A 111,280-nucleotide genomic window follows, 5' to 3' on the forward strand; every position below is an offset into this window, starting at 1 on the left:
CCATTCTATCACCGTTTTGACCTTGGCTGGGTCCATAGATATGCCTTCTGAGGAGATGACATAGCCGAGAAATTCCACTTGGTTGCACCCGAAACTACATTTCTCTAACTTTGCATACAGACCATGTTCTCGAAGTCGTTTTAGTACTAATAGTACATGAGAATCATGTTCTTCTTGGGTCTTTGAATAAACCAGTAGATCATCCAAATAGATGATCAAAAAATCATCCAAGAGATCTCGAAATATATCATTCGCCATGTGCTGGAAGACTGCCGGCGCATTAGTGAGTCCGAACGGCATGACCGTATACTCGAAGTGCCCATATCTGGTGCGAAACGCGGTCTTCCATTCATCTCCTGGTCGGATCCGTACGAGGTTATAGGCTCCTCGTAAGTCGATCTTCGTGAAGAACCTGGCACCGTTGATCCGTTCTAAAAGACTTGAGATAAGGGGAAGAGCATACCTATTTCTTACTGTGACCTTATTCAAGCCACGGTAATCTACAACGAGTCGAAGCGAGCCATCTTTTTTCTTGACGAAGAAAATGGGTGCGCCGGTTGGAGATTTCGAATGCCGAATGAAACCGTTCTCCAAATTCTCCTCTATATAGGCTCGAAGGACTTCTAGCTCGGTTGGTGACAAATTGTAGATCGGCCCCCATGGCGGCTCTTTTCCCGGTTGTAAGTCGATGGCGCAATCGTACGGCCGATGATGAGGAAGTGTGTTGGCTTGTACTTTATCGAACACATCAGCATACTGACGATACTTCTCGGGAAGTTGAACGGTGGACTCCTCTTTGGTGGTGCTGGAGGGTTGTACTGATATTGCGAAGAGAAACATTTCCTCCTTGCGCCCTTCCTCACGCAACTGACGTAGCGAAATGGTTGCAACCTTCTGGGTAGATCCTTGGGTTTGTCGCAACCGGATTTCCCTTGTCCTCCAATCTATGTCTGGGTTATGTAACTCGAACCATGGTAATCCTAAAACTATGGGATGTTCTGGAATACTAATAATATTAAATGATACTACACATGTTAAGTTATCTAGGACAATATTAACGGGTTCCGACTCTTCTATGATATTACCAGAAGCAATGGGACGACCATCAATGACTACTACTGAGGCTGGACATGGGAGCTTTCTGAGAGATATCTGATGAGCTCGGGCAAAATTCCTATCCATGAAGCAAGAATTAGCTCCGGAATCTAGAAGGGCTAAGGTATGTACTGGAGGGGTACTTTTAGTACTAACTGCTACTTGGGCTACGAACACATCACTAACTTGCTTAGAGGGAATGGAACCACTAATGGGCTGCACAGATCTAGGGCTGTCCAACCAAACGGCTCCTATTTTGGCTGGACTTAGTCGTTTAACTCTTCTTCTAATTGGCTAAGGACATCAAATTTGTTTGCGAGATTCGGACTATTAGTACTATTAGGACTATTATGACTATGAGGACTATCAGAGATTCCTACTGAAATAGACTCGGGTTTAGTATAGTCAGAACTAACAACGACTTGGTTTACCTGCCTTCTTGGTCTATGGGGACAGTTTATCGCGATATGCCCTGGTCCACCGCAATAAAGGCATAATCGGTTTGTTCGGCGTCGTTGCTTTTCCTCCTCCGATAGCGGCCCACGACGACGTGTAGTGTCAATTTCCATTGGAGTTGGAGTACTTACTGGAGGCGCATTATGTGACTCCCTTTGAAAAGGTTTTGCTACCACTGAGGCATAGGTAGGCTCGGATCTTGCCCTCGGCATCTGAAATTGTCGTTCCGAACGTCGCTCGAAGAGGCGGTTGTCACATCTGACCGCTCGACTGATTGCTTCTGTTAATGATTTTGGCTCTTCAGGGAAAGTCAAGAGTAAATCCTTGACATCGTTGCGTAGACCATAGCGGAACTGCTCCATCAATGCTTGATCATCCTAGGGGATATCGGCGGCGAGTAGGCGGAAATCTGCAGCATATGCGGAGGCTGGACGGTCACCTTGGCGTAATCGCCGGATTTTGTTGATTGCAGTCCTTATGCTGTCAGTATCTCCAAACAATGCTTTAAACTCACTTATGAATTCTTCAAAATTATTTAGTACTGGAGATTCCTTTTCTAGTAGCGGAGCGAACCATGCTAATGCTGAGCCATTTAACAACGTGCCTACTAAACCCACTCGTGATGCATCGGTGGGATATCGGGACGGATGCATTTGAATAACTAACCGTACCTGGTTAAGAAACCCTCTAAACTGCGATCGCGTTCCATCGAACTTCGTGGGAAGGCCAATCTTGGGTTCTTTATGAATCCCTTGTGCTCCGTGCCCTTGTTGTTGCATTGCTACGATGGTTGCTTCGAGTTGTTGCACGCGTAACGCAAGTTCCCCATGCTGTTGTTGCGTTTGCTGCTTTTCTAAGGAAATTTGCTGAAGATCCCCCAACAAGCGTTGATTTTCTTGTTCCAAAGCATGAAACTTCTCTTTCAAGCATTGAAATTCCGAGAAAACGGATTGATACTCTTCAGCGCTAACGGTGGCCATGGGATGAAGGAAAAGGGAAATAAGAGACTAGTAGGAAAGGAGGGAGAGAAAAGACCAGACATGCACCCAGAAATCGGTTCAAACTGTCAGGAACTCTATTAAGGCAGAGAAGGAATTAGTACTAAAAGAAGGATTAGTACTATTGTTGGGGAATAGTACTAAGACAGAGAAGGATTAGTACTATGAGAGGTGTCGAACTTTGAGAGAAGGAATGAGTGAGTGAGAGAGAGAGAGAGAGAGAGAGAGAATGATGATGCGAAAGATATATGTATTATATGAAGGAAGATATACAACAGTAGTTAGAAGGCTTAAGACTGGCGTTGAACCGATTTGGTTCGAACTAATGCCTTGCGCCTCCTTTTATAGTGTCTTCAGGAATACTCCTGAAGTTTCTAGAATGTTCCAGAGAAATCTGGAATATACATCAATTTCCCAATAAAACCTAAATGAAAATAATATCCTTCAAATTACAATTCATAACCTAATGGTAAAGTCTCGACCCGTGTAACAAAAGGTTATGGGTTCGAGTCTAGTTATGACAGCATTGGATCATGCTTTGACTAGTTTCATGTCATCGGTTACTCTAAAGGAGCAAGTGCATCCATACCATTGTTGATTGAATGAAAGTGGTAACATGGAATGTGAGAGGAGAGTGAGAGGAGAATGTTCTCCTCATAAGAAGTATATATTATGGGAAACTTTGTTAAGTAAAGAATGGGATGTATTATGTGCAGTTGAGCATAAGTGTCATGAGCTAGTAGTATCCACAGTTCATTTATGTGGATATTCATCATTCTACGCATGACATTTTAATAATGATTATTCAGGTGTGGTATTAATCATGCGGGATAAATATTATCCTCAAGTAGTGCATAATGATCCTTATGGTCGGTTTTTTGTTCTAGAAATCACTTTTTTTTTGCGAGGTTGTGTGGGTGGGTGGGATTTATGCTCCTAACCAAGCCACTCAACGAATTGCATTATGCGGCTCACTCCGTCAAACCCTATCTGTGGGTCATCCAGGCTTACTTATGGGTGATTTTAACATGTGTGTTGATGCATCTCAATCTACGTCTGAACATTCAATCATGATGATCCTGAGCAACTTGCTTGGGATTCATTGGCTATGGAGGCTCTGATGTTAGATGTTTGGACATGGTTGCATGGGAATGATCCAGGTTTTACTTTCCAATACGCTCAACATAGACAAACATGGAGTCGGTTAGATAGAATGTATGTGATGCACAATGATCTTTTTTACTGACATCACTTCCGAATCGTATGAAAGTTCTACAAGATGTAGGAACTTCAGATCACTTTCCTATTTGTTTGGAGGTTTATAATCATGCAACTGACGTATATAAATCCTTACTTGGAAAGCCTCCATTACGCTTGAACTCTTCTCTTTTTCTTCAACCTCACTTTGATTCTCTCATGGAGCAAATTTTGGTAATTTTTTCAAAGCATGAGATATCATGTTCAATAGATTACAAAATTATTTGCCAAAGTTGATACATCTCGCCGAATATGGTTTTATTGCAAGTAGGAATATATTGCATAATGTGTTGAATGTTCAAACGACCATGGATTATGCTCGAAATACTCATCAAGAATTGACTATGGTCCAATTAGATTTGGAGAAAGCTTATGATCATGTTAATTGGTCCTTTGTTTCTGGGTTAACACATACAATGGGCTTTGGACCTCGTATGTCTCGCCTCATATTTTTATTAGGACAAGATGTGGCGTCTCGAGTAATGCTTAATGGGGGAGTTACATCAAATATTGCTCTCACAAGATCCATTCGTCAAGGATGCCCTCTTAGCCCACTGTTGTTTGCTATTGTTACTCATCCCTTGTTAGTAATGTTATCAAGGCTTGCAACAAATGGTGACATTGTGGGTCTACACCTTCCGTCTGGAGGGCAACTAGTAGCACAAGCTTTGGATAATGATTCTTTCATGTTTCTACAAGCCTCACGAGAGAATCTTGAGAAGGGGATGCTTATATGGAACCAATTTGCATTGGCTTCCAGATTACATATTAATTGGAGGAAGTCTAGTCTCATATCATGTACTGAAAGGGATTTGGAATGTTTAGGATGACAAGGATCCGTGGTGAAGAAAAACTGTATTTTTCGACACTTGGGCTATCCATTAGGAATGAATGTTACAAATGGTCAATTGATTGATGAATGTCTGGTAAGTGGAGGGATAAGTTCATGTATTGGAAGTCACAATGTTGGCCATTTCATGTAGCTTGAAGGTTGTACAATGTATTATGGAACCCCTGATATTATATTACTTGCCATTGTTGCCATGGACAAAGAAGACTTTGCATTCTATTTTGCAACCTCTTCGATATTTGTTGTGGAAGAAGAGGGATAAGATGGGAATCACTTGGGTTGTGTGGAATCATCTAGCAACCCCTAAGCGCTTGGGGGGGACTGGAATATTGAACTTATCTAAGCATATGATGACTCATAGATTTTCATTATTACAAGACATGTGTTCAAACTCACAACCATGGATATCTATTGTTCAATATTTCATTGAGAACAAGGTTTTAACACATGGGAGGACAACGATTAAGGCTTTATGGTGGCAATTACTGAATTAATGTATTTCACTTAGGGTTTCGAGCTCTACATGTGTTCAACACATCTTATGGCAAGAAGCACTGTTGTTATGTGTATGGAGCATTGTAATTCTTTGCAAAAAGAGTTGCTTGTGTCTTCTCGATTATTATGTTGGCCAGGAAAGGAGAGATTGCGATCTCAATTTAATCGTTTACAGTTTTGTTTGGGGGTCAAAGAGGTGGGAGATATAGTTCAGGCTCCATCTCAAAGAATTTTGGAGTTTGTTGAAGCACAACAATTATTGCGCATTCCGTCTAATTATGGGTTTATTTGGCAACAACTACAAAATATTCCATTGATGCAAGGTCCCTTACCTCTACAAACAAGAGAACAACCGTGGATTGATTGGTGTTTAGAGGGACAAATGTCATTGTTACAAGTGACTACTAATCTTTTGTATCATTGCTCTTTTGAGTCTCTTGGATGGTTATCATCTAAGACTGAAGAAGAATGGAGAATACACAAATCCGATCATGGGTGGTGGTAGATCTTACAACATAGTTAACATTCTAAAATGCCACTTGTAGTAAAGGTCTTCATTTGGAGAGTTTTGATTGGAGGATTTCCTTTGGGATTAGCTCTAAAGCGTCGTGGACTAGCAACAGGTAATTGCGTTTTTTGCACTGTCTGAAGATCCGTCACTATGTGCGGATCGCGAGGCGGAACCGCCGGGGTTCTGGACCGGAAGGACTCGAAGTATGCACTAACTTTAGCGAGAAAGGAATTTAAGATAGTTTGAGAGAGTTTGAGATTAATAGGAGATTTAAACGCTTGACTTTAGGTTGACAAAGATTGATATGGTGAGAGAGAGATAGAGAGTGAGAGAGCTGAGATCGAACTTTTAACTTTAGGTTTAAGAGACAAGATACATCAACAATAGGGTTACAAGTTTCTTATTTGATCATCCAAAAAATTTGCATTAGTCCTTTCATCTTTCTCCCCCCTCTTTTATAAATGCCCTCATGCATGTGAGGGTACAAGACATGCATAAAATGCATGTTTGCCATTTGGCGCTCATGTATTACATGTGGTGCATGATAACCATGTCACTCATTTTAGCTCTCATGTATGAGAATTTACATGTAAAGTTACAATGATAAAATTACAATTATAAGAAAATGGGTTGGCTTAGTGGTAAGCCTATTGACTCTCAACTTGGAGGTGCAAGGTTCAAATCCTTACTTTCCCTCCTTTTGCATATGTATATATATTTGTTTATTTATTTATCCATCTAGCCGTCGGTCGCCGTTTACCGTTCAGTCGCCATCGGCTCTGTCACTGGTCCGGTTTTGGTTGCAAGTAGCCAAGCACCCATTCATCCAATAACTTAGTTCAAGTCACCTTGATCTCTCTATGATCCACACATAGACACAAACATAATAGCTTTTGCTCTACCTTATATATAGTGAGATCTTTATTTATCCTGTCTATATGGGATATCTCACAATTTTATTTTTCTCTTTGTCTTTGCAAACTTCCTACCCACATAAGTTGACACTTAGATGTTTGTTTCTTATGTAGTAAAGTGCATCCGAAAGCTTTTCAAGACCTCCATCTTTTTGTAGTTTTATGTGATTTTGACACCATTGTTGAAAATCTTCACGACAACACTGTTCAAATGGAAGATAATACTCATCGATTTATACAATGTCCAATTGCTTGTCAGATTTGGAGTTACATTTCTCAAATTTGGCAAGTCTTATCACGGTGTTATTTGACACCTAGACAGTGGGTGTTTGCACAATTTACACAGGTTGACCCAAAATCAAAGATGGAGATCGTTTTTCTATTTTTGAGATATTGGGGATTGCGTCATAATTGGAATATGCACAACTCTTTTGTATTCAATGGTAGACATGGAGTGAAAGCATATCTACGAAAGTTGAAAGGAGTACTAATGTGGCAATTTTCTTTATTGGAGCAAGTAGAAATTCTTTCCTCGATGGAGTGTTTGTCTTGCCTATTGACAATTCAACATGTTCCACTACCCATGTAGTGTAGTTAGTGAGTGACCATATTCCATTGTCACACCCATTGTAAGTAGTGTTTTTACACACATTTATTAATATAATTGTGTGTTTTCACCAGAGAGAGAGAGAGAGAGAGAGAGATTGTAAAAGAGCAACATGTTATTGTCAAAGGGAGCATTTAGACATCTGGCTCAAGCTTCATAGAGTAATGCATAATGCACTCCTGAAAGGATCATATGCTCATGCAATAAAATTGTGAATAGAAGACAAGCCCACTTAGGTGTACATACATTGGACAAGCACAAGCTTAATCAAGGGGGAAACAAGCACAAGTATACAAAGAAGCGCGCAACTAGAAAACTTTAATAACCCATGCACCATGCTAAAAATTAGCTCTTGCTTTGAGGAATGGCCATGTTATGATTAGAAGAAGTTTGTGTTCAAGTATGAATTCACACATTAGAGAAGACCACACCCTCATGACAAGAAGCCCAAAGCTCTAACAAAGAGCATGTAATAACTCCAACACAAACCTTTAAGGAGATGGTAATTTCTTCATACGACAAGCACAATCAAAAGTAACAAAATGCTAACACATTCTTAAATAGAAACAAACATGCATGATAAGTGAACAATGTGTAATCCAACAAAGAGCATATATCACATTTACCCACTTAGGCAATTTGAATGCCATTAGAATATAAAGTAATTGTAGCACAATTGTATGACCAAGATAAATGCCAATTCAAAATGGAATATGGAATATGGTTTCTCGAAGTACTTCTTGAGGAACATGGGGTTTGACCAAGGATATCCACTATATCTGAAACTCTTTGGTCTATGGATTGATAAACAAGAAGAAATAGTAAATGATGTTGCAAAAGAAGAAGGTTTAGATGGCCCAAAACTCATGCAGGAGCTGAATATTATACTCATATTTTTTATGATGTTGTGCTATTCTCATATACCACATATGCTATGCAACAATTTCTTGGTGTATTGGAAAACATTATTTCAAATCATTTGTTGGATAATTGACATTGGTCAATATATACAAAACAAAATTGTGGCAATAAATACAATACAACCAAGAAACTACCCCACTCCTACATACGAGGGAGAACCAACTGAAGTGGTGCAAAGCTTCAAATATCTTGGTACTAATGTCCAATCGATAAATAGCTCAGATCTATGCTACAAGTCTAGGCTTTAATAAGGTTGGAGTAGTTACTATATGTTTGAGACCATTTAATAAGTGTTGCTTTATGGAATGGAAGTGTGGGATTGCTCTATCTCACTTAATGCATTGATTGAAATAGACAAATTTCAAAAATTGTTCTTACTAAGCAATTGAGAGTTGTTAAATCTTCAACATCCTATCGTGTCATGCCATTAGAAACAAGTGGTCAGCCTAGAGAGTGTTAGCCATGCAAAGAGTACACAAAAAATGTCATAAAAATAAAAAATATGGCCATGGTCGATCATAATTGCCGAAACATGCTTGGATCATAAGAAGCAAGGTACAAATAACCAATAAGAACAAAATTCCCTCATATAGTTAGGTGCTTCACATTATAAAATGGTTTAAAAGATTCGGAATAGAAGATTCATTGGAGCTCTCATATCATGTTATTAAGTATCTGATCATTGAGTATAGATTACTAGATGCATTGATGATGAAGTGGCAAGATGCCAAATTGTCAAAATTGGAATAATACATTGCAAATTTTAAGCCTTAATGTTGACTTCAACACAATATAACAATGCATCCAACTACATCTCATTACACATCTTCACACTTGGCTCTCGATGAGCCCTAGCACATCTTCACACTTGCCCACACAATTCATGAGTTGAGGCAATGTGGCCTCACCACCCAAGTATGAAGGTATGCAAAGGTATGTGATGAAAGCCTAGTAGAGGATGAATATCACTTCTAACATGTTCAACATATAATTTATTTTGTGAGAAGTATAATGATTTGTTAGATGGGCATGAGTCATGACCATTTAAGTGTCATACTCATATCTCCACTAAGAAAAGTGAGCATGTAGGTGTCTAATATATGGGTAAAAGGATCAGGTAACTAATGTGCAAACAATGAAAATTATAAGCCAACAAGCTTTTAGATAGCATGACACCTTAAAACCCCAAAAATGACGTAGTTGTTGCCCTAAAAAAGGACCAAGAGAATTGATGATGCAAATTGAAAGAAATAGGAAAAACACATAGTTCAGTGGCTATTAGAAGTTGCATATTATTACATGTTCATTTCATGATCTATTTGGAGAACATGAAGATGTTGATGATGACGATACAAGAATACCAAAATTCTTAGAATACAAGGTACCAACCAATTGATATCCTCTATTGGAATACAACATTCACCTGCGCCCTTTACTATTACAAGGATTATCAGTAATTACTTTGGAGGCAGAGTGAAACACAATATGTTGTCAAGAGCTCTCACTGTCGGGTGCTTTCATTGAAAGCCCATATACACATGAACCTCTAGTACGTGTGAAATTGGTGACAACCATACACGAAACCTTTACAAAATGATGTGGGGTAGTTTCCTTCTTTATCTAAAAAGTGGTATACACACGAATAAGGTTAGATCCACTTGGGTCAACCATTAAGTGCCGAACCAATCGATAACGCAACTCATTTGGAGCAATAATGAAAGTGATTACGGCAAACCAGATAAGCTCTAGTGATGAGAGATTGGCCCCAAGAAAACCTTTCCACAACCTGATTCATCAAAAATAAACTCGACTTTCAGATTCTACATTACCTTGGGGGAAAAAGGTGTGAATACAAATTTAAGGATTTGTGTCCATTCACTAACCAATCAGGTAGGTCAAGGAAAGTATTGAAGAACATCCTTGTGCCAGCTACATCTAGCTGCAAAATCAACTCCAAACCAAACATGAAAAATGCTCGCTGCCGCTTTCTTTCTGTTGGCCATAGAGCATCCCATGCTGTATTGCATTCATTATAGAAAAAAAGGTTTCATTCGCATGCTATAGAAAGCAGTTCACATTGGTTTTTTTGAAGGCATCAAATTTTATATACAGTAGAAAGGATAGAAGACCTTGCAATGCTGCAGCTTTTGCAGATATTTGTGGTACTCTGCTTGGATTGTTGCTGTTGGATCCTGATCTCAATGCTGAAGCTATTGCAGCAGCATATGCTGGTGCTTCCGATAATGAGCGAACAACTGAATAGCCTGCAAGGTGACAACTAGGATCTTGATGAATGCGGAGATAGATAGCCCCTGACTGTTAGAGGCTCTCTCTTCTTTCTACCATTTATCTTTACCTGTGGCAGGATGTACCATACTTGCAGCTGCACCAAAACCTAAATGTTGTTGTGTAGTGTCTGGTATTGAAACACCAACTGGAATATAGGACCATTCCTGTCATTGAACTCCAAAAATGAAGAATATATGGATTCCATACTGAATATCAATATAATGATTTCACCCACATGATATCAATTTGTTGAGAGTTACCTCTTCCAAAACTTCTGTAATTTTGACATTCATTTTTTTCAGCCGCTTATAAAGTCTGTCCTTCAATTTTCCAAAGGGCAGTAAGGGCCTTGCTGCCAAACATGTCTCCTGTGTGAAGAAAAAACATGCTAAGGGTAGCGCAAATAAAGCTAAATGTTCTCTTTAAAGTTTACCAGAAAAGCATTCATAGAAAGCTCACCTCAAAAAACACCTGAGTGGATGACATTGGCATTACATACAAAAATGATGGGGGTCCCTCTTCAGGGTTGTCATCATAATCTCTATAATCCATAAAAACCATTGATCTGGGATCATATGGGCAGCACTCAACCTGAAACAGACGAGATGCAAGTTTGGGCCACCAAAAAAGGAAACATACTTTTTGTCTGTGCATCACACATGATCATATACACCTTTCTTTCATCATAGAGAAGAACAAAAGCTCACATTGACTTCTATGCCATATGCAGTCTGTACACATATCTCAGGCCCTCCTCCCTCATAATTGAGGAATCTCCCAGATGCTGCACCTGAGGCAGCAGTGACAAGTCTAGAGGAAATACAGATTCATATGAGTGGCAACTTCTAAAACATAAACAAACAAATAGGAAAATAGATAGAAAACCAGGCATACCGACAAGACAGAAGCATTCCATTCTCACATAAGACAACACTCCCTCTTTCATTTTCCTCCACTATTTTTTCCACCTTGGATTCAAGGTATTTTACACCTGCGTCTGCACACCTAGATGGGCAAATAAACAGGATTCATTTAGATAATAATCCAACCATATATTTAAAATAATACTCTTGTCAGAATATATTACTCTCCACCTTCTCAACAACTCTTCACGTAATCTTTGCCGGCTAACTCGGCCATATGATCTCCGCATGTTTATAGGACTACTTGAGTCCAAGTATACAACAGTATCTTTCCAGGCATGTTCAATGCAATTTTCAAGCCCCAGAGCTGTAGAAACAGACAGTCAATAGTTGGATTAGATTCTTTCTTCTATTTATTAGTTGACAGCAATAACAGGAAATATACGCGTACCTGTGAATTCTTCTTCCCACACACCATAATTGTTTGTAAAAGGCAAATCAGGACCTATGATTCCCACAGTTAGACCTTGTTTAGCTGCCTCAGCTGCCAATGATAATCCTGCTGGCCCACAACCGATCACTATCAGATCCAAAATAGATTCATTCTCCTGGATAAGCTCCAACTGCAATTATGCACGAACAAATAAAACAATTAGCATTTAAAGGATGTCATAACATAAAACTCAACATGGCACTTCATCAATGTCAATGCACTGGGCCATGCACCTATTGCCAAATAGTGAATTCTGATTTCCCAAAAGTTCATGTGTGTGAGGAATTAAAATGCTGCCTTTTACTGTCACATCTCTATTGAGCTCGCCAACTGATTTAATATCCTAGAAATTATAAATAGACCTTTTTTCATGAAAAAAATGAGCTAGATTGATCAAATATAGTAAAAGCTTAGGCTTAGTGCATAAAATTTAAAGAATTAAGTTCAGAGTCTTGATCAACCATATGAATGATGCACTCAAGTTGGACTTCTCATACTGGAAAGTTACAAACAAATCTTATTGACCTCATAAATTCTTAGCTTGATCTGTGGGAATTCACAGTTTCAACTAGAAATGAGATGGCAGTTTCTAAGTAATTGCACATCAAAATCACATAGGCATAGGTTATTGCCAGAAAATGTTTGGAAATGTGTGGCCTGAATTTGGATTACTAACGATTGAAGATTCATCAATATAGTTTCATGGACGGACAAATCTGGTCATTTCCCACTGTCATGTTAAGATCCTCTGATGCCTACATATTCCAAGACCGATTCTTTCAAAAACTGCTCAGCTGGCTTGACAATAGAAGTGAGATGAAATGTCTCCTTCTGTTTTCTCTATGTACAGTTTTCAAGTAATATACTAAGGTGCATCTTTCTTTGAAAAAAAAAACAAGCTATGCAGTGATACTTTGGTTGTAGAGCACTTCTAACTCAAGAAAGTGGCCATGTCCCTTGTTATGATACTATCAGGGAACTCTTTGATCTGAACCATTTACAACTACTCTTCCAACATTTGAGTTAATTCCTTCCACAAAGAAGAACCTTTTAACAGGCAGTCTTGTCACTTGTGCCCATTGGTGTTTTCAGCCCTTTAGGTGGGGGTCAGAATTTCAGGTCTTCTTTCTGCACTTATAGCACATCCCAAACATTTTTCGCCTCTCTTCATTTTCAAATTCACAAATTTTATTCCACCATTTGACTTAGTTCCTGCTGCAAAGAAGAACCTTTTAACAGGTAGTCTTGTGCTTTGTGCCCATCAGCATTTCCAGCCCTTTTGGTGAGAAACAGAATTTCTGGCCTAGTTTCCACACTTATGGCACATCCCAAGTACTTTGAAAGACGGAATCAAAGGTCAATAGAGCAACAAGCAAGGCCAAAGACTGAGTGGTTAGTAACCTTCCTTAATTGAAGTGGAGACCCAATAAAAGAAAATGTCTAAAGATAACTAGTAGGTGATCAACCATACTATCATCGAATGAGGACAATCATCCAGTGTTGCAGGATTAGGGAGTTATGACAGAATATGAACAAAAACAATTCTCCATTGGAAAGCAGTTTGTAGGTAGAAGTTATCAGGCTAAAGTTGCTCGACTTAGAATCATGTCAGCTTTGATAGGACAAATATGAGATCAGAGAATAGAATCAAAGAAGGATCCATAATGGTGCTTGTTCAGACTTAAACATAATATAGCCAATTTGGCATTGCATAGCATTGGAAACCTATAAAACATTCCACAAACTTTCGTCGTGTTTTAATAACAGTTACTATTATGATGATTACAGAAGAACCACGACAACATAAAGCACATTCCTGGGACACACATTAGATGCTCCTTGCTTGAGGAGTATTAGCATAGGAACAAGCTCCATCCCAACAGACACAGTTGTGCCACTGTAACAGAATTGTACACCTACCATTCTTGTATCTTGTTTCTCTCCTCCGTAATGAAATACTACATTTTGTTTGATACCATTGTTATGCCATTTGTTTCCTTGCTAGGTGAAGATAGGTCCTTATATAAAGTTTTCATCCTTGATGATTTCCAGTGTATCCGGTATAACCATGAAAAACCATTACAACTCTGATTTCCAGACAGGGGTGCATGACAAGAACATAATTTGTACAAGCATATGCATAGCTATGCATCAGCAACAGGGGTCAGTTTAAGGATAGGTTTAGAGCCTAATAGAATGCAGTCTGGATGTTTAGGGAAGAATCCAATATAAACCAGATGCATAAGAAACAGGGAGACCCAGTGTTGATTTCTCATGGTAAATTTTTATTAAGCTGATCCCATATCGTGTGCATTGCTCGTGCATTTTAAATAGGGAGGGTGCATCTGTCTCATCATTATAAGACTTGGGGAGGGAGTAATGAAACATTACGTTCGCCAGCATTCAGAATGAACCAGTATTCACAAATGAAATTAGGTGGCATCATCACCATTCGTGTGGGTTTCGTAAATGACCTTCTCTCACCTTATCCACAATGTGAGGTTGTCGCAAGTCCTTTACTGCTTGCATCTGCACAAATTCGATCTCACTTCCTCCTCCTTTCATGAAATCCACCTCATCTTTGAAAGCTGTTCCTGGCACATCTGCTATATCGATTGCAGAGCATTTAGGGAACAAACGACGTACACTCCTCCGCACCTGAAAATGGCTCTTCACAGGAGAGCGGCGATGGGGCCATCTCTTGACGGTCACACGAGACGCTGATTCTGCTGCTCGCTGTGGGTTGACATTCTTAGTTTGGCGAGCAATGGGGATACGCCTCAGGAGATGAGCCACCTCTAGCTCCATAGCTAGCTCGGGGAAATTAGGGTTTTAGGGGTTCCGATAACAGAACCCTAGACAGAGGGAAAGAGACAGAGAGAGACAGGGAGGAAGGAGAGAGAGGTTCTCTCCTCAATGTTGAATTGTGGCATCTACGTGTCATCTCCTTATTGGGCAATCGTTCCTGGATAAGCCTCTCATTCTCGCAGTCATTCCATTGGAATAATTCTATATCTTTCTTTCTTTCTTTCTTTCTTTCTTTCTTGTATGTATGTATGTGCATGTGCATGTGTGTATGTGTATGTGTATGTGTATGTGTATGTGTATGTGTATGTGTATGTGTATGTGTGTATAGAGAGAGACAGCCTAGCAATAAATGTTGGTCTCCTCCCTTAACCTCCTCGAGCTCCCCTCTATGGCATCCCCAATTCTAGCGACAAATTAGCGTTAAATGTATAGGTAGAATAGATGCACATGTACATCCCCTCCTTAGTGTTCCTATTTTATCTATCACGTCGAGTGTGGGATTCTCAAAAAACAATCGTGCAAGGAAAACCCCCTACTTTTGATGGAATGGACATAATTGTCTCTAAATGACTTCTTTTTTTTAACATTGTTATTGTGCCCCACGTACATTAGTCTCCAAGACGTGAACTATTGAGACTCCCTGACCTTTTAAGATGCTTTTAATATTACGAGGTTGACATTTGAAGGGATAGAAATTCCTAGTGAGCGAGTTCATGATGAATTTCTCCATGGCACCCAGTATTCATGAATAGGTACAAATTTTCTATAAGCGAAACATCTTGTTAGTATTCATATAAAAGAGTTGGTGCATTGTTTCTTGGAAAAAGAGAAAAGAATGAGTTTTTTTTACCAAAAAAACACTACTTCAGGATAGATGTTGAGTATAGTTATAGTATATGCGGAACCAAAGGCAAACTTGAAGTTTTAGATTACCAGCTAGGGTGGACAGCCAGGTGAAGAGCTTTAGTATATGCGGAACCACATTCAGCTAATTTTGTTTGCAACATGAAGTTTTTAAGAGACTCTAACAATGGACAATTGAAGATGTGTTTCAGACACTCCAAACTACAGATGTGGTCTCATGGAATGCAATGGTGATAGAGCTTATAGAACATGGATATTTCAATGTATCATTAACTATTTTCACATGTTGGAGATTGATACTATGGTCCCCGATGCTATCCCCTTTTTGTGTGGTATACTAGCTTATCGTATAAAAGGTGTTATTGGAAAAGACTGAGAGTTGTTTTCATGGATTATAATTAGCCTTATCTTGCCAAATGACATCGCTTATATTTGGTCCTTTCTTTGATTATATAGACTTGTGGAGAGGGAAAATATTATGTACTATTTGTATACTGCGTTTGACATTTTTAATTTGAATACCAATGGAGCATATTTTTTATGGAAAAGAAAAACACTATTTCACATTAGTCAGCAAACAAAATACAACAAAGTTCAACCCGAATCTAGAGTGGTATCAATATATACAACACAGAGGAACAACTCCAAAGCCAACAAAACTCGCGCAGCCATAAAACCTTCATTGTGATATTGATAGCATATTTGTGAGAAAGTCCTTTGAATAACATTTCACTATCAACCAAGATTTTTAAGAATATAAGATGGGTCAATCAAGGCATGGAACAAGTTATTAAAACATGTCAATGGCTTGAAGAAAGGACACGTCAAGGTACAATCATGGATGTATGTGGTTACAACGCGCTAAGAGAATATTATTGAAGTTGAAAACTATATGGAGATAGTTGAGAAGGGAAATGTTAAAAAATAGACACCCTTAAACTTCTACCATCATTATAAAGTTGATCATGAGTCCAATGGGAATATGCTATGTCATTTTGTTGAGAAATCGGCTTTTTGCGGTTTTGACGGTTGATGTTAAAATGAATTGATGGAAAGGCTCAATCAAGATTAGAGCCTAACGCATAATTTGATTCAACATGAGGAAGCTTTGCTATGTCATTTTGTTGAGAAATCAACTTTTTGGGGTTTTGAAGGTTGACGTTAAAATGAATTGATGGAAAGGCTCAATCAAGATTAGAGCCTAACGCATAATTTGATTCAACATGAGGAAGCTTACCAAGTAACATGACACTAAAAGTGTAGCTTGATTAAATGCATTCTTGCAAGAAAGTTGCTTGAAGAATATTTCACTATCAACCAAGATTATAATTTGTAGTTGCAACTTGATTAGGTTCATAAAAAGTTGTCTATGTTTATTATTGTTGCTTTTTTTGAAGGCATGAACATTTGATCCATGTTTGTCCCTCTATTAGATGTAAAATGTGGCAAATGTGTAGTCATTGTTGAGAACTAAAATGTGTTGTTCAGATTGCTCTCCTCGCTTAGGCGCCCCCTGGCCGAAGGATGTAAATTGGATATTTAGGGAAACTTTCCGAGTACCTTCAGCCAATAGATGGGAAGATAAATTTATTAGGACATTATTTTCAACATGGAAACATGTATTACCTGATTTGCTTCCTAATAAACCTGATCCCAAACATTATGTTGACTATCTCAGACAAAAGATAGTTTGGAACTCGTTGTTTACAACATCAGATGGTTCAGTATTGGGTTCTAGACAATGGCTAGCGTGGGGGAAAATGACAGAAGGTCCAGCGAAAACAGTTCAGACTTGGAAAGAGTTTTTATCACATTCATTGAAAGAGCAAAAAGAAATCCTCCATAGTATGCACGACGGCCAAATAATGTTTCAACAAATTCAGGAAGCAATGAGTAGAATTCCCATACCACGCAATAATGTTAATCATAGATGGGTTGGGGTTTTTTCAAGATTGGAAGTACTCTTGGCTGTGAAGGGATATTCAAATGATAACACATACCGGTTTTTTGAGGTGGATGAAACAAACCAATTATCTCAGTCCCCGAAAATGTTGATAGATTACCCCTACGCTATTGAGCACAAGATAAGGGTCATTGGATATGCTGACCGTGAATGGTATATTGATCCGATGATAGAGGAAATAAGGCCACATTGGAAGTTGTGGGTGTTAGCTAAAAAACCGATATTCATATTAGACTGGAACCCAATTGATTATCAGTGGACAAATCCTTACACAAGTAACAAGTTCAATTTCTTCCAATATTCTATACAATTGGGAAGGCATGTACTTTTAGATACACGTGATGTGCTGCCAACTGCATCTCAATATTGGAATCAACAAGGTATTACTCCCTAGTTCCTTGCAAAATTCAGGGTTATTTTATGGGCAAGAAAACAACCACAAAAAATATTGCATGTACAATGGTTAGTTGTACATCAGGCCTTGCCGGTAGGCACATGGTTGCATAGAATGGGAGTATCTTCTGATTGTATTCGATGTCAATTTCAAATGGAAACTCAAAAACATTGTTTATGGGAATGTATTGAGTCTCAACAGATATGGCAACAACTGCTTAGAATTTTTGGTAATTATTTTCCCCCATTGGTTTTCACTTGGGGCATGGTGGTTTGGACATCACTTGTCCCGTGATGTGTTCCATTATGACAATGAATCTATGGAGCATGGTTTTTTCACTAAATATGGAAGTGTTCATACATTACTGCAACTATCATTACAATTTTCAAGAGTAAGGAAGGAAGTCCAACCAGTATGGGAGATACTGAGTAGTACTGTAGTATATCACATTTGGAAGGCAAGGTGTTCTCTCGTTTTCCAGCAAATTAAAACACCACCAGTTGAAGTGGTTTCAAGCATTTGGTTAGACATAGTTCATACTTTGAAAGGTCAATGGATGGTATAGTCGGAGATTCTGATGCTAAAATTGCTCAACGGAGTCAGTTTCTTAGTATTTTGACAGCTACTCCATTCTTGACATCGAATTACCGCACTCCTTATTGGCATTTTCAGCCACCGAAATGGTTGTTTCCCCCGCCAATCACATAGAGGTTCAAAATATTGTAAATTGGTTATACTAATGATAGGATATCTTTACTTAAAATAAATTTTAGAAAAAAACTTACATGTAAGCACAAAACATACATCACCTCTCGGTAACTCACCATGCAACCTCTTCCACTAGGATTCGTTTCCATTTAATTAACTTGGGCATGCCGATTGTTCAAATTGATGTAACCAAACTTTAGTGTCGTGGATTCACATTTGACAATTTGGACATCTTCACTTAGTCAGTGTAAAATCTATTGGAAAACAACATAGAATCCTACATAACAATGCGTGGGTATACCGTTGTGGATGGAATGCTTGGTTGAGTGGCGAACATAACAACGTTAATGTGAAACAAGGTTATCTACTCTCTTTGAGCACTACCATGATGAGATAATCAAGTTTATCATTGATAGACATGGAACAAACACGCAGATAACGATCAAGAATTCCATAGTTTTATTGATGCTTGACCCAAACTTTTACGAAACCACATGTATGCATCGAATGATTAGACTATATGATAGGGTGTCATTGTGGCCCTCGAGGGGGAATAACTATGCTAAAGAGGCAAAGGGGACCAAAGTAAGGTCGATGCAAAGGAGTGAGACATTAGTGGCAATGTATGCTAGATGGGTGAGTATATGCACACAAGCTTTGATGGAGCGAAGTGGAAAGAGCCCCATGTCAATGTGAAGGGGTGGTGGTCAGGACAGAGACACACTAGAACTCTTTGTTAAGTTGTAGTGACCATATATAGGTAGTGGAGTGGGCAGACATGGGGGAGCCTTTAGTGTCATGCCATGTGTGTCTCTCTTTCTATCTCAAATATGTACATACACATACATATGTATATACATATTTCTTTGTTTTCTTTCTCATAATGGAGGAGGACACATGTGATGTTATATGATATGTGTAATAGTATGTATGTTTGAGCACCAACAAAAAGAAGAGAGGGGAAGAAGAAGAAGAAGAAGAAGAAGAGTCCTTTCCTTCCTTCCTTCAAGTTTTTAGAAAGTCTGCGACAGGCCCTGCCCCTGCTTCCACACAGTCAATCTCCCTCGTATTGTCCGAGATAGACCTTGGCTCTGTTGGGTTCTCAAATTCCAGCCATGGCTCAGCCTCTCATCTCCAAAGTCGCTATCGTTGCAGAGTGGGTGGCGTTGCCTGCAGCCATCGTCGTGGCCTTCTTCGCAACACCCAAACCTCCTGCTCCTCAGACCCAGACCCAGATTGAGCAGAAATGAACAAGGTAAACGTTTCTTCTCGTGTGTAGCTTTCTTCGCCACTTTCAAGATATTATTCTGAGATTGAGAGAGATAGACAGATAGATAGAGACTAATATTCAATGCACAACAATGATGTTAAGAACTCAAATCTGACGAAGATCCTCCGCAAGTGGGAAATTTCAGTGCTGGATTATAACAGGACGTCCGATGTCTGTTTACTCTCCTCTAAATTGTTTACGGTATTTTAAATCTTACTATAGTAGATTGATGATGGTTTATGGTGGATCTAAGCAATGTGAATGTTTGCAAGAGTGGTAGCAAAGCGATGAAACAGTAGATTTCTTGTGACATCAGAGATCCATGACCAAGTTCTACAAGTGATACACAATGATTAGAGTAACCCATAAGAATGATGTCAAGATATATTACAAACATTGTAGCAGCACCCATAACCTTTGACAAGGCTTTCCATATGTAGCCAACAACAGTTTGCTAAAATGATTACTGTAAAATAAATTGGAATTGGAAAACAAAAACGAGTCTTTCCACATTATGCTGTTAACTGAATTTGTGGCTTTTTGCAAGGTAGTGCATATACTTTTAATTGGAATGGCATATGCAAAACATTGGGTGGAATAAATGAACACCAGACAAACCATCTCACTGACCCAGGACCTTGGTAACAATTAAGTATATGAAGAAATGCTAATGTTGGACACTCTTATGATATGGTATGTGCAATTATCTTGTGGGAATCATCTTCCATGAGGTGTTAACATGTCCCAAAACTGTCAACAATATCTAAAGGCTCCTGATTGTGGACTTGATACTTTTTTTATCATTCAGAAGAGTATCTTTGATATGCAATCACTAGTTGTTGGGTTTAAGAAAAATACAAACACAAGTTGCAACCACCTGAAAAATAGGAAGGGTGTAAGGAACAATTATTGTCCCAGTTAATTTAGCCAGCTAATCTATCAGGTAACCATGTTGCAATAAAATGTTACATAATTCATACCCTCAATTCTGCATACTTCTGGATCATAGAATGTCTACAACTCTTTTATATTGCACTGGTTCCAGCTGATAAAAATCTTTATGCCTTTGGTCCATCGACAAACAGCCAAAAGATTGGTGTGATGATGGATTTCCTCAATAGACACATAGGATGGGACGATCCTCCAATTAGTTGTGAAAACTGTTGGTAGAAATGAGATTGCGGTATAGTGGTGATTGCCAAGATCCTATGAGAATCATTTACCTGCTGGCTCTTTCTGTTGCAATGACTTCTAATACGCACCATTGGTGCAATCAGCAAATGGGCCTCTATCCTTGAACTCTGTTAAGATAACAAGGAGAGAAACTATGATGTGAAAATGAGATAACATAGTAGTGTGATAACAAGAAACTCTGAATACAAATTGTTTTAGGTGAAATGGATCTGAAACATCAAACAGCTTCACAGCCAAAATGTTTGTGAGTTTTGATGTGTTTTGACTGGATTCTCTGTTTTTAAAGCCTCTTTCCTTTGAAATATATGAGAATAACAGTGTATTTTATGACTCTTAATTTCTTGGAGTAAAAAACTTAAAATTATTTGTTAGCTCTCCACTTCTACATCCTTACACATCTGCAATCTTAATATGAGTATGAAAGTTCCTAAAATATATGCACGATTCTGTTGTGTTTTGCATCCATATTTGTTATGCTATGTGTAAAAAAGCATTGCTAAGCTCCAGATGGTTTGTTTTGCTACCATACTTCAGTGGAGGAATGATATGAATGTATTTTCTGGTATTTGTGAAAGAGCATCATAACATCCATGCATTTTGTAAGTTTGTTTTATTTTTTTGTAGGTATTCCAGGCCAATAATGCGGAACTACACATTTTGATAAGATTGTTACTCGATTGTTGGTCACTGAATAGTTTGGCAGGAACATTTGTATTTCATGTTTATGAGAATATGATGGGAAGAATAAGTTATTGCCTTTGTTTCCTCATTATAGTAGTTGCATATTTAGTACAATAATTGCAGTGTTTCAATATTCAACTACTTTATCGCATTAGCAGTATAAGATATATATACAATATATTTTATGTGACTGTCCATAAGAAATATAAAATATATGTATAAATGAACTCTCTTGAGGTTGTGAGGCAAATGGTTTCTCAACAAAGTTCTTATGTTAAAGGTATAGTGTAAATAAGTTTTCATTTGAAGACATTGCTCATCCTTCACCAGTCCTAGGTGGTTTACATCGTGACTATACAATTGAGTGTGTAGTTTAATCAAGTGTATTTTTATATTATGAATTAGTTTTCAGGTGAAGACACTGTTGATTCTCACACAAGTCTTTGGACATCGTGACTTTACTACGATGGATTATTGGGTTTTAGCATGTGTATTTCTACTAGAACATCTCATATGCTCTTGGTTTAGGTCAATTGTTTGTATGTTTTTAATTCATTGTATGGATAGCAAATGATCATAGTTCCAATTTTGCTCCAAAATTTGGTGTTTTTTTTTTTTCCAAAAAACAAAATTTGGTGTTTCAGCCACTAGCACAAGGACATGTATAAATTATTTTATATCTATACCAGATTATTCCATTGTGAAGCTTCTAATCAAGGAGTTTGTACTTATAATGTGTAAATGAGTATATATTCTCCCTTACTTTGAAGTATGTCCCATCTGAAGTCTTTGAAAGTATGTCTTGCTCCATGATGCAAGCATTACATTTCTCATATGAAATAGAACGACATAACAACCCCCCCTCAAATTGTCCTTCACAAATTCTCTCTCTCTATCTATTTGTATACGCATATATGTGTCCTCTCTTTATAGTAACTGTAAAATGGTTAGCCAAGGAACTCACACTTGATGAATTGTAAAGGCAACAAATTTGAGAAAATGGATTGACCATGTAAAGTAGCCATGCTTGAAGTTTTTCTCAAAGGATGGACAAGCATCTAACAGTTTTGACCCTTCAAAGTATCCATACCCCCTAAAACCTCATCATTGTGATTTTTGTTTGTTGAACCACAACAAGGTAGGTGGCAAAAGTAGGTGAGGCAAAGCAAATGGTGGCTTAATGTAAGTGGTGAGGGGATGAGGTGAGTCATCGTAGTTAGGATAGAGTGAAGCAACTTTGCGGTAATGAACAATAGTGATTGAGCAATGCTGTCAATGACGTTTTCTATGGTGATGAGTTGCAATGCCATTGTTTATGGTGGTGGTAGTAGTGATGGGCCATGTGTGTGTGAGAGAGAGAGATTGGAGGGGAGTGGGTGAAATTGTGGTGGCCACCATCATCTTCATCATTGGGGCATACACCAATGTTCTTATTACGTGTGTGCATCATTGTTGTGGTTGTGCAACAAGTTTATGGTAAAGCTGGAGTTGTTCAACAAGCTCCAAGTGTCTAACCAAGATATAGCTCTGGATTATTCTTGCGATGGGTGCTAGCTATGTAAGCTAAGGTGGTTGTTGGGTGCATTGCGGCCATTAGCTAATATCAGGACTCACGGGGGTGCATGTGTCTTCGTTTCAACGTCTTTCCGCTTCGGCAACTCTTTGTTAAAAAGATCTTCAGGAGAGGGGCCAATTATAACATTGAACGAGTCGTATCCAAGTACATAGTGTCAAAACCTAGCAAAGCTACTACTGAATCCAAGTACATTTGGTCTGAACATAGCAAAGCTATCACTGAATTATTGTTATTGTTATTGTATTTATTGTCATTATATGCTGCTTCTTCTGAATCCTGATAACATTTGTGTAACGTGGATAAGGAAGCAAGGAAATCAAATGAAATAAACTAACGCAAAAGAAGCTCAGGTTCAGTTTCTGCTGCCAGCTATGGCGGGCCTGAAGCTTTCTTCTCCTCCACTCTTCCAATCCACCCCCAACCTCTCCTCTTCCTCCCCTTCTCTCTTCTGCTCTCCCCCGAACCGAACTCTCCCCTCCCGTCGCCCCGCTCCAACGCAGTCGCAACTCGATTCTGCATCAGCTGCTGCTGCTGCTTCCTCTTCCGCCAGGGAGGGCTCACAAGTAGGTCCTTCCCACAAAGATGAGGATGCAGAAGGAAGAAACGATGTACAGGACGAAATGAGCAAGATTGCCTCCGAAGACAACCTTGAAGGAGTCTTATCCAAGTACATCTGGTCTGAACCTAGCAAAACTTCTGTTTCTGCTCCGATCTCGAGGCTGGACAGAGACAAGATCGTGGAATCAATTATCACAACGAAAAGTAGCATCCTTGACACCCTTGATCAGTAAGTACCTTTCTTCCATTGTCGTTGTCTTCTGGTGGTGTCATAAAATGCAAAATGAATCAGGGGGTACGTAAATTCTATTTCAGAAGGCTAACTTCGTTGGGAAGAGATGCCTCATATACCAGAAGGCTGATTGAATGCTTGGAATTCCAAGTGTTGATTGAGGAATCAAAGCCAACGAAAATGCTCGAAGTTTATCAGAAAATTTTACTATTTTATAATAATATTCCAAAATCTAGAGTGAAAAATGAAAGAAAAAGAAAAAAAGAAAGAAAAAGAAAAAAAGAGAGATCTACATCTCTAAAATAATAGCATATGCTACCCAGCAAAGATGACAACAGCTCACGTTAACTCATCAATGAGGTAAACAAAAATATAAATCTATGCAAGCTTCCTAAAACGAGATGGCTTGGAAGTGTAATCATGAATTTTGAATAACCAGCTATCAAGTTGGTGCCTGGTCATCAGAATACAATAGCTCAGAATTCTCCTTCCAAGGTCTAACAGTAGAGTGTGTGCTCTTTAATTACAAGTAATACGGCTGGCAATGTTTGATTGAGTTCTAGGTACAGGAGGTTGTGGAATCTAGGTCATACACCTTCTAGGAGTTATTGACACAGCATGATAGAACTGGAGCACGAGAGTATGAGAGCAGTGTGTTGCATGGGGAATTGAGGTACTGGACGTCCAGTAATTTATCAGTCATATGTGAACAACTTGATAGATGAGGTAATTTTGGGTCACTTTACATCTACACTCTATATATGCAAAGATGAATTGTTGAAAGTAATGACCTTTTGGAGTGTTAGAGCTATCTTTAACCTATGGTTCAATGTAGGGTATATAGATTCAAGGAGATGACTAGTTTGTGAAATTGGACCATAGCCAATGGGCCTTGATTACGCCATCCTAGTGATTTTGCGTATGAGACTGATAGCCTGCTTCAAACCTTGAGGTTGAACTATTAACATCTGCCACACCCATTGTCCTCTTTGTTTTGTGGTGTCCATAAGTTCCAAAACGAAGATTCTTTTGACCAATCTCATGTGTTTGCTGGTTAAGGTAGACAAAAAGAAACGTTCTGGATTTTTGCTTCTTCTGGATCACCCTTTCCATCACAAGTGCACATTTTATGTTGATGAGCATTAAAGGGAGAATAGTTTGATCTGTGTTTTGAGATATATTATGAGAGCGATGAGAAGCCTGTCATCACATTATGTGTTTTGTACTTATTCATTGGATTCCATTAGTTTGAAATCTTGTTATGTCATACATTTTCTCTTGCATCTTGATGGAATCTAGCTATTTGCCTTTGTGTCTATATAATTGTGGCCAATTTCTCTTCTAAAAGTGGCTTTGCTTTTATCTTTTCATCGCTATTATCTAGACCCGAACTGTTTCAATTGAAACGATTGTCTTTTAAAGTTAATGATGTATAGCTTTCCAAGCAGAGTTTGATCTGAAACACGCTATTGATCTCTGAAGGTAACTCATCATTGACCATGTCTGCAGACTTCGTTACAAGTTGTCTCCTTCAGATTTTACTAGCATCCTGAAACGGTTTATACAGCGAAAACAATGGGACCAAGTAGGCCTGGTAAGAATCTGAATCCTTACATTCATTCAACTACGTCCAGACACTGTTTGATTAATTTGAACATAATTGGTGTTTACAATTATATACATTTTACATTATGTGTAGAAGCAATGGTATGATTTATATTACACATGTTGCACCAAACTACCCATGCACATGTTAGCAGAAGAATTGGAAAATTGCATTCACTAATACTTGGTAGAGTCCATTCCTATGTTTGCCATCAACCACCATTGCATCCATATGATGTAGTTGACACTCTCTTCGATGCAAGATTGTGCATTGGAAATAATCAAGGAGAGTTATCAACTATGCATATTTTTCTCTGAACAAGTTAGTGAGTCCGAGTATCACACTTGATACAATGCTCCACCCATGACCACAATCGAGTTTGCGGTCCACACATTGTCAATTTGGTCCAATCATTGCACACATTTCGATTGATGAGAGTATGTGTGTGAGTCAAGAGAGAATCTTTGTGTGAGAGAGAGTTGAAATACAAGGTTTTTGATTGGACAAGCCAATAAGGATGTGCTATATGTGTGTGAATAGAGAGTTTTTGAGTGTGTCAGAGAGAGTTGAAATGCAGGTTTTCGATTGGATGAAAGCCAATAAGAAATTAAAACCTCAAAGTGTGTCCCTATACATCGTATTGATGGCAAAAGCAGGGCAACATAACCGAGTCTTACAGTCTTACAGAGATATTACAGATCCGGACATAAAACTTAATAAGTTTGTCTGCAACACACTTCTTAAAGTTCTTATTGGCGCAGCACATGTTGAGAAAGCTTTCAAGGTGTTTGAGGATATGAAGGCTGATGGATTTCTTCCTGATGTGTACAGTTATAGTATTGTAAGAACGTTTTGCTGATTTCTTGTTGTAATTGTAAAGCTTTATTTTTTCAATTCTGTAGCTGAGGATGGGGTGTTTGGTTAAAAAGATTATTACAGGATGTGCAAAGCGTAAAGGTGCATACATGAAGGCCAAAAAGTACATGTCAGAAATGCTGTCAAAAGGTTTAAAGGCTGATTCATTTGTGTATGCATCTGTTCTTCATGTCTATGCAAGTTCTGGAATGGAGGAGGAGGCAAGGACTTTGTTTGAAGAAATGCAAGCAGATGGTATCAAACCAATAAAATTTCACTATGCTTCATTGTTCAACATGTATGCTGAAAAGCTGAAAGCAGAGGAAGCAGAAGCATTACTTCAACATTATAAGAAGTCTGGCTTGCCTTTGGATGAGGTACACTTATGGTGAGATTCCATTTATTAAGGTATTGAAGTAGTTACTACCTTGCTCAAAGAGTGACGTTACTTTCATGCCAGGTTATATTAAATTGTCTAATAAAGGTGTATGCAAACTCTGGGAACCTGGAGAAAGCACGGCTTATTTTTACAGAGATGCCATCTCTTGATTGTCCTCCGGGGGAGGTGAGCTAGAATGTACAAAAGAAAAGTACAAAGCAAAGTAACATCAATTTGTTACATATATATGGTGCTAACAGATTTGACAATCATGCAAAGATACATGAGATTGTTCCTTGCATCTTTTGTTGTCGAGGTTCTTTAATTTGTATACACTAATATCATGGGTAAGCATAGGATGTTACGAAATAATAGCTGCCGCAGATTTTCTGAGATTAGAGTTTGGTGCACATATTCTTGTCAGAAAGGGGAGTTAGGATTGATGTTTTCATGTCTTACGCTAGCGCAAACTTCATGAAAAAAGTCCTGAAGCTGTCTAAAACAAAAGTATATCAGCTGCAAGTAATAAAAAAGCCTTTAAATATGTTCCTAGCTATGAAAGATAATTATCTAAACGATATCACAAGCAATTAAACATCCAAAGAAGCATGAGACACATTGGAAGAGCCATTGAATGCAAAAATAGTTTTTTAACACATTTGAAAGTTTGCTGCTGCATCCAACTGCACCTCTTAGTGCCTGCCCTAGGCAATACTACCTGGAAAAGAAGGTTCTAAGACTCGAATGAAGAAGCTTTTATGGAAATATCTCGAATAAGTTTATGTTAAATTATTCACCCCTCTCAATGATATTCCCAACTTAATTTGAAGGTGGGAGGTCTTCATTAATTAGGACTACATAATAAGACTTTCAAGCCAGAGCCTTTACATAATTTTCAAACGGTGTGGAAGAATTGGATATATGATTTCTCTGATGGTGCTTAGAAAAGAAAATACATTTGATGTCTATGAAATTGGGACAAGATTCATAGTGATGCAAAGCTTATATGGGAATATCTCAAATACATTTATGTTCAACTAGTCACTTTTCTCACAAATATACTCAAATTAATTTGAAGGTGGCAGGCATTTATTAAGCGGGCATATATAAGACTTTTAAGCCAGAACCTTTACATAATTTGCAAACTCTGTGGAAGATTTGGATATGAAAACATTGCAGGTACAAAGTAACTTGTCATGAGAACTCCACCATGATTGTTTTCAGTATATTGGAGTCATTCATTGAGAGTGATCAGAAAATGCAGAATAATTTCTGAAAGTGCTCAGAAAATGTAAAACATTCGGTGTCTATAAAATCATAATGATGTAAAGCTTGTATAGAAATATCTTAAATAAGTTTATGTTCAACTATTCGCTTCTCTATATTTCTGATTCCAATTTTATAGACACCGAATGTTTTACATTTTCTGAGCATTCCAATGTAGTTATCTTCTACGCCCCACTATGTGTACTTTTGAATTAATATGTTTATCATTCTATCTTTCTTTAGGAATTTTAGATAATGTTCAATTTGTGCGAATTGATATGAAGTGAATGAAAGACTTAATATTAAATGAGTTTCTTTCTAATAAACTTTTCTTTCAGTTTTTGTGACTGTCCTGCTTCTCTGTCTATCCGAGGAATAGACGAAGAAGCCAGTCACGAGATCATTTCTTGCTTGGAAGGATCTAACTGAGTTTTTTCCTTTTGTGAAGTGCGTTTATGACTTACCTGGAATAAAGGGATTCTTAATGCTAGGAAATAGTGCCTGTCATTGGGAAATTATCTTGTAATTGATTTTCTGAAAATTCCACTTGAGTAATCCAGGATTGGGGTTGCAGGTGACATATTCTGTCATGATCGATTCATTCTGCAAAACTGGTCAGTTGGAAGATGCAAGGTTGCTACTTGATGAAATGAAAACAAAGGGCATTAATCCAGGTATACTGATTTTCATTCTCTCATTTGTTTTTAGCAACATATGCTATTTTCATATCCGTCAATTAATTTGTTTGATGAAAATGGACAGGGAATCATGCATATTCTATGCTGATTTCAGCTTATTCAAAGTTGGGTAAAGCAGAGACAGTAGAAACATTAAGCAATGAAGCAATTACACAAATGAGAGGATCATTAGATTCAGGCTTATTCAACTCAATCTTGAAGTCATATTGTACACTTGGCATGAGGGATGCTATTATGGATACATTGAAAAGGATGAGCCAAGAATCTGTATCTCCAGATCGTGCCACATTTAATATACTAATATTCTACTTTTGCCAAGAAAGAATGTTTGACATTGCTTTACAGACATTCTCTGATTTAAAGTTCCGGAAGTTTCGCCCAAATTTTGTAGGTATCACAATATGTACTTTTGTTTACTGAGAAGGTACACCCTGATTTGAAGAGAGATTAATAGAGTCAATCATTAACTTGTGCAGAACAGCTATGTACCATTGATTGTCGGCCTTGCAGAGGCTGGGAGGATTAACGAGGCAGTAAAGCTTTACACTCAAATGAAAAAGGCTGCTATACCACCATCTGAACAAATTTTTACCGCTGTAATTGATGCTCTTTGCAAAGAGAGAAGAGCAGATGAAGCTTTTAAATTCCTCAAAGAAATGATGGTAGGTTGTTCAAATTTAAAAAGTTCCCTGATTAATTAAGTACTGCTGATTTTCAATGTCCAGACCTTTGTGGAGGTAAGTATTTCATTTCTTAATTGCATGAACTTAAGGGGTAACTATAATGGTGGACGTAAGCAAATTCTTGAGGATGGATAATGACTAGGAATTGTAACTATATAAAATATAACAATTATATTGCTGTTACATTAAATGTTTTGTGTGGATGCATTCATTATGTATGAGACATGGTATGATGTTTGAGACATTAATTTAATGCTCATCTACATATGAATCTGAAGAAATGTTTTCTGACATGGCAAAAGCCTGTCTACTGCAGCCACACCATAGAATATCTATGTCAATTTGTATGTTGTAATGACTATTTCAATGTAGTCAATATTCCATGCCAACCTAGGAGGGCAAGGAAGAATAACCACGTCTGTCAAAGACCACAATGGCCTGCTTGAGCGTGTAAGATATTGCTTATGCTTTTTGCATGGAGGGCTGCCAATAAATAAACACGTGTGTATACATTAGGATGAACAATTTCTTTTCCCATTTCTCTGAAGCTGTATGAAACCAAAACTTGATAGTTAGTACCTCGTTTATATGTATTGAGTTTTGTGAAGTAATGATAGTTGTACTCTGCAGTATTTCAATCAGCGGCCCTCAGCAAGCTCATTAGAATCAATCCTCCTACTGTGTGGCTCCCACACTAAAATCTTGGATCAGATTCTTGATGGTACAGTGATTAGGCAGAGATCCATGCTTGATCAGGTAAATTTTAAACTTCCGAACATAGATAATTAAGTTTCATAGATTTTTTATGTAATATACCTGACCTGTTGAGATTACTCTATTCTAAGCTGCAGGTGAATTGGACCACTCTTCTATCTGCATACCAGAAAGAGGGTTTACATGATGCAACGCTGAAGCTTGTCGATTTTATAAAATCCAAAGGGATTATTATTGGGAGTAAGCATAATGTGAATGAGCTGGCAGAGAAATTAAAAGAGGTGGGGCAAACCAAGATTCTTGGAGAGTTATCAGAAATTCAATTGACTACAGAATCTATACCTTCGTAAGTGGTTGTACGTGGTTGGTATCAAGCTTCAAGTATTGACCTCACAGATATTCGTGTCATAAACAATTGCTACCAGAGAACCATAATTAGATAAAAGCACATGTTACTGGGGCTACACGATGAAGGCGGCATGGCATGTTTGTTTGTCTTGCAAGAATCTGTGATATAGCAAATGCCATTTACCTTTATTCCAGTGTTATTACCAAGATAGCTGACATGGAGCAGACATCTGGTCCCCAAAAACTGTACATCAGCTGGTGTATAATATCCATCATTGAACATCTCCTCCATTGAAATGCTTGCAAAGGCTACAAGTTAATTATAGAGTTATTAATTCTCTCTCAAATTCTAGAGAAATTGTGCACGTCATTCCTTTTCCTTAACGCAAAAAACCAGCCAGAAATCTTTATTTAAAGTTTTTCTTTTTCTTTTTCGAAAAAGTTATTTAAAGATTTGTCGTGGTTAACCCTTTGAATGATCTAATAAATATTGAAAAATAAAAGATCGTATGTTGTTTTATAAAGTTGCTTATTACTTTACATTCTTGAATAATGGATGTTCATTTGTAATGGCCTTATTACTTTACATTGTAGATTGATATTTTGCAGATAAGTTATGATAAATTTCGGTTGTGCACATTAAGGGGAAGTGAATCGAAACACTAGAATACAATCCTCTCTCTCTCTAGTAACAGAACACAATTATATTTCTTGTATGTAAAATCCACTTGTTACAAACACTTCTTAGAGTCCTCTACCTACTTATCCTATGTAGGGAGAGGGGCGTCCTTTAACACCCCACTAGAAAAATAGAATATGCACTTGAAGAAATGGTCCCCACATGCTCTAACATCTAGAAATTCTACATAAGAATGCCTTTCAACTTTTTCATATAGGCTTTCACCCCATGGCTAGTATCAAACATGAAAGCATTACACATTCCAATTGTGTTGCAATCCCCAATATTGTAAAAATCGAAACAATATCTCCAACTCGTCATATGGACCATTTTGAACATAATAAGAAAAAACCCATTGTTGATGCCTCAAATAACAACGAGTTTAAACCTTGCCAAATGTCCGATAAGTACTTCTAAAATGATACATGCCATAGGACATTTAATGGACCTATATGCATTGTCCTCCAACAGAATGGTGCAAAAATAAAAAAACTATATGTATTGTCCTCAATCTTCATGTTCTTTTTTGTTGTAATTACTTGCCATAACACTTCGTCTTGGGTTCAAAACCCAAATTTCTCACTTCTCTATTACATACTTCATAGTACAAACATATCTCTTAATTCACTAGATGCCATTGTGGAATGTAGGGGTTGATCCTAGTCTCTATTACATACTTCGTACATGTCTCTTAATTCAGTAAATGTTGATCCTAGTCTCTCTCTCTCTCTCTCTCTCTCTCACACACACACACACACAAAATAAAGCTGTGTTTCGCGTCAACTTTTATTTGGCGTCCATAGAATGAGAATTTGTAAAACTCGGTATGTGTGTAACTAACTAACGATGGAAGGAGAGGAGAGTCTTCTAAAATGAGGTAAGGATTGGAGGGATACATAACACCCTCGTTTGTTTTCCTTTTTGTGTGGGATGTTAGGGCGTGGAAGGATACATGCCATGCCATGCATTACATAAGCAACCACCGTATCTACGTATATACATACATATACAGGTATGTACGTACGTATGTATGAACGCATGCATATGTAGACGCACAGAGCGACACACACACAAGACAAGACAGAGAGAGAGAGAGAGAGAGAGAGAGAGAGAGATACAGAAGAAGATGAAGGAGGAGGAGGTTGGAGAGGGAGGGGTGGATCGTCGTCGTTGTCGTCGTCCTGCTCATGATCATGCTACACGGGGGGTGGGAGGGTGGGGGACATCGTCCAGAGAGAAGGAAGCGCCCACCCCCACCACCACTTCCGACGAGAAACGCCATTTCCATAACTCTGACTATGTATGTAATCCATTCTATATACTCTCTCTCTCTCTCTCTCTCTCTGTGTCTGTGTCTGTGTGTCTGTGTCTTTGTCTCTGTTTGGGTTGGTTTCTGTGACTCTCCACGCCCCCGGATTAAAAACCATCACTACTTTTTTTTAAAAGCTTTGTAAAACAAAAAACATCATCTGGCCCCATTGTCATCAACCTTTGTAAAGCTGCCCTCCCCAAGACATTGGTATTATCAACCCATCCATGACTATTTTAAAGCTTTATGTATATACTTCACAATGCCACCTACTTTCAGTGTAATCACCCAAGGTTGCATAATTGTAATTGTGGAAGGGTGCTTGCTTGCTTGCGGCGCACGCCCGCCCGCCCGCCCGCACGCCACGTAGATCAGTTGCCTACCTACACTTGTATGTGGAATGCTTTGATCTGGAAGCCTCTTAAAATGCTTTTATTAAACACGTTTGTGCTTACGTAAACGTGATCTTACCAAAGTAAATCTAAAAATTATAAGGTTATAAGTCATTCAAAGATGAGTGCACGTAGTGGTGGAACAAGGCCAAAATCTTACATGATCATCATAATACTCTTAATAATAATCATCATCATCATCTTATAACTAGGATGCTTTAGAGAAAGAAAGGCTTGCAGCAAGAAAGTTCGGTCATGTTAGACATGATGTGTACAAGAATGTCATTCAGCCATATGACCCGACATCGTTAAGCTATGTACCTGAACATGAAAGGCTTCGAAAGGATGTCGATGTGTTTACCAAGCAAGACCATACAAATACACAATCAAAGAAAAAGGTAAGATTATTTGACCAACTCTAAGTGCTTGAACATATTTTAATATCCTATTGAAATAACCAATATTTCTATAACAACAATCATCCTAGTTAATATTATTAGATATCATAGCTTGGATTTATTGTGATATACAAACATACTCAACCTTTGCACGGTAGATAATACGTTGAACACACCACAATTGGCATTATTTGTGAATTTTAATAATAGTATCATCAAATCCAAATAACTCGTATATATACACAATGTAAATTGAAGGTTATTTTGGAATCGCACATTGCACAAAGAACTCAAAGAGAAAAGAAATCAATGGTAGAACGCGATGTGGAATGGGTAAAATCTCAACAACATGACGCTTGGATTCGAAATGAACATCCACATGCACGGGTGGTAGCCAACCGTACGAGTGTACCATACAATCCCATTACGCTTCAATACCATGATGGTTACGAAGGTGAAAGGGCTAAATTTAACGATGCGTCTAGTAGGTAAGTTTGTGATTCCATATATGCTCTCTAACTTGAATGCCTTTTGTAAGTAACATCACAATCATATAAATTCACTACCTAAATCACTCAATGAAATTACAATGAACCGTTGATCTATCCATTAATCAATGGCTTTTAAATCATCTTCATTAATCATACTTAATCATCTAATGAAATAACCTTGCACATTCTAATTAGAACCATGTTTAGTGTATGTGACTAATTTACTCTATACATGCCACTCGATGAGCTTCGTAAGGGTTTTTAATATAAGAATATTGTTTTCTCATTTACTAAGAAAGGCATTTTTGTTGAGAAACTTCTTGGTTTTTGTTTTAGATCATGTCACAAGTTTCATTACTACACAACGTTAAATCACACAATCTAATAACCTTTTAGAATCCTTTCACTCTAATGGGCCATTTGATAGAGTTTTACTAACGTCTCCCTAAACTTTTGATTCCCCCAATTTAGGTGTCGTGACCATTCATAAAATATGCCCAAATTGAGCTCAATCGTTGTGTGCTTGAATTGGTTTATCTTTGAATATGTTTATCTTGTGATTGTGAACAAATTGATTGGCAATTATGATGGAGAGATCTTAAAATTATGAGGTACTCTCGAGTCTAGGTGACCTTTAGACAATTCTTTAAGTAGATATATGCAAAATGTTATTGTTATTTTGATATTATTTCCTTTCATGTCACCTCCACTAACATCCTTTGGGAATTTGATGAGCTTTACTCTTGTTCTATGACACTTCATGTTCTTGTTTCTCTATGACCCTAAGAAACTTCATGTCACTTCATCATCACAAACTATGGTTTGTATAGTCAAAGGGTTGCTTTTATCCAAGGTTGGAGATGGTTCATGATATCTCTATATATCAAATAGTGTGAATATACGTTCCACCTACAAAATGATGTTATGGCACCCAATTGATCTTTTTATATAGGTGGCGAGCAGCAATGAGAGCAATAAGGATACGTAAGAAGATGAATGGGGATAAAAACTATGATGTAATCAGTTGGGAAAAGACCCCCACAGTGAACTATCCGGAGAAGCCTATTCCTCCGTGTATTTCTAAAGAGGCTCCTCCAATAAACTTACTAACTACGCAAATGTAAGAGTACAATCATGCTTTGCATTATAATTCGTGGACTTTCTGCTTACTAAGTCACATATGTAAAACTACAATAATGATTATTTTCCTTGATTTGTACTGTATTTGAGTTTCTCCCAAAAGTGTACTTTATAAAACTATTTAAAATGTTGGAAGTTGCAAACCACATGCCTATCTATGTGCACAAAACAGAGGTGTTTTTGTTTTAAGCAAACAATTTGAGGAATATATTAATATGATGGAACCAAACTACATGCCTATTTATGAGCACAATACAATGGTATGTTTGTTTTCATGGAACAATGTCAACAATATATTTGGGGGGGGGGGGGGGGGGGGCATCTAATTTCCTTGTGTTGTTGGGGGACAAACCCAAAGTTTTTTCTTATCATGGATTATAGGTTTTCCTAAAATGGTGTGTTTTATCCCATCATGTATATTATGTGTCTACATGATCATGTTTTTTGCCAAGGGCGTTGGCTCATTAGTTCTAACTTAAACACATTACGTAAATAGGAAGGAGCACTAGGATCCTAAAACATGTGAACTCTATAATCACAAAACATTATTAGCTAGAAACATTGTTGTGATGTGGCGTGGCCAAAGGTAGAAAAAAGGGGAAAAGGGAAAAAGGTAGAATTGTCTGAAAGATTAGTAACAAACCCCTTCCACTGTGAATAAGGGCTATATCCATTCAGGTAGCATTTGTTGAACGAGCATTGTTCTAGGATTCCATTAATACTTTTGTATTTGAAAATTTCCTTGATTTTTGTTTACTCTCAAGCCTCCTCAGAATCTGAATATTAATGCAAATCGTTTCACTATCCTTGTCGTTTAGCATTTCGTCTTCCCAATCTGAATTCCCAGATTTCTATAACAAACGTCACTTTCCATCCCGAGAAGGTCATACTTACTTTCGAATATTGCTTTAGTATAATGAAGCAACACTCTTTCTAGATCCTCGATCTTGTGGATGGAACTACATACATATATACATATATATATGGGTAAAGAATAATAAATAAAAGTGAATAGCAAAGTGGTTAGAGCTATTCACTTTGCTAAAAAGGGTGTAGAACTTAAATCTTAGATAGCGTGGCATGGATCAAGGATTAATTTTTCTTGTCGAAATAAGCTCATTCAATGTCGAAATTAGGCACCTCTTTTTTACTACAAAAAGAGAAAAGGGTTTATTTCGGGTGGCTCATTTTGTGTTTCGAGAGTGCACCATTAGGGTTTCTTCTTCTTCATCGAACTTTAGGATTTTGCTTTCTTCTTTTTCTTCTTTCCTCAACACACTTTGAGATTTTAGAGTTTCCTTCTTCGCGAGTACTTAGGGTTCTTCTTTTCGATGGTCTTCTTGTTCTCAAGCATACATTAAGACCGACTCTCTGGCGAGCATTGTTACAAATTCGTATATTCAAAGACGGGGCTAGGCAAACTCGCATGTCGGTTGTTGAAGGGGAGGATAAAGTCGAGAACACTACTCCAATTCGAGGCATCATAGCTATTGGAGGTATTCACAGTCTCAATGGCCCACTTGAACCGGAAACTTTGACTTACTCCCCAACTCTCGTCTCCATTTAAACTTAATGGGTTTCTATTAACAGTTCATCATATCGTTTTCGCTACCGCCAGTGTATCTAATCACCGCATACATTTGTAAGCTATTTTATAAAGGGATTTTTCTTTGTATTGTAGCATTCTTTGGCCTTCAAAGTGACCATTTCGTCTTAATATTGTGCAAAATGCCTCATAACCTCAAGTCTCTTTATACTCTTACTGATTATGTATTATAACCTTGCCCTCAAGTGTTAATCATCATTCAGGTAATTGCACCCTTTGCGTTTGCATAACTTTTGAGTCAGAAAAGAGCTTTTAAAGTCTGGGCTCCCTTCGCGTCTAGGGGTGTTTCGACTCTGAGCCCCCTTTGACTCTAGACTCCCCTTGACTCTAAGCTCCCTTATAGTCTAGGCTCCCTTCAATTCTGGGGACCTTTCAACTCTAGGCTTCCATCAAGTTGTGGCTCCATTCGACTCTAGGCTCCGTTTGAGTTTGAGGATGCTTCGAGTCTAGGACCTATCATTCACGCCTTCTCATCCCTTGTGACCTCCCAAGTCCAAGACCCCCGTAGTCCCGCTTGAGTAGCACACACACACACATTTTCACAACAATGTGAACAACACAGAACAATAACATCAGGCTTTTCCCTCCTAAGTGAACCCACCAACAATCAAGATGAATTCAAGCTAGGAATTTGTGTTAACAATTCACGTGAAATGTAAATGTTTATACTCATGAAACATAAACTTACCACTAGAGATTATACTTCATACGTAACTTGTTGATTCCGTGATCAACCTATTCTTTAGTTTGAGGTCATGTTCCTCGTCACGTGATGTGGTACCAATCACTTGACCACTCTTCCACCCAAACCTCAAACTATTTAAACAACCCGCATGAAATTTCCATATCTATGATGCAATGTCCAATGGGGCTTCACAAGCTAGAAGGTTATGAAGCAAAAGCTTTACAACTAGACCATATCATGTGATAGGACTTAGTGGCATGAGGGCAAAACAACCTCCATGTTGGCAACTTCTACTTGTGCCAGAAATTTAAAATAATTTTCTTATCCTATTTATTGCTAAAGAACCATAAAAGCAATGGTCTATGTTGTGGGTGGGTGGGAAGTACTATCAAATAAATGTAGAATGAAACATTCATGTCTTAGGTTCATGTCATCAGTAAGTCTAAGAGATGTGTTTTGCAATCTAATACTCTGCTAAGCTTGAGATATGTCTATGCTTTGAAGGCAGCATAACTTCTTAGCTCAAAAAATGCTTGCATGTCATTTTAAGTTTGTTAGTCATGGGAATAAAGACATTCAATTGTTAGTACAACATATGTAACAATCATTTGAAGGTCTCTGATTTCTTGTGCCATAATCAATTCATGAAAACATTTTCATTCACAATCTTTAGAGTTGCAAGTAATCCAACGTTAATCATATCCGCATTGAATTATGCAATGTTTTAAAATGATTTTTAGCTGCCAATAATATCCAGCTGACAAACATGTACAAACACTCATATTGTCTCAAAGATGGTATAGATGTGATGTACATGTCTATAGGCAATGTTTTAAAATGATTTTTGGTCGCTGATAATATCGACCTCACAAACATGTACAAACACTCATGTTGTCTCAAAGATGGTTATGGATGGATTCAATGTCTATAGGCGAGTGTTTATTTTGTGCAATAATATGCAGAGCATTGTTGATCTAACAAGTATTTAGTACCAATCGTGTATCAAAAACCACAAAACATGGGAATCAAATCCAACATTATATAAACATGTAGAGTAATGTCGATACATCATTTTGTTGTATGGTCATGCTGCCATAACTACTCAGAATCAACCCTACATTCTTGCAATGAAAATAGGCGTAGCTTATATTTAAAGTCATGTCCACAAAGTACAAGTATTGTACTATAATTTTACATACATGTACAACTAAAAAATTGTTCGAATGACAATCCATAGACATATTACAGTACTGATATTTACACGAAATGGACAAATACTAATACGAGACTTTATAATTTTATCATTACAATGTGAGGAGACCCACTCCCTTGCTCCACAAAGTTCTTCCTTGCATCTGAACGAAAAATCTAAACTTTGTTAATGTTTTATTTGTAAATATACTTTTTTGGGAAGAATATCCTACTCTATGGACTGGTATTTGTATGAGAAATGATGCCGATTGTACTAGATTGACAAAGTTGAAGGTCCACTAGATTCCTCTCTTTTTCAGTTATGGGTAATCCAAAGCATATCACCAAAAACATGATCCTGAGTTTTAGGTAATCATATTTTTCAAAAATGCGACCAAAATTTTTTGTGATTCCTGATGATTTCTTCATTGAAATCCTAGATCAGTGTGTTTACCTCCATGCACGTTGCCATCAATGAGCATCTTCACATTTACTTTGACTTATGTTCCACAAACATCTATAAAGGTGTAATTCTTGATAAGCACCCATTCAGATTTCCCACCCTGTTCTTTGAATTCAAGAAATGACATTAACTCTAATGTTAGGACCATTAAATCATGAAGTAAGCTGAGGAAAGCTTGGAGCATCCATCACGTCCACGAAAGCTTCTAAATCATGCACTAACTAATTTTACATGCTCTATCATTTGAAATCTTCCCTGGCACCTGTGATCGAGCAAATATTGAGGCAATGCTGAGGAAGTCCATGAATAAGCTCTTTGACAAATCTTGAGAGTTTGTTAGGTTCAGACTGTTGCCATGGTGCAGGCTCACAGCTATAGAGTAAGAATCTAACCAAACAAAAAATCCAAAATTCCAGAAATATGTTAAAACAACACATCTAACAAAATCTTACAGGTCACTAAATTACATCGGGGTTTTTCATTACTTCCACAATACCCTTAAGTTTCTGTTTTTCCCCAGATGCCCCTGGTCAACCCCTGAAAAAGAAACTAGGAAAGAATTAACAATGTAACTGCTGAAATAACACATAATTGCTCTTGAGGGGGTTGACCACAGCTATTTGGGAAAATAATAAAAACGTGAGGGCATATTGGGTAACAAAGAGAACCTCAAGTATTTTTAGGAATTTTTTTAAAGATTAGGACGTATTGGTTGTTTTCAGAGAACATGCTATTTGAGATATCTAATTTAGAGAAATACAACAATATGATCAAAACGTCTCTATGCCATCTGGTTTACAATGACTTACCACAATGGCATTCTAGTGGCAATTATTTTAGGCCCTATGGCAATTCTATGAGGTAGGGTGACATCCCAGGAATTACGTTAAACTAGTGGGGCATTTTCAGAACTTGCCCTAAAAATCATATCTTACTATATATTTAATAAATATATACACTCTTAAATGAAGAATAGAAGTCGACGGTCTTAAATGGTCATTTAATAGCTGCATCCAGGGCAGCGGCTTGTTAGCGTTCACATTTTTCAATTCACACAAGGGAACACTCTAACTTCAAGACTCACAGCTGTTTTCGAGCACGTGTTACTCCAACATAGAAAAGTCGACGCTCTTCATCTGGATCACATTCTTCCAGAGGTAGCACCCTGTCACTTACTCCGACCACAAACACACAATCAAACTCCAAACCTTTCGAAGAATGCAGTGTTGACAGCGTCACTTTGCTCTGCTGAAAACATGTAACACTATGTTACTCTTAATCATCGCATCCTATAGTGAATGTTTTTGCCACTGTTTTATTCTATTCTGATAATCCCAAACGAACCTGGCCGCCTGTAGGATCCGCGTCTCGATTTTCTTCTTCTTGATTTGTCAGCAAGGCTATGTCTTCAAGAAAAGATAACAATGCCTGGTAACCTACTCCATACCGGCTTTCAGATATCTCTGCAGCAGACTATATTTGTTCATATAACACCATAAGCTTCAAAATAAATTGTACAACTTCTGATGTTCTTCAACTATAAGGAAACATTACCAGAAATTGCTGAATCCGTTCAATTCGCTGCCTAGCCTCTGCATCATCCTTGGAAAGAGCCTCAATGTAGGACTGGAATGATAAACTGAATTAACAAGTAAGAAAATATATTAAGATCAAATACAGCTTTCCATTTAACCCATCTTCCTGAAATAAGTAATAGGCTTCTATCTCTGCCCTATCCAGACATTATCAGAAGCCTACAACAATCATATGTGAAACTGGAAGATCATCAGCACAGAACCTCTTCATCATTATTCATGTAAGTTATTTATATTTTATGCTTGATGATCCACCATCGTATTCGAATTATTATGTAAAGGAACATCCACATATCACAGTCACGTGGAAATTGAAATTAGTATTCCCGTTGTCAGTCTCATACAAGGTTTGAAGGTTGCAGGAGACTGCTCAATGTCTCATAAGATAGTTCAATTTATTGTCTTGGCATAATCACGGTTGGGTTGTGGAGTTGGAGATGGTTTTCAATTTATTGTCTTGCATTAATGACGGTTAGGTTGTGGAATTGTAGGGATCAGAGGAGGTTAACAACCTACAAGAGGCACTCAAGTACCGTGGCCCCATAGGACCAGAGGTACCCTGAAGAAGATGCAGCATCGCCGTCTTGTATTTTGGGGTTGGGATGGCAAGAGGCTAGGAAACGTAGTACTTTACAGTAACAAAGGTGTTAAAGCCTACAAGATCTGTAAAGGTTCTACGCTCAGATTGATATTCGAAGGCCTTAACCTCCATAAAGAGATAGTCATACAAAGATAAATAACCACATGGAAACTTAATTTTGTAAGTCCTCTGGTGTATGAATACTTACTTCTGAATAACCACAGTTAAAAGCTGCAAAACAGACACCTTGCAACATACTTCACGAAGGTGATGGATCATTTCAATAAAACTGAAAATGCTATTCCTGTAAAATACTAGCATTTATAAATCAATTCAGAAAGAAAAGGGATTTATATCCGATTTAGATAAATATTTAGCACAAATAGCTTGCCTTGCTTTTGCCTGAATTCCTAAGTCCTTATGCGTCAGAGATTCAGTATAAATTTTCTGCAATAACTCACCAAACCTTTCAGAATAGCAAGTTGATCAGATTGCAAAATATGCCCACCCTACATGATTCTGTGCATAACTGTGATAGGCTGCACATCAGCTTTACCTCCAATGCAATGGGAAATGACAGGTTCTTATCACTGGCCCAATTTTTTAAGATTTTCATGCTTTTTTCTCCAATTCCTGTGCATTGAGACCGAGATTACAGGTTTCAACAACGTCGAGTTTATAAAACAGACCAAAATCTAAAGCATTTTAATCATAAGAAAAAATTTGCAAAACTGAAACTTTTAAAGGATGTTGCTCAACTGTAAATATTCCACTAGAAAATAGCCCAATAAGCTTCTAAATTAAGTGAGCATATTAATACTGATAGATTTCATGTGCATAGAGTATGCAACTAGACATTATTCTTTTAGCTTCTGCTGAAACTACATCCACTCAGTCTCCTTTTCCATCAACTCTAGCAGTCTCGTGGAGTTACGATTTCTGATGTTCAATCAGTTTTGAGATGAATTTCAAATAAACCCAACCTATGTTATCAAGCTACATGTGTTATGGGGAATCAGGAGGTGAGGCAGAATTATTGGTTTGCACAAGCATCAATGAACTCTTGATTGTGACCAACACCATGGGTGATTGACAACTAAATGCATTACGTGAATATAGCCGTTATGGTTGGGAGTAAGTTAAAATGTAGGCTCAGTTGAGAGAGCTAAGGTTGTTGACCAATTTAAACATAGTTAAGCAAACAAAGGTTGTTCAGGTAGTTTAAGTCACTCTTGTATATGTATCTGCCTATTTGGACCACATGATATTATATCTCCATTGTATCTTCCATCTACCGTAATTGCTACCATAATTGCACTTAGGCACTCAATAATATATTCTACAGTGGGTTCCATTTGCGTCTCTATGGCGTTCAGTCTGATTTGTGAGGATCCTAGCAGCTCACAGTGTAACAAGAATAACATTACACACGATGAACTATTCCCTATACTCACAACTGCTCCCGAACCATCTCCCTCCCCCAGCACTGGCCTCCTCTTTTTTATTTCAACATCTGTGATGAATGACCATGATTAAAAACTATTAATCCAGTCTTGAGCCTGATATCCTACCACGAGGAGGCACATTGATGCAGTAATCAAGAGCAACTTCATTCCCAAAATTTGCTATCAATTGCAAGTAGGAGATCAGTATTTTTATCTCCTGCGCTGAAAACATAGTAGTCAGAACATGTCTGGTAAACATAATTTTAATTCAACAAAACTTCAATCTTTAGACCCACCTTGTGAGAATAAAATGGTGCAGCCCCATAAACCTTGAAAGGAATCCAAGCCTTCACAAGTGCACGCTCTAGCTCAAAAGCCTGTAGCAAAGAGTTTTCAGTGATGATTAAAAGCTTGTAAGTATGTGAAACATCGTACCACAATACCTGTGCTCGTGTACGATATAACAGTGCAAAGCTTCCCCACGAAGCTGCTCCTTGCCCCACAAGCTTCTCCATCTCTAGCACAACAAAGCTTGCTTCTAGCCTTGGATTTTCAAATTCTCCTATACTAATAGGTACTGCTTTGTATTTCTGATCCACATAAAACAATTATAACAGACAATTTTGTTAATGATCATATCGTAAAATATCATTACTCATAATGATATGGAATATCTCGCTTCATGTTGGTTGAAAAACCACCTTCACTGGAATAAGACTTAAGGCGTGCAGTGATCCAATATTCCGGTTGTAATGGCTGTGCTTAAGGATTACTGAAGCAGCTTTCACAATTGATGATGATGATCTGTAGTTTTCCCTTAGCTGGGACAAGCAAGCAGCAACACATTCCCTTCAGCTTTGGTTTGATTAAAGAAGCTCAAGTAGGCATGTGTAACAATTTAGTAATGAACCTGAAAAGTAGCTATAGATGGAAAATCCTTTTCCAACGCCCACTGCATGTGGCTTAGGTCTGCACCTCTCCAACCAAAAATTGCCTTTATCACAACCATATAAAAAAATGAGCTCATTGCAAATTAATCTGCACATTGCATAGCATTATCAATCACATATACAGCTCTGAAATGAGGTTGACAAGAAGCCATCAAAGAAACCTAACATATTATTAAGTGTTAGGATGACGCCTACAAGATGGATCTAAATGAAAGTTGATAGTTTTATCATGGGTTTACATCTATAGAATTGGGCATATTCTACATTCATAGAGAGGATGGTTGCATTCAATTATTTTATTTTCAAGATGGATTGTGTTGTGTAACGATTTATCTCGGTTTCTTAAGACTATCATAGGCCATCTTTAAGAAACACAGTACAAAATATCCGTTAGAATTGCTGTCCTGACTTATTCTGTGGACAGTAGAAACAATATAAATATAGCCGCACCAATTAAAGTCATTAATTTAGAATGGTAAGAGAAACCATGCATAAGAAACAACTACGGGAAGAGAATTTCCATGTTATGTTATCATGAGAGAACTTAAAGAAGAGGCAAGGGGGTGCCCAAGCTGTGAGGAAAGCCTAGCTTCTTTCCTTTCTGATCATGTAAGAGCTCAAAGAACCATTCCACTGACTATCCAGAATATGAATCAACACATGTCACACAACGACCAATACCTTCAACATGGGCTGTCACTCATCACTGGGGTGTGAAAATATTTGCTCTAACATACACAGAAAGATAATGCTGGACAATGGAAACTGCAAAAAAGACAATATCTATGCTACTCCTCACCATCATCACAAGGCAGCATGTCTAATCTGCCTTTGAAATATCCTGAAACTTAAGAATAAAGACAAGTTCTGACAAAACCCTTTAAAAGAAAAGTGAATATCCAGACTGTTTTGTAGCCAAAGTACTTGCAACCCCACAAGTAAAACAATGGGTCCAAGTAATCCTAGTGGCATGAATTACTTGTCATAAAAATACATACATCATCAAACAAAGCTACTATGCTTATCCATTGAAAACTCATTAACACATTATTTGGATGAGAAGAAGACCTGATCAATGTCTCCAACAACAAAAAGCTTCTGATTCTTCAAGGCAAGAAGGCGAACTAACTCATATTGGAGCTGCAGAGGCCAACAGATATTAGCTTCTATACATTAAGGAAATATTTCAAACATAACCAAATCCCATAAAAAAAACATTTTGTACCAAATCTGTATCTTGGAATTCATCTACAAGTACATATTTCCACCGCTCTTCGCATACCTGAGTCCTTAATATGAACAAATATCAAATTAGTGGCGTTTAATAGATCTCAATTGAGTTTTGTACACACTTAGAATGCTTGAAAATAGAACTTGGTCACATAATCAAGTAGTTTCTTCACTCCCAATGAGATTAATCACAGGAACTTAGTGTACCACTGCGCTTTGATTGCATGGAGTAGTAGAACTTTGAAATTTCTCTTGATCTACAATTCTGTCTACTAAAGCTTCAGCCAGAGTAAAGCATACACTTGTTAACACACTAACAATTCAAACTTGCTCGCATATCAAAGGCTTGACATTCGTATAACATAGAGATATATATGCTCTATGGAGCTTAACATCAATTATACAACGTAACCAACAGAACAACCGAATGGCTCAATTTGACCAGTGTCCAGTCAACACTGTGGGGGAGTGTACCGCCAAGCAATGTCTCCAAGAGACTAATCTAAAAACATAAGCAAAGATGCTCCAAGCATAAAGTTTATCTTCTTTCTATTGCTGCCCTTGATGAGTCAGTAAAAGCATCCCACTGACTCATCATATTATGAAAGAGCTTACCCCATATTGGACTACAGTCACTAACATTGAGTAAGTCTCACTGCCTAGAATATAAGCTGAAAGGAAGGAAGAGAGATTATCTTTACATCTCTAAAGAGATCAAAATGGAAGATGAGACCCACATGGTAATGTACCAAGTGGCCAATCACAAACCTTACAATGTCTCATAGAAGATACAAATCCCCACAACAAATCCTCACAGACCACTAAGTTAAATAACTTCTCCTAGAAGCTACAAATCCCCACAACATATCCTCACAGACCACTAAGTTCAGCATCTTCTCCAAGCGTCTGCTTCATGCTTTCCCCCTGCTTTTTCCTTTCTCAATGATGGCTCAAAATGAAAATCCAAGTTAGAGAGAAACTACTTTAGAAACCAGCCTAGCCTCAAGCTCTAACCCTATGTAACTCATTATCCGGTTTGCTTATCTGGTTTTACCCTGTCAATCTCGTCCATGATAGGCACGACCATCGAGAAACTACAATGCTCAATGAACCTATCTACCTGCTACAAGTTATGCCTTAAATAGAAGATTGAACAGTTTCACAGATTTGTCAATCACTACAAAAGGATCCACACTATGAAAAACAAAAAAACATAGGTGGACTTTTTCAAATTACCTCTCGCAACTTATGATCAGAATGCAACATTCGCACCACAAGATGAATCAGATCATCAAAATCAACTGCATTATTTCTTCTCAAAGTTTTCTGCACAAACAAAACAAAAACAGCTTTATCATAGGGACAGAAAAATGAGTAGCAATGTAGAAATTTATGTATTAACTAGAATGGTTTCAATAAGGCTTCCAAAATGGTGCAATTGGCTCTTGTTGTTGGTCAAAGACAAATGGCCTCTCCTCCATGTCTTAGCTCAACAAAAAGAACACTATTTCTCACAAATTGGTTGGGTTTGTGATATATTTTGGTTCACTGAAGTTCAGTTTGAGGTGTACAGCTGCAACTTTCAATACTGAGATTTGTGAGAGGTGTCAAGAGTTTCATTCTGTGTGATCAGTATTAGACACAAACACACCGGTGCATTCATTTAATATCAATAATGATTATTCTAACATCCTCAGCAACTTACCCAAGTAATTCTACATTTTTATACAGTTTTTCTGGTAGGCGTAGCCAATGAAAGCTTTGTGCCTAGCCCCTGAGCTCCCCCATACCTCTCTTTGTTCACACATTTTGACTATCAATGTTCCATGACCCCTTGGTCCATACCACTAGCCCTATTATCCTGGCCCTTGGCCCCAGTATTCATTATAAAACCACACACTGTAGGATCATTTTGGATATAACCATAGTTTTGAGTAATAGCACACCTCATAGAGTAAAGCCATAGTAAGATCTGCCTCACACAAATGTCCAGGAAGCTTTGGAGGAGCTATTTGTCTTTTGCTATTTAAAAAACATTTGATCATGTGCAACCTAGCAGACCGTAAAGACTTATGTACAGCTGCTAGAGTGGAAGCTGGTACTGAAAGTGTCTTCTGTTCATTCTTGTGGATTCCTTTCTTTGATAGAAAAAAACTGTCTTCCAAAGTTCCTTCATAGATGTTATTGTCTTGAATTGCTGATATTTTTGACGCTTGCTTGTCCTTTCTAACCATGGTTTTTGGAATCTGCAGGAAATGTTAACAAACATCGCAATGTATCTTAGTGACCATAATCCTTTCCGATATCTTTTCTATGAGATAAGGTCCCAAAGTAATGTAGACCTTACTGCTCCTAGAATTTGTTTGACGACCCTTTCAGAATCTTTTTCGTCATAAATCACAAAGTTCTTGTCTATACCAGAGCATGGATACCACCTGAGTATTTTTGAGCATATGCTATGAAATGTGCCGACCTTGCCAATAAAAAAAGTAAATAGAGTTTGTCAGTAAAACATTTCAAGAACCATTATCTTAATAAATTATGACAAAGGCAGATTAAAACATCAAGAATATTTGCAACGTATACTATGAGAATTGAGCATGAAAGTTTTTCATACTGTCAACTGTTTGGCTATTTCGGACCCAAAAAGTTGCTCTAATCTTTCACGGAGTTCTTGGGCTGCTTTATTGGTAAACGTGACAAACTGCAAATAAAGCAAGACGTAAACAACACATTCAGCAAGTGTCACTTCATGACCATGGAAATACAATGTCTTTTATTGTAAGGATTTTCATTTTGTTATTATGTTTTGGAATCATTGCAGTCAGAGGTTCAGCAATTTTTGCAGTTAGCTTTAGTTTCAACACTTTCAAGATCGGTATTGTGTTTCACCAAATCCATGACATAGAAGCCATGGAACTGACAATACTTTCCTAACTTGCTTACTCAGGCCTTTGTTGGGCCCTTTGTCTTATGCAAACACTAACTATCAACGAGACAGTTTCACCAAAGGGTACAAGAACAATATTACATCTTTTTCTTCTCATTCACACCAAGCCACAAAACGAAATCTGTTGCTTTGTCAGGATATCCCAAGGTTGTGTCTAAACCCAAAATAATTGGCTTCCTTAAAGCCCCCAAACAAAAGCCAATACCCATACAAGACTTCAAGCCTGACAAGCCAAATAAACAATGCGCAAGAAGCGGAACACGACTCTCAGGTACCAGAATACCATGGAAGAACAAAGGAATGTTGACGAACTTCCTACTCATATTCTACAAGACTAACACGAAAACTACATCCCCCTTGATATTTAAAATAGCATTAAACTAGCACCCAAAACAAAATTTTTAAAAATGCATTTTGAAGCAAAAAAACTCTGTATGCTAGTGCTCGAGACAGAAATAGTATTGCCATATGAAGTAGGCTTTTAAAAGTGTGTTGGAGAAGAGAGGATTATTTAGCTTACCAGGATGTTCTGAGGCGAAACCCCGCAGCGAGAGATGAGGTGGATGACACGGTGAGTCAAGACACGGGTCTTACCAGAGCCAGGCCCCGCAACCACACGAATGCACGTCTCGCTCGACTCCACAGCACGAACCTGCTCTTGGCTCAGACCAGCATAACGATGAAGAGGATGAAGAGAAATAGGAATGCGGGAATCATCATCATCATCATCATCATCCCCGATGGCAGAACCAACAACAGAGAGAATAGGATGAGGCCATGAAGAAGCATGGGAGGCGAGCATGCGGAGCGCTTGAAGGCGCGATAGGAACCGGGAAGAGGCGAAAGGAACAGTACAGGGGCGAGTCCATGAGAAAGGTGAAGAAAGAAGGTTCAGGCGCGTACAGCAATGGTATAGAGCCTGTCGGTGAGGCGTGAGCATCGCCATAGCCCAACAGAAAACAAACCACACACAGAACAGAGAGCCTCCCTCCCTATACATATAATAAGGATTATGGCCATATGTACATACATATCTCTCTCTCTTTCTCTCTGAGTGTGTGTGTGTGTGTGTGTGTCATTCCCACAGGTGCCGTACAAGGAAGGCCATGGATAAGGCTTGGATTCCCGGCCGGATCTTGGCCGGGCCCGGGCTTGGCCCGCCCGCCCGCCCAGTTGTAGCACCTTCACTGGTTACCAATCACGTCTACGGAAAAAAAGGCGCCCAAAGAATATGCCACTAAAAAGAACCAATAATGTAAATAAATAAATAAAACAATATTATGTACTTCAGAGCAAAGAAAATTAAACTCTGAACGTCTCCAATGAATTAGGTTTTAGGGCCTAATCTTCGTGATTGCCCCCCTCCCCCCCGGGCTTTTTTTGTTAACTCCTCTAGATTTGTGACTCGAGATTTGTGTTGTGCTTTGTTCTTCGTTTTCCAATTGTGAGATCTCTAGGGGGTTTGGGTCATATCTTCCGTTGACTAGATGACGACGAAACTATGTTTGAATGGCTTTTTTGGGTTATGGTCTCTTGTATGTGGAATGTACACACTACTTGCAGCAACAAAGCAATATCTTCTTTTTATAGTGACATATCGACGTTTTGTAGAATCGTGCCTATGTGATGGAAGATATAACATTTATGGGTTTTGAATATAGCATATGTTTTCAAACACAAGCCATCTTGAGGGATTTACGTCATTTTTAAGGAATCATTAAAATGCAGTCCACAATATTACATGTTCATAAAACAATTGACTTTCACTAAGAACAACACCATCAACCTCAAGATGCATCAAATTGTTCAAAAGACTTCAATCCTATTATCCAAAAGAAAACTTTGCGTGGTTTCACTTTGTGTTAAAAAACAAATCTAGAATAACATAAAATCAAATCGTAAAGTTGTTAAGTCCTACTAGGCAACTTGCATACCTCATATATTGTAGTCTATTATGTATGAAATTGGGGTTTCCCACCCAATTGAACTTAGGTAAAACAACGCCAAATTGAATGTGGTCATGGTCTTGCTCTCTTGCTTATTGCTTATGCTTAAATCAATTGTTTCCCATGGTTTTTGTCTTCACTATTTGTCTCGAGTCTCAGGTCAACTCTCATCCCTTGAATCTCGACCCTAGTCTCGAGTCTCTCTAATTCGTCGTTTGTCTCTTGACACCCTTCATTTATCATTTTTGGTTCTTCTCTCATTGCTCGTCTACACGCCTTTGGGCCCTTGGGTTGTGCCTAGGTCCCGCTTTGTTTACAATGTACATCCCGCACTTTATTCAAATACACTTCTCGTCCTTACCTTACATGTATATACACACGTCAAATTATCTTATCATTTAGTCTCCTTTTCATCTACTCACCCCACCTTCCACAGAAATGTTATGTTCATCCCTCACACATACGCCAGTCCAATATCTTGCACAATTGCTCATGGCCATTCTCGATCCGCGTGCTTGCAACCCCTATTCGATGTTTACACAGAAACTAGGCGAGGTTTAATGCCATTGGTGGAACTGTGCCACATATAAGCTCTACACCAAGGTTACATGTTGATGGCAAGCCAAAAAACATGGCATACCCTTTCTCTCACCAATTTGAAATAAATAAAATACCATGTGACCCATAAGTGGGTCCTTACATAGGATTGTATTTGAGTATTGTCCTCTTATTTTTTTTGAAAAAAACGATACTACATCAGTATTAGAGTACTGTCCAGAAATCTTTGAGGTTCATATATCGTCCTCTTATTTATAGGCGTATCCTTATTGTTGGATTTACATGCCTCTCACCGAACAACCAACAATATCTTATGTTGTTGCTTTTATTAGCTACGATTATATCATATGCTCACCCACATCAAACATTGACACTCAATTCACAACATGCAATTGTGATGAAATTCAGTAAAAATTTCCCATAATCTTGCCCGAGGCAAACTTTGTCACTCACTTCACAACATGCAATTGTGATGAAATTTAGTAAAAAATTCCCATAATCTTGCCCAAGGCAAACTTTGTCACTAACTTCACAATATACAACCACAATGAAATTCGATGACTATGGTACATCTTCAACATTTCTTCCTCCACTTCCTTTGATTTCTCGTTGTTGTAAACCAACAACATATAAAGGCATAAATCTTTGAAGTATCACACAACAATAACGTGATAACCCTCTCCTCTCAAATAAGTTGTTATGCCAAGATAAAAACATTGTCTAGTAAAGCAAGTTAGAAATATAAATTTCTAAATTAATCAACTAATTCAATGTTGCACAAAATTCACGCCAAGTTGTTTAAATTTCATGTTCCATATACATAGTTGTAAATGCGTTCATTCCAATGTGCCAATAACTTGTCCACAAGTTCAGTTGTTATCATCATTACAATTTACAAACATGATTTAACATCCTTTGCACTTTTTTATGGATTCATAATTAGAGGGAAATATTGTTCCGGGATCCACCAATGATTTCAACAACAAAATTGAAATGCCAACTTATCAAATATTGATATAATGGTAGGATATACATACTTCAACTATTCAATTTTATTTCTTCTTTTCGACTCAAGTATGTTGTGGATTTATTTGGTGGTGCTGAAATAACTACCAATTGTTTATTGTAACGAGTTTTGAGTTTTTGCAACTTGGGCCCCATTGACTTGATTATTCTTCCAAGTTTAGAAGTCTTGCAACAAAGTGACAAAATGGAATTTGTTATAGGTTTGTGAGAATGTTCATTTATTGCATATGAAATCCCCCCCTCCCCCACCCACCAAACTGCATGTGAAAATTTCACCAATGACTTTCGAGACATGCAACTATTTGAAACATCAAGCGGTAACTCTAAACGAGCAATCAATGAATCCAACTCATGTATTCTTCCGTTTTCCAATGCAATATTTATATTTCTAAATCATATTTCCACCATCATTTGCCTTGTTGGCTCTTTTTTATCATAGAGAAATATTTGTAAACTTCACAAAATTGTTGAGTTCCATCGCCAATGCCATAGTAGAGTTAGAACCATGACGAAAACTATCATGCTACAATGCTAGGGACATAAATAATGCATTCCAACTTTCCATTTTCTAATACAATGATTTTAACACTTTCTTTCCAAAATGAAAGTGCGCACGAGTAGAGAAAAAGTGAAAGCATGTAGATTTTTTTCATTCATTTCTCATACTTTTACATAGTTGGGCTCATTCCCAAAGAAGAATGACATATATGTATATTAATCTCACAAGCATTGGTAGCCTTTAACAACGGTAAGGTATGACTCTATGAGTTACACATTGTGCATTAACCCTATGTGTGATTTTGACCTTGATGGTGAGCGCTATTTTTAATGCTGTCATAATCAAAGTCACCTTTTTTTAAGAGAGATGCTATGATCATTTTTGTATAACATCTTTATTCCATCAATGAATTCAAAATATTCGAAAGGTTCAACATTGAAAAATCGATAGAGCAATCACAACAATGCCATACTTTTCATGTCTTAAAAACATCAAAAGTCATATTTGCTTTTCGTGCAACTATAATAACATACCACGCCTCATTAAAACAAGATGCGCATAACTCGAGGATTCTTGTTGCATATTCTAATCTAAAAATAAGGTACATTACCACAAGGTTCTTATGCACCACAACTTACCTTGCTAGTTGCGAGATCCTAGTAATACATCAAAGCCTGAATATGCTCAACTTTCACGTGTTGAGATGTCCCGAATCATGATTTCATGAATTTTTGTGTGCTAGTATGCACGACAAGGGGGCTACATTCGAGTGTAACGTCAACATGGCATAACGAACATCGAAGTCGAGTCCATAAAATTGATCAGGACACACGCTAACCATGCCACTATTCCTGGCATGGCATCGAGCATAATGGTGATAGTTTTGGCATATCAACGTGGAGATCCCGTCTATCTGTGTCAGACCCCACCACCCGTGACACGTGCGGCTTAACCAAGCCATTCTGGAGTGGGCTATGTTATGTTACCTACCACACATATGAGAAAGAAAGAAATATTAACGTCTTTTAAGAGGCCAAAATGGCCTATAAGACCAAATAAGAGATTACATCTTGAGTGTTGAGAGAGAGAGAGAGAAAGAAAGAAAGATATATTAACGTCTTCTAAGGCCAAAATTGGCCCATGTGTGAAAGCAATTTCAGGGGGATTTTGAAAGAGAATGGAGCTGCAAAGAAAAGCTGCAAAAAGTAGAGGGCCATAAACAGAGTGAGAGAGGTCAGCTTATTTATATACATAGTGATAGTATAGTCTAAACATCTATCTCTTCAGGTAAAGAGAAAGAAAAGGAAAGGATGATGACCCCACCCACAAATTACAATGCAGAAAACAACAGAAACACACTCTGTTCCATGAAAGCACCGGCATTTCACTCTGATGTACAGACACTGTCTCTCTCTAGAGTTGCTTAATATATCTTCTTTATATGTATGTGTATATATATATTTACGAAGGTTGTGAAGGCTATCTTCTTTTGGGTCTAAAGCGAAGGTTTTGTCTGGTTTCTGAATATGGTTCAAATTGAGGAAATTTGTATTGGGCTGTGCACACTCCCGAGAACTTCCGCCAAGTTCAGGCCAAAATCAACGTTGTTAGCTATCTTAGCTCTTCTTATTTGTGTCTTGCTAAGTTTGCGGCAAGTCTTGCATTGTAATTTCATCGCATTTCATGGTTCCCTAGCAGAAAAAGAATCATATGAATGGAGAGGCCCAAGGAACATCATTTACTCCAATAGATGGTATCAAGGCAGAAAACTCAAATCTAAGCAATACATAGACAAATATGTCTTCAATAAGGTAAGCTTTCCTAACCCCAGTATAGAAGAAGAGTCTACCCATGTCCATGTTACCACATACGAAGATGAACCACATATTGACACAAAAGCTACCCGTATATATGAAAACTTTCTGACGCAAGAAACTGAGAAACAACGTTTTAAGCTTAGGTCCCTTCAAAAATCAATCCTTATAGCCCAAAGAAAGGGAAAAAAAGCATTGGAAGAGCTTGAATTGACCTCAAATTACTCTCACATTGTGTATGATAAGAGCAGCATTCTATGTCCAAGATCAATCTTTATGGTTAAAGATAAAGAGATAAAGAAAGAGAATCATTTTATGAGTCTTCCATGTGGAATCACTATAGGGTCATCCATAACATTGATTGGTGTGCCTCATCCACCACACTATGAAAAAGTACCAAGGATTGGACATATTGCTAATGGTGAACCTGTATCAACGGAGGTCTCACAATTCATGTTTGAGCTTCATGCTCCCAAGGTTAATGGAAGTGAAGAACCCTCGAGGATTTTGCACATAAATCCAAGACTAAAGGGTGATTGGAATGATAAACCAGTGATTGAACTCAATACGTTCCTGAATGGTCAGTGGGGTACAAGTCAACGTTGTGATGGTACATCATCCTTATATCACGAGACAGGTTTTTTTTCTTCTCTCATATCATATCATGCCATACTACAATCATGTGTTACCCATTGTTTGTCTTTTTAATTGTATTGTTGTAATGGAGCTCATATCATGAGACATCTCTCTCTCTCTCTCATGTCTCATTATAACCACATGTATCTTCATGTGTTATATGCTGCTTGTCTTTTAATTGTATTTTTGTGATGATACTCATGCCAGGAGACATCCTCTCTCTCTCTCTTGAAGTTGTTAATGCAACACCACATCTATCTTGCTTCATGCTTTTATATGTGTTAAATACTGTTTGCCTTTTCATGGTGATGTTTGATGGTACTCATATCACGAGACTTATTCTCTTGTATCAGATTACAACCATGTGTGTGTTTATTAGTTAAACATTGTTTTCCTTCAAATTCCAATGTTGTGAGGATACTCCATCTTCATACAAGGCATTAAATATAGTTTGCATTCTAACTATAGTTTTTGGACTGTGGACAAGCCAATATATTGTCATTGCTCATTATAAGTTCTCATTCTTGTAAAAGTTAAATAACTCAATGTATCTGGCACAATAAGAAACTAATCAAACATTTCTCCACATCTAACTAATCTATAACATTCTTTAACAAGAGCATATATCAACCTATTAACTCTTGGCTTGGTCTTTCCTAATGTATATGTAACTAGCTATTTGTCACTTTAGTAGGAACAGAGTTTTCCCAACAAAGCAGAACTTTTGTTCAAGTAGTGCTGAGTTTGTTGTTCATTCTTGATTATATCATTTGTATTCTTTTCTCATATTCATTAAACTTTGTTTCCTTTCAGCCTTTCTTCCACTTATTTCATGGTTTTCATTGCGTTCTCTGTTTGTATGTTAAAAAATATGTGGCGTTTTGTTATGAATATGATGGTTAGATTCCAGAAAGAGAGCATTCGTTTTGTCAAGTTATGTTGAAGTCTATAGATTTTTATCACAGATCAGGGAATTCCGTTATTAAATAACATCATTATAATTTTTTGTCATGCTAGTGGAAGGATCTCTGAAGTGTGAGCAATGGATACAGAAAGGTGACAATGAGAAAGAGTCCCCTTTGTGGCTTGATAGGGCGATTGAAAAATCTGAATTGAGCTGGAAATATCCATTCTCTCAGAACCACTCCTTCATCCTGACAGTCAGGGCAGGACTAGAGGGTTACCACATGAGTGTTGATGGCAAGCATGTTGCATCTTTTCCTTATACCACTGTAAGTTGCTATGGTTTACCCAAACAAATTTGTTTTCTGTGCTCAATTTCTTACAAATGTGTCTGCACAATATCATCAATATGTATGTATATGCGTATTATCTCTATATACACATATGTGTAGAAGCGTTTATGTATGCATGTGTGTATCAACATATGTTATACACACAATGATACATTGCAGGAAGCAATTTCCTATGTACATTCTTGAAGGAATCAACACCTGAAATATTTAATGTCTTAAGTCATTGTTTTCAGCTCTGAAGGTTGTTATTATCATGCATTTCATTTATAGATTTTGCTAAACCAGAACAAGAAGAATCTTTGTTTATATTATTGTAGGCAATAGAATTTGAAAAACAGCCTCCCTTTTATGTGCTATAAGCTTTGTGGATTTATAGGGGGAAATCATGTGTAGTTATGGTGTTATACAATTGAATAAAGAACAACAATATTCTGCATGTCTGCAAACAACGTTGGGTTTTTCTTATGAATTATTGGTTATCTGGCAATTATATTTGTAATCATCAAAATGTTTTATTTCCTCTTCCCATAGGCATTGTGGAAACTGTCACGTTTAGTTGAGAATATTTGTTTCCATTCCTTTGGCAAGCCGCTGACCTAGATGCATTGCTATGTGCATTTCTGTTCCTCTTAACTACTTGATTGCATGTAACTGAAAGTTTGTCATTTGTTATGGAAAATCTATTAAAAGAATCTTTCCCCAGGTTTGAGTTCACCTTTCTTTATAGGGTAATACACACAAACTTGTACATAGAAAGGAAAAGCATGTATGGTATACCTACATGGCATAATGTCTATATCTATGAATGCTGAAAATATGTTGGTCTACAGCTATCAACATGTGAAACCTTCTATTAGATTTTTTTGTTACCCTTCGTTTTGCTGTGGCATTCAGTCCATACATCAGGTGTGGTTTTCAGCATCTTCCCTATGTTGGATTCCTGATTTGATTTGACATAACCTTGATTTGGGACATTTCTTCTTCATTTAAACCCGAGATACCTTTGTATGTCTTCGAATCTCTCTCTTCTGGCTTGGACATGGAATATGTTGCTGATATATTCTATCATCACTTGGATTGATCACATAGATTTATTTCCTTTTTTGTATGGAAGGGAAAATATTTGATTTTTGTCAACACATATATGTATAAAGAGGGAGATAGAGAGAAATGCTATTTTGCAGGGTTTCATTGAAGAGCTTACGACAGGGTCATATGTTGGAGGTGATGTGGATGTCCAAGCTCTCATTGCAACATCTTTGCCATCTCTCCCACCAAAAAGTATTGATGAGAAAATCTTTGAGAATGGGCACCTGTTGAGAGCACCGAAGTTTAAGAATGGTCCAATTGATCTCTTCATTGGAGTACTCTCAGCAAGTGATCATTTTACTCAAAGGATGGCTATGCGATCATCCTGGTTTCAAGCTGAGCCAATTAAATCAGCTAAAGTAGTGATCAGGTTTTTTGTTGCCATGGTATGAAATGATCACATATATTTATTATATTTTCATTTATGAAGGTATGATATAACCATGGATAACTATGGTAGCAGCACCCAGATAAAGATGTCAATCTCCATGTGAAGAAAGAAGCTAACTATTATGGTGACATGGTATTACTGCCTTTCATGGATGAGTACAATCTTGTGGTGCTCAAGACCTTGGCAATATGTGAATATGCTGTACGTGTTCTCAAGCTTTCCTTTATTTTTTGCCAGTTAACTCTGTTTTAACCATGGTATCAATATGTGGCTGTGTCACTCTGTGTTTTTATGTCAATTATGGTAAAATTTGAAGTACATATTTCAGAAACTATACATACGCATACGCATACGCATACTCATATAATTTCTTTTCCTTGCTCTCATTGGAGAGAATATTTTAAGGTACTATATTTTGTTGAGTCGCATAGGTGATTGTTGTCTTCTAAAGACATTAATACATCTGTCTTTCTTTATTTCTTCTAACATAAATGACAAATATTCATCGCAGTTAATCTTTTAAATACTCATATTTGGCACAGGTTCACAATGTATCAACTAATTATATCATGAAATGTGATGATGATACATATGTTCGAGTAGATGCCGTGCTGAATGAGTTAAAGATGGAGAATCAAAATCAAGGTTTGTATATGGGAAACATGAACATGTTTCATCGGCCATTGCGAATGGGGAAATGGGCAGTCACATTTGAGGTATATTTCGTGATCACACCTAAAAATTGAAACACAACGATAAAGTCTCTTAAAGAACGATTATTTAATTTTGACATGGATTTTATGTGCATCTAGTTTATGTGGATGTATATTTATCTTGCTCTGAGCAGGAATGGCCCGATGAGGTGTACCCTACATATGCAAATGGTCTAGGTTACATTATTTCAACCAATATTGCGCAATTTATAGTGACACAAAATAGAAGGAAAGCTCTCGAGGTACTGGATCCTTATTTGTGCACCAAATTGTATACTCCTACCTTGTTTGTTATTTACCAGAATGCTGTTCAATTAAATTCTAAATGTCCGAAATTGTATGTTGTTTTGCCCGAAATTCTAAATGCCTTTTTCTTGTTATATGATGTTCTCACTGCTTGTAGCTGTTCAAAATGGAGGATGTTAGCATGGGATTATGGGTCCATCAATTTCAACAAGGTGGTGGAAGTGTCCACATTGCTAACATGTGGAAGTTTTATCAAGCTCGATGTGAGGATGGCTACATAGTAGCCCACTATCAGTCACCCAGGCAAATGCTATGTATGCATAAGAAGCTCTTACAAGGGGACCTCCATTGTTGTAATTAGCTCACGGAAACCTTTCCTTTTGGGGGTTCCCTCACAAAAATTTGACCCTTTGTAAATATACATTTAACATTCTTGATTCATTTTTGTTGTCATATTGATACAACAATTTTAAAGTGAATCCAGATGGCAATTTTGAGAGGTTCATAAATTTCACATTTTATATATTACATAAACAATTCATTCTGCATTCACTTGATTTTGTCATAATTGTTGTATGACCTTGAGGTTTGGTTCCATAATTGTGTTCACCATATCAAATTTGTGAGACATGTGAGGCCACATTGTTATTTTATAACAAATTGGCACATCCTAGTTCGGGAAAAGGAATTGTTTGTGATCTTGAAAAAGAGTTCTGGTGATCTGGGCCCACGTTTTACCATATCTAGAATTTTGAGGACTCCAAGATGTCAAGGATTCATTGAATGCCTCCACAAAGGTTCTAAAATGACTCTTTCAATGTTGTGGGTGATAGGGAAACTTATAGAATTTAGAGTACTCTTGAGCAACAATTTGAGTGGTTATTACACATCATGACATACTCAAGTGAACAAGAGAGAAAGAGATGAGGGGATATCCTTGATGTTGCGGGTCTACATTTGGATGTTCTTTGTGTAAAGTGATTCATCAAACATGGTTAAAGGAGCACATGTCTCATAAAGAGAAGCAGAGGGTGTAACTATGTAAGACAATGGGGGCACACCTAAGTATGGTTTCAATGGTGTACAATATATTATTCTCCATGATTTCTTAGATAGTATTTTGATATGTTCACACGCAAAGAATATGGTTTGGCAATTAACTGGGGCTAGTCAAAGAGAGATCCATAATCTTGTATATGGTGAACAATTCATGATTTTTTAAAGATACTTCCATTAATACATGGATATCTTGTCTTCGGGTTGTATATGAGTTCATTCACCAAGAATAATTCCTAGTGACTTTATAATTAAATCTCATGTGTCTATAACTTGGTTGTATTATGTAATGGGTCCCATAAGGCAATTTGAGATTTCTTGAGCCCAAGGGGGCATTTGTGAACAATTGTTCTCATTTCTCATGAATTACTTGCATGTGGAACACAACATAATTTCTTTATTTAATCTATCATTTCTCATAATTTCTTACGAATCTAGAGTTGTGTTTTTATTTGTGTGTAATTTTACACAATCCCACCCCAACTCATATCTTCATATATTAATAAAGTATACATTTTTGTGTCAAATCTAATATTAATTATATTATATTAATCCGAAGCTAAAACATTAAAAAGCTTTCAACTAGAAATTGAAACATATTATACTTTCTACTTTGAAGAGGTGCAATTATAAATAAAAGATAAAGAGTTCTTGTTGCTCATATATCATTGTAATTGTTCCATTAGCATTCTAGATTTGCTACCAACCTAAGACACCTACACCCACAAATTTTATAAGGGTAATATTAGAGTACTCATGATAGTGAAGCATTATATTTATTGTGATGTAGTAAAGCTTATGCTTCAAACTCCATCAAGATGTGGATTGAGACTTGGGAAGTACTGCTAGTTGTTAGTAGATGTAATCTCATTATCGAGAAAGGCCTTTAGTGCAAGGCTTGCTGCCCATATGTCATCATCCTGCACATGCTCGTTGGGAGAGTGACTTACACCTCCGGTACATCGAACAAAAAGCATACCAACCTTTCATGTCACAAAAAGGAAAGTCAACATAACTACCAAGACAACTAACTCTAATGGGAAAAAACTAGTGCACAAAGAACACTATCATATATGATATCCTAACATTTTAGATATTTACCAAAATACCCCGATGTTTCATGAAATTGCTCGAATAATACCCCTATGTAGTAGTAAATTTTGTACTAGCTAGGGGGACAACTTAGGGGCATCTTGGTAAATACCTGAAGAGTTAGAGGTATTTTGGTGTTTTACTTAGAATGGGCATGAATAAAAGTATTATTAAGACATGCAATCCAAGTCTCATTGCCTTTGTCAAGTGTGCCATCATAGCAGCATCATGTCCAGCACCACTGACAAGAGTTGGAAGAAATTGTTGATCTAAATGTAACCCGGATGCTGGAAGATTGTGGAGAGCTTTTGTTGCTGCCACATTCAAAAGTTCTTGAATGTCTGGATGGCAATGGACTGCTTTTGCTTCATGCTATGTAGCATAGAAAAATTTCCACCAAGAGTAAGAGATTGTAAGTGTCAAGATTCCAAGGCATATTATAAGTTTCAAGATTAAACAAAGTTTGATTTCCACACCAACCACACACACACACACCTTGACTGAAATATTAAACAATATCTGCCTATCCTCACATGTCTCTTTGATTTTGTTTTTTATCATGTCAACCGCCTTTGTCCGGACATCGTCATTTTCTGCACGAATGTCGACAGAGAAAGTAACCTATATAGAATGCATTACAAACTAATGTGAACTCTAACATTTTGCAAGTTGTACAACAAAAACAAGACGTTACGTGTTAAACCATGACACAAATGCATTTCCTTTATGCATCATATAAGAAACTTTAAAAGACATTTTTCCAGCAATTTCCTTATAAAGGCAAGCGTTAAAAACTAGAAAAGGATTTTTGAAACAATAACTCTTACTTCACCAGGGATGACATTACTAGCACCAGGCCAGGCTGCAATTTCACCAACTGTGCACAACAAAGCACCTCCAAACATAAAGTGGCCATGTCTTTGGTTCACTTCACTTCTCATAAAGAGAAACTCTTCCGGGTGTTTACAACTGTGCTCAATTCCAACGATTGCAACCGCTGCAGCTGCCATCGGGTCCCTTCGCATAGCCATCGGTACAGTACCAGCATGTCCTTGGGATCCTGTAAGTTTGACCTATATATAAATAACATTTCATTTATCATATATTCAATGGAAAACTTTTCAACTGGCACATGTAAGCCATATTTATTAAAAAATATTTAAAAATTACCAAGAGTCTAGTCTGGCCGGCTATGCTTTCCACTATGCCTAGAGCGATTCCTTGTCTTTCAAGCACTGGACCTTGCTCTATGTGTAGCTGTGAATGCATCATGGCATTTATTTCTTCAGATGGTAACTATTGGAAGGTCTCCAAGAAAGAGGATATGAAAAACCACCTCTATATAACCCCACACATCATCTCTATCATACTTGATATCTTTCACACTTCGAATTGTTCCCGGAAAAGTGGCAAACTTCAGAGCATTTTCTAGCGTCATCCCACTGAAAGCCAAAAACAGGCTTTACGGTTTCAACTACATGTTGCATGTTTCCGGACGATCATGCCAATTTATACTTTATGAAGTATAGATACTAAAAACAAGTTCAAGTACTCAGAAAAGTTAGGAATTTCACACCTTTTGTCCTCTATGCCAAGAAGGTACTCAGGAAATTCCCCTACCAGAGCCGCACTTCCGAGAAAAGTTGATTGAAATCGAATCCCCTCTTCATCGCTAAAAGCAATCACCTGGATAATATTGAATAGATGTTAAGATGGAAATTATACTAAACTTTATATACGTATATATCCTCTGGCATGTCCATCAAAGAGGTCAAAATTTCCTTTTCTAGTTTCACATCAAGTGAAGGTATAATGAGACTTGCCTCGATAGGCCGAGGAAAACTATCAAGTTTTCCCTTTATTTTTAGGGTCTTTACTGCAGCAATAGCAGCGATGATGCCAAGTGATCCATCATACATTCCAGCATCAATGACTGTGTCCTAAAACATGAGAGAAAAAACTTCGAACAAGATTGTTGCAACCTAATTTATCTGTAAAAGATGGTAAAAATACAAGGTGATCTATACTATATTTTATACCAAATGGGAGCCAAACAGCAATGCTGGTGCTGAAGCATTTCCACCATTTACTCGTCCGTGAACATTGCCGATATCATCAATCCAGCTTATGTGGATGAGCAAATTTAAAGTTAGTGATGAAGAAGGAAGAATCATGTTATTAACTTCTGTATTTACAATTAATATAGGATATGCAAAAATCATAGTGTTATAAGTATAAATTCATTGTATAGCCTGTATGGAAGATTTATGGTATATGCATACAGTCATAGGTTAACATACATACACGCATCCAACATTTATGGCCTTGATTGTTTTCTACATAAACCTCAAAGGAATAGAATCTGATTTCCGTATAATGGCTAAAGTTACATATTAATAATCATGAAGTAGTTATATGCCAATACGTTGTCATCCCAGCATCTTGCATCCATTCCTGAATGAGCTTTCCGGCCTCTATTGCTCCCTTGCTCAGGAAGGTTCTTTGCAAATACAGGGGAGAGTCACTTATCTATTGGCAAATTTAAAGGAAAAACTATAATATCAGCATCAGTAGGATTGATTATATGTAAATCATTATTCATCAAATTACAAGATGTTATGAAATCATTTTAGGAATCATTTCCTACTATTCCTACTTAAGAAAACTTCAAATATACAAAATGCATTAAAAGTATTTTGGTAAGGATCAGACATTATGAAAGATCTTGAATAATGGATTCGTTAATACCCCTTTAGAACAACATTTTGAACTTACATACATTAACATTGATATTGATATGTTAAGGTCATCCATTGCCAAGACAGAATTTTTTTAAAGCTTTGAGACAAATTCGTGGTCTTCTGATAATCCATACATAGAGATGAAACAGAAATGGCGTACCCTCGCAAGCTCTTTTAGCCTTGACAAAGGTTCTATCTTCAAGACGTGCAATTCGGCATCTGTTGGAGTCTTAATAGAATCGATTGTATACAATCCTATATATAAGAATTAAATCAAGTACTCCACATTAATAAATATCAAATCATTCCATGAGAGCGCAAGAAAGCTTTCACACGTCATAGAAATGTCATTAGAAACTCACTCATTTAGCATGAAAACATAAAATCAAGGAAATATGTAAAGCATGATAAACAGGAAATGAAGTCAATATGTATATATGTGTACATACCATGAAATCAAGGCAATGTATATGCATATCATGAAATCAAAGGTCATTCATATTATGATTAAAATCCATAGAACCTAAGAAAAGGGATTGCTAATTACCCGGAGCAATCCTGGCGATGAACGAGAGAAGGATGCAAAGAAAGGCTACAAATCGCATAGATTTTGTGAAGAGAATGTCCATTTCTTTGCTATTTTTTAATGACTGAATTAGGGTGGGTTTGAATATTAAGGTTTCACGAAGTCAGGAGAAGACCTCTCGGAAAACAGAGGAAATTCAGATTTTCTCATCCTCCTCTGTTTCTCTTTCTGTGTGTTTGTGTTTCCATGGTTCTTCTTCTTCCATGCATTTTCACACCTTTCTTTACATATATGATATAACCCCCAAAAAAGAACAAACGAACGAAATTTGAAAAGGTTCAACATTTTATTAATCCGGTAGACCGACCGACCGACCGTGTCATGGAGCGAACACGAAACAGTGACGGACACGACATGGCCCATACACTCCGGTGCCAGAAAGGAGGTGGAATGTCTTGAAAAGAAGAATAAGGAGAAGAACATGCACGCATTGGGGCCCATGGCATGAGTGGGTAGAAGTGGCGAAATAAAAGGATGGAATCTATCGAGCATCATGTTAAAGGAATAGCAAAATCGCTCGATGGATCAAGGTGGGTGTCCTCTAACAAGCGTTGACATGATAAATGCCATCCATCTATCGTTGAAGAAGATGCCAAACTGATGATGAGGGCTCTAGATTCGTTTCATGTTGTTTGTTGTTGGACATGCCAAGAAAAGGACAGGTTGCCTAACTAACGGCCCCGATGGCACAACTGAGTTCTCTTTGTCTTTTTTTGGACGCCTGACACACTTGCATCGTGAGGAATATAGATATCGCGAAATGGATCTTCTCTTATTTGTAAGACGGGAAAAAACTCCTAACCCCGCAAGACAAAAGCTCAAAATGATTTAATGCTTGGCTATGTAACCATTTTCCTGAAATTGCCTCCAATGAAGAAACAAAATTATTAATGGTAAGAGACCCAAAATTATTACCGGTTAAGAGACCCAAATTTATTAATGGTAAGAGACCCAAATTTATCAGTCCGAAAGGCGATGTAACTAGTCTCATTTTCTTGAACCTGATCGGAGGGAGATTCCCCGATCTATATGTATAAGCCTCCTTGTAGAGTCTCTTTGTAATAATCCTTCGTAACTAATGGGAAAGTAGCTTCATTTTGGAAAATAAAATAAAATGGTAAGAGACCCAAATATGTAAAGGAATTAAAAGGGGCATTTGAGGAGATAACCAAAAGCCTGTTTTTTGCTTGGGTGTGTTTTGTTTGGGGGGTATCCTGGGAAATACAGGAAAGCCGGCTGAAAGCAGACAACGACGACATCTCTCGCCCCTCTCTATCGTCTGTGATGATAGACACAGTGAACAAGTCAGAGCTATGGAGCTTGGCCATCATCGGCATCGCGATGGCCTCACACGTGATTACTCATCACCCTCACTCCGTCGCCCTAAGAAAACTTCTGCTGAAGTTCGAATCTTCCCGAAAGCCCAACAGCTGCAGTCTGATCAGCTGCAAAAACCTAACCAGACCCCTTCCTCCCTCTCTAGCTCTCTCATAATTGGCTATGTCAAATCGGGCGATCCAAGGCGAGCTCTCGATGTGTATCAACAACACATGGCATCGTGCCCTCCCCCTCCTCCTCATGATGATGATGATTCACACGTTCATGATCTTAGTTCACCTGCCTTTGTGGCCCTGCTTAAAGCTTGTGCGAAGCTACGTGACCTGAAGCTAGGATGTGAAATACATGCCTTCATCAATCGTGACAGAGGTGACCTTGAAAACAATGTCTTTATTGGTAGTACATTAGTTGATATGTATGCGAAATGTGGCTTGATTTCAAAAGCTCGGATTGTATTCGATATGCTTCCATTTAGGAATGTTGTCACTTGGAATGCCTTAATCATGGGGTATGTCAAGGCAGGGCTTGGTCGAGAAGCCATTATTTGTTTTGATGATCTGCGAGAAGAAGGGATCTCTCCAAATTTGGCTACCTTTATTTCTGTATCGAAAGCTTGTATCAATTGTGGAGATGTTGATGTTGCCCAAAGAATCTTTGTCGAAATTGCAGAACAGGGTCTAGAAAGTGACCTTCTTGCAGGTAGTGCATTCGTTGACATGTTTGCTAAGCTTGGATTACTTGAGAAATCACAAAGAGTATTCAACAAGCTTCCAGTGAAGGATGTGGTCTCCTGGACATCTCTCATTGCTGGATACGCGGAACATGGGAATAGTGAGGAAGCATTGAACTTTTTAGATCAGATGCAGCTTGAAGGTATACATCCGAATTCTATAACATATACTTGTGCCCTGAAAGCTTGTGGAAACTTACAAAGCATACAAAAAGGTAGAGAATTGCACTCTGAGATTGCAAGAAAAGGCATGTTGGACAAAGATATCGAGCTTGACAATGCATTGGTCGATATGTATATGAAATGTGGATTTATGGAAAATGCACGAGAAGTGTTTGATGGGATATCGGTTCCAGATGTAGTTTCATGGAATATATTAATTGTAGGTTATACTGAACATGAATCAGGAGAAGAAGCTCTCCGATGTTTGGACCGAATGCAATATGATGGTCTTACTCCAGATCCCATCACATTTGTAAGTGCCTTGAAAGCATGTGCAAATATAAATGATGTAATGAAAGGAGCTCAAATACACGAGGAAGTTGCTAAACAAGGTTTATTAGAAAAGAACTTGGTGGTTGGAAATACATTGATTGATATGTATGGCAAATGTGGTTTGCCAGGAAAAGCACAGGATGTGTTCAATATGCTTCCAATTCGCAACATCATCTCATGGACTGCCCTTATGTCTGGATATGTTGACCAGCATTACAATAGAGAGGTCCTTTACTGGTTTTATAAAATGCAAGAAGAAGGGTTGATTCCTGATGCTGCTGCATTTTCATGTGGCTTGAAAGCTTGTGGTAGTCTAGGAGCCATTTGCAAGGGCCAAGAAATCCATTTAGAAATCGTGAAAAAAGGATTGGAAATAGAAAATCTCATTGGTAGCATATTGGTTTATATGTACGCTAAGTGCCACGCCCTTGTAGAAGCACAAGATGTATTTGATAAATTGCCTGTCCAAGATGTTGTCTCATGGACTTGTCTGATCACAGGATATACAGAGAATGGGCAAGGTGGCAAAGCATTAAACTGTTTAGAGAAGCTGCAACATGCAGGCCTCATTCCAAATTCTGTAACATATCTTTGCAGCTTGAAAGCTTGTGGTTATGTAGGAGCAGTAGAAAAGGGTAAAAACATTCATGCTGATATTGTTCAGAGAACTTCCTTGGAAAGAGACCTTGTTGTTGGCATCGCACTCATTGACATGTATGCAAAATGTGGCTTAGTTGCAAATGCATTGGAAGTATTTGAAAAACTTCCGGAACGAGATATAGTCTCATGGAATGCATTAGCCACAGGGTATGCATTGCTCGGTGAAAGTAGAAAGGTCTTTCATGTTGTTGATAGAATGTTGGAGGAAAGTGAAGTTCCAAACCCAGTAACATTTATCAGTGTTCTTAATGCATGTACTCATCAGGGTCTAGTCAACAAAGGGCGAACCTATTTTGAGTATATGAGTGGATACTATGGCATCATCCCAAACCAAGAACACTTTACGTGCATAATCGATCTTCTTGGCCGAACTGGCCAATTAGATGAAGCTATTGGAATAGTTAAGAAGATGAATGTTGAACCTGATGTGGTGATGTGGCATACCGTGTTGAGTGCTTGCCAGAAGTGGGGCCATTCAGATCTCGGAAAGGTAGCCTTTGAGTGTGCAGTGCATTTGGATGAGAAGAGTGCAGCAGCATATGTCTGTATGTCTAACATTTATGCAGATGTCCGCTTGCAGAAAGAAATAAAAAAGGTAGAAATATTCACACATATGGATCAAACATGGAAGGGGAAGTGACATAAATGGTGAACCACGGGCTAGTGGTATTGGATGGATGCTAATGTGAATTTGTGGATGTATATTTGAAGAAGTATGGGCTGAATACCTCATGTTCCTCCGCAATGACTGTGGGAGCTCAGGTATAAAAGCTCCATATAAACTTCTGTAATGAGGACCTACGGGCAACACTGAGACAGAATTGATGATAAAAGATTTATGGGGTGAAACAAGAACATACAAGCTGCTTATTTTGTGTGCCTGTGTATATCGCCCATTTGAAAAGTAAGAACAGAGAGATTTGACCCTAGACCCAGAGGAAATGACAACTTCTGCCCTATGTAGGTAGCCTTGGGAATCTAGTGGAACTATCTCTCTCACTAGCACCAAAGAGGATGGTAAACTAAGTGTATGTAAATGGAAAATAATGTATCTTTGGGGGAGAGCTGCTGGCCACCTGGCATCAATTACATCTGTGTGAGGTCATGTTTGGTGGGTTGGAGCTATTAAGGTGTCAGTAAGATCCAATGATTTGATAAAACATAGCCAAGAACTTCTACTTCATTCGTGTAAAACGGACTTCTATTAAACAAGTCATATTTTTATTATATTAAAATCCATAGCTTTGTCATAAACATCCTGGCTACACAACACAACATCAGTAAGTTAAGAAAGATATTATTCGTAATTCAGCTAAATGTAGCTGATGTATTCATGAGTGATAACTTTGAATTAGAGATATCTAGAATAAAGGCTAGGGATGGATCAACCATGGAACAAAGAGACATTTCTTGTCTCGTTGTGTATCATTTACTATATGGAAATTATAAGGCAACTCATAGTGTTTCCCTTACCTTTGAGTCTTCGACTACCAATCTAATAATAAACATATACTTGATGGCATTCCAAAGTTAGCATATATGTCAATGAATGGCAATTCAAGGTTGAATCAGAAAAGTGCTAATTAGTGAATGAAATAATTTCTCCAAGATTGAAATAGAAAATTGACAAAAATTTAACAAAATGTCATGATTTCAAAATGTCAATAATATGTATATCCATATTATATACTTATTGTCCATAACTCCCTTATAGAGTGTTTTGCTTTTATGCTTTATTGGCTAATAGCTATCTTGGTGTATTGCACTATGGTCCATTCACAATCTCTCTCTTGAACTCGAGGACAACCCATCTTTGCTATTTACTGAATTATAAAATTTGCAACATTTGCAAAATTATTTCTTCATGGACTTTTAGAATCAAGATGATCTTGTTGAATATAAGCTTATGAGGGCTTTATGGTCAATACACATCCTAATTTATCTATTGTCTTATATAATGTATTGCATAGAATACATAATATTTTGGCATGTGATTCTCCTAAGATTAAAGAAATATATATATTGAATTGAATACCCCAAAAAAAGTCTCCACACAAAATGTAACTATGTCGAACTATAATAGAAAATAAGTTTGTTGGGCATTGCAATTAATAATCTTGGTTGAAAAAGTACTACTAGATGTAATCCAATCACAAAGTGCCACAACAAGACGTGGTAATTACTAATTTGTTTGGTGGGAGGGGGCATTCATTTAATTTGGATGGGGATGTAGGTCATAACAAAAGCAATATGTTTCTTCTTTATTTAAAATTTTATGGACATAATACACATGGTGACTTGAGCACAACTATGACGGCATGTTTGGTTACCAACGTGCTACGATCTTCAATCATTGCGGAAACATATCCATGGCAGTGTGCAATCAAAATACTTCAAGAGTAAATTATCTGTAACCATGATTTCAATCAAAACTTACAATGAAGAAAGTGCACTAATCCAACTAAAATTATGAATTATTTTAAACAAAAATGGCTATTGTATGCGATCTCAAATTCAAATTATGAAGATATCTTTGTAGCATTTGAAAAAGTAGAAAGAGGTTCATCTCTCGATCATGACCTTTTATAACATGCTCCCTTTGAAACATTTTTTATCTTGTTTGATTTATTGTTGATTGATTGTTATGGTTGTTCACATTAATGTCTACTCACCACATCATACCCATATCCTTAGACTAGACAACCCATCCTACTCATCTATGGGACATTGTCACAAAGTTTAACCCCTCTTCGCTGCACTTTTCTAGAGCCGTCGGGAATGCTAGGGGCGGTAGTCTTGCACGGCTAGACCGCATATACATCAGCTCATCCCTCGAAGAGCTCGGGGGCTCCTTTGCTATCTTGGCAGGTCTTACCTTTTCAGATCATCAGCCGGTGAGACTAGACCTTAACCCACCCAACGATAGCAAGGGCAGTCTCAATGTAAAGATCCCCATAAAGATCATGAAGAGTGAAGCGGTGAAGGCCGGTTTACAGAGTATATGGCAGGACACCATGGGCAATAAATCAGCCAGCGAAGATCTGCAGAAAAAATTGGCCCTCTCCTCCTCCTTTTTACAACAAGAGACCAAGCGCGCCCTCCAACAGGTTAGAGCCATCGAAACAAAATTAAGGAAGGCCGTTGCGGCAGCGCAACGGCTGTTACAGGTAGACCCTAGTTGCAAATGGTCTAGAGCTAAGCTAGAGGAAGCAAAGATGAAGGTACAGGAAAGGACTCTGGAGAAGAACCGAATGTTGTTTCGAAGAAACGCAGCATGGTGGGCTAGAAAAGACGACAAGGTCAACCGACATTTCTTTCACTATAAGGCACCCAAGGGTGGTGGTGGACGTATACACGGGCTGCGCAAACCAGACGGCTCAATAACGGAGGACAAGACTGAGGTTCTGGAAATGGCAACACAATACTATCGTGACCTCCTCGCACCTATGCATGTGAGGCAAAACTTGGAGCTAGCTGATCGAGTGATGTCTTGCATTCACCCCAAGGTAACCCAAGAGATAGAAGTTGTGGTCGATAGTCCCATCTCTCGTTTAGAGCTCTCGGAGGCACTTAGGGGATTGCGAAGGGGTGCATGCCCTGGCCCTGATGGTCTCTCACGAGATTTCTTCGAGATTCAGTGGGAATGTGTTATCCCGTCCTTGGAAGCCGGGTTCCAAGAGATTTGGTCCTCAGGAAAGATGCCGATTGGTTTGGCTGAGGGGATGATATATCTCATCCCCAAATCCCAAGAGCGAAGCCTAGAGTTGCGCCAATGGCGTCCAATCACGATCCTTAACACGGCATACAAGATACTCGCTAAAGTCCTAGCTCAACGATTAGCAAGCTTCTTACCGGACATCATACACGACAATCAAACTGGGTTTGTCAAGAACAAGTGTATCTTTGATAATGTGTTGCTTCTTTGGGAAGCTATGGCATTGGCCAGTCGCTCCGTATCGAGCTCGGCTATTCTGATGCTAGACTTCGAGAAGGCCTACGATAGGGTGTTATGGCCCTTTTTGGAAAATGTGATGAGAGCTTTGGGCCTACCTCAAAAATGGAGGAATTGTACTTCTGCACTCTATCGGACAGCTACGAGTAGCGTGCTGATGGCTGGATCTAGGGGACCCGCCTTCCAACTACAACGCTCAGTGAGGCAAGGTTGTCCCCTAGCCCCATATCTCTATCTCTTTGTAACCGAGGCTTTCTCCGCCTACTTACAAGCACCAACTAGCTAGCTGCGGGGATTGCCCATCCCCAATGCGACTGAAGATTTGTTGTTATCTGAATATGCCGACGATACGGTTCTTTTCTTGCAAGGTGATGAGGAGAATTTACAGCGGGCTGAACATCTTGTCGAGGACTTTTGTCAGGCGGCTGGTGCCAAGATCAATTGGAATAAAACCCAAGGTCTATGGTTCAGCGAACAGGAGACATCAAGATGGCAACCCCATGCCGATTTTACGTGGGTCCCTAGTGGGATGACTTTCAAGTACCTTGGATTTACGATGGGGAGGTCAATCCCCAAGGGAGCGCAATTGGCCCACGTACAAGCCAAAATAAGTAAGAAGCTGAACCAGTGGAGTAGATCTAAATTGTCCTTCGCTGGTAGGGTCCTTGTGGCGAACCAAGTGCTGCTCGCTACCATGTGGCACTCAGTCTCATACTGGATTATGGACCCTACAGGTTTGCACGCGATTAAGGCTGCCATTAGGGGGTTTATATGGTCAGGTAAGGACAACCCAAGGGCTGCCGCCAGAGTCTCATGGTGTTGGTTAACGCAACCACGGGCCAAAGGGGGGCTTGGCCTCATAGACCCCTTAATGCAGAGTCGTGCATTGCTGGCTAAAATGGTGGTTCGCTGCCTCCTGCCAGGTAAGGGGTGCTGGAAGGTACTTCTTCGCAACAGGCTGCAAGTAGGGACTCCCAAGTATGGTAGGCCTTGGCCCGACTCCTTAAATTGGTGTTGCACGAGCGGAGTCCCACCCAGGCTGGCTTGCCATCCGGAGGACAGGGTCACGAACTCCATCTTGTGGGCATGGTGCCATATACGACAACATTTGGTCAAGCACACCCCGGAGACATTGACCGAATAGACTAGACAGCCACTATTCTGGAATCCTCATGTGCGAACGAATGACAACGCGATGCTAGGGCAACTTAAGGGCCTAGCATGGGGAAAGTTGGCACAAACAGGCCTCCTATCTATAGACGATTGGAGACGCATGTCCGATTCAGGAAGAGCCAAAGAGGACCTTTTCCCTCCCCTCAAGGGAGCTACGAAAATGCGGAGACTGATAGTTGAGGCAGTTGACAGGGTTCCGATGGGGGAGGCGAGAGAACATGCATGGTTCGGTCTCTTTGACGAGGCTGGAATGGTCAAGTCGCTAAAGGGCATGAGCGGATCGGGGAGTGATATAGTCTTTGGGGACAGCCAGAGCAGCGGCTCTTGGCACCCAATCCGAGTGGTGGCACAGATTGATAACATCTGGAAGACAGACCCGGATGTTGCTAAGGTGGAAACCCATTGGAGGCTAAGGGTATACGGTTGTCGCCCCCTTGTCGATCTGGATTGGGACCCCGGGGATTTCAGATGGAAACATGACGATAGACTCCACCACTTCTTCGATTACACCACTAAATTGGGTCGGACTTTGCAGTTGCAGCCAGGCGGCCCCCTTCACAACGGCTGGCGAACATTGGGCATCCCCGATGAGGTGCTCACTGCCTTCTGGAAGGGTCTTTGGCATCTCCACATGCCTGAAAAGATTAAGCTCTTTTGGTGGCAAATTGGTCATAATATGGTGCCCGTTGGCGAATGGTTAGATAAACGTGGCGGCCCGTTAGGCTGCCCACTGTGCTCTCTACCTATTGAGTCTCTGAGACATTGTTTGTGGGATTGCCCTCAAGCTCAAAAGGTATGGGATAGAGTGACTCGCCTCCTTGTGGCATGTGAAGTTGAAGGAACAGCCTCGTGGAGCGCTGCGGCATGGATTGATCACTCGGTCGAAGGGTGGACGAACGCCGTCAATGCGGATAGTTGGTGCTATGTATGCACGAGAGGCAAAATCGTCAAGATCCGTTTTGAAAGAGGCTTGCAACCCGCATCCCCTAGGTTTCCGGAAATCTGGATGTTGATCGCAGGTTTCACCTTGTGGTATATATGGAAAGCGCGTTGCCTCAAGGTCTTCCAAGGTACGGTACGGCCCCCGGAGGAAATGATCATGGACATATGGTTCGCGCTTATTAGCTGCCTACGAGGGCAACTGGAAGAGGTTTGCAGCCACTCCAACGACGTGACCACTGCCCGTTTGCGCTTTTGGCAGAAATGGCGGAACACACCTATGGTGATGCAAGGCGGGAGTGGCCCGAGGTGGAACTACCAGCCCCCACGTTGGTTGTTTCCTACTCACCTGCCACCCTCTCTTCGGTGTAGGCCCCAAGAGCCGACTCGTATTAGGCAACATTGAAGGGCATCGCCTTGGATACAGGTAGCTTCTTACATTAAGTTAGGCCGCAAGGCAATGTAAGTGGCTCATCTTCTTTGGCTTGATCAGAGGAAGTCTCCCCGATGTGTGTATAAGTCTCCTTATAGACTCTATGTAATAATCCTTCCTAACTAATGGGAAAGTAGCTTTACTTTGGAAAAAAAAAAGTTTAACCCCTCTTAAGAAGAATTTTCTTTCTTGAAAACAAACTTGTGGTATAGTTTAAACAACACAATATTGTACACGTATACTTCGTGACTCTTGAGACGAGCATGCCATTTGAATAAAGCTTGGCAAATCATGATAGGGGTCAACGAGTTCTCTTGTTTGAAAAATCTAGAATATTTTATTATCCATGTGATATGGAGGACACTTTGATATATGTAAAGACATTTTCGTTCATGACTTATATATTGTCATATTCTATGAAGCTTGCTTTTGTGAAAAATAGGATTACACAAGTTTTCCCTCTTGAGATTTTAATGGGTAACTCGCCATGGGACACTAATCCTAGGGTATCCAAAACTTACTGTGAAACACATATTCCAAAAGATAACTAGAATTGAGGATGAGCGTGTGTCAAGGGCACTCATTTACTCATTGTAAGCCGTCATTTTAAAAAAGAGACGACCTTCTACAATGGTAAGCACACCAAGCATACAATGCAAAGTATGCTGATGTCACTTTTGAATAAACCATTGAATTTTATTAGTATTGCAACCTAGACCTTTCCCACAAAATGTAGGTGCCTTGATATTCTTCATAACAATTGCCGCCTCCACACTAGGGATCGGCAACGGCTCGGCTCAAGCCTAAACCGTTTGGCTTAGCCGGCTTAAAGCGGCTTAGCGGCTCGGCTCGGCTCGGTTTAAGCTTGAACTTGCCTTAACGGTTTGAGCTCGGCTCAAGCCGTCTAAGCCGTTTAGAAACGAGAGAGAGAGAGAAAGAGAGGGAGGGAGGGAGACAACAGACAAGGGGGGGGGGGGGGGGGGGGGGGGGGGGGAGAGAGAGAGAGAGAGGTTTCCAAACCGGTTCAGGTTTGAGATCCCCAAAACGATTTAGGCTTAGCCGGTTTGGTTTGGATCATGCCAAACCGGCTACGCCTAAACCGAACCGTTGTTGATCCCTACTCCACACCCAAAAAAACAAAACAAACAAAAAGCTAGCACCTTTGAAAACAATAGGGGTAGGGCTAGGAAGCCACCTAACAATAGGAAATTGCACGGATTGAGATCCTCCCTCTCTTCATTACGAAGAACTGGCAGATTCAGGTGACAATTATCCAGTTGAACCTAGAAATCCTTGTTCCAATAAACACAATGATAATCGTAAGGGTCAAGGTCACCCTGCCCTCCGAAAACTATTAACTAATTGATAATGTGTTCAAGGAAAACATTTGGATATGAATTCCCGAAACTTGGCTTAAAATCAATGGATTCCATTTTAGGTGGCTCGTGTGCAATTTGAGCATTGTGGTTGGATTTCTTAAACCCATTGCGTCCACTTTTTGTATGATGAGAATATACAAATGACTTAAGTATATAGGACCGTGAAATTGATTTTGTTGGGTGAATCATTGTTTGAGTTAAAAACCTTCACAATATCATTCTATTTCTTCTAGTCCATTGTATCAAGAGTCAAATTTCAACTTTTCCATCCCTTGTTCAGACTCATACATAGTTTCATATGGTATGAGAACCAACGTATCCACAACATCAGTGCTTTTTTTTATTATAAAAGATTCACCTCGGTATTAATGAAAAGATGCCCAAAGGCTACAAAGAACTCATTAGGAAAACATAAGCATCATACTCTCATCAACCAACATGTCGAATAGCAATATGAGTGCTTTATTAAACCAATTACATGATAAATAGTGTTGGGATAGACACGAATATTGGGTGAACAATCAAACGCAACATCCACTTGTCTACGTACAAACCATATTGACAAGCATGGCAACAACTGTGCTCATTCATCTTAATGTACATAGTAGTGAGAAGATTAGTAACAACAAGGACGCAAAGTGACTTGTGGCAATCCACAATCTAACAACCAAAAGAGCAAAACATTTAAAGGTTTTAACTAATGGAGTATATTCTTTTTTGGTAAAAAAACATTTAAAGGTTATCATGTTAATTGACAATGATGTCAACTAAATTGACAAACAACATCACCAACTAGCACAAGCAACAAGGCCAATGAATGATGTTAATGTCTAGTATCTCATAACAAAATTGACAATGATGTCTACTAAATTGACAAACAACATCACCAACTAGCACAAGCAACAAGGCAAATGAATGATGTTAATGTCTAGTATCTCATAACAATGAGCAACGTTGATGGTTAGCAAGTGATGATGGCAATTGGCCAAGATATTTAGAGAAAATAGTAGGGTAATAAAAAATGTCTCATTTATGTTTGAGTCTAAAATTCAAAATGAAACTATTTTATGGTAATTTTGTAACCTAGCCATAGGAACACGTCACTTAATTCACCTCGACTTGGCAATATATAATCATCTTCTCGCCCTCTTCCTCGTGTTTGAATCGTCATAGGTTTCACACCTAGAAGGTATACATTGATCCTTACATATGTATATTTATCATTTTGGAACTACCACAGTCTTCACATTTCGTCATTTTCTAATCATGTTTTATACTTTTTACTCTTATTTGTCTTTTTATATCCACATTCTGAAAAGAACTTATTGGAAAGATAAAATAATAATACATTTCAGGTGCTTTTGTCATTTGAAATAGCTAATTGGCTTTTTTGTGCAATATCGTTGTTGTTGGTTAGCTTCACACACTTGGAAGTTGGGATCTCTAAAAAGAAAAATCCAAGATATGGCATAAAGTGGTGCATAAAGTGCTCTTCTCAAGAACACAACAATCTCAATATTATGATGAACATTTCATAATTTGCATGATTGCTAATGAATGATCCTAACTATGGAATCGTTGAGTTCCATATGGAGAAATATTCATTGAATCATGAAAATAGATGAACATGCCAATAGCATATTAGGTGCTAAAGGTAAGGTTATTTAGCATTGCCTTTAATTTTATCATAAACAAGTAAAACGCATAAACTTGATGGCATAGTGCTAGGCCATATGCATCATAAACTTAAGGTTATTGGTCAAGTCATAAAGGAATAGGCCGCATGTTACGCTCGTACGTACTTCAACTTTGAGATCATTATACTACCCCTTTTTCTCAATAAAAAATATTCTTTATAAACTTTTTTAACTTTTAGGTCACTACACTAGCACATTGAGTTCTTAAACTTTATGCACATTGCTAAGCAAGTCATAGCGTGTTGAAGTACAATTCTAAAAGTAGTGCCTTTATAGGTTGTATTAATTGACTTTAGACTTGGCCACAAATTATTGCTCACAATTTCATAAGGGTATAAAATACAATATTGTCTAAGTCAAATTTCAAATTTCAAATAAGTTGTGCTAACTTAAGGTTTGTGGTTATAACTTAGGTTCGTAGAGGTCAATTTTTAGAACGAGCATCATGCATTTGCTTATGAAAATAGGGCTTTACAACATTCACATTTTACACATTTTCTATAATATGGCTTTATAACATTCCTAATTGACTCATTTTCTATCATATGAATAGGAAAATCATATTTACAAGTCGGTGCTAAAAACATTTATGGCTTTAAGACATACACAGTAACACTTTCCTACTAAACAATGGCTTTCCAATTTTATTTTGCACTACAACCCAAATGTTGCCAATGATATTGTCACCTATTAAAACATAATGCTAAAAAGTAGATAATATTGGAATATAAATAGATTAAGTGTATCCTCTCATACATTGTTAATGATATGCCACCAACGTTGATTGAAACCCTCAAAGCCCATCATCCATATTAACAAGGCTCGAGACTTATGAGAAAAGTCTTCAAAGTTTCACCATATTGTTGAATATAACCTCTTGCATTTACATATGATTGTAAGGTAGACTCTACTAATTAGTTGCCTTAATGCATATTATGCATTCGCGTGTGCACAAACTATTTTTTGTTTGTTGAGTTTGTAACCTCATACATTGATCCACCATTGTCAAAGAAATTTCTATATAGATGTTTTTGTGGGTGTTCCTCTTGATAGATTCTACTAATGTTTAGTAGTTACAAGTTGTTGATTTGATTAATCACTTTTGTTTATCTATATGCTTGACCTAGGCTACCCAAATCACAAGTATTATCGTGATATTCATTGACCCTTGGTAGTTGCACTTCGTATCCAAAGATCTCCCTTGCAACGCTTAGTTGAGTTCACCTTTGTGTTGTCAAGCATTAAATTCGTGAGGTTGATGATCTCATATGACATTGGTCCCTTACTAGTTATACATTTTCAAATGAGTGTGACCATAAACTTCCAAGCTTTTTATGTCTTGTGGCAAGACATCTTGTGATTTATTTGAAGATATACTTGAGCAATAACTTTTAGTTTTCATCTTGGATAAACCACATTCAACTACGCGAAAAAAATGTGGACAATTGTATCACTCGTGAAAGAATTAAAGTGATGACATGCAAATTTGTGTCTCAACCAACAATATTTTCTCACATGTGGAAATGGTATGAGGACGAGAGGCATTCATTATCGCATTCTAGATAGACCAATGGGAGGAACCAATAGAGATCGTTTGGATGTCACGCCATGCAAATTTACTTTAACACATTTTTTAATGGTAGTAAATACTTTTAACATTTTAAAGAACTAATTGGACAATTCTAGAGACTACACAAGGGCTTAACAATGTTGTGTATTTATCCTTCTTTGTCCACATATTTCCATCTCTTTGTGCTCTAATTCACTTGTGTGAAGTGATGGATAGTCACGGTGATAGAGATCAATGTAGCCTTGTGCAACATTCTTAAACGGTGGATGCAATAAATGTAACATCATATGAAGTTGGATGACATCATGACCATGGACATGATAGCGTAAATTAGTTGAAAACAATATTGCGGTATAGAGTGGGCATCAATCTCAATAAGCAATTTGAAGAAAAATTAGATGAACTTTAGGCATGCATCAATGATGCAAAAGATGTCTTAAAGACCATGTGTTGCCATAGAACCACTATGCTAATTTGTCAATAAACTTAGGGAGAAGGATGAACATGATGCACAAAGGCCAATAGTTCGGTCTTCAACGATGCAAACATGTGTTGTTTTGCAACGATGTGGATAAAATCCTTTCACTTCATAGGATATGGAGGCTATAAATGAGAACCATTGTCGTGATGAGAATGACACTTTCCCTCATGATTCCAATGATCATTTGTTCACTCGGGTCCCATGTAGTGGTATATTTTAGTTTGCCCAAAATGTTTTTGTACTCCAAATACGTAGCCAGGTGTGACTCTCCATGTTTTGATATATACAATCATGAAATTGTTTTACGCCAATGTTTGTGTAGTGCATCAAGATTTGCATGTTTTATGTTCTAACCCAAGTAATTTTGGAAATTTATGAGTAAACAAACCCATGTATTTATTGGTCATACATGGAGTGTTGGCTCATATGAGTAATTAGATTTAATGAATGTGGTTGCATTGTTCATGATAGAACGATACTCAACCTTTTTTCGTCTCTTTGATTTATTGATCTCAAACCTTTAACCTTGATCACAAAACCATTTGAATCTCATCAACCCCTGCCCCTTTACACGCGACTCATACCTTGTGGGATTCATATTGTTTGGAGGGCTCCATGTGTCATTTCATGACCAAACTTAACCACCTCACACAATTTGAAGTTCATGGTGGCACATTTCTGATGTTGAGTATACAAAGAAGCAAGAATCCATGTGGCAAGTTTAAGAAGAAATGATATGCATCTCCGGTGATTGGATTTCAAGAGCAAATGTGTGCAAGCAAATATGTATATTTGAGTATTGTTTTAATGTTTCTTTAAGATTCCACATCAAAATCTTAAAAAAAACGGCTCTTTGTGGTTGTGAAAAACTTTATAAGATTTCATGTGTTTATGCTCTTCAAATGATATGATTTGTTTCCTTAGAGGGCTCATTTGCATTTCCTTAGGATCATCACGTTCAAAACCATTGTATTAGACACTTTGGATATGTACATTCACCCCATCTTGTTGATGTTCATGCATAAGTAGGTACTTTACAATCATATCCCAACTTTTATGGTACTCCTATGACACTCCAATTTTGGTCTTCTTGACCATCATAATAGGGTTCTACTCAACAATGCAATAACTAGAGAGTGTGAGTTGACAAGATGTTCCATTCTCGGAACCTCGCAAGCAGGCATCGAATTTCCACCAAAAAAAAGAAACAAAGAAAAGCCAAATGAGCCAACACCATGCATTAAACATGGTTGTTGCTAGATTGGATTTTGGTTTAAGATGAGTGGACAGGTTGATGAGAGAAGTGATACATGAGATAGCAAAAAAAACAAAACATGAGAGAAGTGAGACATGAATGCTCGAAGACAACAACGAGATTTCTTCGTCTTCTTCTTCTTCTTCTTCTTCTTTTGCTTTACCCCCACCACTCAAGCGAATGACCCATCTCATCATTTTGTTTGCATTTCCATCCTTTTTTTTGCTTACGGGTCGACATCATGGGATATGGGCTACTCCTCTCCTCTCCATGCCACCATCCAAGACTCTCTCTCTCTCTCTCTCTCTCTCTTACTTCTCTCTCTCTTTCTGGCCAAGTCTAGGCAATGTCATGATAGGAGGTGAGAGAAGGTGAACTCACCCCTTGCCGCACCTCTATGAATTGTCTCCCACCACCACCAAGCTCTAGTTCTCTCTCTCTCATACACACACACACACACACACCCCTACACACACTCTCTCACATACACTACCCAAACACTCTCTCTCTCACACACACACACCCCTACACACTCTCACATACACTACACAACACACACACTCTCTCACACACACACACACACACACTCTCTCTCTCTCTCTCTCACACACACACAATACACAACACACACTCTCTCGCACATACACACACAACACACACTCTGTGTGTGTGTGTGTGTGTGTCTATTTCTCTTTCTCGTGTTCTGCCTGCCTGGCCTGCGGACAAGAAGTACTCCTACTCTCTCTGTCGTAGCAAAGTAAGCTACACACACACACACACTCTCTCTCTCTCTCTCTTTCTATCTCTACCCCTCCATTCTCTCTCTCTCTCTTCTCTGTCCACACACATCCCCCCTCCCCTCTCTGCACAGACAAGATTCTCTCTCTCTCTCTCTCTCTCTCTCTCCACCCCCCCCCCCCCCCCCCCGCCCCTAGGACCTGATCCCTCCACAATTTCTTTACTCGGACAGATCGATCCTCTTGCTCTTCCTTCCTTCCCGAGAATATTCATTCCCCTTCCCTCCTTTCCTTTGTTGGAAACTCCACACCACCATTGCTTCTCTCTCACACGAGCTTTCTACTTCTTATGCTGCCCCAGAGCAACGGAAAGCTGCACGATCTGCCCACACTATCTGTATATCTAATCATTTCCTGGCTCGACGACAACCATGATGAAGAGTGACACTCCACTAGATTATGCTGAGATTCTTATCTCCCAATCTCGCACCAGGCAAGTTCTCTGGACCGTTCAACGCACACATGCCACATGTTCTTCACTTCTTAGAATTGTGATCCTTTGGCCCTGTAATACAATATACCAGATTTTTTTATGTATACGGATCTTTTTGGTTTGATCTAGGTGCGAGCTCTACATATGTGCCATGGATGATGGAGTGAGGGAGAAGCTAGCTTCTGCACACACCAAACCCTTTTTAGCACACTTAAGAGCTGCACAGTTGCAATTTGCAAGAGGAGAGTCAATCATCAGGTTGGAGCCACGCTCAAGTTCAAGAAGCAATTGTACATGGTTCACCAAAGCCACATTGGAGAGGTACCAACCAATCTATCTAATAACACATCCCACATTTCTTTATTTAGTCTAATTCCACGTTTATCAACATCAATAACCTTCATCGGCACCATCTTAGTCACATGTAATTCAAGGCAAGTCTTACCATCTAGCTCCCAGAAATTCCCCCTTTTTAGTATTGCATGCTTACAAGGATCATGGACTTATTCAGAGGTGCCCATGTATTATGTATCCAGCCACTCTATTAGATGCTTCACAGGGTGATCCATAAAGTCTAGGATGGCAACAGGCAGCAACTAATGGTTGGAATATGTTTTACATGCAAAGGTTCGTGCATTTTGTGAGCATGCCAGAGGTGTTGGAACGAGTTAAGAATGTAGGGGACGAACTCACTCAATTGGAACAGGTTCGGGTTGCTCTTTCCAGGACATTTTCGCAGGTATGAGCTTAAATAAATCTTTTATGCATCTAGTTTCTTTAGGTTTTGTGAGTTGATGGATCAAATTCTTTACTTGCAAGTCAGGAGGGAACAAAATTTGCACCTGCACCAGCTGCTATGATTTCGCCTGCAGGTGTGTACAATGAAATCTCTTTTAGACTGTATATAAATAATTGTGCATCTTGGCCCTTGGACTGTCTTTAACATAAATAATGATCAATATTTGTGAGCTTAATGATCCTTCATTCCTGATCATTAGACTTCATGAATACTAAAAATAAAGATCATTGCTTTTGTGAGGTTGCGGGAGGAATGTACGGTTATCTGATTCTGTTTCAATCAAGGATCCAATAGAGTAAGGGTTCACAAAACCAGAAGACCAATGATGCTGCTTCTTTAGATCTATCTCCATATTGCTCAATACCCCTGAAATGTTAAATGTATAAACTTGCCTGTTGACGCAAACCTCCTTATGTAGTGGCAAGAGATAATTTTGGAGAGTTCTTATCTTTGCGGTGTATTGCACAATAATTAAAGGCTCATTATGATCTGCATTGTGAGAATTCCAATTCCTAGCTATAGCTCTGCATTGTAAACAGAAACACATTTTATTACAAGGACTTGGATTGATAAAAATCCTGGCTACTAGTTGACAAATGTAAAGAAGAAGGCTGTTTTATCACTAGGGGCTTTGTTTTAATTGATTTATGTTGTGTCTGGCTGCAGATGTGTATCAGGAGGAGGGCAGCATGTTGATGGTATGAATAATTTGAATAACATACTTTTTTGATTGCCACAGTTTCAAAATGTTTTCTTTTCAGTTTTTACGTAGAGATAGGAAAGAACAAAAGAGAGGATGAGGAGGAAATCAACTTTATGTCCATGGAATGCATCTGGGACCAAGAGCTGGTACACCAAATCAATACAATCCACTAGGGAAAACCAAGGATTTGGTTACAGTTTTGACGATGATGTTGATAAGTCTTTGATGCCAAATAACTAGTGTTTCTTGAATGTAGCATTCAAGTAGGCTTAGGTTACAGAAATTACTCTTTCATTGCTGCCCTCAAAATAGACACTTCATTTTCCAGCATGTTGAGATTCATGCCTTCACTACTTCAACACTTTTGAAGTTTCCGGGGAGGGAGTCCGAGTTATCCAAAGCTTGGTACCATGTCACAACTTTGCTCATTGGAGAACACTCATCCTTCTTAGCATATATTGTTTCCCTCTCTTATTGATGAAACATACATTTCATAGGTCAATAAGAGAAAGGATCTTGCTGAGTCTCTTTATCAGAATATCCATGCTTATGACTTGCAAGGTATTCATCGATGATTTCTGGCTAACGCAACCTTCTGCATGTTCCTCGGAGACACGTAACAATTCTGTTCATTTTTTTTTCTTCCTTGATATATTTCACATGGCCTCTTTGGTATGACTGTTCTTCATTTCTTCCTTGACTTATAATGAATTATGATGTGCCTTCATAAATATGCTCTAGGACTTCTTGAACAAAAAAAGAGAAGACAGTCTACTTTGTATTTAGATGGGTCCTAGCTTATTGTCCTGTGCAGCTTCTATTGTGACCAAGAGGAACTATAAGCTCAAGCTTCGACTCAGTAATGGTCCAATTGCTGTGGTGAGAGCACATACATAAGATTGCGTACACATGGTTACTAAGTCAGACGACCCCATCTTTCATGATCTCAAGCTTTGATGCAATAATGGTTTTGTCAGTGTAGTGAGTATGGATATAAGACTTCGTGTTGACGGAGACGAGTCTATTTGCATCAATGGCGGTGATGAAAGTATTTTCTTTTCTTGCAGTATGGATAGTTCTTTTTGTCAGTGTAGTGAGAGTATGAATATAAGACTTCTTGTCGATGAAGGCAAGTTTATTTGCATCAATGCCTGTCATACCATAAGAAAATGATAATTTCAGCTTCATAGTGGCTTGCTGTTGATATTGCTCAGTCATTTAAATGCTTAGAACCTATCATGGTTCAACACTTAGTGCTCTCCTGGTAATGAAGCTTGAAATAGATCAAGTGGCAATTGCCAGAGTGCAGACAATACAGTAATTCCCAACCATTAGAGATGATCATATCCTCATCACTCTTGAATCAGGATTAAAAAGAAACTCTCAAGTCTATATTAAAAAGAAACTCTGGATTCTATGTGGAAAAGCCTGGAGGTAGCTGTGCAAAATGCTATTTCAAAGTCATATAGGCAGATCGTGGCCTCTAAAACAATGTAAACCAAGATGATTAGATAGTAGCATTTGATATTCATGATGCACATCAATGACATATATGATAAGTTGATTGAAGATAGAGGGTGTTAGTGGTGATGCATTGGCTACTGGCACATTACTGGATTTATACAATGGTAGCCTTGAGTTTTGGACGCAAAATGACAATTTCATCTTCCATTTTGTGCAAAACAGTGCCTCTGGCGGGCAATGGGGGGCAGATTGTCTTTGGGGAGTGGCTTTAAAATGCTGGCCCATTTCAGATGGGATTGGTTTTTTTTAATGTAGTGATTGAAGAGGATACTAGGCACAAAGTGCTTACATGCCAAGCTACTAAAGCCATTTAGGTTGTTAGGTCGTAATTTCAGGCATTTTGAACTGGGAACATTTTCTGACCCTTTCAAAGGGCTTTCATTCATGGAGCCAAAGCTTTACCCTCGCCATTGTATAAGGCTCTATTGGACTACCTTAGATATTGGGGTATATGGTATCATTGGAGTACAAGAAATGGTTTCTAATTCCATGGTCTCAATTTTTTATCACAAGAAGTATGTAGGCTGAAAGGAAAGTGATTTGGCAGTTTTCATAACTAAGCTCCGTGTGCATCGGTTCCTTAGAAGAGTTGTATTTATTTCACTTAGTCTGACAGCTCCTGAGAGGGTTTACATTGACATAAGATCCTCACTTCGAAGCAGGGACAACAAGGGTTTTTTGTATTGTCATGTTGTTTTGATTTATACATTACTTCTAGAGAGAGAAAGAGATTTTGTTTTTATCTTCAGATGTTTAAGAGAGAGAGAGAGAGAGAGAGAGAGTTAAAAGGAAAAAAAGTCGTGATTTTCTTCACTCAACAGGGGAGTGGATCATCAAGGGATGCTAAGAGCACAGCGGAAGCCTCCAAGTGAGTGGTATTACAGCGGAAGCTTTATTTATGCCTAGATTTTATCTAATAAAAGTAAATGCATATGTTTTGCAGAAGAGAACTTCTTAGGGCAATGGATGTTCGTTTGGCTGCAGTAAACCAGGAACTTCATATTGCATTTTCTCGTGCTTTATCTTCTGGATTTGACAAAGACGCACTCTCTAATTTGATGGAATTTTCTCAACATTTTGGAGCACAACGTCTATGGTAACTTATTGCATGTCCATTATCTAATCTTAACAAAATTAATATTTTTAAGTTTTGTGTGATTTGTATTTATTTATCTTCCTTGTTCATCTCTCTCTTAACCTCCTGCCTTCTTCACGCTGTTGGTAAGGGGATATTTTCTTCTATTTGTAGGGATGCCTGCTTGCAGTTTATTGGTTTATCCAAAAGGATGAATATATCTCTACAACTGGACGAAGATCATGATTCTCAAACTGAAGATGATGTATCGAGTGACTCTGAGATGTCTTTGGAAAGTGGAACTGACACAGGAATAGCTACTGAAACAGATGACAGTGCGTCCTGTAGCTCAAGAGCTTTTGATTCGTGGTCAAATGTGCAAACTGATGGACTTCCTGAATCCAGAAATCCATTCAGTAGGCGGGATTCAAGTGCAGACTCATCAGGAGAAACACATATTTCTACTGGTGCTACTTCTGGTAGGGTTAGAGGTAGATGGGGCCCACCAGAGAGGATTCAGATATTTTCTTTGGAGCCAGAAATGCAAGACTGTCAAATTCCTACCGAAGTATCAGAGATGGATCAAGATGAAAATGGAGTGTCTCATCCAAGCATGCCAACAAGAGATAGCAGTGAGCAAATTAACATCTATTATTATTCAACTACACATGATTTCTGATGGATTATCGAGTGTGCAAGCAATCATTTAAAGCATTTTTTTTATTTTGTGGCGTGATAGGTGATGAAGAGAGCCGTTCAAATAAGTATTTATCATTTACACAGGAAGGACGTCACCCAGAATTTACTCCCTCTCTTCCAAAGCAGCAGAGTGTTAAAAATTATGATCTTGTAGGGAACAGCACCACTTTCTTTTCCCGTTTACAAAAGATGGCACAACAAGTAGAGGCGAGAAGGTTGAGTTCAGATATGGGGATGCATTTCACTTCTCTAGGAATTACTGATGGTCCTCGATATTTTGAAGTTGGAAAATCCCCTGATCCTGCTGGCTCTGTATGTTCTTCTGAGGACAGCCATTCGGCAGCTGTCAGTGACTTCAGTGAAGATAGAATGGTTGTAGGGCCATCTTCTGAAGTAAGAAGTATAGTTAAGTTAACAAAGGAACCCCAAGTCACAGGGGAAAGCATCGGAGAATCAGAAAGTAATTTAAAAAGTAAAACAAGAGAGCAAGAAGTGATCCCAACAAGAGGTCGAGATGAAGAAGATGAACCTATCAGCACTTCATCGAGGAGGTTAAGTGTGCAAGCTGCTATTTGTCTTTTTGAAAGCAAGAAAGCAAACATAACCAGTCCTACTGCAAAGAAGCTAGTAAGGCAGGACAATCAAAATTTACCAACATCTGAGAAAGCAGCAGTAGGACGATGGAGTGGGATAGGCCCAGCAGATAGGGCTATACCGGATGGCACATCTGAAATGGTCTCTAGAGACCCTACAACAATTGTAGCCCAAAACACTTCAAAGAGCAGTGACGTGACAAACAATAATCATCTTGCTGGAGGTCTGCACAAACAGTTCAAGCTAGAACTAGAAAAGAGTTTAGCAAGGAACAACCGGAATCATGGACATTTAGATGCAAATGCATCAAATTTTTTTGGGGGATCACGATTAGTATCTGATTCAGGTGCTACAGCCTTGCCCGAAAACCGAGCATCTGAAGTTCCTCCAAAACTGACAACCATTATTTCAAAAACTTCTAATTTAATAACTCAGAGTGTGCCAAAAGATCAAGCATCTGAAATTGCTGAATGGAAATCCACTCAAGTGTTGAATTTAGCCTCTAGGAGGGATCCAAAGGATCAAACTTCTGAAATTCATTCAACAAAGTCTCCAGACTCTTTAAATTCCAATTCAGCTAAGAAATTGGCAGAAGATCAGCCATCATCAGTCACGAAGAATTTTCAAACAGATCATATACCAGAGCTTAAACCTGTAGTCGAGACTGCAAAGAATTTCTTCAAATCGAAAAGAGTAACACAAGAAACAGAGGATATGCAGTTTGTAAAAGGAAGTGCCGCACATGAAGGAAAACTGGATTTGATGGTACAAAATAAGAAGTTGCTGCAAGGAAAGTCATTTTTAACAGAATCTACATCAGCAAGATTAAAAGAAGGTAAAACCAATAATGGTGCGATGATCTCTTTGGGAAAAGAATTTTCTAATAAAGAGCCAAATATTAACAAGCTCAAACATGACATAGATAGCACCGGTCAAACTGGACATAAAATTTCATCATCTGAGACACAACATAAGCTAAGCAGAAAAAACCCCACTACTTTACACGATGCTCCTATAGATTTGCATATGCAGGCTCTCGTCATGATGATCGACAATAATCATCAAAGCTCACTCCATTCAAGTAATGATAAGTCTTGCAATGAGCAAAAAGGGAGATTCTATGAGCACTATCGGCAACTTAGAGATGCAAGGCAACAAAAAGAGAATCCTGCAAAGAGAGCCGAAAGAGAAACCAAGCTTAAATGTATGAAGGAAACTCTTGATAGAAGAAAATCTGAGATGGAGACTGGAGGTCTTGGGCCCACCAATAAATCTGCAAAAGAGAAGACAATTAAAGCAGGGAATATTCAGCTCCCAAAGACAACATCTACTGAAACCCCAAAGCAGCAGGTATATATATATATTTAATCATTTTCATTTTATTATTTCCATACACCCAGATTTTTTATTAGGAATATTATCCGTGTTTGATCTACCAGAAAGAACTTGGTGAGGAAATGATGCATACAGACTGTAGAGTGTCACATATGACATCAATGGCTCCAAAAAGTCCTATGAATATAATGACAAGAGTACAACACAGCAAGAAAGGTTTATCAACTTTGCACAAATCTTCGAAAGCCCCATTCTCCTCCATGAATGCTTCCTCAGCATCCTCACCTAGGGTTGTTCCAAATAGTCCTGCAATCAGTCGACGAAAATCGGACCACACTGGGGCATTAGAGAATCCCATGAGCCAGAAAGTAGCAGAAGTAAAGAAGGAATTGTGGAGCTCAACAGGAAAGTCTTTTGCATCTTCAAAGGTTCCTCGAGCAGTGAATATTGCAGTTGAGAATATATCCGTTGATTCTTTGTCTGGAATGGGAGATGAGGAATTGAAGCGTGGTAAACCTCTTAGGAGAAAGGATCGTACTTCAGGAACAGAGAGTAAGGCATCATCAGTTGCACTTGACATAGCCTTAGAATCCTTTAAAGGCCCTCTAGCGAATGGATCAGAATCCATGGTAAACAACACCCGAAGTTCGGCAGTGCATGGAGTGAAGTCATTAACGCACAAGGACAGAATTGGTGCAGTAATGCAGAAACAAACCAGAAAGCATGAAACAACTTCCACTCTAAGAAATCTTGACGAAGAGGTTCCAAGAGTCAATATCTATGCTCATGATTATAGAAAGACAGGTGCAAGAGGAGAAGATTCAAGAAAGCCATTTGAATCACGAAATGTTAACTTCTCTGCACAAAACACATTATGTATGGCCTCCACTTCACTGGAGGATGAGGATGAAGATGAAGAAGACCAGGCAGATGGCACCGATGTAGATGAAGCAAGTGACATATTTGTCGATGCTTGCAGTGACGAAAGAGTACTTTCTCTTGATGATGAATAAGGAAGCATATTGGAGCATGCCCTTCCAATTGTACCAAAATTTTCCGTTTATATTCAGAATCATAAGAAGAGTAATTAAATGTCTGGTCCCGCGGAAACAATCTCTAATATATCAACAACTGGATGGAATTATTTTTAGTCTATTTGGACTAAGATTACCCACGATAACCTCTGGTTCGTACTCTTACAATAACGCAGTGTCATGAAACCCTTAAAAAATCCAATAGCCTTTAGGTCATGATTTGATTCATGTATCTCAGAAGTTAACCTCTAACAAGAATCAAGGAAGGAGACAAGGGCGTAAAAAGTCTCTGCACTTTGGACTTCAATTTCGAAATTGTTCTTCCGTTTATTCTCCTTTAGGATCAAAGGTACAGGAGAAGGGGAAGTGAAGAAGATAAGGATATTGTCACGTATCAATTTCAACGGACTGATATCAGTTGGAAACAATCAGCCTCGCTATTTGTGATGATTGACGTGTTTTTCCAAATGTCTTGTGCAGATTAAGAGTCTCTTCAACTCTGAAGTTTGCTGGTAAGCTTTATCCATAGCTTGTCCATTTGTAAAAAACATCATTTGTGGGCTTTTGGTGCATATGATCCAAAGCTTAAGTAGTAACTTTAGGCATAAATCTGTCATCTGACAGTTGTAAAATCATACCTGTTTTAGAAACTTTGGTGCCTGAACAGGGCATGATGAGATGATCATATCATCCACCCTCTGCACATGCTCATGTTGAGATCATGTCATCCATCCTATGCACATATCCATGTCCAGAGCAAGAATAACCAACCAAATTCATGTACAACTTTGAGCTATATAATAACTAACATTCAGTACCGGAACAATTTGCTCACTAAAACAGCATTTTTTTTCTCTTTTCCAATACCGCTCATCGTTTTAACAAGCTTTCAATCCATTTGTTTGTCCTTTATTCTTAAAAAAAGGATGCGAAATTAGCTTGGAGGTAGGATCAACAATATCACATATGACCATCTCATCAACATCATATAGTTAATAAATCCTTTCCATATGGTTAATAGATCCCTTTCATTATTTACAGAGGTTCCAATATAGTTTGAATGCAGATGAGGCTCATTTGTAGATGCATAACTGCTTTGCCAATCGTGACATCAATATGTATAATTCCTTCTAAAATAAACTTCTTGTTCATACGAATAATAATAATAAGAGCTGCATTAACTACACACGGTTGAACTTAAAACCTGGCTTACCTTACCCACGACGCTTGGATTCCTTTGTTATGTTTAATATAATCTTATCATTCAAGTATAACAAATGAAAGATGATATATTAGTTATGCATATATAAGCTTTTATCCCAATGAGTAAATCCAGAAGATAGAGAGCACAACTCTTGGTCCCATCATTTTGATTGTCATCAAAATGTTAAAACATCTATTTCCAAAGCAATAATTGCGAGAAAGGACATTAGATGCAAGCAAAAGATTAAACGGAATGTTGGTAATGACAGGAAATTAAATCATAAGCTGGGAGCTCAATATCCTCAATCATCTTCATTAAAATAGAGAATTAAAGACAATGTGTTGTTTTTTATAAAAGCTGTATAAAACCACAAAACCTGCAAACAATATTTTAACATACTGGTTTGCAAACAATGCATCTTTGCTGATTTGTCAATTGTTCAAGAAAATGATAAATGAACCAAAATAAGGTTTCAACCCCGTCAACCACTTAGTAGACCATTTTAAACCATATAGTATAGCAAGCACGGGAATTGCCCAATTGTTCATTGTTTACCAATATTTAGATACAAGTGGATTCATATGCAAGCATGTATGAACTAAGCACAACAATTCCATTCAATATTTGCATTTGACCATAAGTTTAGCATTTTGTTATCCAATATTCATGGCAAGAATACAATTAATACATATACCTTAACAAATGTGCAATATAAGTTGAGAAATATGAAAGTTTTTAATGCTTTAACTTTGTCAAGAATCTCAACCTCAAATCATAAATCAGATGCAAATCATCATTGCCTTGATTCGTCAAAGAGATGCCTGAGTTTCAAGTTGGATCTTTTGTGGCTAATGTGACATAAGGTGAAGATCACCAAGGCATGTGCCAAGTTATACTATCAATGCAATGGTTCATTGTGCAATCAATGACATTGTGTTTGATCAAATGTGTCTCCACCTAGTGTTCCACAATCTCATTATTGGAGCACATTGTGTATTGTTCCATTCTGGATCAAGTTGATCCTTCCCAACTTCCAATTCACCTTTTTGATGGACCTGAGTACATACTTCAAGATTATGTGCAACAAGTTATGCAACAAAAAATCATCCTTGGTATCTTAATAAGCCAAGTTCCAATTTATGGATTGCAACTCATGGGACTTGCCATCGTTGAAGGAGGGAGATGGCATCATGCTGATACAAAATGACACATATACTTTGGGGGACCACAAATGCATTGTTAAAGCGTGCATGCGTGTGCGCGCGCACACACACACACACACAAAAAAAAACCTTGACTCACATTCTTGCAGACACGTGATGCCTAATCACAAAATGTTGGGATACGTGAAGATGAAACAACAACGCGGGACAAAAGGCTTCCTATATATGCAACAACCAAAGAGGGATGGACGACATTCGCGAGGGAGAGAACCCTTGGATAGGCAAGATGGACACTCTGCCACGTCGCAACAAGGTGAGTTGTCGTACAACAACAACAACAACGGGGATAAAGGACTGTGAAGGAACGAGGGGAGAGAGTAGATATTGTGTTTTGGGTGTTTTGGGTGTTTTGGTTTGGAGCTCTGGGGGGGGGGGGGGGGGGGGGGGGGGGTACCAACCAACCAACCAACCTTTCCTTCCTTCCCTGGCAAGAACCACAATTGTGTTGAAATATGTGTATGTGTGTGTGGAGAGAGGGAGAGGAAGAGAAGATATATATATATATATATACAAATTACAATAATACATATATGTAGTGTGTTAGAAGAAGTCTATGGAAGAGAATATGTATGTATGTGATGTATGTATGTAGTTATCTGTGTGTGTGTGTGTGTGTGTGTGTGTGTGTGTGTGTGTGTGTGTGATGGGCTCTTCTCTCTAATGAGACATATGTACATCTCTCTCTCTCTCTCTCTCTCTCTCCTTCTCCCCTTCTCCCCTCCTCTCCTCCTCCCACTACATACGTCTTCTACTACTTCCACTCCTACACCTACTACTTGGTCTCTCTCTCTCTCTCTCTCTCTCTCTCTCACTCACTCTCTGAAATTTCAAAAATTTAACTCTTCCCACTTCTTCTGTTCCCCTCCTGCGCTTCAATTTCTGCATCATCCGCCGCGTTAATTTGCTGCCATTCCCTCTGCTCGGAAAGGAAAAGGTTAGTACAGGAACCACATATCTCGTTCTTTATATATATATATGTATATGTATATGGTCTGCGTAACCTTATGACGAAGGTGAAGTTGAAAGGAGCTTTCTTCCGCAAATCTGCTCCTCCTCCTTTCCCCCTTCCTCTTATTTCTGAGGATGACACTGATGACGAGGAAGAAGAAGAAGAAGAAGAAGAAGATGATGACGATGACGATGATGGAGTTGCATATGAGTACGAAGACATGGATGGCCATTTTAGAACTGAAGGATTTCGGAATTTCATGCCTTTTGGTACTGTGAAGACTAAGCGAAAGAGAGGTCCCAGGGGTGCCCCAAGATACAACATACACAAAGATTCCTCGGGCCATGGTGACAATTATAGTGACTCTGCCCTTGCAACCTCCTCCAGTGAAAGATCTGATGATTATCATGATCACGATGAAGGAGGAGACGAAGACGAAGTTGTGGATTCTATGCAGGATATTCCAAGTGGTTCTGGTCCGATGGCCATGGGCTATGCTACTCCTCGTCGCGGCAGCGTCCGCCCGAAAGTGAAACCGTCCAAGTTCCGAGAAGAGGATCGAATGCAGAGAAATTATAATCACAGTCATAATTATGTATCAGAAGTGAGTTCTTTTTTAGGGAAAAAGAAAGCGTCCAAAAAGCATGTGTTTTCAAGGGACTATGATCAGGACGATGAACTTAGTGCTTCCCTAAGGGTATTTCCATACTCCACTTATCTTGATAGTTAACATCAGTGCATGTAGCTTCTTCCATAAATCTTTATTGTTATAATATTTTGTGTGTGCTGTCTGACCCTTAAGCTTGTTTCAATGGTGTATCTTATGTTATGGTTTGCTGAATTTTTTATTTCTTTGATGTATGAGGTCAATGGATGATGAAACTTTTGATTTTCAAAGTCTGTGTTTAATTCTCTGCAAATGAAAAAATCCTGGGTTGAAACTTGTGGGCCCTTAAAATTGCTTGAGTAATATACTTTATCCCATACAATTTTCTGTCTTTCCATTTGATACATATTTGATGGCTATATCAAGAGTTTGATGATGTGATTTTGCTCGATGCACGGTACCCGTAAATGATCGTAATCATGATTTTCAGATTCCATTCAATGTCATGTTTAATTCTCTACATGGATGAGCAAATTTTGCAAGGGATGTTTGCTTCTTTGTCAATCAGTTATTTTGCTATATTTTCATATCAAGACTGGAAATTTATGTAAATCTGGATAGGTCGTGAGGAAGATCATGAAGATGGAAGCAGCTGAACCATTCAATGCTCCTGTAGATCCAATTGCTCTTGGGATCCCGGTGAGATGCTTGTGTTGGTGCACTGAGTATTTGCTAACATTATCCTGCATTATTGAATTTTGGGTTGTATTGCCAGGATTATTTTCATATTGTGAAAAGACCCATGGATCTGGGAACCATATGTAAGCATTTAGAAAGGGGCAGTAAGTATAGGAGCTCTCAAGATGTTTATGAAGATATCCAGCTTGTTTGGACCAACTGCCGCATCTATAATCAGAAAGGAGACCCAATCCTTGACCTTTTGGGAAGAGTAAAGAAGAACTTCATGAAATATTGGACTGCGGCTGGCTTATATACCGAGAAGCCTTCAGGTTGCTCTTATGTTTAATGGACAAATTGCATGAATTAAAGATTGGTGGAATTTTAAGGCCTCTTTGTGAAATCTTTGATGCTTTTCATGCGGTAACAATCTAATGCGGTGCAAATTATTTCAAAGTTAGGGTTTTCCCTCAAATCTATTTCTAATCGGCTAGAGAGTTTCAGTTCTCAATATAAAAAGTGTGATTTCTTAAGAAACATTTGCTGGTTAAAGCATTGGAATGAGTGCCTGACTTTACATGTTTAGGTCATGTACATATTAAATAGGCTTTGATTTCCAAAAGTTAGAAACAAAGTTCTAATTTATTATTATTTCCTCACTGATGTCTACATGAGGTGGCGTTGAATTGGATATTTGGAATTAATCATCTGGTTCTCTCGTGAATTGTGACTATGAAAACAAGTCTTCATTGATGGCATCAAATGTCATATATGAAAAGTAGCAAATTTCATTTTTATTAGGGGACAAATACGCTGAGGAAATGCAGATATCAATTCAGCTTTTCCACCCTTGGGCCTTAATCTTGCTAACTTTGATTATAACCACAATATTTTTTCTTTTGATTTGCTAAATACTTCTTTCTCACCATTGCCTTTCCGTTTGCGTTACTTCTCTACATGCTAGAGCCCATCCATTTGTCCATCATCTGACTCATTGCTTCCATACAACATAGCACACATTCTCTTCAATATAAGACAGGGCGCTGGGACAGTGTCAAGGAGACTCATTGACCATAGATATTTTGCCCGATCAAGTCCATGAGTCTGAGTATCAGTCTGCTACAGTACTGCACCTTCAATCACATTCAAGTCTGCTTTTTGCATATTATCAATCCAGACGTGTCTGCATACGTATTTCTCTTGCGGTCACAATGTACGCACAATTGCAACATTTACATTCATCAGTAAAATTTTTGAAGATCGAAATTCACGAATCAACCCCACACATATTAGATGCAAGTGTTTCACTCTGGTCCCATAGGTCATATTTGATCTCAAGGGTGGAAACAGAATCTATCTATCCATCTATAAAGCATATAAAGGGAATGGAGATTTCTTTACAGCTTCCCATCTGCAACATGCTGGTTCTGATTTGGCAGCTCTTCCTGATTGATTGAGCTGCTCTTGAACGCCTTAAGTTTTCCTCTTTTATACAGAGTCTATGTTATGCTTTATTAGAGCCCAATCATTGCTATGTGAGGTTGTTACCTCCACTTATCAGCTGACCAAGGGCTGTGTCATCAGGAGTTTGCGGATGATAATCTGCTCTGTGTTGGATATGGTCCTGTGGCTTTGGGCAGGTCTAGATCTTCTTTGGATAACTTTTTAGTTCTGCAGGTGGAAGGCACACTTTATTGGCAGAGGTGTTTTGCATTTTGAATCTGCGTTGACTGCTTTTCCTGTGGAGAGTTTCAGATGGTCTTACTTGGTTGCTACCTGGTCAGTGATTTTATTAACTTGACTTGACAAAAATGGTGCGTTTGTCTTCCCAATAAGGAGACTTGGAAAAAGCTGCATCAGAATCTTGATGTCTTCCACGTCAGCAAAGATTATGCGTGTGCTCTTTTTGGTTTTTATTTACCACCTAACGGGGGCATTCATTTACCCTGCAAGGGGCATTCTCAAATTCTGTCTTTATGCTGACAGTTTCTGGGCATTCCATGGCACACTTGACATGATTCTACGCAATGACTTTGGGAATCATCACAGAGATACAGTCTATCCCACAATTGATAGTACTTTATTACTTTGAAGATCCAATGAGATGTATGAACAAGTTTTTCCAGGAAGCTTAGGAAAGACAGCAAGATTTCTCCAAAGTTTGGGGGTGTTGTCGTTATCATTACTTGGAGATATACGCCACCATGTGGTGTATCTTGCATTTTGTTTCTGAATCATATGGCTGAGTTTCTTGGTAATGGCGTTTATACATACTGTTATTTGTACTTCAGAATTTGGCTGCATGGCAATTTGGAAGGAATTTGCGAGATGATATACAGCTCTCTTTTCTAAAACAAGCAAGAGGGAGAGAGAAAATTATACAACTATCAGCAGAAGTAAAAGATAAAGCAAAACATATTAAACAGGCCGAAACTAGGAACAAAAACTGTATAGCATAGCCACAAAAGAAAATGTTGTATCCTGTTTTCTAAAGTAGTAATCTCCGTTTCTGTTTATGTCAGACAGAAATATTTCATAAACTTATGCTATTCAGGATCTTCATTGAATAAATATCTCCTCAAATTGGATGAGTTGTATACACATGCTCCTTTTCATTCAGGCTTTAAACTAAGAGGAGATGATGTGGCAGTTCCAACATTTATCTTGCCATGAGGAATATATCCATATATTTGATGTTGGTTCAGTTGTTGACCTCTGTTTCTTCTTTGATATGTTTCTTTGAATCCCAGAACAGGTGTTTATCCATGGTCCCATTCTCTGCTTCTTGTCAGTACAGTTCCACAAGTTATATTTGTTCCTGTCAGATCTTTTTAGGAATTGCGTTTGAAGTGTTTTTCATTCTAGGGTTCCAATTACTCCAGTTGGTGATCATGGCATCTCAAATATTTATTTTCTTATATTCTGTATTGTTCAGTTGCAATTAATGGCTTTTGCAGTGTACTTGCATGATAATTTGTTGAATCCCTTATACCTCCCTAACATTTGAATGCTTAACCAGTGACATTCAGGTTTCAAGGTAGAAGACCGGATGCTTCACAGTCAGAATTTGGGGTTGCAAATATAAAGCAAAAGGTATTTTTAGATGACACTCGGAGCGAAATGACATTCGGAACAATAAAAGAAGAAGAAAAACCAGCAAATTCAACAAAAAAATGTATTGGTATGAAATAACAGTGAAGCAATTTCAAAATTTTGAATTCAGTGGTTTACGGAATGCTAGTAGTGCATAACTTTATACATGATATATAGTTACATTGCTATGAGAAATTGACTTTGTTTCTATAACTGGGTAGGTGGTGAGCTGAGGTTTAACTCATGATGTATCTAACCTTAGAAATATTATCAACTACATTGAAACATCTATGATATCTGTGTCTGCTGGATTTATGTAAGGGATGAGGAAAGATGCTGGAACAGGATGACTGTGTGTCATCTGACAAGGAAATTAAATTCTTTATTAAAATGTTTTGCTTATCCTTGTTTAGGGCTGAAGAAATAACTGAATGAATCTGTGTTCTCCTTCAAGAAATCTAGATTTCTTGTGTTGTGCTCATGAGTCATATCTTATATTTTAAATAGATATAATTTTTGACTCTTGAATATCTTCCACGCTGAAATCCCATCAGGTTTCACTGAGCAACATGCAACGAAAAGGAAAGCTACAAAGATACCACCAATTGAGGTTGCAAGTGGATTGCACGGAGAGCAAGAAGCGGCTTTCAATATTCTTAATGATGATCTGGATACATTCTTTCTAAATCGGGGAGGGCCAAGCATCATATCTGTATACAAGTCACATAAGAAGAAAAAGATAGAACAGCAGGCAATTGCCAAAGAGCATCCACCACAGGCTCCAATTCTGAAAGGTAGTAACCTTTATAGTAGATTGTGTGTTAAATCAATCCTCTATTATTATTATTCTTTTATACTATGCTTGTAAATGATTATTCAACTTGGCAATCCATGATCTTCAGGTGTGTATAGTCCAACTTCATTTCTAAAGTTTGTATCATTTAGTAGTTTCATGTTTACACTTCATAGATCTATCTGTTAGAGTAGATCATCTAGTGATTAGACTTTTGAGTATATTTAACTGAGACACAACTTTCTCTCTTCTTTCTATTTTGAACTTTGAACATCTTCCAAAGATCACAATTCTTCATAAGGATATCTAATTCACCACCCTCGTGTTGATTATTTATAGTATATTATCTCAATCTATTTAATGTGCATGTATTTGGATATTAATATGTTGGGCATGTGCTAAATTCTAACGAAGCGTCCTTGTTCATATTATTGTGCCTTCCACTACAAGAACATCAACACCTGACAATAAAATTGTCTATTTATGGCCATGTTTAAATATCCCTTTTTTCCTCTAAACTTGTTGCCTCCTGAATCCTGGCTGATGTACTGGCTGCCTTCAACACCTAATTATCATTGCAGTTGATCAGTGGTTCTTTCTGCCTGTAGAAGTGGCTACCACTGACAATTGGTGTTCTCACTCCTAGCTTATGCAGGAGTGGTAATTTTTTGCAATCATGAGTTGATGAATTCTGACATAAATTTGGACCAGCCTCTTGTTTTCCATCAGATTTTATGGTTTTCTGCCTCATATCTTTTGATGGTTTAATTTGGTACTCATACAGAATTGTTTTTTCAGTGCATATTCGGGAAGGTGAAAAAAGTGCCAGAAACTCAGTATTGAGGCATACTGACAACGCTGACAAACATCAATATAAAAAGCATCATGATTCCCATGGGATGACACCTGGAAAGTACAAGGGCTCTGATTCCTACATGATTCAAGGGAAGTATAAGAATTACATAAATTCCCATATGATATCCGGCAAGTACTATGACTTTGATGCTGATTCTCATGGAAGTCCTGGCAAGCCACGCCGAGTTTCAGGGTTAGTACAGAAAAGGAGTAATGAAATGATGTTTGCTAAATAAAGTTGGACATTTGTCCTATTCAAATCACGAATCCTGATAAACCATAATATGCTTCCCAGGACAGGGCATCACAAGGCTGGCTGTTCGTGTGTAGTATGCTCTGGTGTCCGACGCAAACATGGCCATGAGGAAAAATTTGGTAATTATGCAGATCATTGGAATACAACTGAAGCTGACGCTGCCATGACTCCAGAAAGGCTGTTTCTTAGATTGAAAACTGAGGTACTACAGGGATTCCTATTTGTTTTTGGATTGTCCAGACTCAAAACTTACATTTTGAGAAAAATAACTAAGGTGAAATTTTCACTTGTGAACAGCCCAGAAGTCATGGGATGCTAGGTGTGGAGGAGAGTAAAGATGGTTACAGAACCAAAACATCTATTTGGGAGAGAACAAATTCTATAGCAGATGAAGAAAAGAATGGTGCATTGAATAAAGCTAACAGCAATGAAGACATCGTGGATGTTGCATATGAAGATGATGGTGGAAGTGATAGTGGTAAGGCAGATGACACCACTTTTGGGCAGAGAAAGAAAGAATCTATGGCACAAACCAAAGGCTACTCAGGAATTGAAGGGCAGCTACAATCAGGAAAGGATCGCATACGAGAGGATTCTAAGGGAGCAATACTAGAAGATGCAGAGGATGTGATTCATATTGAGGAGCAATTTGCCGATACACTGGATGCAGAAACATACCGTGATGAGGCAAATATAATATATGTTTATGTTTCTATTGAGAGTATCTCATGCAATTTATAGTATGTTTTTTTCTTATTAGTTTGCCTCGTTTGGAACAGGGAGGGGTTAGATACTATAGGGCGAGTTACGAAATGCCACTTCGCAAGATCAATCCAACCATTTTGGACATGGGTCACAGACTGTTTGGAAAAGGCTCTCTTTGGAATAATGGGCATTCTCTGAGTAAGCATTCAATAAAGGCTTATTCAGAGAATCCAATACTGAGTACGGTCTCTATGTTTCTAAGAGGCAAGTGACCGCCTCTGGCACAAGTGAGTGTGGTCACCTTCAGCATTGAGAAAAGGCCACCTCAACTTGAATGAGTAACGATATTTTGCTGCATTTGGGCGGTGTTTGTAGAGAGACGTGGCAATTCTACTTGTACTCAGATGTGCTATTTATTTGTGTGAAGAGAGGGATGGAGAGTGAGATCGCACACATGTATCATGAGCAAAGGGTCTGTTTCCACTTGCGTTGGATGTAAAATATCAATTAACCTGATCCATATCAGCTGTATTTTGCCTTGAAGTTTCTAATGTATTCCAAACTTACACAAAGATTGTTGCCAGTATTATAGGTCATCATTGATCTATTACTTTAGCACATCCTGTAATAACTTGACAAATAGTTAGGTAATCAAGAAGAAAATAGTCTTTTTCCCCAATGGACGAGTATCAATGCATAGTTGAAATGCTTGTCTTATGCAATGCAAATGATTAATTGGCAAGTGTTATTATTTGATGACAACCTCATAATTAGGTCTTTGGACGGAGATGGTGATGTATTGTCCTTGTGAGGCCAGTGAATCATTACCTTAGAAGAGTTCCTACTGTGGCTCCTGTGTTTTTACAAGGTGATTCATACTTTCTAGAAGATTATGTATATACATACCATAGAAGTGCTGGCAGTTGTCAGTTACTTGGAGAAGTGTTGATTTTTGTGGATGTATATGGTTGCTCTCATGCTTTGAATGGTTTGGTGAAAATCAAATTGTCAGATCACCCATGGATTTTATAGTATTTACAAAAAGAAAGTGTTGGTTATCCATTTGAATAGAGGCAAAGTCATGACAGAATGCCCCTTCACGAAAATGTAATTCGTCTAAACTCTTGGGTGAATTTCCTTGAGCAATTAGGAATACTTTTGCTGCGAAGGAGCAAAAGCTTGTTTAAAGAAAACCTAACAAAATAATAAATGGAAAAAATCTAGGAATATTTGTGGTGCTTGCTCACATTTTAAGATGTATGAAATTTGGCAAGTACAATAATAATATCAGTGGGATGTTTTATGTAATGTTGAACGTAAGGGTCAATTTAGCCCCATAGTTATACACCATGCAATGTTCGGTGGGACATTGAAAGGTTCCTTCTCTAGGTTTGTCACGATCATTGATAATCCATTATGGCAAATTGTAGTAAAAAGAGATTTACAGGATGTTACTTTTGGGCCTTGGCTGTAATGTGGTGTCTTTGTTGGAGCTTGTATATATTATTATCCATGAACATTGTATTCTTTCCCATACATTGGGTGAAAACCAATAATCCCACAGTGTCTTATGGATTCTTCATAAGTGAGCCATGTGGATATATTTGATGCAAACTAATGTCTTATAAATTTGATGTATGGAATTAATTCCATGATTTGTTGGTAGGTTACACATTTTGATTGAGCGAATATAGATCTACATGGAGCAAATTGAAAGAAATCTTTATCATGAATGGCAAATAAATATGAAGTTTATAAAGGTTGGGGATTGATTGATCCATGATAACAGTTGAATCCAAACTTCACATGAATTCTTAAGCAAATAGACATCACATTATCTAATAGTAAAAAGTTAGCTTCAATAATGTACCCTAGATTATCTAAGTCCATTTCTTAAAGTGAGTGTCTTCTCAACGATGAGTTTGCATGGGATTGTAGTAATTACTACAAGAACAAATTGAGACATCATATAATCAAATTACAAGTGTATCTTGAACTACATTATAATCTCTTCTTAGCAATGAATACGAATGGAACTCTAATAACCGTGACAAGAATGATTGACATATCATAGAATCGTTGAACCAAATCTAAGGATACATTAATGTTTACTTGAGTGCGAACTTGCATGTGATTGCAACAGCTTTTACAAGGAGAATCTAGATATTATTTAATCCAAAAAACAAATGTATACATACGGATCGAAATGATACTCTAGAAAAGAGTCGATTCATTGTTGATCAAGGCTAGCAAGATATATTGGTTATGAAGTCTCGCGGTAGCTTAGAGTTTAGAATATGAGGGGCTAACTCTGTAATTTGAAGTAAATGGTGATTCATTTCCTCAACCAGCAGCAGCAGGAGCTATGGTGGCAGCATCATGGTTCTCTGGCTCTTCAGATGGCCACAAAAAAGCTTCACAAACGCCCCTTGTCTCACACAGAAACGCAGTGTTCATAGTGATTCCGAGATCAGTGCTGCCCAACCTAGCCCGTATACTTTTGTATGTCTTCTAAAAGCGTGTGGAAGTATTTCTGATGTTCAAGAAGGTATGAAGCTCCACATGAATGCAGAAGAGAGAGATTTTACGCGGGACGTCTATGTGGGAAGCACTCTCGTGAGTATGTATGGAAAGTGTGGAAGTTTACCGGACGCAGAATGTGTGTTCTTTCATTTGCCACAACGCAATGTAGTGTCATGGAATGCAATGCTCGCCTCTTACGTTTGGAATAGTGCGTCAGAGAAGGCGATCAAGCTTTACCGACAGATGCACGAGGAAGGTGTAAATGCAAACCCTCTTACTTTTGTGGCTGTCCTCAAAGCATGCAGCTTTGATGCTATTGCTGATGCTGATGATGGTTCGGAGAAAAGATTGAGCTCTTGCCAAATAGGACGAGCACTACATTCGGATGCTCGTAGGAAGCTTTTGGCATCAAACGCATTTGTTGCAAACACACTTCTTAGCATGTATAGCCGATGTAAATGTGCTAATGAAGCAGAAAATGTGTTCCTTGGGCTATCAGCACGAAGTATCATTTCATGGAATGTGATGCTCTCCTTATATATGGAGCAAAACGAATGTGTGAAAGCGCTCCAATTGTACAGGAAATTACATGAGGAAGGTATGGATCCAGACCATGAAACTATGATGCTTGCCCTGCAAGCATGTTACAGTTTCGAAGAGAAAGGAGAGACCATAGCAAAAAGAACGGTTCCTGTCAAGATCTGCCAAGCAATACAGGTTGATGCTTGGAAGAAGGGATTCAGATCTGATGTCATTATTGGAACCATGTTTATAAGCATGTACAGCAAGTATGATGACATTGCAGAAGCTGAGAGTATTTTTGCTGCATTATTAGAGCCTGATATTGTGGCTTGGAATGCCATGCTCTCAGGGTATGTTAAGCATCAGCAAGAGCATAATGCTTTTAAATTGTATGCACAAATGCAGGAAGAAAGCATATGCCCGGATGAGTGGACATTTGTGGCCTGTGTTCAAGCATGTGCCAGCCTTGCATCGAAGGAAGAATCAACCAGACAGATATCACTAGAGATTGGCCGGGCACTACATGCTAATGCTCGGAGGAAAGGGTTTGAGGCAAGAATCTATGTGAGCAATGCCCTTATAAGTATGTATGGGAAATGTGGAAACATACCAGCAGCAGAGAACGTGTTCAGGAGGATGCTAGAGCATGACATTATCTCCTTGAATGCATTGCTCTCAGTGTATGTGGAGCAGGGCCAAGAGAATCTGGCTCTGCAGTTTTACTTACAAATGCATAGCAAAGGTCTGGTTCCAGATGTGATGGGCCTTGCGACAGCTCTGCAAGCATGTGGAGATTTTGTTGATAGAGAAGAACCTTTTGTACTGAAAGGAAGCTCAACTAAATATATATTCCTGAAGATTGGAAGGGCATTACATGCCGATGCCTTGCTCAAGGGATTTGACTCAAATATGTTTGTTAGAAGCACTCTTATAAGTATGTACTCTAGGTGTGGAAAAATAATAGAAGCAGAGAATGTCTTTCTCAAGGCACCCAAGCAAGATGTTGTGTTATGCAATGTCATGCTTTCTGCCTATCTTGAGCATAGACAAAGAAAGATGTCCTTACAGTTGTTCAGGTTAATGCAGGAACAGAGTTTCTATCACGATGATGAACGGACAATTGTCCTTGCACTGAAAGCTTGTTGTCTCGATGCTGATGATTTGATCGGAGGGAAGATTAATGTAGAATCCTGCTTGGAAATTGGCCAGGCAGTGCATACTCATGCCTGGACAAAGGGTTTTACGTCAAACATCTTTGTTGCATGTACCCTAATTAGTATGTATAGTAGGTGTGGATGTATGCTTAAAGCTGAATATGTATTTGAGAAAATAACAAAGAGAAATGTTGTGGTGTGGAATACAATGCTCTCAGCATATTTGGAGAGAGGTGAAGGACGGAAGACTTTGCAGCTCTACAGAGAGATGCAGCTGGAGGGTGTAAAACCAGATCAACAGACCTTGGTCACTGCCCTTCAAGCATGTTGTACCCTTGCTGAGAAGGGGACTGCTGAGAAACAAGGGAGGCCAATGAAAAAGGTTGTGTTGGAAATAGGCCAGGCACTTCATGTCGATGCCATGAACATCAAAGGTGCCTCCACAGATGCATTTGTTGGCAGCGCTCTTGTCACTATGTATGGCAACTGCAATGCTGCATGTGAAGCAGAAGCTACATTTTACAGCCTTCTTGAGCATAGCCTTGTCACATGGAATGCAATGATTTGCATATACGTCGAACAGAACAATTATGAGAAAGCTATACACCTCTACGTGCAAATGATCAAGGATGACCAGATGATCAATGATGTCACACTCGTTTGTATCCTACAAGCTTTCATAGGAATCGGGAGCTTGGAGGCATGTTACCAGATTAATTTCATCATTGTTCTTGGTGAAAATTATTCATGCCCTCTTCTGTCAACTAGTCTCATCCATGCATACGGGAGCTCTGCATGCATGACAGATGCCGAGGCAATTTTGAATGGGCTGTTTCAGCCTGATGTTGTGTCTTGGAGTTCGTGCATTGCGGGTTTTGGGCGGGAGGGAAACTATGAAACAAGCATCCAGTTTTTAGAGAAAATGAACATAGAAGGCATTGCAGCAGATGAACTGACATATTGTTCATTTCTCTCTAGCTGCAGTCATACTGGCCATGTTGAGAAGGGTTTTGAAATATTTGTGTCAATGATCAAAGACTCAGCTATAATACCAGAGTTGAAACATTATGCCAGCATAATAGACCTCCTTGGACGTGCAGGTAAGTGCGCAAAAGCTGAAGAAGTATTACAAAAATCCCCAATGCAACCTGACCTTGCTGTTTGGTTAAGCCTGCTTAGTGCATGTTGTCTACATAGCAATGTGGAGGTTGCAAGACATGCGTTCATTTCTGCAGTCCGTCTTCAACCTGGCGACCCTGCTGGTTATGCCTTGATGGAAAATATTTACAGACAATGTGATTCCATGGACAAATCGTATGGAGTGGACCATGTTGCCCACATATAGGGTTCTTGTACCATCAATGAGGACAACATATTGAAACTTGTACGAGTTAACAAACTTGATCGAAAAGACCCTGAAACCATTGAAACCATTGGACCAGACGTAACTAAGAAATTTGGAGAGATAGTGAGGTCATGATGTCCAGGATTATCAGATCTTTGATATGTGAATCCAGCAGCAGCCTCAATGTCAAATGACATGTTGTATTAATGTAGATATTGCCACAAAGTTGTATAAACATGACCATTGAAACCATTGGACCAGACCTAACTAATAAATTTGGAGAGATAGTGAGGTCATGATGTCCAGGATTATCAGATCTTTGATATGCGAATCCAGCAGCAGCCTCAACGTCAAATGACATGTTGTGAGCCCAACAATGCATTATTGGACGTTTTTTTGAATCAGGCATGTTATGTCTAATCCTCATTTATTTGCATGTGATAAACCCGAATTTATACATTCATAAAAGCAATACTAACAGAGAACATTCTGTGCAGCTAATCTCAGATGGATTTTCTGCATTCAATTTATGTCTGCATGGAAGTATCAGTTCATTATTCCAAGCACAAGACTCCAAAGCTTAGGCATTGAAATGTACACATATTTGTTTGGATTTTTGTCGCTACCGACATCTTTTGACTATCCAGAAGATCTTCAATACTTCAGAGATCAGCAACAATAAAGTTCATATTTAGAGGGCAAGAAAATATTCATGGGCAAGCAATTATAGATGCAAAAAATACAATGAATGGAAAAGACTCAGAACAGTACGGAAGAAGTATGGCGCAAATACTGCACCATGGGCTTGGGTTTACTTTGCTCTTTCTCAAAACTACATGATTAACCGAAGGCTAAATATGTAATGGGAAGTAATACACAACTATCGGTAGTGCTTGATAGGGCAAGCTGTAGTATAACTTGGACATTATATCCACACATCCACAAGAAGATGGAAATTTATTTTTCACGTCTTGATTATGGCAAAGTGTTGGTGATCCATTTTCATAATGTTTTAGTTTCCTTTGAAGTCTTCACATCCCACAACCACCTCCCTCTGGCCTTGATGGCCTTGTGCACGTCACTAACATTAGCAACCAAGGAAGATGCAACATAATAATCAGGCCACAGAATAATTTTCAAGATGAATTATTGTCATTTATTTAAGAACCAGCTTAACAAGTGTATCGTATGCCTGAGCATTGTCTCGCTATGTTAGATACAAAATCAAGGAAATTTTTCTCAATGGAAAATATGTACAGTAATTTTAAATTAAAAGGTAAATTTAGAGGATTTGATCGATTCTCTACAGGAGTTTTAGATCTGCTTAATCAACCCTCCTGCAAATCATGGTAAAGGTAGCCAAGACATCATTCTAAGAGTTTCAGATTGATTAACTAAAGTATGTAAGTAGCAGTAAAATGATACAGTCAATTTCAAAGTTACACCATCTCAACAAAACTGGAATATGCAACAAATGGCAATTCAACAATTCAAAGTAATTCAAGTGTTTAAACAGAATCTCGTTACAAAATATTATGGTTTTTAAACAAAAAAGCTTATAGATCTGTTCATGCCTCAGTTGCTGCCAATCTCCAAAATAAAGGCTGATAATGCCTCATTCCCCCTTTCAATGCAGGACTAAGTTTAAGCTTCCTCATCCAAATGCAACAGCACCACAATTTTGTATAAACTGTTCTCAATTCAAATACCATTCAGTATATATAAGCAACCAATATGTGTAGGCTGCCATTTAACTGCATGCAAGCAGCAAGCTTTGTTAATGGAGCTGTTAGTGCACCATATCAATGTGTAAGCTTAAATCCCGTTCACTGTGTACAGCCAATCCACATATTGGACAGGCTATAGCCAACGAACTCCTAAAAGAGGAATTTAGACTACTAGCAACTTCAGGTAAATGTTCCTGTGGAGTACTTTCCATGAAGTGTTCACTATCCAGATGAGCATTAAGTTGTACTTCTGCAGCTGTACCCTCAAATGTACAGCTGCAAATAGGACATTTGCTGATGATTGGAGATCCTATACTTGTAAGGGGGCTTGTGAATGCAGTGTCAAAGGTTCCAGACAATGATGGGGTGGTTTGCCTTACTCCATCAAGAGATGACTTAGGATTGTGGGTGGCAACTTTATGAAGATCCATTTCTTTAAGCATGACTGCACGGCCACACAATTCACAAGGAGCTGTTCTTGAGCCACAGATAGACTCATGTTGTGTTAATCCATGTAACTTATCCCTTATGTTATCTACTCCTGCACCAGCTTGAACCATGTCACCACAAAATCTGCATATAATTATTCGCAATGGACAACTATCTGCCTGATGTTTAACCTGAACAAGCCAGACAAAAGAATGTCAACAAAAAATGGCTAAGCTCACTACAACTTTTGACACCAATTCAAGCCTTCCACTTTACCATTTCATCTCTTTCCAAAGTAGCACCACATCCACAAAGCTGGGGCTGGTGATAGACTTTCAAATGCTTTGGAAGTTCATCTGAATGCAAGGATTCACCGCATTTTGGACAATGCACATGTTTCTTGAACTCCTGATGTCTTAAAACAACACCACAGCCTGGATGATCACAAACAATGTTATGGCGCCTGCAATATGCCTCGTGTAGGGAAATCGTTCTGGTTGGAATTGCTTGCCTACAGTTTCCACATATCTCAAATCCTGTTTGCACCTCAGAATCACTGGCACTATGAGCACCGAGTCGCTGTACACTTGCCTGCACAGGTGGCTGTGAGCGGACCAAAATTTTGAATGAAGAATTACCTTGGTAGCCAAACACACCAATACTAAAAGAACTTGCTGACAATTTCTTCTGAGCACTCATCAAGTGAATTGTCTTTGAGCCGATATCATGAGAAGCCCATTGATGTTGATGTTGAGTTGGAAATAACATTGGATGTGCTGCTATATATAAATCTGCATCATTTGTAATCCCCCCACCCTCGATTTCCAACTGGACATTCACATCTATGTCCCCATTATTGGCAGCATCTCGAAGTTTCTCGTCAAGACTGAACTTGAAGTACTTGTAGGCACCTTCTTCTACATATCCATTCTCGGGCTTGTCTATTTGAAGAGGTACTAATCTGCCACTCTGGGAGGTCGAACCTGGGGAAGAAATGGCTGGAACCACATCAACTTCCATGTCTGTCTCCAATACTGACACATTTGAAGACGGTTTTAATTCTAATACATGCAGCACATACTCTACTCCTCCATGTTGAACAACTAGCACATTCCCCTTGGAAAGAGTCGCATGCTGCCTAAGCTTTGTTTCCAAAACAGCTTTATGGTTCGGAACATCTGCAAATTCTGCAACCTCAGGCTGAAGTTTCGCATAGGTACATTTAGGCAGCCTCACATATCGAATCCTGATAAATGGCCCTGTAGATGTTGATGTAGCTGTGTTAGAAAGGCCAACGTTTTTCCACACATGTGAGGGTAACTCTGCATATCCCTCTGGAGCAGTGAACTGCAGAACACCAGAATGAGTGCTTCTTTCCATGGTCTCATTCATCTCATCCCCATTGTCGAGTGAAATTTCAAAAAACATAGGCCCTTTATCTAGAGCTCCTTGAGAAGAAAGGTGCTCAAATGCTGATGGTGGTAAATTTATTTTATCTCCTTCCCGTGCAACAAAGGTAGACTGAAGAACAACATTGAACCTGATACCATCTCCCACATGCAGGTCACTCTCTTCTTGAATTCTGGCCTGAAAGATTTAAAATAAAGAATATAATGGATGCTCAATTTTATTAATTTCAATTGTAATATCTCTCCCTGTCATGTCTCCTATATCTATGACTATTTCTATCTCTTAGAGAGTTATATTATTAGCTAACAAGAATATCTGGTATTTTAGGCAGTTCAATTTGATTACATTTATTTTCCCCTCTCCCCTTCATCCTCTCCTCCTCACTCAGCAATTCCTGTGCATAAATAAATATAGAACCACAAACATTACCAGTTAATTGCTCATTTAGCCTTTTATATTAAACCATACTTAATAGGGCACCCCATTATCTTATAGCTTATGGAGCACATGTTTCTAATATAAAGCAATGGTCAAGACCCCAGTTCAAAGGGAATATAAGCCCCTACAACCTCTAAGTGAAAAGAGTCACATGCCTGTATTAGAAGGACGATTTCAATCTCTTTGGTCCTAGAATTGGAATCCTAGTTCAGGAAAATTAGTGTAGGTATTCTCATCAATTTCTTAATGTTTAACTTATTTGCAAAATAAATGCTATAGAAGTTAGTTCCCAGGAACTTGTGGTAGATCTGATCAATTATGCAAGATTATTGTGCTCGAAAGTTGAATAATATAAGTTTTTTTATTCCCGGCCCGTTACCAAATCTATTGCCAATAATGAGCCATGATATCTAAAATATCCATTCCCGCATCAGTATCCTAATCGAGAAAAGAATCGAATTTGTGAGGTCCACAAAGAAACAGACCACGAATTGATATGTAAAACCCTTGCAAAATGTGTGATTGAACTGAGAGTAGATTTAATTAAGAAATTTGATCCAAGTCCATTCACTTAACATTTGAATGAGACGAATGAATAAATGAACAAAACGAATGAAAGGATTGGAGACCTGTGCAGCAGCCTGGGATTCTTCGATGCGGCGTTGTCGTTGGGCAGTCTCGAGGGCTTCTCGAAGCCGGGCAGCCTCCTCTCTCCCTTTCCTCTCCCGATCAGCGCGAGCCTTCGCCTCTGCTTTCCTCTGTTTCTGCTCCCGCTCCCACTTCTCCTTAGCCTTCTTCAACTCGAAATCCATTTTTATCGGGGGATGCACTCTTTCAAAACAGAGTCTGTCTCCCTGCTCTTTCTTTCCTTGTCTCTACCAGTGGGTGTGGTGTGGTTCTGCTCTGCAGAGACAAAAGGGAAGGGCTCTTTTCTCTTCTCGCTTGATACGCAGAGATCGCCTAATGTCGGGATGGAGATACAATGAATAATACAGCAGGAAAGGTCATTCATTCATTGAGTACTAAATCGGCCACGAATGAATATATGGTTATAAACTCTATATGTATCGCGCATATGCCTATATGAATATGTATTACAGATTTACATATACATATTACATATATATATATAAAGAGAACATAGTTGAGGTTGAGAACGCAAACGTAGAGAACACGCACTCTAGACCCTTCTGGCCCAAGTGGGCATGAATCATCATCACATGTGTCATATTATATATACCTTTGTGCATATCATCTCGTGTCCATGGTCGATAAGTGGATGGCCGCATGGTGTCTCTCACATCCACCTCAACAAAGCATTCTAATCAATATGTCTCATACATATGGCAATCCTGGCCAAGGCAGCCCATCCCGGTTTATCTGTATGTCTATGCATATAAGTTTATAATATAGGACATGCCCAACCCGAGGAGCAATTTATAAAGCTACCCCTTTGGGAGCAACTTTGTTCGGTGTGCATGATCATATAATTACATACATCAATGAAGTTCTATTTTTGTTATAAACAAGACATCTACATCGTTGACAAATAGGTATATAGGAATTATTCTCAAATATTGAACAATTTCAAGTTAATTTCCAGCACACCTTTGTAAAATTCTCAATTGCCAATACAAATTCCTGATTTTCCCTTTCATTTTCTTCTTTTTCTATTCAATATTGTTCTTGGCTTCAACCCTTGACATCAACAAACAACTCCATTTGTTGCATCTAATTGGGATGATGTTTAAAGTCACTTTTGCTTTGTCCTTTAGATTATAATTAATGTGTTGCTAAGTCTATACGTGACAATGTTTAATACTAATAAAGTAAATGAATGATATTTAAAAAATGATAAATATTATACATTTGTATTAATTAATAAGGCATAACCTTGTTCTTGAGATAAGCTTCTTATACATTTTCACAAAGCACTCATACCATGATCAGCTTGGTGCAAGCGTGTTGTCCTACAACTTAGAACAAATATAAGAACCTATGGCAACACGTTAGTTTTGGAGCTTCAAGTGTTCAACTATATGGGGGATAGCTACACTCTGGAACAAAGCCATAATGGCCTCAAATTATTCCAATTGTCCTACCTTTAAATCCATACAATTTAGCCTTTAGAATTTGTTCCTAAGACTATGCCCATAAAATGTGCACAATGATAAGAGGTTTGAGACACTTAACAAAGATTCATCGTAGGAGCCAAGAGAGCTGACATAGAGAGACACATCCCCATATTTGGGTTGAACATCACATTGTTTGCTTAAGTCTTATTGTATGTGACTACACATATGAATCAACTTTATGGATGACAATATAACATCAAATGCTATAAACAATTTTGTAAATCTACTACTAACATTTTTTTTTCCACGAATTAGCAAACCAATCAATTTATCAAAATTTAGAAACATTGCCAAGATCAAGGAAGAATCATGGTAAAGGTACGAAGTAACCAATGCCCATTAAACAAATTCACGAGATGGACATGTTTTGAGAAAGATGGATCTATATCTTTATAAAACATTGCTAAGAAGCAAAAAATTGTGGTAAGACGATACCTAAGATGTTTAAAGTTTAAACTATATAAACTAAAGAATGGAGAAAAAAACATTGGATCATGGAAGCAATAATTACTGGCAATTAATTGTTATCGTTTCAACAACAACATTAGAGATGTAAGGCTAAACGCGTTATCATATATGTGCAACAAGAATAATTCTAACTAGCATGATTATTTATTCAATAACTCAAGAAATTTGGCATCAATTAAAAGATTTCATATTCTAACCTCTATGTAAGCTGAAACCGACAACGAATGGTATGCAATGCCGGCTTTGTTAAATACGTCTTTTGAGAGAGTCCATTGAATCTAGCGTAAGGCTCAAATATGTAAATCATATTACGGTGTATAAAGTTGTGAAGCAGCACATCAATGAAAGACACAATATATTAACCGTCGTGAA

At 38.4% G+C, this 111,280-nt stretch overlaps 12 protein-coding genes and 1 long non-coding RNA gene across 19 annotated transcripts; 8 read left to right on the top strand and 5 right to left on the bottom strand.

The window, feature by feature from the left end:
* Positions 1-9,345: 9,345 nt before the first annotated feature.
* On the bottom strand, positions 9,346-14,646 carry LOC147869476 (lycopene epsilon cyclase, chloroplastic-like). The gene is made up of 11 exons (XM_087329928.1): positions 14,234-14,646; positions 11,708-11,879; positions 11,488-11,623; positions 11,288-11,398; positions 11,101-11,203; positions 10,853-10,984; positions 10,654-10,761; positions 10,461-10,557; positions 10,234-10,368; positions 9,988-10,120; positions 9,346-9,890 (listed from the first exon to the last, which is right to left on the bottom strand). The coding sequence occupies exons 1-11, from the start codon at positions 14,555-14,557 to the stop codon at positions 9,725-9,727; spliced, it is 1,617 nt and encodes a 538-aa protein (XP_087186054.1). The 5' UTR covers positions 14,558-14,646; the 3' UTR covers positions 9,346-9,724.
* A 4,743-nt stretch (positions 14,647-19,389) lies between these two features.
* On the top strand, positions 19,390-21,941 carry LOC147869477 (uncharacterized). The gene is made up of 2 exons (XR_015530762.1): positions 19,390-19,741; positions 21,575-21,941. It is a non-coding gene; the product is annotated as an uncharacterized LOC147869477 (long non-coding RNA).
* A 1,559-nt stretch (positions 21,942-23,500) lies between these two features.
* On the top strand, positions 23,501-30,893 carry LOC147869478 (uncharacterized). Its single transcript, XM_087329930.1, has 10 exons — positions 23,501-23,994; positions 25,507-25,591; positions 26,181-26,444; positions 26,533-26,835; positions 26,919-27,023; positions 28,678-28,777; positions 28,866-29,188; positions 29,278-29,463; positions 30,115-30,240; positions 30,336-30,893. The coding sequence occupies exons 1-10, from the start codon at positions 23,579-23,581 to the stop codon at positions 30,546-30,548; spliced, it is 2,121 nt and encodes a 706-aa protein (XP_087186056.1). The 5' UTR covers positions 23,501-23,578; the 3' UTR covers positions 30,549-30,893.
* Positions 30,894-32,351: 1,458 nt separating this feature from the next.
* LOC147869479 (uncharacterized) lies at positions 32,352-35,039 on the top strand. Its single transcript, XM_087324929.1, has 4 exons — positions 32,352-32,525; positions 33,139-33,324; positions 33,583-33,812; positions 34,768-35,039. Exons 1-4 carry the CDS (start codon positions 32,352-32,354, stop codon positions 34,937-34,939), a joined length of 762 nt encoding a protein of 253 aa, XP_087181055.1. The 3' UTR covers positions 34,940-35,039.
* Positions 35,040-38,481: 3,442 nt separating this feature from the next.
* LOC147869480 (uncharacterized) lies at positions 38,482-48,614 on the bottom strand. 6 transcript variants are annotated; one of them, XR_015530766.1, is made up of 20 exons: positions 48,171-48,614; positions 47,318-47,404; positions 47,048-47,173; positions 46,647-46,946; positions 45,937-46,026; positions 44,696-44,752; positions 44,539-44,610; positions 43,431-43,514; positions 43,222-43,341; positions 42,964-43,110; positions 42,817-42,897; positions 42,647-42,737; positions 41,632-41,708; positions 41,467-41,522; positions 41,284-41,379; positions 40,455-40,539; positions 40,245-40,373; positions 39,985-40,148; positions 38,892-39,287; positions 38,482-38,795 (listed from the first exon to the last, which is right to left on the bottom strand). XR_015530766.1 is itself a non-coding variant. In XM_087329952.1 (19 exons), exons 1-19 carry the CDS (start codon positions 48,594-48,596, stop codon positions 39,140-39,142), a joined length of 2,433 nt encoding a protein of 810 aa, XP_087186078.1. In that variant the 5' UTR covers positions 48,597-48,614; the 3' UTR covers positions 38,807-39,139. The 6 variants fall into 6 exon arrangements, 3 of the variants coding, with proteins under 3 accessions (XP_087186078.1, XP_087186067.1, XP_087186094.1); XM_087329952.1 differs by lacking the exon at positions 38,482-38,795 and having other exon boundaries at positions 38,807-39,287; positions 39,985-40,145; XM_087329941.1 differs by lacking the exon at positions 38,482-38,795 and having other exon boundaries at positions 38,807-39,287.
* A 4,403-nt stretch (positions 48,615-53,017) lies between these two features.
* Positions 53,018-58,374, top strand: LOC147869481 (hydroxyproline O-galactosyltransferase GALT6-like). The gene is made up of 7 exons (XM_087329979.1): positions 53,018-54,130; positions 55,147-55,361; positions 56,570-56,860; positions 56,938-57,066; positions 57,408-57,581; positions 57,713-57,820; positions 57,982-58,374. Exons 1-7 carry the CDS (start codon positions 53,206-53,208, stop codon positions 58,183-58,185), a joined length of 2,046 nt encoding a protein of 681 aa, XP_087186105.1. The 5' UTR covers positions 53,018-53,205; the 3' UTR covers positions 58,186-58,374.
* Positions 58,375-59,994: 1,620 nt separating this feature from the next.
* On the bottom strand, positions 59,995-62,293 carry LOC147869482 (allantoate deiminase 2-like). The gene is made up of 8 exons (XM_087338635.1): positions 62,012-62,293; positions 61,796-61,912; positions 61,549-61,658; positions 61,309-61,414; positions 61,143-61,229; positions 60,800-61,045; positions 60,468-60,593; positions 59,995-60,344 (listed from the first exon to the last, which is right to left on the bottom strand). Exons 1-8 carry the CDS (start codon positions 62,192-62,194, stop codon positions 60,093-60,095), a joined length of 1,227 nt encoding a protein of 408 aa, XP_087194761.1. The 5' UTR covers positions 62,195-62,293; the 3' UTR covers positions 59,995-60,092.
* Positions 62,294-62,372: 79 nt separating this feature from the next.
* LOC147869483 (putative allantoate deiminase) lies at positions 62,373-63,372 on the bottom strand. Its single transcript, XM_087325046.1, has 3 exons — positions 63,261-63,372; positions 62,874-62,968; positions 62,373-62,501 (listed from the first exon to the last, which is right to left on the bottom strand). The coding sequence occupies exons 1-3, from the start codon at positions 63,340-63,342 to the stop codon at positions 62,373-62,375; spliced, it is 306 nt and encodes a 101-aa protein (XP_087181172.1). The 5' UTR covers positions 63,343-63,372.
* Positions 63,373-64,547: 1,175 nt separating this feature from the next.
* LOC147869484 (pentatricopeptide repeat-containing protein At3g09040, mitochondrial-like) lies at positions 64,548-67,749 on the top strand. Its single transcript, XM_087329990.1, has one exon. The coding sequence runs from the start codon at positions 64,613-64,615 to the stop codon at positions 67,160-67,162; it is 2,550 nt and encodes an 849-aa protein (XP_087186116.1). The 5' UTR covers positions 64,548-64,612; the 3' UTR covers positions 67,163-67,749.
* A 12,982-nt stretch (positions 67,750-80,731) lies between these two features.
* LOC147869485 (uncharacterized) lies at positions 80,732-89,211 on the top strand. The gene is made up of 9 exons (XM_087330000.1): positions 80,732-80,952; positions 81,259-81,370; positions 81,455-81,503; positions 82,097-82,128; positions 84,479-84,525; positions 84,601-84,753; positions 84,907-85,364; positions 85,472-87,375; positions 87,465-89,211. The coding sequence occupies exons 1-9, from the start codon at positions 80,783-80,785 to the stop codon at positions 88,371-88,373; spliced, it is 3,834 nt and encodes a 1,277-aa protein (XP_087186126.1). The 5' UTR covers positions 80,732-80,782; the 3' UTR covers positions 88,374-89,211.
* Positions 89,212-91,643: 2,432 nt separating this feature from the next.
* LOC147869486 (uncharacterized) lies at positions 91,644-99,430 on the top strand. Its single transcript, XM_087330007.1, has 9 exons — positions 91,644-92,467; positions 92,999-93,076; positions 93,153-93,387; positions 96,075-96,236; positions 96,703-96,942; positions 97,740-97,989; positions 98,092-98,254; positions 98,350-98,739; positions 98,832-99,430. Exons 1-9 carry the CDS (start codon positions 91,826-91,828, stop codon positions 99,027-99,029), a joined length of 2,358 nt encoding a protein of 785 aa, XP_087186133.1. The 5' UTR covers positions 91,644-91,825; the 3' UTR covers positions 99,030-99,430.
* Positions 99,431-101,061: 1,631 nt separating this feature from the next.
* On the top strand, positions 101,062-105,694 carry LOC147869487 (pentatricopeptide repeat-containing protein At5g39350-like). Of its 2 annotated transcripts, XR_015530784.1 has the most exons (2): positions 101,062-104,691; positions 104,785-105,694. XR_015530784.1 is itself a non-coding variant. In XM_087330017.1 (1 exon), the coding sequence occupies exon 1, from the start codon at positions 101,137-101,139 to the stop codon at positions 104,299-104,301; it is 3,165 nt and encodes a 1,054-aa protein (XP_087186143.1). In that variant the 5' UTR covers positions 101,062-101,136; the 3' UTR covers positions 104,302-104,797. The 2 variants fall into 2 exon arrangements, 1 of the variants encoding a protein (XP_087186143.1); XM_087330017.1 differs by having other exon boundaries at positions 101,062-104,797.
* Positions 105,695-105,767: 73 nt separating this feature from the next.
* LOC147869488 (Ubiquitin fusion degradation UFD1 family protein) lies at positions 105,768-109,194 on the bottom strand. Its single transcript, XM_087330032.1, has 3 exons — positions 108,935-109,194; positions 106,734-108,044; positions 105,768-106,648 (listed from the first exon to the last, which is right to left on the bottom strand). The coding sequence occupies exons 1-3, from the start codon at positions 109,115-109,117 to the stop codon at positions 106,091-106,093; spliced, it is 2,052 nt and encodes a 683-aa protein (XP_087186158.1). The 5' UTR covers positions 109,118-109,194; the 3' UTR covers positions 105,768-106,090.
* Between the last annotated feature and the right edge of the window lie 2,086 nt (positions 109,195-111,280).

This window comes from Azolla caroliniana, unplaced genomic scaffold (assembly GCF_043228905.1).
Source record: "Azolla caroliniana isolate FFs.n. ecotype wild unplaced genomic scaffold, voAzoCaro1.0.p SCAF_1, whole genome shotgun sequence".
Taxonomy (NCBI): Eukaryota; Viridiplantae; Streptophyta; class Polypodiopsida; order Salviniales; family Salviniaceae; genus Azolla; species Azolla caroliniana.

What these genes read in the sequence shown, in the direction of transcription:
- LOC147869476 (XM_087329928.1), bottom strand. Translation starts at nt 14,557, where the DNA reads ATGGAGCTAGAGGTGGCTCATCTCCTGAGGCGTATCCCCATTGCTCGC. An exon ending in GTGGGAAGAAGAATTCACAG is followed by an intron (nt 11,624 to 11,707) that starts GTACGCGTATAT and finishes CTGTTTCTACAG; the next exon opens with CTCTGGGGCTTGAAAATTGC. An exon ending in TATGGTACATCCTGCCACAG is followed by an intron (nt 10,369 to 10,460) that starts GTAAAGATAAAT and finishes GTCACCTTGCAG; the next exon opens with GCTATTCAGTTGTTCGCTCA.
- LOC147869478 (XM_087329930.1), top strand. Translation starts at nt 23,579, where the DNA reads ATGGCGGGCCTGAAGCTTTCTTCTCCTCCACTCTTCCAATCCACCCCC. An exon ending in ATGTGTACAGTTATAGTATT is followed by an intron (nt 26,445 to 26,532) that starts GTAAGAACGTTT and finishes TTGGTTAAAAAG; the next exon opens with ATTATTACAGGATGTGCAAA. An exon ending in CTGGCTTGCCTTTGGATGAG is followed by an intron (nt 26,836 to 26,918) that starts GTACACTTATGG and finishes CTTTCATGCCAG; the next exon opens with GTTATATTAAATTGTCTAAT.
- LOC147869479 (XM_087324929.1), top strand. Translation starts at nt 32,352, where the DNA reads ATGAAGGAGGAGGAGGTTGGAGAGGGAGGGGTGGATCGTCGTCGTTGT. An exon ending in ATTTCCATAACTCTGACTAT is followed by an intron (nt 32,526 to 33,138) that starts GTATGTAATCCA and finishes TCTTATAACTAG; the next exon opens with GATGCTTTAGAGAAAGAAAG. An exon ending in TTTAACGATGCGTCTAGTAG is followed by an intron (nt 33,813 to 34,767) that starts GTAAGTTTGTGA and finishes CTTTTTATATAG; the next exon opens with GTGGCGAGCAGCAATGAGAG.
- LOC147869480 (XM_087329941.1), bottom strand. Translation starts at nt 48,596, where the DNA reads ATGGCGATGCTCACGCCTCACCGACAGGCTCTATACCATTGCTGTACG. An exon ending in TCAAACAAATTCTAGGAGCA is followed by an intron (nt 46,947 to 47,047) that starts GTAAGGTCTACA and finishes CATTTCCTGCAG; the next exon opens with ATTCCAAAAACCATGGTTAG. An exon ending in CATTTCCCATTGCATTGGAG is followed by an intron (nt 41,523 to 41,631) that starts GTAAAGCTGATG and finishes GAGTTATTGCAG; the next exon opens with AAAATTTATACTGAATCTCT.
- LOC147869481 (XM_087329979.1), top strand. Translation starts at nt 53,206, where the DNA reads ATGGTTCAAATTGAGGAAATTTGTATTGGGCTGTGCACACTCCCGAGA. An exon ending in AATGGGCAGTCACATTTGAG is followed by an intron (nt 57,582 to 57,712) that starts GTATATTTCGTG and finishes TGCTCTGAGCAG; the next exon opens with GAATGGCCCGATGAGGTGTA. An exon ending in ATAGAAGGAAAGCTCTCGAG is followed by an intron (nt 57,821 to 57,981) that starts GTACTGGATCCT and finishes CACTGCTTGTAG; the next exon opens with CTGTTCAAAATGGAGGATGT.
- LOC147869482 (XM_087338635.1), bottom strand. Translation starts at nt 62,194, where the DNA reads ATGATTTTTGCATATCCTATATTAATTGTAAATACAGAAGTTAATAAC. An exon ending in TGCTGTTTGGCTCCCATTTG is followed by an intron (nt 61,913 to 62,011) that starts GTATAAAATATA and finishes CTCATGTTTTAG; the next exon opens with GACACAGTCATTGATGCTGG. An exon ending in CCGGCCAGACTAGACTCTTG is followed by an intron (nt 61,046 to 61,142) that starts GTAATTTTTAAA and finishes ATTTATATATAG; the next exon opens with GTCAAACTTACAGGATCCCA.
- LOC147869483 (XM_087325046.1), bottom strand. Translation starts at nt 63,342, where the DNA reads ATGGACATTCTCTTCACAAAATCTATGCGATTTGTAGCCTTTCTTTGC. An exon ending in CATCGCCAGGATTGCTCCGG is followed by an intron (nt 62,969 to 63,260) that starts GTAATTAGCAAT and finishes TCTTATATATAG; the next exon opens with GATTGTATACAATCGATTCT. An exon ending in GGCTAAAAGAGCTTGCGAGG is followed by an intron (nt 62,502 to 62,873) that starts GTACGCCATTTC and finishes ATTTGCCAATAG; the next exon opens with ATAAGTGACTCTCCCCTGTA.
- LOC147869484 (XM_087329990.1), top strand. Translation starts at nt 64,613, where the DNA reads ATGGAGCTTGGCCATCATCGGCATCGCGATGGCCTCACACGTGATTAC.
- LOC147869485 (XM_087330000.1), top strand. Translation starts at nt 80,783, where the DNA reads ATGGATGATGGAGTGAGGGAGAAGCTAGCTTCTGCACACACCAAACCC. An exon ending in ACCAAAGCCACATTGGAGAG is followed by an intron (nt 80,953 to 81,258) that starts GTACCAACCAAT and finishes TTACATGCAAAG; the next exon opens with GTTCGTGCATTTTGTGAGCA. An exon ending in TTTGGAGCACAACGTCTATG is followed by an intron (nt 84,754 to 84,906) that starts GTAACTTATTGC and finishes TTCTATTTGTAG; the next exon opens with GGATGCCTGCTTGCAGTTTA.
- LOC147869486 (XM_087330007.1), top strand. Translation starts at nt 91,826, where the DNA reads ATGACGAAGGTGAAGTTGAAAGGAGCTTTCTTCCGCAAATCTGCTCCT. An exon ending in TTCAACAAAAAAATGTATTG is followed by an intron (nt 96,237 to 96,702) that starts GTATGAAATAAC and finishes AAATCCCATCAG; the next exon opens with GTTTCACTGAGCAACATGCA. An exon ending in CAGAAACATACCGTGATGAG is followed by an intron (nt 98,740 to 98,831) that starts GCAAATATAATA and finishes CGTTTGGAACAG; the next exon opens with GGAGGGGTTAGATACTATAG.
- LOC147869487 (XM_087330017.1), top strand. Translation starts at nt 101,137, where the DNA reads ATGGTTCTCTGGCTCTTCAGATGGCCACAAAAAAGCTTCACAAACGCC.
- LOC147869488 (XM_087330032.1), bottom strand. Translation starts at nt 109,117, where the DNA reads ATGGATTTCGAGTTGAAGAAGGCTAAGGAGAAGTGGGAGCGGGAGCAG. An exon ending in AATCCCAGGCTGCTGCACAG is followed by an intron (nt 108,045 to 108,934) that starts GTCTCCAATCCT and finishes TAAATCTTTCAG; the next exon opens with GCCAGAATTCAAGAAGAGAG. An exon ending in CTTTGGAAAGAGATGAAATG is followed by an intron (nt 106,649 to 106,733) that starts GTAAAGTGGAAG and finishes TGGCTTGTTCAG; the next exon opens with GTTAAACATCAGGCAGATAG.